Below are 144179 nucleotides of genomic sequence, written 5' to 3'. Positions count from 1 at the left end.
TTTTCCCGGACGGTTCGGACATGCCAACCGAAAATGCCCACCGAGACCACAGTACATGCATCGGCCCTCGCGTCTCCGGAGTGCCCTCTCCCCCTCGGACAGGCGAGCAAACCCCAGCTGCATGGGTTCACCCCCAGACAAGTCATCCCCAGGAGGCGTGGGAGGAGAGGGAGGCACGGGTGGGATAGCAAACGTAGGCGCCAATCTGTTAGAAGACCTCCGCAGGCTCTCCTTAAAGGAAGGTCTCTCCCTGAGTCTGGTGTCAATCAAAATCAAGAAAGAAATAAGAGCCTCGAGCTCCACTGGTAGGTCCTTAGCTGCAACCTCATCCTTCAAGGCATCCGAGAGACCATGAGAGAAAGCAGCGACCAGAGCCTCATTATTCCAGCCCACCTCTGCTGCCAGGGTACGAAACTCAATGGCGTATTCGGCTACGGATCGTGAACCCTGTCTGATGGACATAAGGAGCTTCGCAGCAGAGGCAGCACGAGCCGGCACATCGAATACCTTCCGAAGAGAAGCAATGAAACCGGAAAACTCGGCAACCACCGGATCGTTGTTCTCCCATAAAGGGCTGGCCTTGTCTGCGAGCAGCGAGATCAAGAAGCCCACCTTTGATCTCTCAGTAGGAAAGGCATGTGGCAGCAACTCGAAATAAATGCCCACCTGGTTAAGGAAACCTCGGCACTGAGTTGTCTCTCCCCCAAAGCGCTGTGGAAGAGGGGCAGAACCGGACATACCCCGAAACACCGCAGGCGCAACAACAGGTGTCGGGGTAGACTCTGGCGCAACAACCGGAGCGGCAGTAGGAGCGAAATGAGCCGTGCGTTCAAGCAGGGTTTGCAACGCCACAGCGAACCGACCCAACAGGTGATCCTGCTGATCAAGTCTGGCAACCAGCGTGGGTAGCGAGGATGGCCCTGTACCGTCAGAATTCATGGCTTGGTCCTAATGTCACGGAACCATGAACCAGACGTACAACAAGAGATAAGTGAAAATAAGAAGGCTTTATTGCAAATCAAGTTATAAAGCAAAAGTCCAAACGGATGGTGAAACCGAAGCAGAGTCTTTGCGTAGCCAGAGGTCAGGAAACCGGAAGGGTAGTCAGACGAAGCCAGGATCAGGAACCAGCAGGGTAGTCAGACGAAGCCAGGATCAGGAACCAGCAGGGAAGTCAGACGAAGCCAGGATTAGGAACCAGAAGCAGCAGCAGTCTTAGAAGCATGTGAACACAGGAGGACCAAGCAAGGAACTGACGCCACAGACCTCCTATATATATGAGCTAGACATCCAGCTCCTCCCAGTGGGAAGGAGGAGCCGCGGGGTGGAAGGCTACAAGAACCCCAGAAACCAAGATGGCCGCCAGCACATGTCAAACGAGGGAGAACAGCAAGAAGGTAAGACCATGACACTGTGCAAGCGTGGCCACCGATCCATTCATCTCTATGGGACTGTAGGCTCGTCTATTTTCGGAACTCCCATAGAAATGATTGGATGGTGGCCAGGCATGAGCGGCTGCCTTGTGTTCACTTCGGAGGTCCTGTTGTGGAGATATGAGCTGGTCCCAGAGGTAGGACTCGCAAATATCTGACATTGGTGGCACATCCTAGTAATAAGCCACCAGCAATGTCTGAGGTGAGACAACTCCTTTAAGGCCACACTTAGTTTTTTGTACCCATTCCCCAAAGAGCCATTAAATATATGATATGGACCTGAGAGGATGCATAAAGATCATGTTATTTGAGGGGTCACCATGCTTGAAAATACATAAACTGTAAAAACATTTAAAGCCACCCACAACATGTATGTAAATAGTGTACAAGATAGTGGTTATGTCACGGATGGTGTACAGGAAACAAGACAATAATCTAAACAATGACTCACTGGATCCACAACTAAGGAACAAAAGGGGAGACCCCTGCAAGATACCTGCCGCTCTCCCTTATTGCTCAGCCTATGCGACCACCCCAAAGGTGGATGGGCGCATATCCACGAACCTCGACTATCTTACACCTGAAGACCCTACAATAGTGAGGGGACACGACCACCGGCTCCCTACACAGACACGGAGGGAGTCAGGGTCACCTGGATCCAGAAAACAGAAAATCATAAATACATAAACAGAACTTATCTTGCAGACGACTGGGGACTGTGGACTGGGAACAAGGAACAGCATGCGCACACACACTCCAGGAAGTTGTATAAGCCGCACACTACTGCATTCTGGGGAGGAACTTAAAGGGCAGCAATCAGTCCAACAGCATGACAGCTGAGATAGACTAACGAGATGAGAAACTAAGCCAAAACAAAGAAATTCAAGGAGGAGGATCTGAAAGGCTCCTGTCAGAGCTTCTCAACTGTCTGGCTGTGACAGGTTAATGGACATAAAAGCAAATTCAAGGGCCCTAACTATTTGCTATATGTGTCCAAGATATTTCTTTTGATGGCCTCATGACCACAGATGAGCTTTTATGTCCTCCCACAATGGAGGGTACCCAGCACCAACATAGCCCAGACCACTCCATCAGTAGGTCTAAGTTTTCAAGGTGCCGAAATTGGTGAGGTGACTGTCCCTTATTTTATTGTTTTACGCTGACCTGAGCTGATTTCCAGCTGCTGGACCTCTTAATAAAAAAAAAATCTTTTAAAAATAAATTAATCACTGCTTGGACCTCCAGTGTAATCTGTGAAAGAACCATTAAAGAAGTGTTGGATTTCACTGCCGCGCCACCACAGGAGGAATTAGGAATTACAAAACCAGTAACTTTTTACCTCTTTTGATATTGCTAGGGATGGCTCCTCATGAGTCAGAAGTTTGCCATGATTAATGTTTTTCCATAGCTTTTGCCCCAACTCGTAGTTTAGGGTATTAAAGTACAATATATTTACTGCCTGAAAAAAGGAACACACCAACGCGTAGTTTAACCTCATAATGATCAAGCCATGTTGTTTTTATTTGGTTTCTTTTCTTAATCAAATTTTTATTTATTTATTTTTTATTTGATTATTTTATGGATTGAAAGGGCAAAGTGGCAATGCCCACACAATCGCTGTAATGTAATGCATATACTTCATCAGTCCCAATTTTGGTGGGACAGTCCTGAAAACCTGGCCTAAAACTGGCGGATTTTATGAAAATTTGACACAAAAGTGGGTGCTTTGGAGATGTTCCTGGCAGAACTTAACCCCTTAGGGACTGGGCTCATTTTCACCTTAAAGACCAGGCCATTTTTTGCAAATCTGACCAGTGTCACTTTATGTGGTGATAACTTTAAAAGGCTTTGACTTATCCAGGCCATTCTGAGATAGTTTTTTCGTCATATATTGTACTTCATGACTCTGGTAAAAAAATCATAAAAAAATCATTTTTATTTTTAAAAAAATACCAAATTTGCCAAAAGTTTTGAAAAATTAGCAAATTTCCAAGTTTCAATTTCTCTACTTCTATAATACACTGCTCAAAAAAATAAAGGGAACACTTAAACAACACAATGTAACTCCAAGTCAATCACACTTCTGTGAAATCAAACTGTCCACTTAGGAAGCAACACTGAGTGACAATCAATTTCACATGCTGTTGTGCAAATGGGATAGACAACAGGTGGAAATTATAGGCAATTAGCAAGACACCCCCAATAAAGGAGTGGTTCTGCAGGTGGTGACCTGACCACTTCTCAGTTCCTATGCTTCCTGGCTGATGTTTTGGTCACTTTTGAATGCTGCCGGTGCTTTCACTCTAGTGGTAGCATGAGACGGAGTCTACAACCCACACAAGTGGCTCAGGTAGTGCAGCTTATCCAGGATGGCACATCAATGCGAGCTGTGGCAAGAAGGTTTGCTGTGTCTGTCAGCGTAGTGTCCAGAGCATGGAGCTGCTACCAGGAGACAGGCCAGTACATCAGGAGACGTGGAGGAGGCCGTAGGAGGGCAACAACCCAGCAGCAGGACCGCTACCTCCGCCTTTGTGCAAGGAGGAACAGGAGGAGCACTGCCAGAGCCCTGCAAAATGACCTCCAGCAGGCCACAAATGTGCATGTGTCTGCTAAAACGGTCAGAAACAGACTCCATGAGGGTGATATGAGGGCCCGACGTCCACAGGTGGGGGTTGTGCTTACAGCCCAACACCGTGCAGGACGTTTGGCATTTGCCAGCAAACAACAAGATTGGCAAATTCGGCACTGGCGCCCTGTGCTCTTCACAGATGAAAGCAGGTTTACACTGAGCACGTGACAGACGTGACAGAGTCTGGAGATGCCGTGGAGAACGTTCTGCTGCCTGCAACATCCTCCAGCATGACCGGTTTGGCATTGGGTCAGTAATGGTGTGGGGTGGCATTTCTTTGGAGGGCCGCACAGCCCTCCATGTGCTCGCCAGAGGTAGCCTGACTGCCATTAGGTACCGAGATGAGATCCTCATACCCCTTGTGAGACCATATGCTGGTGCGGTTGGCCCTGGGTTCCTCCTAATGCAAGACAATGCTAGACCTCATGTGGCTGGAGTGTGTCAGCAGTTCCTGCAAGACGAAGGCATTGATGCTATGGACTGGCCCGCCCGTTCCCCAGACCTGAATCCAATTGAGCACATCTGGGACATCACGTCTCGCTCTATCCACCAACGTCACATTGCACCACAGACTGTCCAGGAGTTGGCAGATGCTTTAGTCCAGGTCTGGGAGGAGATCCCTCAGGAGACCGTCCGCCACCTCATCAGGAGCATGCACAGGCGTTGTAGGGAGGTCATACAGGCACGTGGAGGCCACACACACTACTGAGCCTCATTTTGACTTGTTTTAAGGACATTACATCAAAGTTGGATCAGCCTGTAGTGTGTTTTTCCACTTTAATTTTGAGGGTGACTCCAAATCCAGACCTCCATGGGTTAAAAAATTAGATTTCCATTTATTTGTTGTGTGTGATTTTGTTGTCAGCACATTCAACTATGTAAAGAACAAAGTATTTCAGAAGAATATTTAATTAATTCAGATCTAGGATGTGTTATTTTTGTGTTCCCTTTATTTTTTTGAGCAGTGTACATAGTAATACCTACAAAAATAGTTATTACTTTACATTCCCCATATGTCTACTTCATGTTTGGATCATTTTAGGAATGACATTTTATTTTTTTGGGATGTTACAAGGCTTAGAAGTTTAGAAGCAAATCTTGAAATTTTTCAGAAATTTTTAAAAACCCACTTTTTAAGGACCAGTTCAGGTCTGAAGTCACTTTGTGAGGCTTACATAATAGAAACAACAGATTTTCCATTTTAATAATTTTTTCCCAGTTACAAAGCAAAGGTTAACAGCCAAACAAAACTCAATATTTATGGCCCTGATTCTGTAGTTTACAGAAACACCCAATATGTGGTCGTAAACTGCTGTACGGGCACACGACAGGGCGCAGAAGGAAAGGAATGCCATACGGTTTTTGGAAGGCAGATTTTGCTGGACTGGTTTTTAAACACCATGTCCCATTTGAAGCCCCCCTGATGCACCCCTAGAGTAGAAACTCCAAAAAAGTGTCCCCATTTTAGAAACTACACCCCTCAAGGTATTCAAAACTGATTTTACAAACTTTGTTAACCCTTTTGGTGTTCCACAAGAATTAATGGAAAATAGAGATAAAATTTCAAAATTTCACATTTTTGGCAGATTTTCCATTTTAATAATTTTTTTCCAGTTACAAAGCAAGGGTTAACAGCCAAACAAAACTCTATATTTATGGCTCTGATTCAGTAGTTTACAGAAACACCCCATATGTGGTCGTAAACTGCTGTATGGGCACACGGCAGGGCACAGAAGGAAAGGAATGCCATATGGTTTTTGGAAGGCAGATTTTGCTGGACTGGTTTTTTGACACCATGTCCCATTTAAAGCCCCCCTGATGCACCCCTAGAGTAGAAACTGCAAAAAAGTGACCCCATTTTAGAAACTACGGGATAGGGTGGCAGTTTTGTTGGTACTATTTTAGGGTACGTATGATTTTTGGTTGCTCTATATTGCACTTTTTGTTAGGTAAGGTAACAAGGAATAGCTGTTTTGGCACCGTTTTTATTTTTTGTTATTTACAACATTAATCTGACAGGTTAAATCTTGTGGTATTTTTATACAGAAGGTTGTCACGGACACGGCGATACCTAATATGTATACTATTTTTTATTTATATAAGTTTTACACAATAATTTCATTCATGTTTTAGTGTCTCCATAGTCTGAGAGCCATAGTTTTTTTCAGTTTTTGGGTGATTATCTTGGGTAGGGTATGATTTTTGCGGGATGAGATGACGGTTTGATTGGCACTATTTTGGGGTGCGTATGACTTTTTGATCGCTTGCTTGATGTGAGGTGACAAAAAATGGCTTTTTTTACACTGTTTTTATTTTTATTTTTTGACGGTATTCACCTGAGGGGTTAGGTTCTGTGATATTTTTATAGAGCAGGTTATTACGGACGTGGCGATACCTAATATGTATACTTTTTTTTTATTTATGTAATTTTTACACAATAATAGAATTTTTTAAACAAAAAATAAATCATGTTTTAGTGTCTCCATATTCTGAGAGCCATAGTTTTTTCATTTTTTGGGCGATTATCTTAGGTAGGGTCTCATTTTTTGCGGGATTAGATTACGGTTAGATTGGTACTATGTTGGTGGGCATACGCCTTTTTGATCGCTTGCTGTTGTACTTTTAGTGATATAAGGTGACAAAAAAATGGTTTATTTAGCATAGTTAAGTCATGTGATATGTTTATATGGCTGGTCGATATGGATGCGGCGATACCTTATTTGTCTAACTTTATTTGGGGGAAATGACTTTTTTTTTTTTACTTGAAACTTTTAATTTTTTGGGGGGAAAACTTTATTTTTTCAACTTTTTTTTTTACTTTATTTTTTGTTCCACTTTGGGACTTAAACTTTTGGGGGTCTGATCCCCTTTACTTCTGTATTGGAATGCATTGGCTGTATGAGTAATACAGTGTGTATTACTCATACAGCTTCCTGCCTGTGAGATCCAGGGGGCTGGATCTCACAGGCTCTTCACCGGAAGGCAGCGCCGATGCCTAAGGAAGGCATCGCGCTGCCTTCCATGCCATCGGGTCCCCATTACAGCAGCACGGGGACCCGATAGCACCGACGACCGCCCGCCGGAACGACCCGTAAAAGCCGCAAACCGTAGGTCTGAATTGACCTGCGGTTTGCGGCGATCACCGATATGGGGGGCTCACGAACCCCCTGCGCATTGTCCCAGGGTGCCTGCTGATTGATTCCGGGCGGCGGTGATGGGAACTACACATGACGTACCGGTACGTCATGTGTCCTTAAGTACCAGGACATCATGACGTACCGGTACGTCATATGTCCCCAAGAGGTTAAATGTCCGGTTATTGGGATATCTAAGTCTGATAATATTAACTATACTGTATGAAGCCTTGGTAGTGTTGAGCGAATCAAACTTCAGGGAAAATTCAATTCGCCACAAAGCCGAATTTCCTTGTGCTTCATGGTAGCAAATTGGTTTTCCCTGAATGGCGGTACAAAATTAAAAAAAATCATACTTGCCTCATCCATTTGAGCGCAAAGAGCAGGCCACCACCATCTTGATTGAAGATCTGGCACAAAATCCCATGTGCGGTGACGTATGACGTCACCACGCCAGCCTACATGATGACGTCATCACAGGCCTCACAAGATTTTGTGCTAGATCTTCAATTAAGATGGCGACGGCCAGGTCTTCACGATCAAATGGATGGGGGTAAGTATGATTTTATTAATTTTTTTAATTATACACTGTATTATTGCTATCAGATGCAATCAGCTATTAACTCACCATCTAAGGGGTACAATGACGGGGGGGGGGGGGGGGAAGAAATGCGCTTCGTGATGAAGTAATTCATCACAAAGCATTTTTTATTTTTTTATTTGGCAAAACAGCCAAATCAAATTTTTGAATACCAGCTCATCACTAGTATCACGTCTGAGATGGCAGGTAACAGACATGCGGCGCAGAGGGGGAGGGAAGAGGACTACCCTTCCACTAAGGAGAGGGAGGAGTGGTGACCCCTAGCTCACCTGACACCTGGATGCCCTGACGTCCCTAGACGGGCTGCTAACCTGTACGCTGATCATGTGCCTCATCCCTGGCTTACCATGAAATAAGCCCTAGGTAGTGAGTAGGGCGGTGGGAGCACTAGTGTTAAAGCAGCCCTAAATCAGGGCATTTAAGATACACTCTAGTGTTCCGAATCAATGTACCCCCCCAGGGGTTAATATCCACGCGTGGCTGAGAGACTAGACGCTGACACATAGATGGTCAATGCAATCTCTAACTTTTATTACATGGGGTAAGCCGTATATACATCTTCAGAAGAGGGCAGTCCTCTCTGAGGCTAAATCATTGTTTCATTGGTCAAAAAGGAAGAAGAGATAAGAGAGAGGAGATAATACACCTGCATCTGCGCACTGGGCCCTACTTTGGAATGTGAACTAATGTAAACATCTGGTTACCATCGCCATTTTGTAATGGCTTCTATTCTAACAATAATACTGCATACGTCATATGTGACACTTCAAAAAGGTGCTTCTCTATAGGCAGTGAATAATATATGCATATCTTCAAGCCATATGATTGGCTTATGCATTCCACCACACTCTATGGGACACCTGTAGAAAGATGAGAAATCAGACACTTCTCATGCAGCATGCCAGACCTGCAGGGTATAGCGAAGCGAGGTCACGGTTATGGGCAATCGAGGGTTGCTCACTGTTTTGGAGAACCCTGGGCAGGCATGCGGCAGTGAAGGAGAGGTAGACACAGTTCCTCTGGGGCACACTCGGGTTGTAGGGACCAGGCCTGATGGTGGATGAGGTGCCCTGGATGTTACAGGTATTTTGAGCGCCTGGGGCAAGGTCCCTGTTGGATTCGTGACGCCAGTGCCTGTAACGGTGGCACACCGATTTATAGTTGGAATAATTGAGGTACACAGGTGGTATAGTGAACCAAACGTTGCTTTACTTAATAGTCCAACTTTGTACATACAGATGGTAACACAGTCCTTTAGATCACAGCTTTACAAGCAGGCTTACTCCACAAGATGGCAGGTATTAATTATGCAAGATACTCAGAGGGTAAATCCACAATGCACTCAGAATCAGGTTGTACCTTTCCTCAGAAATGGCGTACACTGTCCTTTCTAGAACTCCTGTCTGGTTTCAATCCCAAGGCCCGGATGCCTAAATGGTGGCTTAAATCCTTGGTATATATATTTCTTCCTCTCGCATTAAATCCTTGCTTTGCTTCCTATATAGCATCTGCCCATCAGTGTTACTTATCCTTGCTGGTAAGATCCTGACTGGTCTTGATAATGACTGTGGGTTTCTCCCAGGAGGTTCTGTCCTGCAACTGGGGTGTCTCTACTGAGCTAATCCTAGCCTCAGGAGCTTCAGGTGGAAGAAGTAACTCCTCTAGTCCCCTGGAATGAACTAACTTCCCCTGTCTGGGCCTACCTATATATAACCAGGGCTCTCTAGCTCCCTCTAACGTCTGGGAGGCTAAACTACACCCTGACAGGCCTGACACCCAGCTAACACAGGGAAATGCATACACATAACATTAAAGGTAATAAAGACACATTAACCCCTTTTGTGCAGTGCCCACCTTTACCTAGTGGGACACTACATACCACCACGCTATAACGTTGCCCGTCCTCGGCGCAACATGGAGGGGCCCTGCCCGGCTGGATACTGCAGCCTGAAAGACAAAATGAGAACCGGCATACATGGCAATTACCATAGCAACAATACAAACATTATAACTGCAGGAACGGTGAAAAGGGGCTTCGTTCTCTTCTCTCAGGATAATGGAAGGGAACAGGGGCGCTGACCTGGTGCAGCGTATTAATAAACCAGGATAGTCCATAAGTGCAAATTGTCCATAACATGACAGTAGAAAAATGTAGAACAATTAAAAAGTTCTTGGAGGCTCAAGGAACAAATATGAGTCCGTACCCAGGTTTGCAAAGGTTAAACAGGGGTTTCCCGTGAGGGGCTACCTGGGCCCATGATGTAGTCCTCAAACCTCACAGGTGGGTGTCCCCTGGTAGAACGAGTGGACCTCCTTAGTGGCAGGGATTCCTCCTGCCTGGACTCAGGAAGGTCAGAGGAGCTCACCGCCTCTGGAACTTCTTCAGGAGCTCTCTGAGGTAAGGTCTCCTGAGACGGGAGACCAACAGGAACAGGAGCAGGAACCAGCAAATTCAGCCAAGGCGTGAGGGCCCAGTGGAGTGGCTCTTTATCATAGATCAAGTTCTCCACAGCCTGCATAGGGTCCATAGGTGGAGCCGGCAATTCTTCCTCAGAAGGCTCAGGCTCCATCTCCTCCGCCGCTGGTTCTCCCTCTATACAGGGCTTGAGGCGTTGTTGTAAGTGTACATGAGCTGCGGCAACAGAGTAGGCCAATCACTCCTCGTCTCAGGGGGTACTGCTCTCAACATTTCAATGAGAGTCTTATTCATCTTTTTGCAGAGTCCGTTACCTTGCGGATGATAGGCGGTGGTCCGGACTTTCTGGCAGTTGTGCAGCAGACACATCTCCTGGAACAGCTGTGACTCAAACGCAGACCCTTGGTCCGTGAGGATCCTCTCTGGACAGCCGTAGGGCAACAGGAAATGCTTCCAGAACGCCTCCGCTGTGGTCTTGGCTGTCAGGTCTTTCACAGGCACTGCTACAACAAACTTGGTGAAGTGATCAATTATAGTCATGGCATAAGTATACCCAGAGCGACTCGGCTCCAACTTCACATGATCAATCGCGACAAGTTCTAGAGGAGCTGTACTTACAATAGGATGGAGAGGCGCCCTCTGGTCATGGCGTTCAGTCCGTCCCACAGCACAGGCAGTGCATTCTCGGCACCATTTTTCGATATCCTATCTCATCCCAATCCAATAGAATCTCCTCTGTATGGTAGCCTCAGTCTTTTGCACACCGAAGTGTCCGGACTGGTTGTGGTACATGTCCAGTACCAGGCTGGCATCCCGACGTGGCAGGAGAATTTGGTAAACTCTATCACAGGACACTGGATCCAGACTCCTTCTGAGCAACAGACCTCTTTGAAGGAACAATTGGTGGCAATGTCTCCACAGTCTCACTAGTTCTGGGTCTGCACTCTTCCTGCGGATTCTCTCAGGGATTTTCCCACTGGTAAGGAAGTCGAGCAGTTCACCGAGGACTCTACTTTCGGACTGGAGCTTAATCCATCTTTCTTGATCGCCTCTGGACTCAGGATCATCTGATGAGGGAGGATCAGCAGCAGGGAGATTTTCAGTATGGATATTATCCTGCTGGGCGAATTTATTGTAGAACGCGGGCATTTCCACTTCTTCCCAGGCATCTTTTAGCTCATCTGGGGCCTCTGTAGTGGGAAGCCGTGACAGGGCATCAGCATTATCATTGGAGCGGCCTGCCCGGTACTTCACAGTAAAGTCATAGTTGGCAAGGCGGGAGGCCCATCTTTGCTCCAGTGCCCCTAACTTGGCCGTGTTCAGATGCGCCAGGGGATTATTGTCTGTGAAGGCAACAAACGGTGTGGCAGCGAGATAGTCTTTGAACTTTTCAGTCACAGCCCACACTAAGGCAAGAAACTCCAGCTTGAAAGAACTGTAATTCTGGTCATTCTTTTCAGCTCCTTTCAGGGATCTGCTGGCGTAGGCAATTACCCTTTCTTTGTTGTCTTGCACTTGAGCCAACACGGCCCCCAGGCCTCTTTTACTGGCATCCGTGTAGAGGAGGAATGGCTTCTGATAATCTGGGTAACCCAGAACAGGGGGTTCAGTCAACTTCTTCTTTAGGAGTTGAAAGGCAATTTCTCGTTCTTGGTTCCATTCAACAGGAATAGGAGTTTTCGGGCTCTTCTTTGGATGCCCCCTCAAAAGTTCCTGGATGGGATCCGCAATTTGTGCGAAATGCGGGATGAAATGCCTGTAGTACCCTGCAAAACTGAGAAAGCTTCTCACCTCTTTCACGGTCGTCGGAGTAGGCCAGTTGCGGACAGCAGCAAGTTTATCAGGATCAGGCTGTATTCCTTCGGCACTGACAACGTGCCCAAGGTATTTGACCGCTGGTTTCAGCAGGTGACACTTGAATGGTTTGATCTTGAGGCCATATTTAGCAAGAACTTGAAACACCTCACCCAGGTGCTTTAAATGGTCCTCATACGTCTTGGAGTATACAATGACGTCATCCAGATATAAGAGTACAGTCTCAAAATTCCTATGGCCTAAACATTGTTCCATCAGCCTCTGGAACGTTCCTGGAGCGTTACACAGTCCAAACGGCATATAATTGAATTCAAACAGGCCCATAGGTGTAGTGAAAGCAGTCTTTTCTCGATCTTCTGGGGCCATGGGTACTTGCCAGTACCCACTGGTTAAGTCCAAGGTGGAGAAATAGGCTGATGACCCCAGAGCAGTCAAGGACTCTTCAATGCGTGGCAATGGATATGCGTCTTTGTGGGTGATTTGATTATTTTTTCTGTAATCCACGCAGAACCTTATGCTGCCATCTTTTTTTCGGACAAGAACTAGGGGCGCAGCCCAGGGACTATGGCTGTCCCGGATTATATTAGAGTCTTTCATCTCTTTTATCATCTCTTTCACAGACTGATAGGTGGTAGGTGGTATGGGTCTGTGCCTCTCCTTAATAGGAGGATGAGAGCCGGTGGGTATGGTGTGTTTGATTACACTGACCTCTCCGTAGTCCGTGGAGTGCTTGCTGAAAGGCTGGTGGTGCTCCTTCACCAGCTTCAGGACTCCCTCTATCTGCTCCTTTGGGGTAGATTCGTCCCCCACATGTAGTTCTTCCCACCAGGATGTTGAAAGGGTGCTGCTGCTCTGTGTGGTCTGGAACGCCTCTGTGGCAGGCAGACGGATTACATCCTGGAAAGACACCTGGAAAAGCTGAGCAACGGGGCAATGTTTAAGGAGAGTAACGGGATGATCACCAAAGTTAATTAAGCGGACAGGCACTTTACCTTGAGACACAGTCACCATGCTCTTGGCTGTCCGTACGAAGGGATGATTTTCAAAGGGAATAGGTTCCACTAGGGCTTGATAGTCCTGGCCCTGGATCCCTAACACCGCACGGCACCACAGGATGATCTGGGAATTTGGAGGCAGAATTACCGGCCGGTTATCCCGGATCCGGACAGTGCAAATTTCTCCTTTCTTGTTGGCAAACTTTTGTTGAGCACTCAGCACACTAATAGTCTTTTGGATAACTCTTCTGGAAGCAGGTGAGGCTGAAGATATAGTTTGATTTAATGCGTCAAGCACTTCAGAGTAACAATTTTTCAGAACGTTAGTCCCTAAGATCACAGGGTGTCCTCCTTTATCTCCTGCTTGTACCACAATCACGCCTTGCTGTGGCAGGGTGGCTTCTCCCACCTGAAGGGTAGGTTCCCAATACCCATGCACTTTCACTGGCTTACCGTTGCTGGCAATGATATCTAGCCAGGACTCTGGTGGCTGGGTGAGAAGACTTGGATCCCAGTACTTGTCAAAGGCAGGCCGTTGAATGGTGGTGACCTGTGACCCAGTGTCCAAGAGGGCTTCAAAGGGTATCCCGTTGATACATATATTAATTTTTGGACGGGATCCTACATACTTAGGCATCCAGCTTGGATCCTTTGGACCTACTGTTCCACCTCCCGAGGGGCGGTCCTCTGCCTCAGGGGTTGCCCGTTTAACTGCCAGCACATTGATTCAGTATGTCCATATTTCTTGCAGTGGTGGCAGACAGGCTGTTTCCTACTTCTGGGCCGGTACCTTGGTCGCCCATCAGGCTCTTTTGGGTATACGTCTCCATATGCAGGTGGGAGCCTTGGAGGAAAAGGACCTTCATCTTCTAGTAACAATGGTCTCTCCCATTCCTCTATCTTCTTGCACACCTTCTCCAGACTTAGAGTAAGATGGTTCACTTGCTCCATGAAGGCTGCCACTACATCTGTGACTGGAGCTTGGGTGGCCTGACTGACCCCTGCAGACCCCACATTCACAGTCTTGGGCTGACAAGCCTGGGGTTCATAGGAGGCTGCTGGCCCTGGAGCAGGGTTCTGGCCTAATATACTGATGGCCAATTCCTTAAAGTCCAGAAATGCACAGTGGGGGTGTTGAGCTGACAACATGCGTAGCTGGCCCTTTAAATGCTCATTACTTACGCCCGCAATGAATTGCTCTCTAAGAGTCCGGTCCTGGTCCTCAGCTTCTTTGGGATCCACTTGGACTACAGCTCTCAGTGTCTCTTGTAAGGACAGGGCAAAATCGCGGAGCGACTCTCCAGGCTGCTGCTTTCTGCTGAAGAAACGCATTTTAACTTCTGACACCGTTCTGGCCTCAAATGTGGTGCCCAAGCGATCAAAAATCTGTTCCAGGCTACTTTTCTCAGAGCGGGGCCACGACATGACTTCCCTGCGGGCGGCCCCTTCCAACTGAGCCAGGAGGATCTCCATTTGCTGTTCAGCAGTTATGGGATAAAGCCGGAACAAGGCCAGTATCTGCTCCCTAAAGTCCTTTAACTTATGGGCTTCCCCTGAATAACGTGGGAACCAGAGGGCCCCAAAATAGTACAGCATAGTTAGCGGCATCAGACTTGGCGGTGCCGCGGCGGAAGGGGCCCTAGGGTCGGCTGGGGATACTCCAGAAGGCACGACTGGGGCCACCTGTCCGATTTCCTCCGGTGTAGACATGGTGTTGCTAGGTGGGTATGGCCCTTTAAATGTAGCGGAGAAGACCGGAGCGGCAATGGTAATAATTTTTTTTTTTTCGAAAAGTCTTTGGCTACTAACGGGAGTCCCTCCGGTACCCTGGCAGGGGTCGGGAAGATTCCGGTAAGGTGATCGGGGGAGCCAGCAAAAGTTTTAAGTCGGTACTCACTCCGGTGGTGCTCGCTCCAAGTCTCGCGAGATGCGTGGCTACGGGCGTCGGACGTCCTGCGTACAGCGTCAGCAGGTGGGCGCGGCCTCTCGTAGCTCCGGGACTCAGGTAGGCGGCACCTTTTCCTCTAGACAGGGCGGCGTTCTTCCTCCTCGCCGGCTGGGTGATGGCTCCGCCTGGTTCTTTTCGCGCCAAAGTCCTCTTTTTCGCGCCAAACAGTTCACCGGGCGCACTTGCAATCCACCTCAGGTTTAAGTGGCAAAATGGCTGTCTATTCACTGACAGCAAGCGGTGGCTCAAACAAGCAGCAAACAGTCCAGAAAACGTTATCTTCACACCACTAATTCTTTTCAGTTCTTTGGCCCAGCAATTTTGAATAAAACAATAGGGCTTGGTCACTTTAAGGCAATTTTTAGCACACAGTTTTATATCCGCAATGGCGCAGGAATGTTCCGATAATCCTGTTCGTGACGCCAATTTATGCAGCACGCCAGACCTGCAGGGTATAGCGAAGCGAGGTCACGGTTATGGGCAATCGAGGGTTGCTCACTGTTTTGGAGAACCCTGGGCAGGCATGCGGCAGTGAAGGAGAGGTAGACACAGTTCCTCTGGGGCACACTCGGGTTGTAGGGACCAGGCCTGATGGTGGATGAGGTGCCCTGGATGTTACAGGTATTTTGAGTGCCTGGGGCAAGGTCCCTGTTGGATTCGTGACGCCAGTGCCTGTAACGGTGGCACACCGATTTATAGTTGGAATAATTGAGGTACACAGGTGGTATAGTGAACCAAACGTTGCTTTACTTAATAGTCCAACTTTGTACATACAGATGGTAACACAGTCCTTTAGAACACAGCTTTACAAGCAGGCTTACTCCACAAGATGGCAGGTATTAATTATGCAAGATACTCAGAGGGTAAATCCACAATGCACTCAGAATCAGGTTGTACCTTTCCTCAGAAATGGCGTACACTGTCCTTTCTAGAACTCCTGTCTGGTTTCAATACCAAGGCCCAGATGCCTAAATGGTGGCTTAAATCCTTGGTATATATATTTCTTCCTCTCGTATTAAATCCTTGCTTTGCTTCCTATATAGCATCTGCCCATCAGTGTTACTTATCTTTGCTGGTAAGATCCTGACTGGTCTTGATAATGACTGTGGGTTTCTCCCAGGAGGTGCTGTCCTGCAACTGGGGTGTCTCTACTGAGCTAATCCTAGCCTCAGGAGCTTCAGGTGGACGAAGTAACTCCTCTAGTCCCCTGGAATGAACTAACTTCCCCTGTCTGGGCCTACCTATATATAACCAGGGCTCTCTAGCTCCCTCTAACGTCTGGGAGGCTAAACTACACCCTGACAGGCCTGACACCCAGCTAACACAGGGAAATGCATACACATAACATTAAAGGTAATAAAGACACATTAACCCCTTTTGTGCAGTGCCCACCTTTACCTAGTGGGACACTACACTCACAGCACAGCTCTTTGCCCCCCTCTCTTCTACAGTCTTGAAACAAAGAGAGGGATGGGAGGAAGGCACTTGGAAAAGAAAAAGTTAACTCATTACAGTCCTAGAGATACAAAATATAGAATAAAATTCACACATCTTTAACAGTCCCCCCTTGAATTTCATTCTCTCCCTAAACCTAAACATCTGTCCCAATGCTCCGCCTCCTCTTCACCAGCTTCCATGACAAGCCATACCTAGCTTACAGCCTCCCGTGACACTGGATTTGAGCACGGGGAAGTCAGATGATCTTTCCCTAACTGGCGTTGACATTATATGGGGGGACTGGAGGTCATCAATACTCCTGATTTTCTGGATCGAAGTTTTCATACAATTTTTCCATATTCTTTTGAGTCATGATCAAAAGTCACACAAGGGAAAACCAGTCTCAACACTTCCTTGAAATCAATCCAATTATGCTTTCCTTTCAGCTGCACTGTGCTTGTGGTCAACAACACTCGGAATGGACCATCAAACCAGGGTTTTAGGACTTTTCTAACGTGTCTTTTTCTACCACCCAATCTCCAGACACAAGTGGGTGGGTTCCTGGTACTTTATCAAAACCTAGAAGTGAAGCAAAAACTCGAAAATGTACTTTAGTCAAATGCTTGTACAAACTGATCACATAATCTGCCAGACAACCATGTTGCATCTGAAGCTGCTGTGGGAAATAAATCCTATCCTAGGGGTTGACCCAAAAAGGACCTTATAGGGACAAAGGCCTGTCTTACGGTTAGGCGTATACCTTTCTAAAAGAGGGCTACCAGCAGGCACTCTAAGGCTTTTTTGAATCTTTAACTTAGTGTCCCGTTCAGTTCCTTTTCCCTACTCTACTGCTGCTTTGTGGATGGTACGAAGCATGTAAGGCCTGTCCTACACCCAAAACCTTCATCATCTCCTGCATCACTTCACCTGTGAAGTGAACACCTGTGTCACTTTCAATGATCTAAGGTACCCCATACCTGCACACAACTTTGGCCATAATCTTCTTTACTTCTTTGGGTACGGTTTTGGCCGTCCTGAAAACAAGTCACATATCAATACATACTCATACATGCCCACCTTGTGTATTTGAAGGTAGTCTGTAAATGTTGAAACAGATACAAAAAGCAAGACGTGTTTCTTGGGTACCTTAACCACCTTGCCCACGTTGTTCTGGACACGAACCATTTATCCTTGAGTATGTCTGACTGTTTACAGTGCTGAACCCTGGGGCGTACCATATGCTACGTACTAAATCACACATAGCAGGTTTTTGTCTGGTGCATCACTCCATGGGTTGCCTGTGCCATCGTGGAGTAGAGGGACCTGGAAAGGTAAAGTCTTCCCTTCTTATTTGTAGTCCCCCTTTTCCATCCACCAGTCCCTTTCCTCCTTCCCCATCTGGTTATGTAAGGTCTTAAAGGGTTTCTGTCACCCCACAAAACGAATTTTTTTTTTTTGGGATAGTTAGATTCCTTATAGCGCGATATAGGAGAATATAATAGTCTTACTTACTTTCATGTGGCCGATTCTTTAGAAAACGAAGTTTTATAATATGCAAATCAGGGCTCTACCAGCAAGTAGGGCGTCTACTTGCTGGTAGCCGCAGCAGAAAACCACCCCCTCGCCGTGTTGATTGACAGGGCCAGCCGTGATCTCCTCCTCCGGCCGGCCCTGTCAGTATTTCAAAAATCGCGCGCCTCTGGTCATTCTTCGGCGCAGGCGCTCTGAGATGAGGAGGCTCGTCTCCTCAGCACTCCCTCAGTGCGCCTGCGCCGATGACGTCTTCTCTTTCGGTGATGTCATCGGCGCAGGCGCACTGAGGGAGTGCTGAAGAGACGAGCCTCCTCATCTCAGAGCGCCTGCGCCGAATGACCAGAGGCGCGCGATTTTTGAAATACTGACAGGGCCGGCCGGAGGAGGAGATCACGGCTGGCCCTGTCAATCAACACGGCGAGGGGGCGGATTTCTGCTGCGGCTACCAGCAAGTAGACGCCCTACTTGCTGGTAGAGCCCTGATTTACATATTATAAAACTTCGTTTTCTAAAGAATCGGCCGCATGAAAGTAAGTAAGACAATTATATTCTCCTATATCGCGCTATAAGGAATCGAACTATCCAAAAAAAAAAAAAAGAGTTTTGTGGGGTGACAGAAACCCTTTAAGAACTTTCGGGAGACAGGAGGAGTTATTTCAGGGACCTGAACTGTGGCCACTTAAGACAGGGGTCTGCTTAGGTAATTTGGCAGCCATTTTTGCCGCCTGATCTGCCGTGGCTTTCCCCTTTGCCTCCTCTGCATCTGTTTACAGTGGCCTTTCGTTGCTATCATCACCTCTCATGTTAGTGACAAGAGGGCTTCCATCAGAGACCTCACTGCTTCCCCATTTTCGATGGGTTTACCTGAAGCAATCAAGGAGTCTCTGGCTTTCCATGTGGGCCCATAGTCATGGGCTATCCCAAAAGCACACCTGGAATCAGTGTAAATGTTGGCTGTTTTTCCATCTGCATATCTGCAAGCCATCTTCAGAGTCTTTTAGCTCCACTTCTTGAGCAGACATGTGTGGTAGTTCACGTTTAATCACCACTGCCCAACCTGTGTAGTACCTGCCATCCTAGCCATACCTTGATCCATCCACAAAGAGCACATGATCTAGATTACCTAATGCCTGATTTACCAAATCCCACTACCTCTTGTGACATCATCTGCAAACAGTCAGGAGCCTCTTCCTTTGAATCTGGAAGAAAAGTTTAAAGTGCGGTGCCCTAACTCTTCCCTCCCCCCTTGGTCCAGAAGCAACAGGGTGGCTGGGTCCAAAGTATTACACCTTTGGAGAGCAACATTGTCAGGCAACAAAATGGAACACTGCATTCTCAAATAACGGGCAACAAAACAATAATTTGGATTGTACGTTCATGAGGATAGATGTAATATCACCATCACTTTGTGGTTTAGAACTATCTCAGAGCTTTCATCAAGCATAGCTAGTACAACTACTACAGCTCTGATGCAGAAAGGGGCACCTCTGGCCACGGGATCAAGTCTGGCTGAATAATATGCCATGGGGCGTTATTGCTGGCCATGCAGTTGGGTGAGGACAGCTGAGTCATGGCCACTCACTTCATAACAATACAATCTAAATGTATTAATCTGATAGTACATTGTGGGGGAACACAAAATTGCCAGTTCTAGGCATAAAAAGCATCTACCACCTCATCTGTGAGGCGGTAGGGACTAAAGGACAAATCAATCACAGTGGAGTGAGCAGGGGTAATGGGAACCTGAGCCAACAAGGTGTGTTCATTTCTGAACATTTAACAAAAGCGCCTTTCTGATTGCAGACACTGGGGCACTTTCTTTCTTGCTAATGCCATTAATTATCATCCTGACACTGCTCTGTTTTCTCACTCGTTAAAACTCCCCCTTCAACATCACCGGAGTTCTGATGCCCTCAGTCTGTAAGCTCTAACTTCACAGTTTCTTACAGATTTTCATCCCTGTTGCCAGCCGGGCGACCTTCTGTCCGGGGCCACACTTTCTCTAACATTCTTTGTCACATTTTAACTTTCAATTCTCCATATCACATCCTATAATCTCCCTCTTTCCTCGCTACTAGCTAGGGGCTGTATTTTCTCCTTCATAATACTGGGACTGACCCATCTTAACAACAGTATTTCAAACTCACACACACACAAAACAGAGGAGTGATCAGCACCTTTAGCCCTTTCTTCCGCAGACAAAGGATTCACCCTCCCACTGGTTTGCTCAAATCTGACTATCACGTCTGACTAGTCAGCTGGGACTCCACGTACGTCTTCCCCAAAACCAGGGGTCAGACGGGCTCCGTCGCGTCTTCCTGGGGTCAGGTCAGGTGGAGAATATCACCGCAATCTTCCCTTATCTCAAGGATCTAAAGGTCATACGGCTCCACGCGTCTCCCAGCCAGGTCAGCCGGAGTATACTTTGTCCCACACCTCGGCGCTACAGCGCCCCCTTCCAAACCAGGAGGTTACTGTCCCCTCCCTTTGTCTGTGGTTTTACCGTCTGTGCTCAACTCACTCCTCACATAAATCACAGACACACACAAAACATATACACACCAGAGTGATCTATAATTTCAGACTATGGTTCTATGGACCCCAGGCTTTCAGCATTACAGCTGACTACTATACTTACATGGGTACCACCTCACAGCAGACTAAGCCAACATGAAGGGACGAACTAAATGGCAGAAAGGCAGGCAAGAGTATTCTTACAGTTCTATTAAAGCCAGCCATCTCCTCTCTGCCGTTCGTCAAGTCCTGGGGCCTCTTGTGTGTCGGCTGTTGATGCTCCCTTCGCCTTGGGTCCCCACATTGGGGGCGCCATTTGTTAAAGCAGCCCTAAATCAGGGCATTTAAGATACACTCTGGTGTTCCGAATCAATGTACCCCCCCCCCAGGGGTTAATATCCACGCGTGGCTGAGAGACTAGACGCTGACACATAGATGGTCAATGCAATCTCTAACTTTTATTACATGGGGTAAGCCGTATATACATCTTCAGAAGAGGGCAGTCCTCTCTGAGGCTAAAACATTGTTTCATTGGTCAAAAAGGAAGAAGAGATAAGAGAGAGGAGATAATACACCTGCATCTGCGCACTGGGCCCTACTTTGGAATGTGAACTAATGTAAACATCTGGTTACCATCGCCATTTTGTAATGGCTTCTATTCTAACAATAATACTGCATACGTCATATGTGACACTTCAAAGAGGTGCTTCTCTATAGGCAGTGAATAATATATACATATCATCAAGCCATATGATTGGCTTATGCATTCCACCACACTCTATGGGACACCTGTAGAAAGATGAGAAATCAGACACTTCTCACAGCACAGCTCTTTGCCCCCCTCTCTTCTACAGTCTTGAAACAAAGAGAGGGGTGGGAGGAAGGCACTTGGAAAAGAAAAAGTTAACTCATTACAGTCCTAGAGATACAAAATATAGAATAAAATTCACACATCTTTAACACTAATCCTCACCATTGACACCTAGGGTAACAACAGGGAAAGGACAAACAACACAAACACCACAAACAATCCCCAAAGGGAGACAACAAACAGGAGAGAACCGGAGATCCAACAGCTCCAGTTCCAACGGCTCCACAGCAACAGTTGTCCACCTGAGGTCAGAATAGAAGATCTGGAAGGAAGGTCTATATCTGGCAACAATTGAAGCAGAAAGAGAGAATATATAGTAGCTGGGAGCGGCTGACAGAGAAAAGCTGAAAGGAGAAGCTACAGATTCCTACATGGGACAAAAAAGGATTGCAAACCTAAGCAGGAAAACCTGGACTGGAATCGATTCTCACCATTAGGTCATGGAGGGATCCCTTGAGAAACTGGGCGCGTAGCCACCCGCTGCAACCTTCTGACCCCAGGCACAACAGGGTCGTGACACCCTCGTGACAACTAGCATCAGGCATAACATATCAAGGTGTGCCATGACATATATAATTAGGGGCTTGAATCTTTCAATAGTGTCGTTGGTTTACTGCCCCTTCTGCTATCATCACAGTCTGACAGATGCCGGGAATGTGTATTCTGTATCACACATGTATGTAGCTGAAGCTGTGATTGTGTAACTACACATTACATAAAGTCTATTAAGCCCCATTCACACTTACAGTGGACTCCTGACGTTTTCTGGAGTTTACCTGGAGGGGTAGTATGTGTGAAGGGACACATCCGCAATATCTGTCCCAGACTTTATCAAGACTTTTTCTCCCCAGTACTAGCTCCGGATTTTGTCCGAGTGAGCGGATGTGTAACAGCAGTAAATGTTCCAGAAAATCATAGTGGGCCATAACTAAAGTTCCCACCCCTTGCCTAGGGACCTGGAACATTTCCTCTGTAGTGAGAACACACCTGACATGGAACATCTCCAGGGTGATAGCTACATGTGTGAAAGGCCAATGGTAAATCTCTGGAACTGATAATCCAGAAATATACCTTAGTGCAGTGATGCCCAACCTACGGCCCGCGGGCCAAATGCGGCCCGCGCAGTGACCGGACTTTATCAACGCAGGGAGCGCTGCGAACGGCACAGGCAGCAAATCGATGCTGCCTGCAATCTCCCCGCCCAGCGCCGCCTCCTAGCTAATTTATTCACTGCACTTGCCTCTTTGAAATTGAAGAGAAGTGCCGTAATCTCGCACAGGCGCACTGGCAGAGGCATTGAAGTGCGCATGCACTGTCTTCCTGGCCTCTGCCAGTGCGCCTGTGCGATATTACGGCGCTTCTCTTCAATTTCACAGAGGCAAGGCAAGTGCAATGAATAAATTAGCTAGGAAGCGGCTCTGGGTGGGGGGGGGATATCTGTGGATGACACTGAGGGGGGGGAATCTGTGGATGACACTGAGAGGGGGGATCTGTGGATGACACTGAGAGGGGGGATCTGTGCAGGGCCGGTGCTACCATAAGGTAGACCAAGCGGCTGCCTAAGGGCGCACCATGGGGGAGGGCGGAAAAATGCGACATGGAGGGGGAGAAATGTGACATGTGACATGGAGGGCTGATGTGACATAGGGGGGTGATTTGACATGGAGGGGGAGAAATGTGACATGGGGGAATGATGGCTGACATGGGGGCATAATGGCTTACGTGAGGGCATGATAGATGGGGGCTGATGGCTGACATGGGGGGCTAATGGCTGACATGGCGGCATAATGGCTGACATGGGGGGCTGATGGATGGGGGCTGATTTCTGACATGGGGGTCTCATCTGAGGTCTGATTAACATTGGTGGTCTGATTGGGGCTGTGAGCTGAGGTCTGATTAACATTGGGGGTCTAATTGCTGGTCTGACCTGAGGTGTAATAAAAAAATATTTTTTTCTTATTATCCTCCTCTAAAACCTAGGTGTGTCTTAGAGGGCGAAAAATACGGTCCTCAAACCAGCAATTATCTAAAGCAGAGAGAAGATACCTGGACCACACAGAGGAGAAGCCAGCTGCTGCAGATGGGACCAGGGCCAGGTGAGCTGTGGGGGGGGGGGGGGGGGGGGGCGCCAAAATGTAGCTTCGCTTGTGTTGGCAAAAATCCTTGCACCGGCCCTGGATCTGTGGATGACACCGAGGGGGGGATCTGTGGATGACACTGAGGGGGGGATCTGTGGATGACACTGAGGAGGGGGGGATCTGTGGATGACACTGAGGGGGGGGGGATCTGTGGATGACACTGAGGGGGGGATCTGTGGATGACACTGAGGGGGGGGATCTGTGGATGACACTGAGGGGGGGGGATCTGTGGATGACACTGAGGGGGGGATCTGTGGATGACACTGAGGGGGGGATCTGTGGATGACACTGAGGGGGATCTGTGGATGACACTGAGGGGGGGATCTGTGGATGACACTGAGGGGGGGATCTGTGGATGACACTGAGGGGGGGATCTGTGGATGACACTGAGGGGGGATCTGTGGATGACACTGAGGGGGATCTAGGGAGGGGTGTGGGGATGTTGGGGTGGGAGCTCTGGAAGGGGTAGGAGGTCCAATAGGTATGTGGGGGTGGGAGATCCGGGAAGGGGGGGCCCATAAATTTTTTTGCTATGGGGCCCAGTCATTTCTAGCTACGCCCCTGATTGGTAAGATTGGGCGGGCACTGGAGCGATAGAGCGCCCTGCTGTAGGAGAAGCTGGCGGGAGATGAAAGGAGGAGGGGCCAGCTCCTGGTGGTGTCGGGCACACGGCGCAAGCATGGCGGTGGAGGATCTGACTGAAGCCTAAAGACCAGACATCAAGGTAGACCAAGGTGACAGCGCAGTATGTGATGTATACATGTGTGTAATGTATGTAGTGCAGTGTGTGATCATCACATACTGCACTACATACATTATACACATGTATACATCACATGCCCCCTCACAGTAATAATGCCAAGATATGTGCCCTCTTCACAGTAGTAATGCTCACACATGCCCCCTCACAGTAGATATGCCAAGATATGTGCCCCCCTCACAGTAATAATGCCAAGATATGTGCCCTCTTCACAGACGTAATGCTCGCACATGCCCCCTCACAGTAGATATGCCAAGATATGTGCCCTCTTCACAGACATAATGCTCGCACATGCCCCCTCACAGTAGTTATGCCCAGATATGTGCCCCCTCACAGCAGTTATGCCCAGATATGTGCCCTCTTCACAGTAGTTATGCCCTGATATGTGCCCTCCTCACAGTAGTTATGCCCTGATATGTGCCCCCTAACAGTAGTTATGCCCTGATATGTGCCCCCTTACAGTAGTTATGCCCAGATATGTGCCCCCTCACAGTAGTTATGCCAGATATGTGCCCTCTTCACAGTAGTAATGCTCACACGAGCCCCCTCACAGCGTTTGCATTTCTTTCTGGCAAAGCTACCTGGTTCCGGCCCGCAAAATTTATACCAAGTCTAGTGAGGCCCTCAGACGAAAAATGGTTGGGCACCACCGCCTTAGTGAATGAGCAGACTCTGCTGAGGACACAGCTCTCTCCCCGATTATATACTATGAACAAGGGCTGGAAAAACATGTTTTTCTTACATTCAAAGGTTTGTTGGGTAATACATTTCTCTCAATAACAGCCGCAGGGGAAATAATTATCAAGGAACCCAATATATTTCATTACAGGAGTTACTGAGGTGTGCTCCTTATAATAAGAACCATTAAACCTGATATACAAGTTGGCTAATTATAGCAAGTTGTAATTTCAGGATCTTATCAGAACTTAATTGTCTTAGCCTGTCCAAACATGGCAGTTATAGTTGAGCCATATGTCTGTCAAGGTGCATGGCCAAAGCTTGGTGTTCTAGGGCAGCAAATACGTTAATATCTGACGGTCAATTACTGTAAAGATATAATGTCAGTATCCCTGGTGATCTAGGACAATGAAAGTTATTGTCAGCATCCCTGGTGGTCTAGGGCAGTGTAAAGCCTGTATTACACCTGCCGCCGATTGCCCGATGAATGATCCAAATCTTTTGATAGGTTAAAAAATCATCGTTTGCAGGCGGCACTGGTAGTCTCTAATGACGATCTGCTGCAGGCAAACAATGACTCACTATATGGAAGAGCAATGGTAAAATGATTGCTCCTCCCTATACTGAGGAGATCGCTGCATTTAATGACAGTAGTCTCCTCCTCTAGCAAGCAGGTGATTGCCAGGAAGAAATGCTTCCTTCCCACCAATCGCCTGTTATATCGGGCTGTGTACAATGATTCCTAGTAAGGTGAATGGAATAATGTCTCTGTATACATGGTGTTCTAGGACAATAAGAGGGTTCATTTCAGTATCCATGGTGGTCTAAGGCAGTGAAAGCTTTAATGTGAGGATTGATGTGAATGTCAGTATATCAAGTGAATTAAAGCACTGAATGGAATAATGTCAGAATCCCGGGTGGTCTGGGCTAGTAAAGGGTCAATCTAATATACTTAATTATCTAAGATAGTGAGGGGGTTAATTCCAGTATCCCTGGTAATATTGAGCAGTGAAGGGTTTACCGCCAGTATATTTGGTTGTCTAGGGCAGTGAAGGGATTAATATAAGTGGGTTAATTTTCAGGAGTGAATGTATTTTTGTAACAATCCCTGGTGGAGGGAAGTAGAAGGGTTAATGCTGAATACCTGGGGGCTACTGATCGAGTCTGGGTTACATGATCATGGAAAATTTGTCCCCAAAAGGGACAAAGTTATATGTAGAGGATGCTTAGAGCACTTTGGCGATGTGGCCGGTGAAGGTGTGGGACAAGAGACTGTTATGAGGCTGTTTGCCTGCTTCTGCAATTCCAATAAGAAAATAAGAGTAACCACCATGCACAGTGCCTCTGCCAGGAAGTGAACTGTAATCGCCACGCTTTGTAAACTGATTTTTTGTAACTGATAATCCTGAGAGCGACAGGAGTGCTTTGCCTCATCCTTTTTTTAAATTCCCCCCACCCCAGTGTGAGCTGTGAGGGAGACTGTATTACCTGCTCCCCATTGCTTAGTTCAATCTGATTGTGCACTGGGCTGTCTTCACTGCCACTTGGGGACACGTCACCACTGAGGTTAGTTATGGGCTGCAGTGGCACACATGTCTCCATCCATGCAGGAGGTGAAATGTAGAAAGCCTGGGACCTATGGAGCTGAAACCAATGGGTTGATAACAGATAACTATAGTTCTCTTCACAGGTCCCACTGGGTGGGTGGAGGGGGATTTAAGGGGAGAGTCAGCATGTGGTGAGGAGGGTCAGTGTGCCCAGTCACAACTGTGACCACTATAGCCCCTAAACCTACACAATTATTTCTGTAGTTAGATCACCTATAGTCAACACCATCCTTTTCTAAAAGATCAGTTTAATTCCAAAGAGACTATTAACATGGTTTTAGGAAGTCCTCCTCCTGCCTAAAATCAGATCTGCTATTTTCTTGGTGGACCCCAGGGTCAGGAATGCCAGGAGCAAATAAAAGCCTATATTAAGAAGCTTAACCACTTAAGGACCACAGGTTTATACCCCCCTAGTGACCAGGCCCTTTTATCCAAATCGGCACTCCACAACTTTAGCGGTTTATTGCTCGGTCATGCAACTTACCACCCAAATTAATTTTACCTCCTTTTCTTCTCACTAATAGAGCTTTCATTTGGTGGTATTTCATTGCTGCTGACATTTTTACTTTTTTTGTTATTAATCGAAATTTAACGATTTTTTTGCAAAAAAATTACATTTTTCACTTTCAATTGTAAAATTTAGCAAAAAAAACGACATCCATATATAAATTTACAAACTACTTACCACACATTAGGGCCCCTAGAATGCCAGGGCAGTATAACTACCCCACAAGTGACCCCATTTTGGAAAGAAGACACCCCAAGGTATTCCGTGAGGGGCATGGCGAGTTCCTAGAATTTTTTATTTTTTGTCACAAGTTAGCGGAAAATGATGAAATTTTTTTATTTGTTTTTTTCTTACAAAGTCTCATATTCCACTAACTTGTGACAAAAAATAAAAACTTCCATGAACTCACTATGCTCATCACGAAATACCTGGGGGTGTCTTCTTTCCAAAATGGGGTCACTTGTGGGGTAGTTATAATGCCCTGGCATTTTAGGGGCCCGAATGCGTGAGAATTAGTTTGAAATCAAAATCTGTAAAAAATGGCCGGTGAAATCCGAAAGGTGCTCTTTGGAATGTGGGCCCCTTTGCCCACCTAGGCTGCAAAAAAGTGTCACACATCTGGTATCACCGTACTCAGGAGAAGTTGGGCAATGTGTTTTGGGGTGTCATTTTACATATACCCATGCTGGGTGAGATAAATATCTCGGTCAAATGCCAACTTTGTATAAAAAAAATGGGAAAAGTTGTCTTTTTCCAAGATATTTCTCTCACCCAGCATGGGTATATGTAAAATGACACCCCAAAACACATTGCCCAACTTCTCCTGAGTACGGTGATACCAGATGTGTGACACTTTTTTGCAGCCTAGGTGGGCAAAGGGGCCCACATTCCAAAGAGCACCTTTCGGACTTCACCGGCCATTTTTTACAGATTTTGATTTCAAACTAATTCTCACGCATTCGGGCCCCTAAAATGCCAGGGCAGTATAACTACCCCACAAGTGACCCCATTTTGGAAAGAAGACACCCCAAGGTATTTCGTGATGGGCATAGTGAGTTCATGGAAGTTTTTATTTTTTGTCACAAGTTAGTGGAATATGAGACTTTGTAAGAAAAAAAAACAAAAACATAATTTTCCGCTAACTTGTGACAAAAAAAAAAAAATTCTAGGAACTCGCCATGCCCCTCACGGAATACCTTGGGGTGTCTTCTTTTCAAAATGGGGTCACTTGTGGGGTAGTTATACTGCCCTGGCATTCTAGGGGCCCTAATGTGTGGTAAGTAGGTAAATGACCTGTGAAATCCTAAAGGTGCTTTTTGGAATGTGGGCCCCTTTGCCCACCTAGGCTGCAAAAAAGTGTCACACATGTGGTATCGCCGTATTCAGGAGAAGTTGGGCAATGTGTTTTTGGGTGTCTTTTTACATATACTCATGCTGGGTGAGAGAAATATCTCGGCAAAAGACAACTTTTCCCATTTTTTATACAAAGTTGGCATTTGACCAAGATATTTATCTCACCCAGCATGGGTATATGTAAAATGACACCCCAAAACACATTGCCCAACTTCTCCTGAGTACGGCGATACCAGATGTGTGACACTTTTTTGCAGCCTAGATGCGCAAAGGGGCCCACATTCCTTTTATGAGGGCATTTTTAGACATTTGGATCTTAGACTTCTTCTCACGCTTTAGGGCCCCTAAAATGCCAGGGCAGTATAAATACCCCACATGTGACCCCATTTTGGAAAGAAGACACCCCAAGGTATTCAATGAGTGGCATGGCGAGTTCATAGAATTTTTTTTTTTTTTGGCACAAGTTAGCGGAAATAGATTTTTTTTTTTTTCTCACAAAGTCTCCCTTTCCGCTAACTTGGGACAAAAATTTCAATCTTTCATGGACTCAATATGCCCCTCACGGAATACCTTGGGGTGTCTTCTTTCCGAAATGGGGTCACATGTGGGGTATTTATACTGCCCTGGCATTCTAGGGGCCCTAAAGCGTGAGAAGAAGTCTGGAATATAAATGTCTAAAATTTTTACGCATTTGGATTCCGTGAGGGGTATAGTGAGTTCATGTGAGATTTTATTTTTTGACACAAGTTAGTGGAATATGAGACTTTGTAAGAAAAAAATAATAATAATTTCCGCTAACTTGGGCCAAAAAAATGTGTGAATGGAGCCTTACAAGGGGGTGATCAATGACAGGGGGTGATCAGAGAATCTATATGGGGTGATCACCCCCCTGTCATTGATCACCCCCCTATAAGGCTCCATTCAGATGTCTGTATGTGTTTTGCGGATCCGATCCATGTATCCGTGGATCCGTAAAAAACATACGGACATCTGAATGGAGCCTTTAAGGGGGGTGATCAATGACAGGGGGGTGATCAATGACAGGGGGGTGATCAGGGAGTCTATATGGGGTGATCACCCCCCCTGTCATTGATCACCCCCCTATAAGGCTCCATTCAGATGTCCGTATGTGTTTTGCGGATCCGATCCATGTATCCGTGGATCCGTAAGAAAACATACGGACATCTGAATGGAGCCTTACAGGGGGGTGATCAATGACAGGGGGGTGATCAATGACAGGGGGGTGATCAGGGAGTCTATATGGGGTGATTACCCCCCTGTCATTGATCACCCCCCTATAAGGCTCCATTCAGATGTCCGTATGTGTTTTGCGGATCCGATCCATGTATCCGTGGATCCGTAAAAAACATACGGACATCTGAATGCAGCCTTACAGGGGAGTGATCAATGACAGGGGGGTGATCAATGACAGGGGGGTGATCAGGAGTCTATATGGGGTGATCACCCCCCTGTCATTGATCACCCCCCTATAAGGCTCCATTCAGATGTCTGTATGTGTTTTGCGGATCCGATCCATGTATCCGTGGATCTGTAAAAAACATACGGACATCTGAATGCAGCCTTACAGGGGAGTGATCAATGACAGGGGGGTGATCAGGGAGTCTATATGGGGTGATCACCCCCCTGTAAGGCTCCATTCAGACGTCTGTATGTGTTTTGCGGATCCGATCCATGTATCCGTGGATCCGTAAAAAACATACAGACATCTGAATGCAGCCTTACAGGGGAGTGATCAATGACAGGGGGGTGATCAGGGAGTCTATATGGGGTGATCACCCCCCTGTTATTGATCACCCCCCTATTAGGGTCCATTCAGATGTCCGTATGTGTTTTGCGGATCCGATCCATGTATCCGTGGATCCGTAAAAAACATACGGACATCTGAATGAAGCCTTACAGGGGGGTGATCAATGACAGGGGGGTGATCAGGGAGTCTATATGGGGTGATCACCCACCTGTAAGGCTCCATTCAGACATCTGTATGTGTTTTGCGGATCCGATCCATGTATCTGTGGATCCGTAAAAAACATACGGACATCTGAATGCAGCCTTACAGGGGAGTGATCAATGACAGGGGGGTGATCAGGGAGTCTATATGGGGTGATCACCCCCGTCATTGATCACCCTCCTGTATGGCTCCATTCAGACGTCCGTATGTGTTTTGCGGATCCGATCCATGTATCAGTGGATCCGTAAAAATCATGCGGACGTCTGAATGGAGCCTTACAAGGGGGTGATCAATGACAGGGGGGTGATCAATGACAGGGGGGTGATCAGGGAGTCTATATCGGGGGATCATGGGTGATCAAGGGTTAACAAGTGACAGGGGGGTGTAGTGTAGTGTAGTGGTGTTTGGTGCTACATATTGCTGAGCTACCTGTGTCCTCTGGTGGTCGATCCAAACAAAAGGGACCACCAGAGGACCAGGTAGCAGGTATATTAGACGCTGTTATCAAAACAGCATCTAATATACCTGTTCGGGGTTAAAAAAATCGCATCTCCAGCCTGCCAGCGAACGATCGCTGCTGGCTGGAGATCCACTCGCTTACCTTCCGATCCTGTGAACGCGTGCGCCTGTGTGCGCGCGTTCACAGGAAATCTCGGCTCACGCGAGATGACGCCAATCGGCGTTAGTGTGACCTGGGAGCGCCACAGAGATGACGCCTTTCGGCGTTAGCATGGCGGCAAGTGGTTAAAGAGCCTCTGTCAGCAAGATTAACCCTAGTAAATCATCATCATGAGTAAAACAATGTATTTATTTAATCTCTAGGCTTAATAAGTACAGACATATATTGTTTTTTATATTTATGTAAATTAGGTATTTGGAGCACCAAGCGGCTGGCAATAGCATTAGGAGCACCACTAGCACAAAGCCCCCTGTGCTCTCTTTACTCCCCCTAACCTTTGAGTGACAGGGATGGACATCTCAGAAATTTGCCACTTGCGCAGAAAATCAGCACTGAGTCAGCTTTACGAGCTTAACAAATGCACTGCGCAAGCGCTGAGTTACTGTGTACTATAATACTGTAACTAGTTTGTAAGTATTTTATATTATAATGTTATATATTTTGCATTGTAACATATGGCCATAACTAGCAGAAGGAATGAATGGCAAGGGTTACCAAGGAACAGGGCTAAACACCCTATTCCTCTCCTCTTGGTAGAAGTGGGCTGGTCCTAGTTCCTGCCAGGAGAGGGAGTTCCTGTGTAGTCAAAGAGAGGAGAGGAAGCACAAGCCTGAGCTCCTGCCCCAAAAGAGTATTCTGCAGAGAGAAGCTTTACAGAAGAGTTAACTGCTATAACCAGTATCTCCAAACACTTCTGCAAGGTGAGGTACTACAGCTAAGACACCCGTCACCCAGAATGTTACTAGGCCAGTACGACCTAAGTACTAAATTGCCGCTATCTAATCTGCCTCCATAATCCTTATTGGTGCCAGAGAAGTTTTGCACTTGAAATCTGCTGCTACTGAATGTATTTGAAGTTCTGTGTTGCACTTAGTAAAAATACTTTTTTGCGTTTAATTCTGGCCTCATTCTCCAACACTACATTTCCACTGCACCGATCACCAGGGAGCAACGGCCTGAGGGAGTGCACCGTGACACAACACTTCATTAGGGCCACTACCACACCCATCCTCTGCACCGGCTTCCCCAGGACTCGCTGCAACTGAGACTAAGCACTGCCACGAAAACATAAGGCTAGACAAGATGTTAAGCCCTGTTACTCAAAGAGGAAGGGGAAGTACAGAGAGCACAGAGAATGTTACACTAGCAGTGCTTCTAGTTCTATGGCCAGCCACCTGGTGCTCCAAACGCCTCATTTACATAATTATTAAAATTTATATATGTCCGCCCTGATTAACCCTAGAAATAAAGATATTGTTTTACTTAATCATGGTTAATCATGCTGGCAGAGAGGAGACTTGCTGTGCCTGCGGTGAGAGACTGTAACCACTAGGCCTGTTGCCTGTCACAAGACTTTAGTATATCACTGAGGGCAAAAAAGTCTTGGCATACAAGGCGTGCCTCCTTTGTTTTACCTCACCTATGCCACAAAAGACACCTATCAAATGGGGCCCAAAACAAACAATAAAGTTGCAGGTGCCAATATGTACCTTTATTAACAAGCATGCAAAACCAACATAAAAAACAACATAAAAAGGTGCTGACATCCAAAACCACGAGGAGGTGCACAGCCGCAGTCATATATGGATATCTATAAATAAACTAAACAAGTAGAGAGGGGTACATATAAAAAAAAAAACAATCAGACCACAATGTGGTGTACCCCTATAAATCACTCCATGTATCAAAATGTACAGACCCCAATAAATGGCACCATGTGTTTCACGTCCGCTTCATCAGAGGAGACCTCCTCTGAGGAGCCCATTCTGCAGCTGTTGTGAAACTACAGGTCCCAGCATGTCCTGACGGCCTGCGACTGTTGCAGGCCAGTGCAGAGTTTGTACGTGACAAGGGGTCATTTAAGCGCACCTTTTTCCTGGTTAACAAGCAGGTTAATGCCTAATCCTGTCATTTTATTGAGTCACTTTAAATGCATTAACAATCCTGCATTGGAATCTACGATTGAGCAGGGAATTAAGGATTGTTCTGGGACCTGAAGCGTAATTAAAAAGATGAATTCTCACCTCATGGGGAAGTAAGGGCCTAGATATATAGTAGATATACTATATTCTATTTGAAATTGTTTTAAAAATTGGTGAACTGGTAATGCAACATAAGCAGCTGAACTTGCTGTTCTCCTGATTAGACACTGAGTCTTGGCATGAGAGGGCGTAAAAGAGCTTCCTCCGCTGACCTATTAAAAGGCTGTCAGAGGCTACTTTTGGATAGTGTACCTCTTGGGGAAAGATGGCTGACTGCTAGATATACCTCTACAATGCACTCACAGACAAATGTTGAGAGGGGATGTATCATTGGACTGAGAAATGTAGGATGGTCATTTTGATGAGTAGCTCCCACAGTTTAATTGCCCACCATCCAGACACAGGTGAACCCTTCATTACACACCCCTGTCTCTGCCCGCATCGTTTCCAGACAGTTAGCGGTAGGAAATTTAGTGTCACAGAGCCCATTATATGTCCTGACATTGACTGCCAGCAACTGTCGCATTCATTTGCAGCGGTGTCATGAAAGTGAAACCTGGACCGCTACAGACTGGAACCATATTGTCTTTAGAGACATATCCAAGTTCTGTTTGGGATCCAACAATGCTCGGGTTTAAGTATTAACGCCTCAGGGTGAGCTCTTTAATCCTGCCTTTGGTGTGGAGCGACACACTGCCCCAACTGCTGGTGTGATGATCTGGGGAGCCATCGCATATGACAGTCGTCACCTGTAGTAGTGATACCAGGGACACTAACAGCTCAGCGATGTGCAGGACATCCTTCAGTCAAGTGTGCTCCTCTCATGGTAGGACCTCCAACTGCATTTTTCAGCAGGATAATGCTCGTCCACATAGCAAGAGTTTCCCAGGAATGTCTCCTCCAGATTACAACACTTCCTTGGCTGCCCGGTCACCTGATTTATCTCCAATCCAGCATTTATGGGACCAGCTGGGACGCCAGCTTCACCAACCTACAAGTGTGCAGGATCTACAGGCCCAGCTGTAACATCTGTGAGTAAATGTGCCGCAGGATACCTGTATGCCTCAATGCCCAACTGTATCTCACCTTGTAACCAGGCTAAAGGCCGTGTCTTATCTTGTATCCAGGCTACAGGCGTATCTTATCTTGTATCCAGGCTACAGGCCGTATCTCATCTTGTATCCAGGCTAGAGGCTATATTTCATATTGTATCCAGGCTAGAGGCCGTATCTCATCTTGTATCCAGTCTAGAGGCCGTATCTCATCTTGTATCCAGTCTAGAGGCTGTATCTCATCTTGTATCCATGCTAGAGGTAGCATTTCATCTTGTATCCAGGCTAGTGGCTGTATCTTATCTTGTATCTAGGCTAGAGGCCCTATCTTATCTTGTATCCAGCCTAAAGGCCGTATCTAATCTTGTGTCCAGGCTAGAGGCTGTATGTCATCTTGGATCCAGCCTACAGGCCAAATCTCATGTTTTATCCAGGCTAGAGGCCGTATCTCATCTTGTATCGAGCCTAGAGGCTTTATCTCATCTTGTATCCAGGTTAGAGGCCATATGTAATCTTGTATCCAGGCTAGAGGCCGTATCTCATCTTGTATCGAGCCTAGAGGCTTTATCTCATCTTGTATCCAGGTTAGAGGCCATATGTAATCTTGTATCAAGCCTAGAGGCCATATCTCATCTTTTATCCAGACTAGAGGCCATATCTCATCTTGTATCCAGGCTAGAGGCCGTATCTCATCTTGTATCCAGGCTAGAGGCTATATTTCATATTGTATCCAGGCTAGAGGCTGTATCTCATCTTGTATCCAGTCTAGAGGCCGTATCTCATCTTGTATCCAGTCTAGAGGCTGTATCTCATCTTGTATCCATGCTAGCGGTAGCATTTCATCTTGTATCCAGGCTAGTGGCTGTATCTTATCTTGTATCTAGGCTAGAGGCCCTATCTTATCTTGTATCCAGCCTAAAGGCCGTATCTAATCTTGTGTCCAGGCTAGAGGCTGTATGTCATCTTGGATCCAGCCTACAGGCCAAATCTCATGTTTTATCCAGGCTAGAGGCCGTATCTCATCTTGTATCGAGCCTAGAGGCTTTATCTCATCTTGTATCCAGGTTAGAGGCCATATGTAATCTTGTATCAAGCCTAGAGGCCATATCTCATCTTTTATCCAGGCTAGAGGCCATATCTCATCTTGTATCCAGGCTAGAGGCCATATCTCATCTTGTATCCAGGCTGGAGGCCATATCTCAGCTTGTATCCAGGCTAGAGGCTGTATCTCTTCCTTTATCTAGGTTAGAGGCCGTATCTCATCTTGTATCTAGGCTAGAGGCCATATCTCATTTAGTAACCTCTTACATTTATGACCATTAGGGCTCATGCACACGAACGTATTTTCTTTCCGTGTCTGTTACATTTTTTTTTGCGGATACATTCATTTAAAAGGGTCCACAAAGAAAACGAAAGTTACTCAGTGTGCATTCCGTTTCCGTATGTCTGTATTTCCGTTCCGCAAAAAAATATTGTCCGCATCATGGACAAGGATAGTACTGTTCTATTATGGGCCAGCTGTTCCATTCCGCAAAATATGGAATGCACACGGATGTCATTCGTATTTTTTGCGGATCCGTTTTTTTGCTTAGCGTAAAGTACATACGGTTGAGTGCATGAGCCCTTACAGTCACACGTAAAATGCTTTGGAACTCCTTCTTGGTGCGGGATTCGTTTTTTTTATCAGAGTCTATATATTGTCTTCACTACGTTTCAGAAACTTTTTGGTAAATGAGCTGGAACCTGATAGTTTGCTTTAGGTGAAAAGAAATGTTTGAAGGGAGAAGGATGGAGCTGGGTAAAGCATTCTTAGCAGAGTTGTACAGGGTTAGGCAAACATGGCTGCTTTATTCCAAAAACAGTGCCACGCCTGGGGCATTGAAGCTCATCCCCATTTACTTCAATGTGACTGAACTGGAATGTCATTATGGAAAGGTGGGTCACTGTTTTTGGAATAAAGCCAACCTGTTTTTCTAGTTCTGTACAACCTACTGTTCACCATGTAATATCACCTTGACACCTTGAGCCTTCTGAAGATTCAACTATATTTACGTACAGCTCCCCTATAAGTAGTCACCCGGCTTTTCCCAACTCCTGAATGGCAGATCTGTCTAGTAATGGAACAGTGTCTATCCTCTGACCCCTGATCACCACCTATAACCAGTAAAATGGAAGCTTTTTTTAATGTCATTCTGTAGTCGAGCAAAGCTGCGTCACAACCACTATGGATATGTTAATGGCACTTAACTTGAAAGAAGACAGAGGCAAAGGGGGGAAGATGAATCAAAACTGGTGTAAAGGAAAATAGGCTTAGTTACCCATAGCAGCCAATCAGATTCCTCTTTTCATTTTTCTGAGCTCCATTGAGGAATGAAAGGTGGAATCTGATTGGTTGCTATGGGCAACTAAGCCAGTTGTCCTTCACACCAATCTATTCACATGTCTTTATTGCAATTTCAAAAAAATATTAAATGACAGAAAATGTAAGGGCTGACAACTGAGAACAATAGTTTAAATACAGAAGACATCTTGGGGGTCTTTTATCTAGACTGTCTAAGAGTAAAACTGTCTTAGTTGCCCATAGCAGCCAATCAGAGCCCACCTTTCATTTCCTAAAGGGCTCCGAAAAAATTAAAGATGAGCTCTGGTTGGTTGCTATGGGCAACTAAGGCAGTTTTGCTAAATGTATATTAAATGTGGGGATAGTTCCATGTAGCTGTCAGGATTAAAAAAAAACATGGCTGCTTTCTTCTACAAACAGTGACACCCCTGTTCACAGGATGTATGTGGTATTGCAGCTGAGCCCCATTCACTAAGATGCAATACCAGACAAAACATATAGATAGGAGTCGTGCTGTCTCTGGAGTTAAAAAAAAAAAATATATATATATATATATACGCCCCAACCAGGGAATCTATTGCTACTCAAAGAGTAAATGACCAGCATAAGCCTATGGCAAAACACCATAATACACAACCTATAAATGACTACCAGACCGCTTATAAATTAATGTCATTTTATTACATGATTAAAAAGAATCTTTTATGAAATGGATTCACTTTGTATTTTTATTATTTATTATTCATCATTTATTATTTTTCATATAATCACGTATTGAACTACCATATAATCTAATCATGTCAGACAACAGAGGGTTGTAGTCAATGGAGTATATTCAGAACAAGGTCTTGTTAGGCTGCGTTCACACGGGCGAGATTTCCGCGCGGGTGCAATGCGGTAGGTGAACGCATTGCACCCGCACTGAATCTGGACCCATTCATTTCAATGGGGCTGTTCAGATGAGCGATGATTTTCACGCATCACTTATGCGTTGCGTGAAAATCGCAGCATGCTCTATATTCTGCGTTTTTCATGCAACGCAGGCCCCATAGAAGTGAATGGGGTTGCGTGAAAATCGCATGCATCCGCAAGCAAGTGCGGATGCGGTGCGATTTTCACGCACGGTTGCTAGGTGACTGTCTATACACTGTATTATTTTCCCTTATAACATGGTTATAAGGGAAAATAATAGCATTCTGATTACAGAATGCATAGTAGGTGATCGATTGAGGGTTAAAAAATAAAAAAAATTAACTCACCTTCTCCGTTTGTTCGCGTAGTTCTCCCGGTCTTCAGTTCTTTAAAAAGATGAACTATGGGCTAAAGGACCTTTGATGACGTAAGATCACATGCTCCAATCACATGGTCCATCACCGTGGTGATGGACCCTGTGATTGGAGCATGTGATCTGACGTCACCAAAGGTCCTTTAGCCCATAGTTCATCTTTTTAAAGAACTGAAGACCGGGAGAACTACGCGAACAAACGGAGAAGGTGAGTTAATTTTTTTTTATTTTTTAACCCTCAATCGATCACCTACTATGCATTCTGTAATCAGAATGCTATTATTTTCCCTTATAACCATGTTATAAGGGAAAATAATAACATCTACACAACACCGAACCCAAACCTGAACTTCTGTGAAGAAGTTCGGGTCTGGGTACCACAGTCGGTTTTTTATCACGCGCGTGCAAAACACATTGCACACGCGCGATAAAAACTGAACATCGGAACGCAATCGCAGTCAAAACTGACTGCAATTGCATTCCTACTCGCGCGGGTTTGCCGCAACACACCGGGACGCATCCGGAACTAATCCGGACACCCTCGTGTGAACCCAGCCTTACCAGTGGGGTACCTCAGGGATCTGTTCTGGGACCCATATTGTTTAATATCTATTAGCGAAATGGTAAAGTGATGACACAAAGATTTGTAACAGGGTTGATGTTCCTGGAGGGATACACCAAATGGAAAAGGATTTAGGAAAACTAGAGGAATGGTCAAAAATCTGGCAACTAAAATTTAATGTTGATAAGTGCAAGATAATGCACCTGGGGCGTAAAAACCCAAGAGCAGAATATAAAATCAGTGATACAGTCCTAACCTCAGTATCTGAGGAAAGGGATTTAGGGGTCATTATTTCAGAAGACTTAAAGGTAGGCAGACAGTGTCATAGAGCAGCAGGAAATGCTAGCAGAATGCTTGGGTGTATAGGGAGAGGCATTACCAGTAGAAAGAGGGAGGTGCTCATGCCGCTCTACAGAGCACTAGTGAGACCTCATTTGGAGTATTGTGCTCAGTACTGGAGACCATATCTCCAGAAGGATATTGATACTTTGGAGAGAGTTCAGAGAAGAGCTACTAAACTAGTACATGGATTGCAGGATAAAACTTACCAGGAAAGATTAAAGGACCTTAACATGTATAGCTTGGAAGAAAGAAGAGACAGAGGGGATATGATAGAAACTGCTAAATACATAAAGGGAATCAACAAGGTAAAAGAGGAGAGAATATTTAACAGAAGAAAAAATGCTACAAGAGGACATAGTTTTAAATTAGAGGGGCAAAGGTTTAAAAGTAATATCAGGAAGTATTACTTTACTGAGAGAGTAGTGGATGCATGGAATAGCCTTCCTGCAGAAGTGGTAGCTGCAAATACAGTGAAGGGGTTTAAGCATGCATGGGATAGGCATAAGGCTATCCTTCATATAAGATAGGGCCAGGGGCTATCCATAGTATTCAGTATATTGGGCAGACTAGATGGGCCAAATGGTTCTTATCTGCCGACACATTCTATGTTTCTATGTCCTTTATCTTGGGCGGCCGCCCGTTTCTCTCTTCTCATCTCTCATCAATACTGTTATTCTATTCATAGTCACCTATCTTTCCATCTGTTCCCATGATGTCATCTCCCATTCACAACTAATATGCAGTGAATCTTACCACTATCAGATCTGACGTGCGCAATGTTTCCATTGATGGTAGAGACACGGACTCGTGATACTTTGTGACGTGATTCCGTGCTGACATTATCATCACGTGATTGCGGCCCGCGATCACGTGGTACAATGCAGATCACATGATTTCCAAGCGCTGTTTGGCGCGACCGCGGCTCACTTCCTGAGTAACACAGATGATGCAAAGTAAGATAATCATTTTATGTGTGGTGATTGGTTTGCTGGTGTATTTAAGGCTACTTTCACACCTGCGTTCGGGTGTCCGCTTGTGAGTTCCGTTTGAAGGGGCTCACAAGCGGCCCCGAACGCATCCGTACTGCCCTAATGCATTCTGAGTGGACGCGGATCCGCTCAGAATGCATCAGTCTGCCAGCGCTCAGCCTCCGCTCCGCTCAGCAGGCGGACACCTGAACGCTGCTTGCAGCGTTCGGGTGTCCGCCTGGCCGTGCGGAGGCGAGCGGATCCGTCCAGACTTACAATGTAAGTCAATGGGGACGGATCCGTTTGAAGATGACACAATATGGCTCAATCTTCAAACGGATCCGTCCCCCATTGACTTTCAATGTAAAGTCTGGACGGATCCGCTCAGGCTACTTTCACACTTAGAAATTTTTCTAAGTTATAATGCAGACGGATCCGTTCTGAACGGATGCAAACGTCTGCATTATAGGAGCGGATCCGCTCCGAACGCTAGTGTGAAAGTAGCCTAAGCTGTGTCCCCCAGTGATGACGCCACCCCCAGACGAAGGTTCGCCGAAACGCGCGTCGGGGTTGATGCCATCCTGGAGGAGGCACAGCATGGGTAACCGTTCAAAGTCCTTTTGATTGTGAATGAACATGTTTTTGCACTTTATCCTCTATCATATTATATAGATGGACTGATCTATGGACGTAGTATCCGCTGTGTTTATCCTCCAGATGATGTCGTTTTTTTCCCTGCACCCATGTTCTTTTTAATCATGTTTTTGTAATATGTGTAATCATGTAATAAAATGACATTCATTCATAGGCGGTCTGGTAGTCATTTATAGGCTGTGTCTCTGGAGTTAGCTGTTTTTCTAATCCTGGGTGTGTCCGTGTGTGTTTTGCGGACCGCACATCGCCGGCACTTAATAGAAAATGCCTAATCTTGTCCGCAATTGCGGACAAGAATAGAACATGTTCTATATTTTTCGGGATCGGAATTGCGGACCCGGAAGTGCGGATCCGCAATTCCAGATCCGGGCAGCACATCGTGCTGCCCCATAGAAATGAATGAGTCCGCAATTCCGTTCCGCAAAATGCGGAACGAAATTGCGGACATGTGAATGGACCCTTAAAGGGGTATTCCGTTTATATGATGTTATCCACTATCCACAGGATAGGAGATAACTATTAGATTGTGGTGGTCTTACTCCATCTCCCAGAGAAATGAATGAAGTGGCTGGGCTACCTGCCCGGCTACTCCATTCATTTTCGGGGGCTCCACAGGGTATGGGGTCCCCATTCTTGTCATTGATGGGGGTCCCCACTGATCTAATCAGAATTTTAAACCGGAATACCCCTTTAATATAATGGCAATCGCTCTAGGGAGATGTGTGTGCAAATGGGCCCGCTAGGTCCTGCTCCCTCATAAGAAAACATGGGAACCTGTTAGGTTATGTTCACACAATAGATTTGTGTGCTGTGCTGTCCACATCTTTTGTGGCCCAATTGAGATGAAGGGGTCCGCATCCGATCCACAAAAAACCCGGATAGAATGCGGACCAAAACTATGGTTGTAAGGCCTTGCACCTCTGACTGCAAGCCCCAAATGTCTGCCATTAATTGGATCATGATCAGAAAAAACTGAAACACTGAATGAATTTGCAGACAAAACCGATTGAACTTAGGGCACTTTCACACTTGCGGCAGGACGGATCCGACAGGCTGTTCACCATGTCGGATCCGTCCTTCCGCTATTTCACCGTGCCGCCGGACCGCCGCTCCGTCCCCATTGACTATAATGGGAACGGGGGCGGAGCTCCGGCGCAGCACGGCGGTGCACGGCGAAAGCCGCCGGACTAAAAATTCCTGCATGTCCGACTTTTTCATCGACAGGAGCGATGAATGCAATAAATGCGCCTAATTTATGACGAGGCACGTGCCGTTTTGGCGGAACCTTCTATTGGAAATTTTATGCCCAGCCCAATTTTTTCTATGTAATTACTGTATACTGTATATGCCATACGGAAAAACGGAACGGTAAAAAGGAATGAAAATGGAAACAAAAAAAACGGAACAACGGATCCATGAAAAACGGACTGCAAAACACTGAAAAAGCCATACGGTCATGTGCAATAGGCCTAATAAATCTGCCCCATAATATATCAGAGACTGACCTGCCCTGTTGAATTCTCTATCATAATCAAAACTCTTTGTTAGGCCCCTTTCACACGACCGGATGGCTTTTTCAGTGTTTTGCGGTCCGTTTTTCATGGATCCGTTGTTCCGTTTTTTGTTTCCGTTGTGTTTCTGTTCCGTTTTTCCGTATGGCATATACAGTATACAGTAATTACATAGAAAAAATTGGGCTGGGCATAAAATTTTCAATAGATGGTTCTGCAAAAACGGAACGGACACGGAAGACATACGGATGTCATTTCCGTATGTGTTCCATTTTTTTTGCGAACCCATTCACTTGAATGGAGCCACGGAACGTGATTTGCGGGCAATAATAGGACATGCTTTATCTTTCAACGGAAATACGGAAATGGAATGCATAGGCAGTACATTCCGTTTTTTTTTTTCAGAACCATTGAATTTAATGGTTCCGTATACGGAACGCAAAAAACGGAAAAAAAAAGGTTCGTGTGCAGGAGGCCTTAGAAACGTCCAGGCGGTTTTCATTTTGGCGTATGGTCGGATATATCTGTAATGCCGGTGGTCCATCTGATGGACGGTTTCCACCTTGTGTCTATGGCCAGATGTATTTCCCCTGCTACAATACAGGCATGGGTTGTATTGCTCAGAGGTCTGTACGGTGTTCGGACATAACTATGGCGTGTAGGTGCTATTTATTTTCAGGGACTCGGAATTTGCCTGCCGGAATTCTTATTTGTCCTCCTTTTTATTTGACTGAGTAATTTTGTAACCTGAGCACATTCAAATGGCAGGAGGAGGAGGAGGAGGGGAGAGGAGGCAGGGCTGTGGTCACTGAGGATGAAGGAGGGCTAATTAGCATCAGGACCCCAGGCTTCCCCTTACCTGAGGTCACATGACCTGGGCCAGACCCTCCCAGGACCCTCCATGCTTCTCCTGGAGGTGAGCACCCTCTCTGTGTGAACATTTCCATGTACTGAGCAGCAGGCAGCAGCTAAAAGTTGTCAAACTTGTTTGTCAGGTGTGTGACACCACAAGCAGGAAGCCATTTGTGAGGATGGACTGAGAGCTGAGTCCAGGTGTACAAAGCAGCTCTGGGATTTAGCATTGGAGGAGCCCTCCCAAAACTGCAGGAGACCTCACCAGGGAGGCAGGCCAGGAACCGGTGAGTGGGGTCATGTAGGTCCCAGGTGGAGGTGATCACTGGAGGGTGAGACTTACCTGCCCTCTGTCTACACAACTCTTTGTATCTCAGGAGTCTGGAAGTGGGACCCAGTGTTGATACATTGTAGCCAAGTAGTAGTTGGTGGATACATTGTATGGATGGAGATGGGTAGATACATTAATTGTACAGCTCAGGTGTTTGTTCTTAGATTGGGGGTTAGGAGGTTACATTGTATATATTGATGGGAGGGGGGATGATACATTGTATACATAGGTGATGTGTGGATACATTGTATAGACTGCCACACATTTAGTTTTTTTATACCAAAATCGGATGTGGATCATAAAAAGACAAAAAGTATTAAGGACAGATTTGACTTCTCCTCTTTTTGGAATCCACTCCTTGTTTTGGCTTCAAAAACCTGAAAAGGTAGCGGCATCTAAAATCTGGCCAAGATGTGGATTTATTGATTGTGAGGTTTTGTCGATACCGGGAATAAAGGCTGATACATTGTATAGATCAGGAGCCGTGTGGATACACTGTAGAGATGGCGGTTTAGGTGGAGACCTTGTACAGCTCGGGTGTGAAGGGGGGACGTTACTGTAGGCTGATAATACCTTGTATATAGTAGTGGTTGATACATTGTATAGATCAGGTGGAGCATAGGCTACATAGTATATGTGTATATGGGATAATATTACATGGTATAAATGGAAATTGTAGCGTATACAGTGTAAACCTTTAGGGTGGATTGTCCTATCAAGGGGTTAGGTTGAGACATACAGGGGCAGATACATGAAGAGTAGTGTTGAGCGAACTTCTGTTTTAAGTTCGGCGTCTAAAGTTCGGCTTCCGGTTAGCGGAGGATCCCGATATGGATTCCGAATTCCGTTGTGGTCCGTGGTAGCGGAATCAATAATGGCCGATTATTGATTCCGCTACCACGGACCACAACGGAATAAGGGATCCTCCGCTAACCGGAAGCCGAACTTAAAACAGAAGTTCGCTCAACACTAATGAAGAGGTTTATTTTGCAACAAAATATTGTGCCCACGCCATTTTTTAATTTGCGCCAAATGTATCATTTGGATTGTCTGTCCGAATCTGTGAGATTTGCTTTAGAGAGTGGTGAAGGGAAGATTCATCGCACTGCACTTGATACTATCAGGATATTACGCCGCTTTTTATGCCCCCCTTCCTTGTCCAGAACATGCGCCAAAAACTAAGACTGCACCAAAACAAGGCGCGAAGCAGGTGCAGACAAAAATCTGGGGCAAAAGTTGTCTAAAAAGAAAAAAAAACTTGCGTCTTGCATGTTGTGAATGAAAGAAGACTGTGGAGCATTCACTTGAGATATTTCTGCCACTCATTCCGGTTCAAATCAAGACACAATCCCGGGGCAGCGAGATGGATACATCCGCCCCACAGTGTACAGATTGGGAGAATTATCTGATACATTGTAAGGCCTCATGCACACGACCGTATGTTTCATCCGTGTGCTATCCACATCTTTTTTTGAGGGTAGCACACTGACCCATTCATTTCTTTGAGGCCCATGCACGCGCCCGGCCTACTCTGGTCTGCATTGTGTCCGAGAATAGTCCTTTCTGTTGATGGTCGTGAGAAAAATGTGCATGGAAGGTTCCTGTATGTTGCAGATCTATCGTTTGCAGTCCAAAATAAGGACTATAACTGGATGCTCAGATTAGAGCGATGGCCTATACAAAGTATAGGTGAGGTGGCGAATAGTCATTGTATGTATATATTGATACAATGTATACACGAGGGACAGAGGCTGATACATTGTATATTGCACCAGTTTGGCATATAACTGTCTATTTAGTGATCAAACGACAGCTTGTATCCAGAGCTCAGTAATGTGGATACAGTGTAATACATTTATAGAACCATTTCATATTATGACTTGTATATCATCCAAATGAAGGTGTTCCTGGATATGGTGCTCTATGGAGAGCTGATATGTGATTTCTGTCATTGGGAAGGATTGTGTCAAGTGGTTTTGCCGTATGTATCCATAGAGACGTTTTTATAGACTGTTCACTAGGCTTTAGACACTTTATAATGGTTTTACAGAGGTGAGGTGGCCTCTGATTCATCACTGTACGACATCACAATCCTAGATGATGGACTCTGGTCAGGCCTCTTTCATACGTCAGGGAATCATGGTGTGATGTCCATGGTCTCCACAGAAAGCATACGCACCCATTGACTTTAATGTGTGTGGTTTTCCACGGAGCGTGGTGATGCCACAGAAGCATGCCCAATTTTTGTCCATGATTATGGATGTTATAGTCCATGAAAATCAAGGACACAGCACGGATGCCGTCCGTGGTTTTCCCGTATCGTTGCTGGTTTATGCTTTGGAAATTAATTCTCAAGCTAGCAGTGTCCGTGGAATACAGGTGATACATGGAGAGCAAAAAAACGGACACACCGACTAACCACTGACTATCAGATGTGACTACTTCAACGCCCAGCATATCCTGGCAGCCTCTGGTCGCCAGAGCATGCTGGGGGTTATGGTTTTGTAAAGGCTAGAGAGTCTCAGTTTGGAGACCCAATTTTTTGTAACTAGCCACAAGCAACCGCAAAAAAAGTTACAATTTTTTACAAACCAAAACAGAAAACATCTCAGAAAGTTTGGCATCAGCAGCAAAAGTCTTCTTGATCTATAGGAAAATACTTTTATCCTGAATTTGTATACATTAGCAGACTTCTTGTAATGAAGGTCAGAAAATATCTATCTGGTTGGGGGAAGATTTAGACCAATTTTGGAATTTCTATTCAATGAATGAATTATCTCATATATTGATGGATGTGATGGAAATTATGAATGAGGCCTGGATGGAAATTATTAAAGGGGTTGTGCCTCAAAAAATATTTAACTTTTTTTCAAACCAGCCCCTGGATCTGAATACTTTTGTGATTACATGTAATTAAAAATTTAGCATAGCCACTGAGCTATTCAATAAAAGCTATCTGTATAGCGCCACCTGCTGTTTGTTCTTTTCCTTATTTCTTCTCCACCTCACTGAGGTGGTCGGACGCGCTAAGTTGTGTTAGAAGCTCTGGCAATTATAAGGAAAAAGCTGCAGCAGAAAGGACACGACTCCTGAGCGGTCAGCTTGATATAAATCTAGCAGAGCAATGAATGAGGAGATCTTTGGATCCATGTGAGGTACAGGGCTGGGTCTGGATTTGTTAGAAAGGTATTGTCATGTACTATGTGATGTCTGGTTTTCATTTTTTTACATCAATCATGGGATTACCTCTTTAATTGAGTATTAATGAGGTCACTGGCTCGGCCCTCAGTTACCCGGGGAAGGGGGCTCAGGTATTTGCTCGTATGTACATCTTCTCTTTGAAGATTTTATCTCTTCAGGATTTTTTTTTTTTTCAGCACAAGTCAAAATGATATTATTTACATAAAACAAACCCGAGCCATGTGTCTGTGCCAAATCTAAAGCTGGATCTCGCGTTGGCTCCTGGACCTGATACCACAACCCATCTGTAGGGGCGACCATTTCTAGTACTGCAGCTTTTCCCATTCAAGTGGCATAAAACCAGGTCAGCAAGTTGTGGTGAACCCCTTGAAGGGCAGAGTCTATGACCCAATTTCTGTAATTGTTCAGATCACGTGGTCATTTCTTTGAATGTGTGCTGTGAAGGAAATGAAGCATCCAGTAAGGCCTATTGCACATGACCGTATGGCTTTTTCAGTGTTTTGCGGTCCGTTTTTCATGGATCCGTTGTTCCGTTTTTTGTTTCCGTTGTGTTTCCGTTTCTGTTCCGTTTTTCCGTTCCGTTTTTCCGTATGGCATATACAGTAATTACATAGATAAAATTGGGCTGGGCATAACATTTTCAATAGATGGTTCAGCAAAAAACGGAACAGAAACGGAAGACATACGGATGCATTTCCGTATGTGTTCCGTTTTCTTTGCGGACCCATTGACTTGAATGGAGCCACGGAACGTGATTTGCGGGCAATAATAGGACATGTTCTATGTTAAAACGGAACGGAAAAACGGAAATACGGAAATGGAATGCATACGGAGTACATTCCGTTTTTTTTTGCGGAACCATTGAAATGAATGGTTCCGTATACGGAACACAAAAAACGGCCAGTAAACGGGGGGAAAAAACGGCCGTGTGCAGGAGGCCTAAGGCAGAGGTCACATCTCGATCCTGCAGGCTGTTCCGGCACAGGGCAGACTTGCCAGATCCTCTACTTCACCACCGGATCCCCATTGACTGCAATTGGGCCCGGTCGGGCAAGGTACGGACAGACAACAACCATTGCATGCCACGTTTTTTTTTGTCTGACCGACAGCCGGCATTGGCGCCGGATCTCCTAAACAGAGATGTAACCACGGCCTTGGTTGGATTTTAACCTGCTTAATTCCTTCCTCCCGTATGCACTTGGGGCTTATTGACGGCACGCTCCGCATTACGTGGAGAAGCGCTGACGTCATGCGACACGGGATCATCCCAGGTATGTGCTGAACACACAGTGTGCCAAGCCGGGGCACTGTGACCAGGTAGTGTCCCCACTTTGGGATGTGGTTAGCGTCGTTACATTTACGCTACCATCCCTAATACAGAGCAGGGACTATGACTTGGTCCCTCCTGTAACACTTTTTTTGTGCAGGGTTATGTACATCTTTATTTGCCAACCGCTATTGGGGCATGTGATATGCGTGACTGTACGCAATTTGCTCCTTAGTGTTTATCTTTACATGGGACACTCTAGCCTCGTATTCCCTGATGAATCTGGGGCTACAATTGGATGAAACGCGTCGGGACACTATACCAATACATGTATATTGGTGGCACATTTTTTGGTGTAATTTTTGTTTTGGCACCACTCCTGGACAGTGCCCATATCCTGCCAGTTATATGGACTGATGTGATGACAGATGAAAAAGCAAGGCACGGCCTCAATAGGACAGAGCCACTGCACACCTATCCAGATTTAAAGCCACGTCCATACGCTGTTGAACCATTGGACCTGTAAGAACCATCTATTATTTTACTAGTCCACCCTATATATATATTTTTTTCCGTCTGTAGCTTGTTTTTGGCGTGGCAAGTTGTAGTTTTTTTTTTATGGCACCATTTGGAAGTACACATAGCTTACTGGTTAACTTTTATTAACGCGGCGGTGGTAATGACACTGAGTTTTTACACTGTAAATTTAGCAACATTTGCTTTGCAACATAAATGACATGTTAACTTTATTCTCTGGGTCAGTACGATTACAGCAATACCAAATGTATATATTTTACTACTTTTGCACAATAAAAACAGTTGTGGTTGTTTTTTTTTGTTTTTTTTTGTGGTTGTTTTTGCCTCGCCACATCCCAAGACCCAAAACTTTTATTTTTCTTTCTAGGAAGCGGTGTGAACGCCATAACGCATGGTGCGTTTTAACAAACTCTAAAAAAATAAATAAATAAATGCACATCTCAAAAGTGTCATGAAAAAAAAAAGCACTTTTCTACAGTGAATTTCATGATTCACTATAGATTTTAAATTAGCATTTTGTGCATTAAAAAAAAGTGAAATAAGGCTAAAAAAAACTGCAAAAATGTCAAAGAACACTGTAAAACCTTTATCAAAGGGGTTGTCCTATTTATCAGTAAGATGTGCCATAAATGTCTGATCGAAGGTGTGGGTTCCATATTCGGGACCCGCTATCTCAACAATAGGGCCCTGGGCGTGGTGTGCACACGAGGCACCATCTTTTTTCAATGCTATGGAACATCCAAAAATAGCTGAGCGACTGTAAAGGCCACTTACTGTATGTGTCTGTATATACAGTAGTATTTGCAATATCTGACTACAATTTGGATCAAATAGTTTTTTCCCAAAACTCAACTATGTTGACCTAAGTTTGGTTCAATAAAAACATGGGGGTCTGCGTCTCAAAGCTGCCCTGATTTGACCACTGACTTGGTGTTGAACCCACCTGACCTGGGTATTAACACAAGTCATTGGGAAAATCAATAATTGGAGAACCTGCTTGCTGATGGTTTCCTTTTTAGATTCTTTTTTTTTCACACTGCATGGAGAGAGAAAAACAAAAAGAACAGTTATTTTATTTATTGTTTTTATAAAGTTTTTTTTGTTCAGTTTTAGGCTCCATTCACACCTGTGTTAGGTCCATTGTTCTGTTATAGGAGCAGAACAAAAAGAAAGGAAGCACCATGGCATTCATAGCATGACAGACAAGAATAGCACCCTATCCACTTGAATAGAATTTATTAGGTTTTCCATCATGGTGGAATTTCCTTACAGAAACGCCAATGCCGATGTTGCATGGAGCCTTAGAAAACTAATTTTCACACACCCTTTTTGAGGGAATTATGATTAATGGGGGGTCATCTGTTCAGGAGCCTCATCTTTTGGCCACAGTGGAGAATGTTTATGGAAAGCATCTCTTGCTCTGGAGGACTTGTCCTGTATTACATAGACAGCCCATTGGTATGAATGGACGCCGTGTAATACTTAATTTCTCCTGTAGAGGTGCTGCAGGAAAATTAAACACTGCCAGGGTTATCCACAGATTACAGCTGATCGCTGGAGATCTCAACAGGAGTGGGCAATATGTGAACAGCCGACCTTTCTAAGGAGTAGGGGCTGCCCAAAGAGGAGAACCCCTTTAATGCAATGTTCTTTAAGAGTGGGAATTCCCATTTGTTACATGTAATATAGCATGCAATGTCTGTGATGGGCCCTTGCTGTATCTCTGTGTCAGAGTTAGTTAGTTAGTCCTCTCTTTGAATCCTTGAGATCTCAATGCGACGGACTCGACAGCGGCAAGGGGTCCCTTTTAGTGAAAGTTTGTCGTGATGCCAGTTGCAGAGAAGCAACAAGGGCACAGGGCCCCTTTTAGTGATGTAGTAGATGGTGCCCAGGTGTAGGAATGCCAGGACCACAGGCGCCATCGTCCGAAGCAGAGCAAATAGGGGGAATAATTGAGGGATTTGAAGAAATAAATGGAGTCCAGACCTTGTGATGAAGTTGATAACCGCTTTTACTTTTAATAAACGTTCTTCCAAACAGTTTACAGGCTTCGTCTTGGTTTTCAGAAGGCTTTGGCAGGCAAACTCCTCTCTACTACGTCTGTTGCTCTCTGGCTCTGCTGTGCTATAAGGCTGGCTATAGAACTCTGCTTCTTCCTTAGGCTACATGCACACGAACGTTGTTTGTTTCCATGGCCGTTTCATTTTTTATTTTTTTGCGGATAGGATGCAGACCCATTCATTTCAATGGGGCCGCAAAAAATGCAGACAGCACACCGTGTGCTATCCGCATCCGTATGTCCGTTCTGTAGCCCCACAAAAAAATATAACATGTCCTATACTTGTCCGTTTAGGGCATTGTTACAATGGATCCGGGGAAAAAACGGAGGGCATACGGATTTCAGCAGTTTTTTTTTTTTTTTTTGCGGAGTCGCAATTTGCGGCCCGCAAAATGCATACGGTCGTGTGCATGTAGCCTTGTGCTGTACTTCACTTTCTGTGGTCTGTCTCTATTTTTGTCCAGGGAAATTTTACTCCTGGTTTCAGAGGCTTTTTGCTGTGGCCTCTAGATCCAGCTGAGCTCAAGGTGCTCCAGCTGGTCTAGGCAAGGCCAAGCGGGACTGGCTCCTGCTGCACACCCTCCCTTGGCAAGGGGTCAACCACCACTAATTCTAACTAGTACCCACCCTTTCTACAGCAAGTGGGACACGCCCACCACACCACAGAGGTTAGAATGGAAGGAAAAGCTCCTCTCTCTGTAAGATAGCTCTGCCACCTGCTGGTGAACCAGGCATATTACACTTGAACACAAACAGTTGCAAAATAATTGATGCACATTGTATAAGACCTGGAAATAAGTACACAGAATGACATGAGGTTAGCACATTAGAGATAGTAGCAGGGTGCATAAGTGGTAATGCACCTCTGGGGCGTTACATCTATAAGGCTGCCTACACGCAATGCAGATTACGTGCAGTTTTTCTGTGCGGATTCTTATGCGGAAAAGCCGCTGTGCAATACAGCACTAGCTAAGTATGAGATCAGACAAATTTCATGTACACTTTGTTTTTCTGTTTTTTGCTTTTTAAATCCGCAGCATGTCAATTGTCAAATGCAAAGGTGAAACTGCATCAAATCCGCATCAAAAACAGCAACTAATGTGTGTTTTTTGGTGCAGATTTAGTGCACAAACACAAAGAAATCCGCTCAGAAAATTGTACCTGGAAATTAATGTGGAATACATGCGGTTCTTCTGCGTAGATTCCCGTGCAGAAAAACCACAGGTGCCAGCAAAGTGTATGACATGAGGTGCACAAATCTCCTGTACACGTTGCAAATTGTTCCTGACGTGCATTGCAGACTTCCAAATCCGCAGCATGTGAATTATGTTTGTGGTTTTCGCTGCTGATTTAACTTGTTTCCAATGAAGGGTGAAATCTGCAAAAAACGGCTTCAAATCCGCACCAAAAAACGTTGTTAGAAATTGTGTATTTTTGTGCAGATATGTTGCAGAAAAGCATATAAATCCACGTGGAAATTCGTTCCGATCTTATGTGCGTTCACCCGCACTCGAGTGCCGGCAGCCGAACACAGAAGTGCAGAGACCTTGTGTGCTACTGCCACGGGCTCCATGTACGCGGCTCTGCCGTATACTAATGTCAGTGCCAAGTTTCTTAACTCTTTTAGTTTCTGCATAGCTATACAGAGGTTATTTCTCCAGGACGTGACCCAGCATGTGCCAGCAAGCGCAGAGGATGCCGACATCATTCCTGTGGAGTAGACTGTCCGCAGCTGAGCACACCAAAGCAAACAAAAAGTAATAAGAGCCCAGAATTTTTGTTGGGCAGGTCTGTACAAAATTCAGTCGTGCGTGACTTATCGGGTGCAAGTTTATCTGCAATTTTTGTAAGTGGAATACATAGCTTGAAAAAGGACACTGGTCCATTTGAGTAAAACCTTTTTCAGATCAATTCCAGCATTAATTGTAACTCTCTGAAAATGGCACATGCAGACCACACGACTGCTATGGGGCTGACGATTCTGAGCTGAGCGGGCACCATAACTGCCAAGGGCCTTGCTGATTTACACGGCAGACACCCATTGGCACAGTCTGTAACTGGCGTTGTCAGTTGTGACCACAGAATCTGAGCAGACAGTTACCAGGAGCGCCAAAAGATTGCGGGAATCTGGGGCCTTCTGAAGGCTCTGTAGCCGGCCGTAGAAAATTTCCTATCGAGCACTGCCAGCGGGAGGGCTTGATGGGAATGCTCAGATTTTTCCATAGATTGCAATGGTAAATCATGACCAACATCCTCGCAGACACCCAGCATATAGATTAGGCATGACCTGTTTTGCATGCATCCATGCTGGTTATCAGTTATTAATTTATTCAATTTTTCAGTTATTTCTATACTTATGCAGCTCATCTCCTAGAATACATTACAATATTTTACATGTCATACTTACCGGTAGTTACACGGTTCCATCAATTTACCTTTCTTAAATTGAATCTGTCACCAGGAAACCGTGGCGGATCCAGAGCCTGGTCTCGGGAGGGGCACTTCCAGATTATTTTCTGTCCGCCGCCACAGAACAAGGGTGCTTATAGAACAGACTACACAGTGTAGAGGTATACTGTATATTGTGTGGCACAGTGTATCGGTATACTGTATATTGTGTGGCACAGTGTATCGGTATACTGTATATTGTGTGGCACAGTGTATCGGTATACTGTATATTGTGTGGCACAGTGTAGCGGTATACTGTGTAGCGGTATACTGTATATTGTGTGGCACAGTGTAGCGGTATACTGTATATTGTGTGGCACAGTGTAGCGGTATACTGTATATTGTGTGGCACAGTGTAGCGGTATACTGTATATTGTGTGGCAGTGTAGCGGTATACTGTATATTGTGTGGCACAGTGTAGCGGTATACTGTATATTGTGTGGCACAGTGTAGCGGTATACTGTATATTGTGTGGCACAGTGTATGCTATATGTGTATAACAAACATATTTCACATGAAAAGTTACAATTACTTGGCTTGGCCCTTGGGGATCTCGGTCACCATTTCAACACTTGGCCGGGGGCTCGGCGGAGATGATGCTGTGTTTTATCCTAATGAGAAAGATTTCATAATAAGGATTTGGAGAAAGGGCAGAGGGATAGCAGAGCAGGGAGAGGCTGGTGCTGCTACTAGGGGGTCACACCATGGGGGAGTAATAAAGCCCACCATAATGCCTCCCCAGTAGAAATAATTCTCCTTTATAATGTGACAGTGCAAAAAATACCCCCTTGTAATGCCCCATAGTGCCCCCATAATGTGCCAGTATAAAATACCCCTATATAGTGCTCCCAGTAAATGCCTCCATAGTGCTCCTCTCCCCGCTTCCTCCTAGTGCCCCCCATAATGTACCAATATAAAATGCCCCATATGTAGTGCCCCAGTAGATGCCCTCAGTGTCCCCCATAATTTGCAAGTATAAAATACCCCCTCTTAGTGCCTCCCGTAGATGACCCCATAGTACCCACCATAATGTGTCCCGATATAAAATTCTACTGTACAGAGCCCCCCATATAAAATACCCCTTCTTTGTGGCCTCAGTAGATGCCCCTATAGTTCCCCCAATAATGTGCCAGAAATAAGAGCCCCCCATCATGTGCCAGTAATACCAGGCCCCCCCGTCATGTGCCAGTAATACCAGGCCCCCCGTCATGTGCCAGTAATACCGGCCCCCCCCGTCATGTGCCAGTAATACCAGCCCCCCCCGTCATGTGCCAGTAATACCAGCCCCCCCCGTCATGTGCCAGTAATACCAGCCCCCCCCGTCATGTGCCAGTAATACCAGCCCCCCCCGTCATGTGCCAGTAATACCAGCCCCCCCCCGTCATGTGCCAGTAATACCAGGCCCCCCCCCCGTCATGTGCCAGTAATACCAGGCCCCCCCCGTCATGTGCCAGTAATACCAGGGCCCCCCCCGTCATGTGCCAGTAATACCAGGCCCCCCCCCCGTCATGTGCCAGTAATACCAGGCCCCCCCCCGTCATGTGCCAGTAATACCAGGCCCCCCCCCCCCCCCCCCGTCATGTGCCAGTAATACCAGGCCCCCTGGTAAAAATTAAACACTTAACTCTGTCAGCGATGCGAGGCAGGCCTGTGTCCCGGGCTGTACGGCTCAGGAGGCGCGATGACGTCATCGCGCCACCTGCGCCGGCCTCTGATAGGCTGCCGGACTAGTGCCTGCAGCCTATCAGAGGAAGGGAAAGGGACACGCCTCTCCCTCCGCCGCCTCAGCTCAGTCACCTGAGGACGGCGATACAGATGACTATGGAGATGAGCGCTTGCACAATGGAAGCGCTCATCTCCCTGTGCCCCGCCGCTGCCGCCCCCCCGGATCCGCCAGTGCCATGAAATTAACGGTTAGGCCTCATGCACACAACCGTATGTATTTTGCAGTCCGCAAAAAATGGATCCGCAAAAAATACAGATGACGTCAGTGTACAACGAAACAGCTGATCCCTAATAGAACAGCAGTATCCTTGTCCGTAATGCGGATAATAATAGGACATGTTCTTCTTTTTTTTTTTTTTCGGAAGAGAAATACGGACATACGGAAACGGCATGCACACGGAGTAACTTCTGTTTTTGTTTTTTTTGCGGACCCATTGAAATGAAAGGTTCCGTATACAGTCCACAAAAAACGGCCTTAAACCGAGGCCAGGTCCAAACTACTCTGTACCCTTGCCCCTCCTCCAGGAAGCTGGAGGTGCATAGAGTGGTTTGGGTTTGCCAACGGTGCACTTGACTGCTCATTTCCATATGGATTAAAAGTACTTCTCCAGAATTAATTGTTAAGGGCTCTTTGCACTACTTGATGTTCAGAAAGATTATCACTAACAAGTGTTTGTACGAACGCTCGTTAGCGATAACCTGCCTATGTAAAGGTGACGACAATTACTCAATGAACAAGCATAATGCTCGTTGTCGAATTGTAAGTCAAAAAAGGGACTTGCGACTATTTTAGTCATAAAAATAGTTGCAAGTCTTTTAAAGGGGTTCTCTGGGAATTAAGAAAATAAAATTTGCTGAAAATACTTAAATATTACAGTATTATAAATAAATATATTCCCAAATACCTTTCATTAGTTATAATGGCTCGTTTTGTCTGGGGAGCAATCATTAGGAGAAATAAAATGGCTGCCGTCCTAATCACACTGCAGGACAAGTTACTTCAGAACACTGAGCTAAATAGCTGCCTCATCCTCCTCTCTGCTCTACTTGTCAGGGATTATTATCCTGAATACAGCCGATAAGATCTTCAGCTGAATCTCTGTAGGAATGGAGTTCATGAGGAGACGAGAACTACAGAGAGGTGGTGGAGAGGTGGGTGATGAGCAGCAGCTCTTGTATGCAGTCCGCATTACTACAGTCCGTCCTGTCTGTCCTCTCTGTACTTCATGAGGAGACATGAACTTTTATTTCTACAAAGACTCGGCTGAAGATTTTATCATCTGTATTCAGGGTCATAGGGCAGAGAGGAGGATGAGGCAGATCTTTAGTTCAGTGTCCTGCTGTGTGATTAGGACAGGTTCTATGTGTACTAATAGGACGGCGGCCAATTTATTTCCCCTGATTGCTCCCCAGACAGAACAAACCATTATAACTAATGAAAGGTATTTGGGAATAAATTAATAATAAAGTAGTAATTATGTATTTTCATCTTCTTAATTCGCGGAGAACCCCTTTTTAATAAATGACCCCACCCTCCCTCCTTGTGTCAGATTTATCAGTGAATTACCTGGTGACAGATTCCTTTTAAATATTGGTACAACATCTGTCATCCTTCATGTTGTGGGACGGTTACCAGAGAGTCCAAGAAGATGACCTACAATGGTCTGTGAACTCAGTTCCCTCAGTACCCATGGATGTAAGCCGCCTGGGCCAGGGGCTTTATTAATATTTAATTTGATCAGCTGGACTTTTTCTCGTGTAAAGATTACAAAAAAAAAGGTGAAACTTGGTGCAGACTGTTCCGGAGAACCTTGTTCACTTTTCTACGCTCACTGCAGAAAAGCGATAACGTGGTAAAAATTTATCATGGCTTTTTCTCAAGTTTTCTGTCATTGGTCATGTTTTTGTGCAAGCATCATTTGCTCTTGGGTTTTTTTTTTTTGTTTTGTTTTTTGTTTTTGTTTTTTTTTGGGGGGGGGGGGGGTTACACAACGCACAAGCCACATATTAAAAAGTGGGTGGCGTTTACTGGGGCGTGTTCTCGATGGCCTGACATATTTACTGTAATTTATGACAGAAACTTTTGCCAAAATCCCCACAGCTCATAGCTGGAGCCGATTTTGATTTTCTGTCAGACGATGCATAAATGGGCCTTTCTCGAGCCAGATTGACACTGACAGATGATTTCTACATTCCTGTCCCTTCACAGAACTTGATTTCTACACATCCCAGCAGCTTGTCTGTCCTCCCCGTAGTCATTCTTCTTCAATCCAGCTTCCTCCTGCAGGACAAAAACATACAACCAGATTAAGTCAAGTTATTCCTAGCACTCTTAAAGTTAATACAATGCTTTGTGAGGTAAATATGCAGGGAGACCCGGAGGAGCCAGTGCTGAGGATGGGAGTAGTAGTGGCCCTAATGAGATATGTCCTGAACTAATGGCTAACAGCTAAAAGCTGACACTTGTGGATATAGGTGGCCACTGTGTAATGCAGGCTGTGTTTATTTTATTTTTTTTTGTTTTTTTTTTTAGTTGTCCTGGATGTAAACTAGGTGATGGGTGTCTGAGCCATAGTCCCTCACCTGCAGCAGGGTCTGGATAGCTATGTTTGCTGGTCACTCTACTGACTGACACTGCAGCTTTTGTAGAATATCTGTTTTGGGTTATTTTTTTGTCTTTGTTTGTTTTAAAATTGTTTTTATTGGTTTTACAGCAGTAGGATGTACAATCTTTGTTTGCCTATAAAGGCATAAGATCACGAATGCATCTGAAGTTGTACAGTCGTATGATAAAGTGCATATCACATAATAACAAATAAAAAGGAAGGGGGGGGACAATAACGTAGGAAGGTCTGAGGGGATGAAGTCTCTCTGGAGTAGTGGTCTCACAGATGAGTTGGTTCTCTGGTCCCTAAGGCCCTAGGAGCAAAAGCAATAGGACATGCTTCCTCAATACTCACAGTCCTAGAAAACACTCCCCCTCTTGACAGGAAATGGGACCAGTCCACTCGTACCAAGAGGGGAGGAATAGGATGGTTATTCCCATTCCTGATGCCATCCATGCCTCACTTGCTGGTGTACAGTGCGAACATTAAAATAACATTGCAAACCAAACATTTTTGGGTACTGGGGTACTGCAAATACATTAGCAGAAGCTCAACCTTACAAAATATTTTTGTAATATTTGGAATAAAGCAGTCTTGCTTTTGTAGTCTTGTACAAGCCCTTAGTCTAACAGTTACCATGTTGAAGAAGGAACCACCTGGACGAGTAGTCTTCTGTAGTCTTGTACAAGCCCCTTGTCTAACAGTTACCATGTTGAAGAATGAACCACCTGGGCGAGTAGTCTTTTGTAGTCTTGTACAAGCCCCTTGTCTAACAGTTACCATGTTGAAGAATGAACCACCTGGGCGAGTAGTCTTTTGTAGTCTTGTACAAGCCCCTTGTCTAACAGTTACCATGTTGAAGAATGAACCACCTGGGCGAGTAGTCTTTTGTAGTCTTGTACAAGCCCCTTGTCTAACAGTTACCATGTTGAAGAATGAACCACCTGGGCGAGTAGTCTTTTGTAGTCTTGTACAAGCCCCTTGTCTAACAGTTACCATGTTGAAGAATGAACCACCTGGACGAGTAGTCTTTTGTAGTCTTGTACAAGCCCTTTGTCTAACAGTTACCATGTTGATGAATGAACCACCTGGACGAGGGGTGAGGGCCACACTCTGAAACCTTGATCTTGGGAACCGGTAGCACTGGTCCCACCACTGTCCTGCATTTTTAGATCATGACGAATATTTAGCAGAACAGACACTTCATAAGAGCTGGCAGGTTCTGTGTTGAACATGGCGTCTGATCTGCAGGCTCTGCCCATGTATAACACACTAGGGGCAGCATGATGGCTCAGAGTCGGTGCCTTGCCGAGCTGGAGTCCTAGGTTCGGATCCAACCAAGGACAACATCTGCATGGAGTTCGTATGTTCTCCCCGTGTTTGTGTGGCGGGTTTCCTCCCACACCCCAAAGACACACTGATAGGTGAACTTAGATTGTGAGCTCTGCTGGCGACAGCGAGGGATGATAATATCAGTAAAGCGTTGCAGAATATGTCAGCGCTATATAAGGCTACTTTCACACTCGCGTTTGGTGCGGATCCGTCATGGATCTGCACAGACCGATCCGTTCAGATAATACAGCCGCATGCATCCGTTCATACTGGATCCCTTTGTATCATCTTTAACATGGCCAAAACGGATCCGTCTTGAACACCATTGAAAGTCAATTGGGGACTGATCCATTTTCTATTGTCAGTAAAAACGGATCCGTCCCCATTGACTTACATTGTGTGCCAGGACGGAACCGTTTGGCTCAGTTTCGTCAGACGGACAACAAAACGCTGCAGGCAGCCTCCAAAGTGGAATGGAGATGGAACGGAGGCAAACTGATGCATTCTGAGCGGATCCTTATCCATTCAGAATGCATTACGGGCCAAACGAAACCATTTTGGACCGCCTGTGAGAGCCCTGAACGGATCTCAAAAAACGGAAACCAAAACGCCAGTGTTAAAGTAGCTTAAATGAGCAATAAATAAAATGTTGGGTCATGAGTCAACTATGGGGCGTTGGCTGCTACCGATTTTCCTGGTTTGTCATTGTGTTTTTGTAATCAGATTTTTCTCCTGCAGCTGTAAACTGATGGCAAAAGCCTCATTATGCCTGCGATCCGGTGCGGCCTGCGATCACCTCGGGCACCAAACGCTGGGGAAAAGAAAAGCTAACGAGCCTGATTAATGCGGGGCACGTCATTAGCAGATGAATTATTTGCTAAGCCGTCTATTTAGTTGGAATAGGATGATGATTCGGTTTAGAAAATCCATTTTCAATCACCCTAGTAATTAATACAGGGTGAAATGATCTACAAAGATCTAGTGACTCCAAGGGGGGGGGGGGGGGATTCCGAAACTTAAAGGGGTATTCTTATCTGGGACATTGATAGCATATGGTTAGGATATGCAATCAATATCGGATAGCGGGACTTGCTCCTATCTCCAGAATGGGGCCCCATGAAGTTAAAAGGGTTATCCGATATCTAATATACCCCCCTCCCCACCCCCACACACAATGCCCGGGCCCCTTGTATGGATTATACTTACCTGTTCCCCGGGACCCGCATCGCTCTGAATCCCTGCACGGCCGCTGCTGCATCTGTCGCTCGGATCAAAACATCCGGCAACTGGGGGGAGCAGCCAATAGCAGGCCGTGACTGTGACCAGCGTCAAGGGGCCTCATCCCCATCGCAGCCTGCTATTGGCTGCTCCCCCCTCCTATCGCCGGAGGTTTTGATCTGAGCGGCAGCCAAGCAGGGATCTGGAATGATGAGGGGACCGGGTAAGTATAATCCATTCAAGGGGCCCGGGCATTGAGGGGATATTTTAGATATCAGATAACCCCTTTAAGGAGAGTGCACCACACATACGCTGCATGCTCTCCATTCACGGCTATGGCAGTTTCGAAAACAGCTGAGCATGGAATGGAACTAGCAAGCCCTGGAAGTGCGGCCACCTCTCCATTCACTGCACTGGGACTGATGGAAATAATGCCAAAGCTCTGCTATTTTCGGAATTCCCAAAGCGGAGAATGGAGGCTGGTTGCGCAGGCACAGCTGATCTCGCTTCACTTTGGTTACCGATTCTGGAGATAGGTATGGGTCCCACCTCTGGGGTCTGTACCTATCTAAGGGCTCATGCACACGAACATGTGCAAATAGCAGTCCGCAATGCACATGCACTGGCTGTGTGGCCGCCGTTTGCGGATTCGGACCCATTCACTTGAATGGGTCCGCGATCCGCAAGGTTCAGTCCCACCGCAAAAAAATAGAACATGTTCCATTTTTTTTTTTTACAATGCAGAAGCACAGATCGAAATCTTACGGAAGCACTCTGTAGTGCTTTCCGATCCGTGCCTTGCAGATTGCGGACTCTTTCAAGCGAATGGGTCAGCATCCGTGATAAGGAGCGCACACGGCCGGTGCCTGTATATTGTGCACCTGCAAAAAGGAAAGTGCATGGGCGATGAACAATCGTTACTACGATTGTTCATCTCCCCCCCCCCCCCCCATCCTTTTACATTAATATTTTTTACATATTAGATCAGCTGAATGGGTCTGTCTTTTGGTTTCCTCCCACACTCCATGGATCTCCATTTTGAAAGTGTTACTCCTATTAGAGGAAGTTATCCCCTCTCTGGAGCTCCCATAGAAATGAACGGAGCATTTATATGTGTACCTGACTGGTGGCTCCTTTCATTTTGAGGGGGCTTTATGGGGTACGGGGTCCGTGGAGGTCCCAGCGGTAGGACCCCCACCGATCTAATAGTTATCAGCTATCCTGTGGATAGGGGATGACGTTCTCTAACTGGAATACCCCTTTAACTGTACAGGGTAGCCGTTCTCCTAATTGATGGGGATCCCAGTGGTAGGCCTCCTACCGGTCTAATAGTTATCCCCTATTCACATCTTCTAACAACTGGAATACCCCCTGCCCAGAATACATCAATCAGCAGCACCAATTCCCTCCTATTATGATAGTTTGTTACATTTTGATACATTGTATCAGTCTAGAGTCCAAGCTGTTTAGCTCCCAGTGGTTGTTAAATCTGCAGGAGATAACTGACAACCAATATGGCCACCTGGACAAAAACTCCTACCATGGCCCACCAGACCCCCTGCACCCCATATCCCATAGGGATCATAATCCAGCTTCCCAAGGCTCCTGAATGCCAAATCTGTCCATACCCTAGACGTGTTGGGTGTGAAGACCTGTAGGTTCTGCAGTGGCAGCCATATCCATTCTCACCCAGCTCTCCCAGACATAGATAGAAATGGCATCTCTATATGAACACCGGACCGGAGAACCTGTGGGCATTTCTCTTCTATACATGTTTGGACTGTAGATGTTTTGGCTGAGCGATCCTTCCATGAACACGGCTTTCCCAGGTCCTGATTCAGCAGGAGGCCTACCCTTTTGTTTTAGGTTCTTTCGATAAATCTCCCTTTGGTTATGAAGACAAACAGAAAATCCTGATGAAATAACGTTGTGTGAAGGCGGGCCGTGGGTGCATATGAGGTCGTAAAATATTTATTCTACCTGTCGCTGCCCGTGTGAATGTTTCATTAGATCCTTGTAACAACGTGTTAACCTCTGGGCTCACCTGCACTTCTCAATAATTCATCTGCCCGACTCTATAAATGATTCATGTTTTTGGTTCGCCGCTATGTCAGCGAATTCTACAGAGCATTCCCCCCCCCCCCCCCCCCCAAAAAAATGAAAGAAAAATTCCATTGATGGGATTTTTGGTCAGGGGGGTATAAATGGGGAGCAGGTGCCTTGCTGTACTGCCCAGGGCACTGAGATATAGGGGTTAGACCAGGAAAGTTGATTGTGGCAGTAGCCACCTGCTTACCCCAGGAACTGACACTCCACTTTCCCAGGCTAATCTGTCAAACTGTGACATAGGCGGGGCAGAAACCATTTTAATGGGAGAGATCACAAGGGGCCCACGATGGTTTGTCCACGTCGTGTGTTTTGTTTTATTTATTTATTTATTTATTTTCAATATTTTACGAAATCCACAGAATAAACGACAAATGTCAGAATACTGTGGGTCTGACTGCTGAGAACAGAGGAAAACTAGATAGAAAAATTCTTTGTGAGGTAAAAAACAAAAAAAGCAGTCAGATTTTTTTTTTTTTTTTTTTTGGTTCCCGTGTACACTACACACTAAAAATGACAGGACATATTCTGCGGGGCAGTACAATTACGGAGATGCCAAATTTTATAGTTTCTTTTATGTTTTACTACTTAATAAAAAATTACTGGAAAATGTCATAACTTTATTACTTGCAGGGTGTAGTTTTTACTGGTACAATTTTGGGGTACATACAACTTATTATTTATTTTTTTTCAATTTTTCTTTTTTTTTTTTTTTTTTTGGGGGGGGGGGGGGGTGGCAATTAGGGATGCCACTTGCAACCAAACCCAAGTTCGTTAAAAAAATATATATATTTTTTTTTTTTTTACAGCAGAAATACATTTTTGATGTTATTACCCGAAGGAAGTCTCGCAAGACTTTGCAAAGTAATAACTTCGGCTCATCGGAGCCAATTAATTCTAATACTGTACAGAGCTCCTGCTCTGAACAGTATTCTAACAAAGTTTTATGCGAATTGACTTCGGATGTTTCATCCGAAGTCGATTCGCTTATCCCTAGTGGCAATGACCAGTAAATGATCTATTTTTATTTTTATTTTTTTCCCTTCAGGGGTTCACTGCACACATTCACTGCATAAATAATTTAATTTTTTAATTTTTCTGACACTTTAGAAAGTGGCGATTGCTATTACGTTTTTTTTTTTTATTAGAAAAGGTGGTGAATTTTTAATATTTTTTATATATATATATATATATATATATATATATATATATATATATATATATATAAAATTTTTTTTTTTTTTTATAATACTTCTTAGTTACCTTTGGAAATACGAGCATGCAATCTTCTGATGGGCCTCTCCCATAGACAGTAATAAAATACTATTGCAGTCTGTGAGATTGTCAGGCCATTCCTCGGGTGCGGCTTTGCAGGCAGCTCTCTATGACGGTGCTTTGATTCTTTGCCACAGGTGCAGGCTGTTACAGCAACCAGTTGAAGTCCAGTGATTTGGCGAGGGGGGCATCTATTGGAATGCAGAGGGAGCCCCTTCCCTCTGTCTAACTCTACAGAAGCCGCAATCTCTATTGACTGCGGCATCTGAGATGTTCAATGACTGTGATTATAGGTGACTGGTCGGTGCTGACGGTGTAATACGGCCGGCACCTGCTGCATATAGAGTGAGCTCACTCTATACCTCCCCTTAAGGGCTCATGCACACGAAAGTATTTTCTTCCCGTGTCCATTTGTTTTTTTTTGTGGACCGTATGTGGAACCATTCATTTCAATGGATCCGAAAAAAACTAACGGAAGTTACTCCGTGTGCATTCGGTTTCCGTACGTCTGTATTTCCGTTACACAAAAAATATAACATGTCCTATTATTGTCCGCATTATGGAAAAGGATAGTACTGTTCCATTAGGGGCCAGCTGTTCCGTTCTGCAAAATATGGAATGCACGCGTATGTCATCCGTATTTTATGCAGATCCGTTTTTTGCAGACCGCATAATGCATACGGTCGTGTGCATGAGCCCTAACTGTCATGACATATGGGTTGATGGGAGTCGGTCAGCAGAAAATTCATTGATAAACCGGGCCTTGTAGGGCCGTCTGGGCAGAATGTAATGATATCTTTCACTTAATGATCTGTTGATTCATTCTGGAGAACAAAAAAAGTAGTTTAAAGGCCTCATGTACACAACCGTAGCAGGTCCGGGCTCGTGTTGCGGCCCGCGAACAGCATCGCCTGAATGGGTCCGCAATTTTGGAATATGTGGAACGTAGGCACGTATCGGAAGCACTACGGAGTGTGCACTACTTTTTTGCAGTGCAGACTGTCTGATGTGGATTGTGGACCCCATTTGAATAGGTCCACATCCGCAGCACGGCCTAGGCCGACACACGTTCGTGTCCATGAGGCCTTATCTATATGCAAATGAACAGGAAAGAACACCAAGAGCAGGTTGTTTTTTTTTTTTTTTTTTTTTTTTTTCTAGCCATACTGACCCCTTAAAAAATAATTCCTGGCTAACAACTCCCTTCTAAGAAATGAATTCTGGTGTATTTTAGTGAAAACTGCTTTATATTCATAAAAAAAAAAAAATTGTTAGTGTGATTAATTTTTTATTTTTTTTAAGCATCTTTAACTGAACGTCCTGTAAATCCGGGGTGTGCAAGCTGTGGCCTAGGCATGTGTCTCACCATACCGTCTGTGCAGCCCCCACTCTCTCCATTGTAGTTTTTGGGCATTGTGAAAGGCATGGCTGGTTCTATGACTGCAATAAACCTAAAATGGAGATGGGCATCCTTATGTCTCCGAAGCCAGGGACCGACATTGCCCACAAGTGAAGTCCTTCTGTTATCACATTTATTACTGCATATACCGCCATACGTCTCGGATGACAATACTGCTCCCCATTTTGGGGTGGTAATGTCTGACAAAGTAGCCTCCAATTAGACCCTTATCTAAATCTTATTGGTTTAGTTCTGCAGTGTAGGGTAGAGGATAGGAGTGGTAGTGGCCCTGATGAAGTGTTGGGTCACAGTGTCCTTCCTCAGGCCATGGTTCTCTGGGGATTGGTGCAGTGGAAATGCAGTCCGGAAGAATGAGGCCAGAGTAAAACATAACTAAGTGCAATGTAGAACCTGAAATATACAGTAACAACAGATCTTCTCTGGCACCAGCAAGGATATGGAGGCAGGTTGGTTGGTGATAATTAAGCACTTAGATGATACTGGTCTAGGGGTTATTTGGTGATGGGTGGCTTAGCTGTAATCCCTCACCTTACAGCAGTGTCTGTTAATGTAGAACTAGCAGGTCACCCTGCTGTCTGGACTCCCAAGGCTTTACTTGAGGACAAATTAAAGTGGTTATCTCTGGAGTCTGGAGCAGGAGCATGGCAGTAAGCTTCCTCTCCCCTCCTGACAGGAAGCAGGATCAGCCCACTCCCCCCCAAGAGGGGAGGAACAGAGTGGTTAACCCTGTTCCTGCCAAGTCAGGAAACAAACAGTAAAATACATAAAATAACGATATACACAATTTTGTAACGCCCCCAGGTCTCTGGTACCACAATTCCAGAAGACAAAGTAAGCAATTAGAGGGTGCCAATATGATCTTATTGTTATGGCCTCGTGATTTAGTCATAGCATTTTGAACCTGAATCATTTTGTTTATGCTTTTCTGGTGTCACGTTTGTATCATGTAACGTGTCATCAGCTACTGTATACGGAAACTATGTGTAATAGGACAGGGCACGCTCCCTTCTGAAAGTCATCTACTGATAATGTGTTTTTAAAGCACGCTAATGGATTTTACAGTTTGTGACACAGAAAAGATTCACAAGTTCATGTTGATATATAATAAAATTCTTTTGTAAAAGTTTTTTAGTCCCTTTGTAAAGACAGTACCTTACTTCTCCTGTACTGATCCTGAGTTACATCCTGTATTATACTCCAGAGCTGCACTCACTATTCTGCTGGTGCAGTCACTGTGTACATACATTACTTATCCTGTACTGATCCTGAGTTACATCCTGTATTATACTCCAGAGCGGCACTCACTATTCTGCTGGTGGAGTCACTGTGTACATACATTACTTATCCTGTACTGATCCTGAGTTACATCCTGTATTATACTCCAGAGCTGCACTCACTATTCTGTTGGTGTAAAAAATACTAGATCTAAAATTCTCAAGTTTCCCAGCAAATATGGTGAGAAACTTATTTTTGATTTTTGACCAGTGTTGTGCTTCTGGGAGGTATAATGACCATAGAAGATTTTATTTATTTATTTATTTATTTATTTATTTATTTATTTAATTTATTGTGGTTAAGTAAGTTTAGAGAGTCCTATCACTGGTCAGGTCTGGTCCTGTACATATTACTATGGACTTATAGGTGAGCGCTGTGCTGGATCACTGGATACATTCAGTAGTGCTGGGGTTTCTTCTATTTGATCCCTTTTATTATGTGCATGTATTTGGCTCCATTATGCCGTTGTTTTCCAGGATCGGGTGTGCCTCTTTCTACACAGATGGATAGATAACCATGGATAATCTATGCTTTGTAATGTAGATGTTGTCTGCTGGGGACGTTGCATGATTAGCTCTAGAACCAGTTAGGTTAGTAATGCGATCAGTATCGTGCATCACGTAGAAAGATCCATTCTTCCATCTAGTAACTAGCGTAGTGCCGTTTTTGGAAAGCAGTCATGTTTTTCTAATTCTGGACATCCCCTATAGTATTAGTCCTTAGGACAGCCCATCAATATTTGATCCGTCGGGGGTTGTAAACCCCCAGCATCTCTGTCAATCGGCCAAATAAAATGGTTGTGGTACACATGGTTTGCCCATGCATTGCGCCATCCATGCAGTCGTGGCTGTGCCTGGTACTGCGGCTCAATCCCACTCATCACAGCTGTACATATGGTAAAGAAAGAATGAGTGCTGACACCCCCTGCATTCAGATGATCATCAGACCCTCTGTGGTCAAATACAGAAGCCTATCCTAAAGTCACTCTAAGCATGTTACATGAAAACAAGCAGATCATATATGTTGAAACGGAACATGCTGGATCCTCCTTCCCCCTAATATGTAGGGATACCCTGACATGCATTAGATAGTATTCCAGCACCACCAAATTCTGCTTGTTCAGCTGTTTTTCATCTAATGCATATGGACTCTTTTTTTAAAGGGGTTGTCTGACTATAGAAAAAAAAAATTCCCCTCTGGTCAGCAATTGTCATAATGCAATAAAAAACATATTCACCGATTTCCTCACTCTCCACTTCTTCTGCTACTGCTCCCTTTTGAATATAGTGACATGAAAACAAAAAATCACCAAAAATTAAAAAAAAAAAAAGTTTAACACAAAACATGACTGAAACAATAGGTCATTTGCAGATAACAACATATATTGCACTTTTTATTTTTTATTTTTTGCATTTTTCATCTCCCTATTAAAAAAAATAATTTAAAAAAAAAGTGGAATTTTTGCACTGGCCACGAGGCCTTATGGTATGTTAAAACTGCCTAATCTGTAGAGGTAACTTTTTTCAGCAGTCTTCTTATTATCATCACAGGCAGAATTACAATGACATTCACAATAGGTGATATCACAGCTTATCTACTCCCTCCTGACATCTGCACAGGTCACAGAGCATGCCTAAAAAAAAATTCATAGAAGTCAATGGGGTCCGCTTCTGTCCATTGTGTCTATGGCCCTGCTTTCAAAGAACAGGAAGTCTTTACATATTTTAGGTCTTGTGGCCAGTGTGGAAACTGTACAATTATAGAACTTGATTTAATTTTTTTTTATATAGATGGGGACATGTAAAATGTAAAAGAAAATCACCAAAAATGCAAAAAATAAAAATAAATGTTTAACCTAAAAACCATGATGGATACAATGTCTTTTTCAGATGACTTAGTCCCTTTTTAAGGTGGAAGTATATCTGCATGTCCCTAAGCATTCTGAGACTGTCCAATTACCCTTGACATGGGCCGAAGGTAACACCCTATTGTCAAGTAAATCCAAAATTTCTAGAAGGGTTAACAGAGGAACTGCACAATGCAGACTTCTACGGGAAAGTGCTCCAGAATTATTAGTTCATGGGGAACAGAAGTAGTTACTAAAACAGACCCGTCCAGAGAGGTGAGGTGACAGGTCCTCCCAAATAGTGATGAACAAGCATGCTCGGCTGAACACCTGTTAGGCTCCAGCATCTCGATGCTCGGCACATGGCGGTACTCGGGCAAGTACCGCATGTGCTCAAGCGTCATGCTCGAGTCTCCTCCCCGCACGTTTCTTGGCTGCTATGCAGCCAATAAACGTGCAGGTTAGTACTGCCCTCACTGTAATGCCAGTAGCCATGTTGGCTACTGGCATTACAGTGATTGGCTGGCCGTAACACATCATCGGGTGCTATATAGCACCTGATGATGCATGTTCAGCTCATTTGTAGTCAGGGAGAGCTGTGCATAGGGAGGGACAGAGAGTGTAGGGAGTGTAATAGGAAGATTTTTATACAAAAAACTTTTCAGAGACCCAAAAGTCCTTTTAAGGACTATTGTGTGTGACAGCAGCAATATATATTTTTAGCGCATCCTGCGCTAAATAGCGTGTAATAGGCTGCTGCGGACAGTTAAATTATCTGCGCCACATCTCCTGCGTAAAGTGTGCGCATCCCTAAAATATCAGTGCACTTTTTCCATAGACACTGCAAACAGTGACATTACCTGTGGTACCTGTCCTGTATAACGTTTCCTAATCACAAATACCTTTGTAAAAAAAAAATTGCGCATACACTCCCAAATCCTACGCTACTGTATGTGTGACAGACTTTCAAGCATATATCACCTTTTAAAATGAAGAAGGCGAGCAGTAAAGGGCGGGGAACTGGCCGTGATGCTGATGGTGCACGCAGAGGACGCGGCCCTGGGCGCAGAGAAACTGTACCTGCAGCCAGAGCACATGAAAAACAATCATCCACGATACCTAGCTTCATGTCCATGTTTGCAGGGCTGCGCAGGACACCGCTCTTGAAGTCAGACCAGTGCGACCAGGTGGTCGCTTGGATTGCAGCAGATAATGCTTCCAGTCGGTTAAGCACCACCCTGTCTTTCACCAAGTCCAGTCTCAGTAGCCAGGAGTCTGGTCAACACAATCCTCACCCTGATCCTCCTTCCTCCCACTATGTACAGTCTGGCCGAACAAGTGATCCCACACTCGGATATTCCGAGGACCTCTTTTCATTGCCATTACTTGATTTGGCCCTCTCGCCAAGCACGCTTGAAGAGGGACATGAGATATTGTGCCCTGATTCCCAACCTCTTCAGCATCCACAGTCACATGAACATGAGTAGGGAGCGGCAATTAGTGTTTTATAAGGTGGATGATGATGAGACACAGTTGCCAATGAGTCAACCGCAATTACTGTCTCAAGAGGTTGATGACGAGGATGAGACACAGTTGTCAATCACTGAGGTTGTGGTTAGGTCAACAAATCAGGAGGATGATTAGAGTGAGGAAGTGGAAGAAGAGGTGGTGGACAATGAGGTCACTGACCCAACCTGGGAAGGTGGAAAGCCGAGCAAGGACAGCAATACAGAGGGGCAGGGGGGATCTGCAGCACCGCAACAGGCTGGAAGAGGCAGTGGGGTGGCAAAAGGGAGAAGGCGGGCCACACCAAACAGATCCTCAACTGTTCCACGGAGCACACCCTTGCAGAAATCTCCCTTGCCAAGGGGTAGGTGTTCCGCAGTCTGGCGCTTTTTTTTAAGGAAAGTACGGACGCCAAAAAAATAGTAGTTTGCAACCTGTGCCATACGAAAATGAGCAGGGGCGTGAACACTAGCAACCTCACCACCATCGGCATGATCTGCCACATGGCATCCAAGCATCGTAATAAGTGGGACGAACTCCTGGGTCCACAATCTGTGTCTGCGGGTTACACCACTGCCTCCTCTTTCCCTATGTTACGTGCTGGCCAATCCCCTGTCGAAGGCACAGGCCCGGATTCCTCCTGCCCTGCACCTGGACCTTCACAAGCACCATCAGCTACCACATCCACTTCTGTGTCCCAGCGCAGCGTCCAAATGTCCTTACCCCCGGCCTTTGAACGCAAGCGCAAATACCCACCCACCCACAGGCCATAGCACTAAATGCGCAGCTTTCCAAATTACTGGCCCTGGAAATGTTGCCATTTAGGCTTGTGGACACTGAAGCCTTCCTCAGCCTGATGGCGGTCGTCCCGCGTAACGCAGTCCCCAGCCGCCACTATTTTTCAAGGTGTGCCATCCCCGCCTTACACCAACATGTGTCCCATAACATCAAACGTGCTCTGACTAACGCAGTTATTAGGAAGGTCCACTTAACCACAGACACATGGACAAGTGCATTCGGCTAGGGACGCTACATTTACCTGACGGCCCATTGGGTGAATGTTGTGGAGGCTGGGAGCGAGTCGTCCCCTGGGATGGCACAGGTGCTACCGACGCCAAGTATTGCGGGCCCTACGTCGATCAGAGTTTTCGCCAGAACCTACGTTAGTGGCTCCAGACCCTCCTCGTTCTTGTTCTTGTTGTTCTTGTTCTTGTTGTTCTTGTTCTTGTTGTTCTTGTTCTTGTTGTTCTTCTTGTTGTTCTTCTTGTTGTTCTTCTTGTTGTTCTTCTTGTTGTTCTTCTTGTTGTTCTTCTTGTTGTTCTTCTTGTTGTTCTTCTTTATTCTTCTTCTTTATTCTTCTTCTTTATTCTTCTTCTTTATTCTTCTTCTTTATTCTTCTTCTTTATTCTTCTTCTTTATTCTTCTTCTTTATTCTTCTTCTTTATTCTTCTTCTTTATTCTTCTTCTTTATTCTTCTTCTTTATTCTTCTTCTTTATTCTTCTTTTTTCGCCACAGAGCTGTGGCTCCCGCCACTCAACCTTCAACCAGGCATGGTTGTGTTTGATAATGGCCGTAACTTGGTGGCGGCTTTGGAGCTCGGTAAGCTCACACACATACCATTCCTAGCCCACGTGTTCAACCTTGTCGTTCAGCGGTTTCTCAAAACCTACCCCAATTTGCCTGAGCTACTGGTGAAGGTGCGCCGCGTGTGTGCACATTTCCGCAAGTCATCGACAGCTTCAGCCGGTCTATCAACGCAGCAGCAGTGCTTCTGTTGTGCGACGTCAGCACGCGCTGGAACTCCATATTCCACATGTTGGCCAGGCTTTGTGAGCAGCAGAGGGCAGTAGTGGAATACCAGCTGCAACATGGTCGTCGCCTTTCCGGTCAGCTTCCGCTATTCACAACCGAGGAGTGGGCATGGATGTCTGACCTCCTGTAAAGTTTTAAGAAACTTTGAGGAATCAACACAGATGGTGAGCAGCGATAACGCTATTATCAGCGTAACCATCCCACTTCTGTGTCTACTCAAACGCTCGCTGCTCACAATTAAGGACGACTCTTTGCATGCGGAAGAGGTGGAAATGGGGGAAGACCATTACACAGGGTGATAGCCAGACCACCATCAGTTCGTCTGCTCTGCCGTTTATAATGTACTGAATACACTGTATTCCCATGCACCCCTTCCACCACAAACAAGGGTATATGGTGGAGTTTTCCTTTTTTCATCCTCCTTCTCCTCTTCCATCATATCAACATGCTTATTCGTCGCATATAATGTTTTACAGGGTCAGCTCACCAGCAGGCCCTCACATGTAAAACATTATAAGGTCAGCTCACCAGCAGGCCCGCACCTAAAATCTTTTACAGGGTCAGCTCACCTGCAGGCCTGCACCTAATTATACCTAATGGGTAACTTGGGCGCATGCTGCCTTGCTTGGATGTGATAGCCATAGCTGTTTCTCAGGCTCCCTCTCTGGAATCGAGCCCTGATTACCCGTTACCCGTAGTCACCATGGTTTGCGCTGACAATAACATCGAAAGTTGATAGGCCAGATAACTGAATGGATCGTCGCCATCACGGGAACGTGCGATCGGCCCCAGGTTATCTAGAGTCACCAAAGCGACAGCAGGCCCTCACCCATAATGTTTTAGATGGTCAGACCAGCAGGCCCTTGCTCCAAATGTTTTTGAGGGAAACCAGCAGGCCATCAATCATAATTTTTCAAGGGTGTGGATGATGCCCTCCTTTATATGTAACAAAGGGTGTATTGTAGCGCCGGATCCTTGTAATTTTTGGCAGCCCTTTTACTTAGTGCATAGGCTTTATGAGAGTAGGGGTACCACAATGTGAATGAGGCCCTCCTTTATGTGATATACAGGTTGTATCGGTGCCTCTCCCTTGTAATTTTTGGCAGCACTTGCACTTTATATACAAATAAATATACAGGAAAGAATGTTTCCTAAAAATTTTCCCTCTAAAATTGATTTTATCTTCGGTTTCCTGCGTATTAATGTCAGTCTGTAAAAGTGGCGTACTACTTGGACAACATCATTCCCAGCAGCGACCTGGGAGTCCAAGATGCATCCAGAAATCCTCCCCACGCTGTTTCTGACCTTTTCCTATAAACCAGACACCCTCCCCTCTTCAGAGCAGGGGGTGCCTGGTTTAATGCGCGGGTTCTCCCATTGACTTCCATTATACTCGAGTGCTCGGTAGAGCACCCGAGCATCCCGATGTGTTCTGCCCGAGCACTATGTTGCGTGATCAACACTACTCCCGACCCAAGCCTCTGTAATGATTGTGTGACGGACCCTATTGTGCCTGAAGGCCATGTGATACCTTGCCTGCATTGTGTTCCGTAAATGTTATTTTATTTTTTTTCCTTTTTGTAATTTTTTTTTTTTTTTTTTTTCCATTTTAAAACTGGTACATGGCAGATACTGAGATTTCAGGTTGCAACTTGATCCTTGAAGAATTGTGATCAGACTCGATTGTTGCTGTGAACACTATGTAATCTCCATTGTGAGGAGAAGGACTTAAATTACATTTCTTTAAGGGTAGAAATGTGCTGTGACAGCCCTCAGTCCATGAATAGGTCTTTTTTCCATTTTATTTTATTTTTTGTGCTATAGATAATGGCTCTGATCGTTTCAGGATGGAGGCCTTTGTGTGCGTACCATTGTGCCGTCCGTGAGGTCTTATTATTTTTTCATTTTAGACTGATGGCCTTTACACTGATTGCCGGTTTGGAGTGGCCTGGACAATAGATGATAAGACTCTAAAGTTTTAATATTTAATCTGATAAAATATTTATATAAGGCTCCGCTCTATTCATCTTCTGAATAGTCTTTTTGAACAATAGCTGGAGAACATGCGTTCACTTATTGTTCCGCTTGACCCGAGTTCCCTTACCAGTTTTGAGAAAGCAAAAAAAAAAAAATGTAAAAAAAAATTACTGAAGTTCGTGATGGTGATGTCCACATCCACACTTTCATTGACTTAGGAATCTCTTGGCCATGAGATTGGAATAATCTTGGCTTCTTTACGGACAACTTCTAGACCTAATCAGTCCATTCAACATACCTTTTTTTTAATGCCGTTGTGCATCTGTGCTGAGAGTCCAGGAGATCATAGAAGCAATAGTAGTGAAAATGGTGGTTGTAGTTACTCAGTCTGATGCTGTCCTGGACCATGCACTGATGGAAAGGGTGCACATTTCTTCCCTTCAGGGCATGCCCTGGTTCTGTCTCATGGTGGTTCAGGGTGCTTTTTGTGAGGTGCAACAGTAGAACAATTCTTTACTGGCAAATGAAGTTCAAGCACATCAGTACAGTTCTCAGCATGCATGGCCTGACGGTTCTAGAACAGTGATGTAATTACCACAGGTCTCATAGGCTAATATTCTTATTTCGTATTTTAAATAGTGGACACATAAACAGAGGATTTTGAAGTTTGTAGAGTCTTCGCTAGGTATATGCTGTTGCCCTTAATCTCTTTACCTCTTTCAGGATTACCCATTTCACCATTCAGTGATCTTAACAGGATGCAGTGGTCCTGAATTTATAGACAATTTGTCTAATCCTGGACTGATTTATACCCAGGTTTTTAGCAATGATTTAGTAGCCTTTTCCAGAACTGATCTATTGAGGTCTGTTGGAGTCACCTGAAAGTTGTGTAAATCAAGGCATGGTTCATACAAACCAATCTTCTTTGGAAAAAAACTGATTTGTCAGTAACCAGGCTTTGTGTGCCTTTACTTAGCAAGCCAAGCAGCTGTGAAATCCAAACTTCAAATTTCAACTTCTTAACTGAAAATCTTTTTAACTTCTTAGCTCTTGGAGAATTATCACAGAGGTTCACTTACTTTTTTTAATAGTTAGAATTGTCTATCATTGTGACTTTAATATCAATCAGACCACATTTTATTAGTAACAAATTCAGGGTTCACTCAATTTTCCTGCAACTGTAACAAGCAACAAGGGAAAAAAGACAAAGCTACTCTCTCCACTAGGGAGAGCTCACTGAATACTAAATGAGTTCTTTGGTAACTGTATACATCTGCATGAGCTCCCTCTGGTGGTAGCTGTGAGCAGACCAAATTTTATCATTGGGGTATGTAAAGGATTTTTTATGAGTGATCAGTAGAGAACTACCTTTGGTCCACCACCGATCAGCAGAATGAAGGAGCAGCAATTCAGTCTACATTAAATTATGTGATACATATGGTAGTACATTAAGAAATTGATTAAAGGGGAATTTTGCAATCTGCCAGTGGAGCATTTATAAATCCACCTAATGATAATTATTTTCTTTTTAGATCTCCTCACACATCATGGATACAGATTACGACACAACATTTGAGGAGGACTCACAGATGCCAAATGATGATGAAGTTCCATATAGTGATGATGAAACCGATGATGAACTGGAGAGTCCAAACTCAAACGAACCTGAGCAAAACAGAATCAACAAACAAGCAGAGCTCAGCCAAGTGCAGATCCCAAAAGGTAAGTGCACCTCAGATCCCCAGAACCTTCCTTCCTTTTATAATTGTAATATCAGGGGCATAGAAATATCTCATAGGAAGTATGGTTCCTACCCATTTTCCCAGTAGACAGGCATCATACTCTCCCATGCAATGTGAATCGCAACGCACACCTTCCGATCTTTCTGACAAATTTACCATTCTTTATATTTAAATCAAAGAAATGTTTAATAAATTTTTTTTGTTATAAAAAAACTTTAGAAAAAGTGGAACAGGTGCATCTTAAATATGGCGCTCATTCTGAACATCCTTATTTATCAATGAATTTCCACCAGACAGCTGACATTAATACACGCATACATTCCTGCTTCCCTTCACACAAAATAATACAAAACTTGCTGCCTGCAGCCACCACTAGGGGGAGCTCTGCGCATAGGAATTTATACAGTTACTATTGATATCAGTGCTGGCTGTAAGTAATTTCTTTGCAATGAGCTCCCACTAGTGGCAGCTGCCTGAAAATTTTGTGACTGTATGTTGGGAACAGGAGAACCAGTTCAACACCAGGCTTCCCCCTTCCCCTGGGTCCCATAGTAGTCGTGTGGTCTGCCTCCATGAAAGATACACCAGTGGGTATATTAAAGCCTGTGAGCATGGCAAATCAACATGTAATTTCTTCCTGTTTGCTGTTGTCAGTCATATGACATCACCTTCTGTGTCAATGAATACTGGGATAGTACAGGATCGGTGGGCTCCATCCATGAGCTATTACGGACGATTGCTATCAGGATTACAGATCTGGGTGGATATTGTACCTTCAGGATGTTATGGGCCTTGCAATCTAATTTTCATTTAATAGACCCATGCACTAGGGCCATTCCATAAGAAACTAGATGACAGTATGTTTTGGTGTGTTGGAGGGCATACAAAATCCATGGCCCTGATTAATGGGGTTATCGGAGATTAGAAAGAAAAAAAAAATCTAGAAACGGCACCACTCTTGTCCGTGGGTTGTGTCTAGTATTAAATCTTATGCCCGTGAAAGTGAATGAGACTATGCTGCGATACCAAACAGAGTCCATGAACAAGAGTGGTGCTGTTCCTGGAAGCCCTTTAATTCCCATGTCTCTTACGGCCGGCCGCCTACTATCCCATTCTCCATCACAAATAGAAATGCCCTGCATCTGCTGCCCATGGGTATTGAGTAGCCATCATGGAGTCTTTTTCCACTATACATGGGTCCAGCTTACCGTACTTGCTTCTAATACAGTGAGGGAGAATGTGGAGCGAGCAGCCACAAGGAGGATGTGGAATAAAATAAAACCGGTTATGTGCATTAGGGTTTTTGATAGCTTGACAAGTGTTGTGAGCGACAGGTTTCTGCCTGTTGCTTCAAGTTTACCTACTTACTAACTTTGTTTGGGAAGTTCCTATGAATCGGAGTTTGGTTATTGGCTAACCTTGCCTGGTTGATTAGGGTGGTGTGCTTATTATTGAGTCTACTTATATTCCGACCTCACTACATTCTGTTTACCAAATATAGTGTTTGCCATGTACCTTTTCTATCAGATTCTATTGTTATGATCTTGTTCTAATTTGGTGTGTATTCTGGGATTTTTAGTTCTATGGAGTCTAGTGAATTTTTAAAACTATAATTAATGTGTTTAGTGAGTTTGCTGTATTAGGAATTTTTTTGTTGTATTTTCCTGTTGATTTGCTGGGTTTAATCCCGTTAGGATCAGTTCACTATTGCTCCACTTCTGTTCACGGTCATTCATCCGCCATCATCTCCACGGCTGAAACATCTCCTTCATCCGTGACCCTCAGCATTTGCTTTTAGTCATCCGCAGCTGAGTTTATTTAACTACCTTGTTTTCCACTAGTGCTCATACGCGCTTCATTTATGTGGTTTTTGCACTGCCCAGTTATTGAGCCATCGTTGGAACTTACAGTAGTAAAGGTTGACTTGACTGCTATAGGTGAAGTCCAATAAGGCACTCTTGTACACGACTGGCGTCATTATAGTAAGACAAGAGTTTGTCCAAAATGTGCATCCCCTTTTAGGTGATAATGCACCCTGGTTTCCCCAGAACAGACGACCCTGCTGTTTGTTAGTATTTCTGGAGCCACCTAATGAGGAGATTCTGTTCTTTGCCTTTGTTTGTTAACAATGTCTGTTTGGTTAGTTATGGGATACATGGGCTTAAACGCGCCAACCTTTATCTGTTGTGCTGAATTATTCACGCTACTAGCTATCTACTGTTAGATTACTCCAGTCTGTCCTTTAAATAAGAAGACCGCACCCCGATAAGAGAAAAGGTATTAGTTTGATTTTAGTTTGAATATGCACACACATTATAGTGAATGGGATTCTGCCCCTCTGCCTGCTCAGCCATGTCTCCTGCATGGCTTTGCAGGTACCTTACCATGACTGGTCTGGGAACCTTCAGCAGGCCCCAGGCTGTCATGGTAACCAAACGGAGCCCCGCAATTTCACTTTCCCCGCCTTCTCCCTCTGCCTAACTCCAGAGATGCCATAATTGCTATCGAATGCGTAATCTGAAGAGTTAAATGACCGGGTTTGGCGTCATTGTTCAGTCCGCTCCATGCAACCCCTTACACATTATCACATACATATATGTGATAATGTGTGAAGGGGTTGCATGACAAAATTCTGCCTGCTTGCAGTCACCATTGGGTGGCGCGCTGCTCTATAGTTTCAAAGGAAGCTGAATCACAGTCAGTCAGTCTCCGTGCAAAAACCGGTGCAGTCAATCATCAATCGAGAGGTATCGCCCCTCCTCTGGTTTATACCATCCTATATGTAACCAAAAGGCGAGCACCAATAGTGAAACACCGCAAAGTGAGATCGAATAAATAAGATTTATTATACTCGCAAAGGTAAAAATCTCAACAGCGTATCAAAATACAAATGAAGTTCCTCGTATCACGCCTGACCTAGGTTTAGTTTTCGCTTCATCAGGGTCAGTTGCACTAAAGCCTGCTGCTACCGCTCCGGCCCCATTAACTATAATGTGGGTGCGACGGAGTTCTGGCGGCAGCACGGCAGCGCATGCCGAGAGGCAGCCGGAATAAAAGTACTACATATAGTACTTTTGTTCCACCTGCCTCTCGGCATGCGCTGCTGTGCTGCCACCGGAACTCCGCCCCACCCCCATTATAGTCAATGGGGCCGGAGCGGTAGCCCGGGGGCACCCGTGCACTAGCGGCAGCACGGATCCGACGGGCTGTTCACACCTCGTAGTATGAAACTAGCCTTATCCCTGGAAGAAGTTCCGATGTCAAAACTCCAGACTTGTGAGCCAGAGTATTACATAATGTTTCTGAAAAAGAGTAGTAAATGAGTAATCGAAGGACTACACCATTTTCTTGGCACAGTGTACCTAATTGTCCTCTGACACAGTTTACTAAGTCTTGGGTGGGAAAATACTGAAGCCGAATGTCCCCTGAAGAACCAGTGCAGAGGATGGTAATAGTAGTGGCCCTAATGAGATGTTTAATGGTGTACTCCCTGGGATTCGGTGAAGTCAAAAAGTGATGTGAAGTCAAAAGGAGAACATCAAACATTTCTCTTTACTGAGTGTAAAGGATAAATAGCAGTACATACAGCAATAATGCAGTCGTCACCAAATGAGGAGGTATGGTGGCTGGTTAGGTGGCAATCGATGGCACTCAGAAGTGTGCTAACTAGCAAAGTATCTTTCTTCTGATTCCCCTTCAGTATGGCCATAAAGCTGGCACCTGTCGATGTAGGTTTCCACTACATAATGCAGGCTTTCGTTTTTGCCTGTCCTGAACTGTGGTGTTGGGTGTCTTAACTGGTTCTCCCTCACCTTGCAGCAGTGTCTGTAAAGCTGTGGTAGCTGGTCAGTCTGCTGACTGTAATGCTGTAGCTGTTATGGTTTCTGCAGCCCTTGGACCTTTCAGTCTCTCTGGAGCAGTGTTCCTCACAGACGAGCTGGATTTTCTGGTCCGAGCTTGATCTAAGGCCCTTTGGAGCATGAGCTGATAGACGTGCTGCTTGTCTATCTGGCTAGCTCTCCCTGCTGACAGGGAGTAGGACCAGCCCACTCTTCTAGGTAATGGAGTGGTTAGCGGTATTCCCAGTGCCATCCATATGCCGTCTGCTGATGTAACAGTGTATGACAAAGAAAAACATGACAGTAGCATTATAAACTAAACAGTTTTCAGATATCACATCTGGAGCATTTGAGATGGTGTCAGTGTGGAGGGACACACCCCTAACTGGTAATGCCCATCAGAATCTCATTCATAACTTCTAGAAGGAATAATAGAGATGTGGCTCAACATAGTCATAAAAATAGATGCTCCATGATTGTTACTGCATGGGGAATGCAAGTAATTACTTAAACAGACGTGTCAGGAGAGGTGACTGCTCCATTTTAAGCCCGATTTTCAATAGAGAACGTCCACAAAACCTCCAAGAAATGACCACTTTTGGGTACGTTTGCACAAACTCCACCCCTTTGACTTTGCATTTAAACATTGAGAAAATATATACCCCAATCTATTGTTTTTGGTTGTCAGCAATTTCTGCAGGGAGACTGACTACTATGGCGTCCTTCCATGGGATGTCAGAAAGTCTAGGGAAATTCCTGCTAACTACACCCGCATGATCAGTCCAAGGGATGCCAGCAGCAAAATGTATCCACCTTTCAGGGCAATTCTGAAATATTACCTCTATGACAGGGCTCAGCATCTGCCGGCACTCCAACTGAACTACTTCTCTCAGCATGTTCCATTCACTTTTGAGGGAGTTCTGAGAACAGACAAGCAAGTGTGCATGCTGGGAGTCGAAGTTTCACCATAAACTGCAGTGCCGGAGGTTACTGATCCTTGCTCTATGGCTTGTCTTTGCCGATACACAACAGCTAGTCTGAACAAGCGGCGCTTCAGTGTAAAGCATGAAGAGCGAAAAGCATAGGTTCATTCTGGATTCTAATTTGATTTGCTTTTGATCTAATTTCAGAATGTAATTGGCAAGTGAAAGCGAACGACCGCAATTTCTACAATCAACCTGAATTCATGATCAAGTCCTTCCTTTGTTTTAAGAAGAGCAAGTACTCGGTATGTACCAAACAGTGCAAAACTCAACTGCAGGACTTGACCGGTGCTGAATTATCATGCTTCTGGATTATTGGATCTGGTTCCACAGAGCCACTGTCAAGAATACATTGGCTGAGATCTGACAGCTGGGACTCTGAGGAGGACTCTGATCTTGAGGAGCTCCCCTTCTCCTTTCTCAGGAGTTGCACATGCAACATCTGGAAGTTTCTGTAACTCCCATTGATTTCAGTGGACGTACAGATGGTCGATGTTAGGGAGATATCTGCACATCTCTGGTGTCTCTATATCGAGGCTCCTCAGTGCACTTCATGCATTTTAGCCTTGTGTTCATTGAAATGAATGGCAGTGAGAAGAACCTCCTAATTCTGCAGACAAAACTCCTGTCCTGACCGAAAAAGTAGAATGAAATCTCCTTAATTCATCTAGTTGCCCAATCCCAACTGATATATCCAACTGATATATAATTTACAGTCCTGATTAAAAGTTTAAGACCACTTGAAAAATGGCTAAAAATCATATTTAGCATGGCTGGATCTTAACACAAGGTTCCAAGTATCATTCTATGTTTCTATGGGTGTATAGGGAGAGGCATTACCAGTAGAAAGAGGGAGGTGCTCATGCCGCTCTACAGAGCACTAGTGAGACCTCATTTCGAGTATTGTGCTCAGTACTGGAGACCATATCTCCAGAAGGATATTGATACTTTGGAGAGAGTTCAGAGAAGAGCTACTAAACTGGTACATGGATTGCAGGATAAAACTTACCAGGAAAGATTAAAGGACCTTAACATGTATAGCTTGGAAGAAAGACGAGACAGAGGGGATATGATAGAAACTTTTAAATACATAAAGGGAATCAACAAGGTAAAAGAGGAGAGAATATTTAAAAGAAGAAAAACTGCTACAAGAGGACATAGTTTTAAATTAGAGGGGCAAAGGTTTAAAAGTAATATCAGGAAGTATTACTTTACTGAGAGAGTAGTGGATGCATGGAATAGCCTTCCTGCAGAAGTGGTAGCTGCAAATACAGTGGAGGAGTTTAAGCATGCATGGGATAGGCATAAGGCCATCCTTCATATAAGATAGGGCCAGGGGCTATCCATAGTATTCAGTATATTGGGCAGACTAGATGGGCCAAATGGTTCTTATCTGCCGACACATTCTATGTTTCTATGTTTCTAAGTAGAGCTTCAACATGCAACAAGAAGAAATGGGAGTGAGACAAAACATTTTTTGAGCATTCAATTTAATGAAAACAACGAATAAACTGAAACAGGCTGTTTTTCAGCTGATCAAAAGTTTAGGACCACACCTCCAAAAAAAAAACTAAACCTCCCCAAAACAGAAATCCAACTTCCTAAACATGAACTCAGTAATGAGTAGCTCCGCCGTTATTGTTTATCACTTCAAAAATTTGTTTCGGCATGCTTGATGCAAGCGTTTCAATGAGGTTAGTGGGAACATTTCTCCAAGTGGTAAAGACTGCCACATGAAGGCCCTCTACTGTCTGGAACTGTTGTCCATTTTTGTAAACTTCTCTTGCCATCCATCCCCCAAAGGTTCTCAATTGGATTTAGATCAGGGGAACACGCAGGATGGGCCAAAAGAGTGATGTTATTCTCCTGGAAGAAGTCCCTTGTCCTGCGGGCATTGTGTACTGTAGCGTTTTCCTGTTGAAAAACCCAGTCGTTACCACACAGACGAGGGCCCTCAGTCATGAGGAATGCTCTCTGCAACATCTGGACATAGCCAGCGACCGTTTGACGCCCCTGCACTTCCTGAAGCTCCATTGTTCCACTGAAGGAAAAAGCACCCCAGATCATTATGGCGCCCCCTCCACTGTGGCGCGTAGAAAACATCTCAGGTGGGATCTGCTTGTCATGCCAGTAACGTTGGAAACCATCAGGACCATCAAGGTTACATTTTTTCTCATCAGAGAATAAAACTTTCTTCCACCTTTGAATGTCCCATGTTTGGTGCTCTCTTGCAAAGTCCAAACGAGCAGTTCTGTGGCGTTCAAGGAGACGAGGTCTTTGAAGATGTTTTTTGTTTTTGCGGCCCTTCAGTCTCAGATGCCATCTGATGGTTATGGGGCTGCAGTCAGCACCAGTAAGGGCCTTAATTTGGGTCGAGGATCGTCCAGTGTCTTGACGGACAGCTAATTGGATCCTCCGGCTCAGTGCTGATGAATTTTTTTTGGGTCTTCCACTTTGTTCCATAACCCTCAGGATCATTTAAGAAATTCCAAATGACTGTCTTACTGCGTCCCACCTCAGCAGCGATGGCGCGCTGTGAGACCCTGCTTATGCAGTTCAACAACCCGACCACGTTCAAAAAGGGAGAGTTTTTTTGCCTTTGCCATCACAACGTGTGACTACCTGACAGAAAATGACAATGAATCCACATCTTTGCACAGATTTGGCCTTTTAAAGACATGTGGTCCTAAACTTTGGATCAGCTGAAAAACAGCCTGTTTCAGTTTAATCGTTATTTTCAATTAATTGAATGCTCAAAAAATGTTTTGTCTCACTCCCATTTCTTCTTGTTGCATGTTGAAGCTCTACTTGGAACCTTGTTAAGATCCAACAATGTAAAATATGATTTTTTGCCATTTTTCAAGTGGTCTTAAACTTTTGATCAGGACTGTATGTATGATATACAGCACAAGTGGGTTATTTAGCTGGAAATGAATTCTGTACATTAATAAGGTTGTTCCTGCAAGCCCTATTCAAATAAAAGGGATGGTCGTGGGAATTTCTCCAACCCCTGATGTGCATCATCCATGAGGAGAGTCGAAGCCTGTGCCTCAAGCAGCGTTCATTAATTAAATGGAATTTCAGGACTTAGTATTGATAGCCTGTCCTCAGAATAGGACATCAATATTGGATTGATGGGGGTCAGACACACCGCACCCTAACAATCAAATGTTTCTGGCTCCCAGAAACTGCACAGTAAATGGGCCTGAAAACTGATGGTTCTTCCCACTGTGTAGTGTCAGCTTAACGCAGCATTGAACTTAATGGGAGCTGAGCTGCAGTACGACAGCGCTAGATACTACGCAGTGGATGGAGGCAGAGTTTCCGGCCACTGTATATATTCTGGTGCCTGCAGCTGCCCAAAAAAAACTGATCAGTTGGGTCATCAATATCTAAGTAGCCCTCTTTAAAACGAGGTAGTTACTCATATTCTTTTTTTTCCATTTCATCCACCATGACGGCTAAGGATGAGATTGACCCCTTGATCTCTGAAGGGGCAGGAATACACAGAGATAGAGTTTAAATGCCCCCACCCACTCTCTCCCTTCAGTGTTTCCTGTCCCTAAAGGAGGTATTACATGGAGATGCCTCCCAAAAAGGTGAGTGTTTTTATTTTATTTTTATTTGGGATAACGGGAGGTTGACTTGTCAAATTCTGTTCTTCTCTGCCCTCCTGCAGCTTCTGCTAAAGCTGGGCAGAGGAAAGTGGAGTGATTCTCGTCCCTGAAATCAGGGGCCTGCTCCCACACCTTGTAGTGCAGTCTTCCCTTTGGTGAGGACGCAGACCTGCGAGAGAGGGACGACGAGACATCGAATGGGGCCTGAGCCTAGTCTAGTTCTCGGATTCCCGACTGGGTTCGGAGGGGGCGGAACTCTGAGTCACGCGGGGAAGCGCTGTCTCCTCTGACTCCAGCAGCATGTCGGCTCCTGGGACCCGCATGGACAGCGCAGACCCACCTCCGGCCACTCCTTCAGTGAGTTCCCCTGTGGGGAATCTGCAAATGTTTTACTTTTATGAAGCTTTCTGATACCTGGTTGCTCTTTTTTCTCAGGGAGTGAAAGAAACTAAAATTAAAACCTAAATATATGAAGTGTGCCACTTGTACTAAAAAGCTCCCTGAAGGATACAAAAAGAAACTATGCAAAATCCTGCTTTAGTGATCTGTTAGAGGAAGAGCAACCATCTATCCTTTATGGAAGTAAAGTCTATGATTCAGGATGAAATTAAATCCTCCCTTGCGCCGGTTCAGCCTATGCCTTCCGCTAAAAAAACAAGGTTATCAGCTCCATACTCCTCTGACACAGAGGACATGGACGAAGAGGCGTCCGTCTCTAGACATGATATTGAGGAAGATCAATTGTCAGAGAGTGAAGTAGTTGAAGACGATAAAAAGTACTTTTTTTCCTCAGAGGAAATGGAGGAACCATGGGTATTGAAGACATCCAAAAACGGAGATCGGTACAGGATGAAATGTTTGAGGGATTACGTACAAAAAGATCCAAAGTTTTTCCCATTAATGAGAATATTAAGGAAATGATCCTCGATGAATGGATAGATCCAGAAAAGAGGTTGGGGGTCTCTAAGAAGTTTAGGAATAGACTACTTTTTGATCCATCAGAATCGAAGATCTTTAATGAAACCCCAAAAATTGATATACAGTTGGCAAAAGTTGTAAAGAAAACTTCCCTGCCATTCGAAGATTCTTCTCAATTACGCCACCCAATGGAACGAAAGGCGGACGCTCTTTTGAGAAAATGTTAGGAAGCTTCCATGTTTGGGGTAAAAACAAATATTGCGGCAACTTCTGTGGCTAGGGCCATGTATTTCTGGCTTAATGAGTTAGAAAACTACATAAAGAATAAAACCTCTAGGGAAGAAATTTTGCACTCCATCCCCCTTCTAAGGTCCGCCACTGCATTCCTGGCAGATGCTTCCGCGGAATCAGTCCGATTTGCGGCCAAAGATGCAGCCCTTTTAAATTCGGCAAGGCGAGCACTATGGATGAAATCCTGAGGGGGTGACAGAACCTCCAAGGCAAAATTATGCTCCATTGCTTTTTCAGGAAAATATGTGTTTGGCCCCGTATTAGATAAAATCCTAGAAAAAGCGGCCGATAAAAAGAAGGGCTTTTCAGAGGAGGGAAAAAGAAAACTTTTTTTGTCCATTCAATTCGCAATCCAGACCCCATAGGGGAAAAGGGAAACGAAAAACAATGATGCCAGAGTAGAGGGGAAGGTTGAGGAATTTTCTGACCCAGTGGGAATCTGTAACATCAAACCCTTGGGCATTAGACATCGTAAAGAACGGTTACAAAATATAATTTGCCTCAAACCCCCCAAGAAGATTTCAGACCATTTTCCACAGTTCCACCATTCTATCAAAAATATGGCAGGGAATTCTAGAATTTAAAAAAATCTGGTGTAGTAAAAAATGTACCCGAGACAGAAAAAGGGAAAGGGTTCTATTCAAGGCTAATCCTAGTCCAAAAACCAGACGGATCCTTCCATATCATCATAAACTTAAAGGATTTAAACAAATCAAGAACATACAGAAAGTTCAAGATGGAATCAATTTAGTCCATTCTCCCCCTAATCAAAAAGGGAGCCTACATGACATCTATTGATCTCAAAGTCGCCTACTATCATATTCCTATCCATCTAAACTCACAAAAATATCTCCAATTTGCACTAAAAGGCCCCGGGGGCATATTGCACCATTTCCAATTCTTCGCCCTTCCATTTGGTATTTCCTCGGCACCAAGAATCTTCACAAAGTTGGTAGTAGAAATGATATCTCCCCTCAGACAAGAAGGTCTGTTAATCTTCCCATACTTGGACGATTTTCTCTTAGTAGGAAATTCAGAAGGAGAAGCAGTCAGACTATTTTTTGCTAAAAATATCAGACTTGGGTTGGTTAATAAATGTAAAAAAGTCCTACTTAATCCCGTCACCCAACAGGAAGTTTCTAGGAGTAAGGTTGGACTCTGTATCACAAACATCATCTCTTCCACAAGAGAACATAGAAGCCATCATAGAAAAAATATAAAAATTTCCAATCTCAAAACCTGTGCTCGATCAGGAAGGCTATGAGCATTCTAGGTCTTATGACGTCTTGCATAACGGCAGTAGCCTGGGGTCAGGCCCACACCAGAACTATGCAAACCTGGATCTTAGGGAGTTGGAACAAAAAGCAATCGTCCCTAGACAAAAAAATTGTTATTCCATACCCAGTACAATCGGATCTGAATTGGTGGAAGAAAGAGAGAAATTTATCAAAGGGCATCATCTGGCTAAAAGAACCAGAGATGCAGATCGTGACGGGTGCAAGTAGTGTGGGTTGGGGAGCAAAGGTAGCCTCCTCAACCTGGCTAGGAAGATGGCCAGAAGAAAAATAGCAAATGCTCAAATTACAGAGAGTTGCCTGCGGTCTGGGAGACTGTAAAAGTAACTCAAAGCCTGCTAAGAAAAAAACATCTACCGTAAAAAAATTTGGACAATACAACAGCGGTCACTTATTTAAAGCATCAGAGTGGTACGAGGTCCCCAAGTTTGAAATTTCTAGCGAAATTTATTTTTTCCTAGGCAGAAAAAAATGTTCTATCCATTACAGCGGTTCATCTCAGAGGATCAGGGAATTTAGAGGCAGATTTCCTGAGCAGAAAGACCCTAGACCAGGGATCAGCAACCTTCGGCACTCCAGCTGTTGTGAAACTACAATTCCCAGCATGCTCCATTCATTTCTATGTGAGTTTTTAGAAGAGCAGAGCAAGTATGCATGATGGGAGTTGTAGTTTCACAACAGCTGGAGTGCCGGAGGTTGCCTACCCCTGCCCTAGACCCAGGGGGATGGTCTTTAAATCCAGGAATCTTTCAAGAAATATCCGCCAAATGGGGCTTGCTGCAAATAGACCTGTTCGCCTCAAAAAGAAATGCAAAGGTCAAGTGCTTTTGTTCTTTAGATCCCAGAGAAAAGCTATGGGCAGTAGATGCTTTCTCAGTAAAATGGACATGGGATCTAGCATACGCTTTCCCTCCTTGGGCGCTAATCCCCCGCGTTCTACAGAAAATTCTAACAGACCCAGTAACGGTGATACTAATAACCCCCTACTGGCCCAAAAGAAGCTGGTTCTCCATTCTAAAGTAAATAGCTCTGGAGGATCCTTGGGTGATACCTTTTCAGGAGGACATTCTTTCGCAGGGCCCAATTCTCCATCCGAAACCAGGTCTTTTCAAACTGTCAGCCTGGATCCTGAGAGCGAGGTCTTAAGGAGTAAGGGACTTTCTGACAAAGTTATTCGTATATTAAAAGCCAGTAGAAATAAGGTTACCTCAGCCATCTACATAAAAATCTGGAAGAAGTACTGTACTTGGTTGGGGGAAGACTCTCCAAATATGTCTTCGCTATGTATTCAAAAGATTTTAGATTTTCCTCAGAAAGGGCTAGGCCTTAGACAAAGTACCTTTTAAAAGTACAGATCTTCGTTTTTTTTCCGACAGGATAGTATTAAAATTGGACCAGGGGTTTCTTCCTAAGGTGGTTTCAAACTTCCATAGGGACCAGGAACTTTTCTTTAGAGATGTCGCGAACATAAAATTTTCAGTTCGCGAACTTCCGCGAATGTTCGTGAAAGGGCGAACCGGACGAACCGCCATAGACTTCAATAGACAGGCGAATTTTAAAACCCACAGGGACTCTTTCTGGCCACAATAGTGATGGAAAAGTTGTTTCAAGGGGACTAACACCTGGACTGTGGCATGCCGGAGGGAGATCCATGGCAAAACTCCCATGGGAAAATTACGTAGTTGACACAGAGTGTGGTAAGTTGAATTCGCAATGCGATTAATATAACCTGCATTAATCGCATTGCGAATTCAACTTAGATCTGAGTTCCTAATGGTTGTATTGCTAGAATTGACGAATATAACGAATATAGCACTATATTCTCAATCTTCGTTATATTCTAGCAATACAACCATTAGGAACCCAGCTCTAAGTTGAATTCGCAATGCGATTAATATAACCTGTATTAATCGCATTGTGATTACAACTTAGTCAAATTTGTGACACTGCAGCGTCAGAATGAATCTGAGATGGATGCTGTCCTTGCTTTTTGATAGGAGGTTGGAGGCTCTGGGAGGGAGGGTCTGCTGCTGATTGGCTGGAATGTGTCTGCTGACTGTGAGGTACAGGGTCAAAGTTTGCTCAATGATGATGTATAGGGGGCGGACCGAACATCGCATATGTTCGCCCGCCGCGGCGAACGCGAACAAGCTATGTTCGCCAGGAACTTACCATCATTCTGTAGTGACCCAAAAAAAAACCCACAGAAGAACAATTTCATCTTTTAGACGTGAGGGAGACTATTATCTAGTACCTGAGGACCACAGAAGCTTTTAGGAGAGATGATAATCTATTGATTTAGTTTGCAGGTTGCAATAAGGAAAATAAACTTTCCAAAGCATCCATAGGTCGCTGGATAAAATCCACTATATCATGCTGTTACTCCCTAATGGGTCACGCTTGTCCTACTAAAATAAAAGCCCACTTCAACAGAGCTATGGCTTCTTCATGGCCAGGGAAAGCTCGTGTGTCTCTTGATCAGATATGTAAGTATGTAAGGCAGGTACTTGGTCTGGTATCAATACATTCATAAATCATCGTCTAAATATCTCTGCTTCTACAGATTTGGCCTTTTTGGCCGGAAAGTAATGCAAGCAGTTACCCCCCCCTACAGTATAATCTGTTAGTTGTCATCCGTAGCCATCATGGTGGATGAAATGGAAAACTGTAATTAGACTTACTGGTAATTCGGTTTCCTTGAATCCACCATGACTGCTTGTATATTCCTCCCTTAATGTACTGATAATAAGTATGAATTAAATAAAAAATAAAAAAAAAGTATATATTTTTCGTGTAGAGATATATATATATGTGTGTGTGTCAAAGAAGGCCAGCAGCACACCATGGATGTCAACAGAAAACGTGTAGTTTATTCACCCAGAGTCAGCAGCGCGTTTCAACAGCTTGTTGCTGTCTTTCTCAAGCTATGTGCACATGTGTTACAAGCATGCATTTTAAAGGTGCATCAATTGAAAATACAATTAAAACAATTTATCCATGCAAGGAAAAATACATAAGATCCATGATTCAACATACTATACAAAATACATGAATTATATCCAAAAAGTTGCAAAATACAGTACATATGTGAAATGTCAAATAAAAATACATAGTGATTGTAATATAGGGCAAGTACTGTAAATACCCCTAATGATGCAGGTGTGTTTGTACATAATTACCACATTAAAAACTCACGATCAGCTGATGTTCAGTGCAGAGCCGGCATCATGATCTCGGCGGCGTCCCTGTTCAGTCTTTGCGCATGCGCGAGAAAATCAAATCGCGCAATACTACGTGCGCTGAGAAACTGATCAGCAACCACAACAAAGATGGCCGGGTCTGTCTCCCGGTCAATGTGCGCATGTCCATGTGCAAGTATCGGCCTCCCATCGATGGTCACGTGATTCAAATCACATGATCAGATGTCAACAAGTACATAGACTGTATTAAGGAATCTGCATATTAAAACATAGGTCTGGACACCCGTATACCCTGGGCCCCCACAAAAACAAATGTGGCGATCCAGGACCTAATGTCCTATCAACCTAATAACTGGCAACACTAACACCCTGCCGTGCGCATATTGAGCGGGACTGGTGTCCAGCGGCAGCGATTGATTGTGTCAGCGATCCAACCACTGTCGAACTGAGGAGGTGGCGACGTCACGAGGGGCCTCCCTGCGAGACGCCGCCCACTCCATTGGACCACTCATCCCCCCCCAAAACAAGCGCACAGGGTGTAAATGCAAGAACTGGATAAGTAGGGCAAAAAAGAACAATAACACTTTATAGTGAGAACCGTATAGCTATAATCTATGGGTAGGTTCCGAACTGTCATGGAACATGCTCTACATCTGTACCAGAGCAACAGTCGAGCCATCATATGCGTGGATGAGGTCAAAAAGAACAGTGGGTAGCCACCTGGATCAATGATGTTCCTCCCACCACACGGAGCATCAGTCTTGACCATGATCGATATGTAAATCTAAAAATTCAAAATCAAATTACTTGATTGTTATGTACACATGTACACATGTGCACTCAACCTACAATGGGGGGTGAGGACCCATGCGTGACACGGGAGAGACAACACTACTCGACCCTAAAGTCGACATTCAACCCATTGGGCTTCAAGGTTTTTAAAGTGAAGATCCAGAATAGCTCTTGCTTTTTAAGGAGGGCTTGTCTATCCCCCCCACGCCTTCCCAATTCTATCTGTTCCAATATACGGAACCTTAGATCTTTCTGTGTGTGTCCTGCTTCTTTGAAGTGTTTAGACACCGGTAAGTCCATCTTTTCCTTCCGGATGGAGTACCGGTGTTGATTTAACCGTGTCTTCACGTCCCACGTGGTCTCCCCAACATACCACTTGCCACAAGGGCATGTCAACTGGTAGACCACGTAGGACGAATCACACGTCAAATATTGGGTAATATTAACCATTTTATTAGTGGCCGGATTAAGGAACGTATTCCCTTTCATCATGAGGTTGCAATTGATACAGTGATAACATGGGTAGCAACCAGTCTGCGTGGAGCCACACATTGCTCTCACACTGGTCTTGGCACTACCCACGTCAGATTTCACCAATTTATCCCCCAAATTGCGTCCTCTGCGATAGGAGAATAAAGGAGGTGTATCAAACTCCTCGACCTGAGGGAAACTATTCCCTATCATCCCCCAATGTTTCTGAATGACAGACGCAATTTGCGGACTGTCAGCGGAAAACTGGGAGATGAAGGGAATACGGGATTTTTTGGGGTCTGGAATACGGGATTTTTTGACTGTTGCTCTGGTACAGATGTAGAGCATGTTCCATAACAGTTCGGAACCTACCCATAGATTATATCTATACGGTTCTCACTATAAAGTGTTATTGTTCTTTTTTGCCCTACTTATCCAGTTCTGGCATTTACACCCTGTGCGCTTGTTTTGGGGGGATGGGTGGTCCAATGGAGTGGGTGGCGTCTCGCAGGGAGGCTCCTCGTGACGTCGCCACCTCCTCAGTTCGACAGTGGTTGGATCGCTGACGCGATCAATCGCTCCCGCTGGACACCAGTCCCGCTCAATATGCGCACGGCAGGGTGTTAGTGTTGCCAGTTATTAGGTTGATAGGACATTGGGTCCTGGATCGCCACATTTGTTTTTGTGGGGGCCCAGGGTATACGGGTGTCCAGACCTATGTTTCAATATGCAGATTCCTTAACACAGTCTATGTACTTGGCATCTGATCATGTGATTTGAATCACGTGACCATCGATGGGAGGCCAATACTTGCACATGGACCGGGAGACAGACCCGGCCATCTTTGTTGTGGTTGCTGATCAGTTTCTCAGCGCACGTTGTATCGCGCAATTAGATTTTCTCGCGCATGCGCAAAGACTGAACAGGGACGCAGCCGAGATCATGATGCCGGCTCTGCACTGAACATCAGCTGATCGTGAGTTTTTTTAATGTGGTAATTATGTACAAACACACCTGCACCAATTAGGGGTATTTACAGTACTTGCCCTATATTACAATCACTATGTATTTTTATTTGACATTTCACATATGTACTGTATTTTGTAACTTTTTGGATATAATTCATGTATTTTGTATAGTATGTTGAATCATGGATCTTATGTATTTTTCCTTGCATGGATAAATTGTTTTAATTGCATTTTCAATTGATGCACCTTTTAAAATGCATGCTTGTAACACATGTGCACATAGCTTGAGAAAGACAGCAACAAGCTGTTGAAACGTCGCTGCTGACACTGTGTGTGTGTGTGTGTGTACTGAGAGGGGGAGAAGGGGAGCTGTGGCTATAAACTATTATCAGGTGCCTCCAGCTTTATGATAGATTTTTTTTTTAACCCCTCATTGTAAACCTGCCAGTAATCTCTACAATAAAGAAAGTTTCAGCCCGTTAAGATTCTCAGTGGTCAGCGGAACACTGCAGGATTTCAGGATTTAATTTATATGGAAAATAATAAGAAAAAAAAACACCAAAAATTTGTAAAATGTTTAACATTAACATCATCTAAACAATGTCATTTTTATTTACTTTACTTTTTCCCATTTCCTGATGTCTCAGTATAATGTGACAGCCCTGGAAGGTAGATCAGAACAAAATGTTCTCAAGAATGACGACGTCACGTTGTTACAATTGTGGGTGGGGTGCATTTTACTCTAGGTAAATCCCTATACCTTACCTGGAACTGCCATTTAAAGTGTTTATTGTTACAATGTATCAATGTTTGCAACATAACATGAAATATTGAGTCTCATGAAAAGAAATATCTGTCTGCAGGGAAATGCCATAAAGACCTACAAGTATAACCCAATCACCTTCCTGCCAATGAACCTGTTTGAGCAATTCAAGAGGGCGGCCAACGCTTACTTCCTAGTCCTCCTCATCCTCCAGGTAATGATGGCTTTATGTCACACCTCCTGACACTGGTGTGTATTTCTACACATGACCACTCATCCTGCGCTGTCATGGAAGGTTATGTTCAAGGAACTTCTCACGTGCGGAGTGTGAACACAACATGCAAAAAAACACAGAGGGAGAGTGAATCATTATCATCGTCACCATAATACAATATAACTGGGCGGATGTGACTGTGCATTCCTACAGTGTGATAAAACATTGGGAAATAATGTAATATTTGCTGCTTTTCCTGTTGTGGACTTGTCTCTCCCTTCCACGTTTTTGTTAGATGGGTATATTTTTCACATGGTGCAATCAAATCAAATATTACAAAATCACATTAAAGTTAAAAAAAAAAAAAAAAAAATGCTGTTTTGCTGTAATTTGATGACTCTAATCCTCTGCTTCCTTCCATACAAAAGTATGTGATATAATTATGGCTGCCGAAAACCACCACTAGAGGGAGCTCCCTGCATATGACTTTATACTGCTAGCACTAAACTCAATGAGAGTGGTATGAATCTGTAGTCAGTCATCTCCACCTAGTGGTGGTTGTAGGCAAGCGCTATAACTCCAGTTTCATGCCAGCCCCCTTTTCACCGCCTTAGTAGTTCTTGGGATGCTTCTGTGGTCATTATTTTACCAATTAATATAAGTCAGGGAGTCTAGTAGGGTTACCCCCCCCCCCTTTCCCCCCAAACTTTCAGGTTCTAGGAGAGGTAAGCTTTATGGATTTGAGTCTGCATTGCTTGATTTTGCTACAAATACTTCAGCCCAAATTGGGTAAGACTGCCATATTTTACCCCAGTTGGAGTGAATTGCGCCACATTTTGTAAAAGGTGCACGCCTCAATAAACTTGGGACAAATCTATGCCATTTGCACCAATATTGCACCATTTTCTGACTGTTTTTTCTTAATCTTGACTTAAAGGGTTGTTGAGGATTTTACATGTGATGACCTATCCTCAGGATCTGATCGTGGGGGTCCGACTCCCCGGAACCCTCCTAATTGGCTGCAGTAGCTCCCGCGCCAGGACTACAGGGCTCTACCCATTGCGTAATGGACGGAGCTTGTTACTACAGTATTTACTTCAGTGGGAGTGGTGCTGCAGTTACCAGCTTTGTCCACTACACAAAGGATGGCGCTGTGGATTTCCAGAGCCAGAACTACTGGTGGGTGGATCTATTAGGTGTCGGACCCCCATCCATTACATATTGATGGCCTGGCCATCCATAGTAAAATCCTGAAATTCTCCTGTAAAGTCTGTCTCTTTTGGAGACTATGTTCGTTTTTCTCACTTTTCAAATTTGCCAAATGCAATTATTGCGCCAATCTGCAACATTTTGAGTAATTTTACTCCAAAACCAGCATAACCAGCTCGCTCAATGCTCCATTTATTTTCTTGATGTCTGGTTGCCTATTCTCTACAGACAATTCCCCAAATATCCACCGTCTCATGGTCGACGACTCTGATCCCTCTGCTGCTCGTACTGGGCATCACTGCCATCAAAGATCTGGTGGACGACATTGTAAGTAAATAAAGGGTTCAGTTGTGGTGTGCCGGGATGGGATGTTGGGGGTTATATTGGACAGAGGGTTTTGGAATGTACCTTTATGTTTCGAGACACCAGTAACCAAAATTTGTCTTGGCATACTGTGACGCATCTTAAGATCTTAAGCCACGTGCCCTACTGGAATGCTATGCCCCTGTCCTGCTAATCCACCCCCCCCCCCCCCCCCCTTCGATAGACAAGACAGAAAAAAAGTGTCTAAAATACTTGGCCAAATTATGCTGCAATACCGGGAACAGCTATTGAAAGGCAAGTGGCCCATGTACTGTTGTGGCGCCCCCTGCTGCGTGGAGTACAGTGCTGGGGGAGGATTGTATGATCGTTTTGTCTTATCACTTCCAAAGGCTCGTCATAAAATGGACAATGAGGTTAACAACCGACCCAGTGAAGTCATAGAAGACGGAAGGTAAGGAAGGATTTTATTTATTTTAATGAAAGGGGCCCTCTGCTTTGAAAAGTCACTTTTATATTAGAAGAATCTCCCAGATGATCACAAATTTCTGTGATCCTGATCAGCGATCATCTGAGGGAACCGGACAGTAAGTGTTCAATTTCCCAGCAGCGCCACCACAGGAGAAATGAGTAATTGCTATAGAAATCAATAATGTATGGACATCTCGGGTCCTCCAGAGTGAGAGATGCTCTTTGTAGCTGGTCCACTCTAGTTTATAGATATATAGGGTAGATGAAAATCAGTTTAAAAAAGATATTTTTTTTAAAAACTGTCCGCTTTTTACTATTGATGACCTATCCTCAGGATAAGTCATCAATATCAGATTGGCGGGGGTCCGATTCATGGAATCCCCACCAAATCGGCTGTTTGAAGAGAAAGCAGTGCTCATACGAGCGCTGCCTTCTCTGCTCTGTTTACTTGCCGCAGTAATTGCAGCGATGAGCAGGTGTAATTACAAGTATGGTGGCCCCATTCACTTCTATGGGACGGCTCTGTCTAAGTGCATAGAAAGGAACCTTCCCATAGAAGTGAATGGGGGCGCCATACTGCTGCAATTACTTGGGCGAGCAGGTAGAGCAGAGAAGGCAGCGCTCATACTCTCTTCATACAGCTGATCGGCGGGGGTGCCAGGAGTCTGAACCCCACCAATCTGATATTGATGACCTATCCTGAGGATAGCTCATAAATATTTAAAAAAGTGGACAACCCCTTTAAGAATATTTTATTATACGCTTTAATATTCTATCTTCTTGGTGCAATTATTAATAACGACCAACTTTTTGCCTTTTTTTATTTATTTTTTTATTTAGATTTCAGAAAACGAAATGGAATAACATCCAAGTTGGGGACGTCATCCGAATTAACAAGAATGAGTTCATTCCGGTTGGTGTCAGGACGGCAATAGTGATTATTATCATTTGCGTATTGTAAGAGAATATTGTGTATTAATCGCATATTTCTTTCCGGTTTCCAGGCAGACGTGCTGTTACTATCCAGCTCAGAACCGAACAGTCTGTGTTACGTAGAAACGGCCGAGCTTGACGGGTGAGAGTCCGATAATGATGAGTGATATTATAGTTGGAACCGCCTGCGGTTTAGAGGCAGATACAACTGCCCCCCAACCACCAATTCCATTAGGTCTACAGGTTCTAGGTAACCCCGGGCAGATGCCAGGGTCTTCTTGGCTTTCCATGGTAATCTCAGAAGTCGCGCTCTCTGGGCGGGGTAGACAGGTGGTCACATTCTAAAGGTCCCCAGACCTCCCTACAGCACAGTAATAACAACATCATAAAAAGTAACTAATGATCAACTATAGCTGCAGTGTAAAGCATGGAGGGTGGACAGCACATCCACCTCAGCCTGTGATTACACACGGAACAGATTTTAGGCTACCCCAACCCAAAAAGATAAGGCATACAAGATGTTTATTTTTTTTCCCCCCCAGAGAAACGAACTTGAAGTTTAAAATGTCGCTGGAGGTGACTGACAAGCTGCTGCAGGAGGAGAGGGCGCTGGCTGATTTTGATGGTGAGTTCTCGTTTTTGAGTTCGATATATTATAGGACCAAGATGTTTACTAGACTGTAGTCTGGTTGACACCCTCAAACACGCCTTGCCCCTCGGGTTGTTCCCCCATCACGCCTTGCCCCTCGGGTTGTTCTCCCATAACGCCTTGCCCCTTGAGGTTCAGGCTCCTTCCCTGATCAGACATTTGGACTGCCTAGGGTCAGTTTCATCAGTCGTGAACTGTCAGCTCTGGATAAGGAGGCCAAAAAGCTACAAGATTCTGAAAAGCCCCCCAGAAAAACTGCAAATCTCATCTCGTGTTAAATTTTATTAATAACTAATATACTCTGTAAAAATTATAGCCCCATCACGCCTTGCCCCTCGGGTTGTTCCCCCATCACGCCTTGCCCCTCGGGTTGTTCCCCCATCACGCCTTGCCCCTTGGGGTTCAGGCTCCTTCCCTGATCAGACATTTGGACTTCCTAGGGTCAGTTTCATCAGCCGTGAACTGTCAGCTCTGCATAAGGAGGCCAAAAAGCTCCAAGATTCTGAAAAGCCCCCCAGAAAAACTGCAAATCTCATCTTGTGTTAAATTTTATTAATAACTAATTTTCTCTGTAAAAATGGTAGTCATAACTTTCCTGGTGGTCTAGTGTAGTAAAGGGATTCATGGTAAAATCCCTGGAGGTCTGTGATGGTAAACTGACCAGTGGTAGCATCCCTGGTGGTCTAGGGTACTGAAGGGGATTATAGTTACATCCCTAGTGGGCTAGGACAGTCAAGGTGTTAATAACAAAATCCATGGTGGATGTATTTAATAAAATGGTCATCCTGATATTACGCAGTGTAGACAATTGTAGACTGTGAAAGGGGTGTGGGGTAAGAGACGCAGCACGCTTGTTTGGAAGCTGCCTGCGGAGAGAGTGGGTCCCATGCCCACTTTAGGCCAATGTGTAGCTGAACCGTCCCCCTGGGCTGACTGCCCTTCTCCACCCAGGGACAGATTAAAAGGGGCACATACACCAGTTCTATCTATATATGCACCATAATGCTATAACTTCAGTGGTGAGAGCCACAAGTCTGTCCAGTTACCTTTTTGTATATGTGGCTGCTATAGGGCTCAGGTGGGGTGGGGATCTTCACTGACCCATCCGGCATATGCTGGCGTTGGTGGGCTTTCCTCCATCCTGCCTGTACAGCATTCTGCCATGATCCATTTGTCATTGTCGTCTTTTTCAGGGTTCGTTACATGTGAGGAGCCCAATAATCGCTTGGACAAGTTTGTTGGGACGCTGTGCTGGAGAGGAACGACTTACCCTCTGGACGCAGATAAAGTCCTCCTCAGGGGCTGCGTCATCCGCAACACCACGTACTGCCACGGCCTCGTACTGTTTGCAGGTAAAATGCCCACCTACACGGTCTTTCTGATTACCAGAATGTCCGTCATGGGGTTTATGATAGAAGAATATTTTTTAATCATTTTTGTCTTTTTTAACTTTTTTTTAAATCTATTTATTTTTTAGGCGCTGACACAAAAATTATGAGGAACAGTGGGAAAACCAGATTGAAGAGAACAAAAATTGATTATCTGATGAATTACATGGTCTACACCGTAAGTTTAACCCGTCAATGATCGATACCGTTTGGGCCCACACTTTTGAGCAGTTGTGTTTAGTTTTTTTTAACTTTTTGTAAAGTGGCTGTTTTTTTTCATGGGAGAAATTGTGTTATCAGAGTTGTTTAGGAACACACATACCGGCAACGGAATTGGGTAATTTTATCCACTTACTTGCTTTTTTTTTTTTTTTTTTCTTGCTGCATGGTTTTCAGTATTTTTTTTGTTTTTGTTACCTGCGTTTAAATAAATTGATTGGGTTTTTTATGCTCATGTGAATAGCTAAGTGTAGGTTTTTTGCTTTGCTCAGGTTAAGCACAAGAAATCTCTTTTTGTCCTAAATAATTGCTTTTTGTAAAGTGGCCTTTTTTTAACATTTTTAAAATCCCATTAGGTCTCATGCACACGACCGTTGGGCGTTTTGCAGTCACAATTGCGGATTTGTAAAACACGGATACCACATTTTGCGGAACGGAAGGATTAGCCACTAATAGAACTGACCTATCCTTGTCCGTAATGCGGACAATAATAAGATATGTTCTATTTTTTTAGCGGAATGGTCATGTGGACATGCGTCCCCATTGATGTGACTGTTTCTGCGTATGGGCCGCAGAGAAAACGGAACAGACATGAGCTCTTAAAGGGGTTGTATAGAATTTTGATACTGATGAGTTTCCCTCAAGATTGGTCTTAGTTATCAAACCAGTGGGGGTCCAACACCACATATCCCCTCTGATCAGCTGTCACCTTGTTGCTCCAGCACCAAGACTACACAGCTCCATCCATTGTGTAGTGGACAGTTCTGGTAACTGCAGTATTCATGTCTATGGGAGGAGCCCATTTACTATGGACTCCTCTTAGGCCTCCTGCACACGACTGTAGGTGTCCTGTTGCCGTATTGCGGACCGCATTTGCGGATCCGCAATACACGGGCACCGTTCCGTGTGCATTCCGCATCACGGATGCGGACCCATTCACTTCAATGGGTCTGCGGAACAGAAGCACGGAACAGAACCCTACGGAAGCACTACAGAGTGGTTCCGTGGGGTTTCGTCCCGTACTTCCGTTCCGCAAAAAGATAGAACATGTCTTGTCTTTTTGAGGAACGGCCGGATTGCGGACCCATTAAAGTGAATGGGTCCGCGATCTGCTGCCGCACGAACGGCGTTCGTGCATTAGGGGCCGCAGCACGGCCATGGGGAGCACACGTTTGTGTGCAGGAGGCCTAAGACTGAGTCGTTGAGGAGGTTGCAGTCATACCTTAGTTCTGGTTACCTGAGGTAACAAAGACCTTTCCACCATGTGGCAGGACAGTACCGCAAGTGACGGTTTGGACTATGGCCACAGTCCATTTTGCATTGAGGTCCAGGAATTTTATGCACTTATCTGTGCTGGTTAATGTCTTTATTAGGGTCGGAGCTCTGTCACAGAGCGGAAAACTAAGTTATACATGTTCAGTGAGCTCCCTCTAGTGGTGGTGATCATTATATGCATAATCATGGCATGTTCACACACTCTCACACAACTGTCGAAAGCTGTAAATCCATTACTTAATCTGACAATTTTTTTCCCCTTTAGATATTTGTTCTCCTGATCCTGGCATCGGCCGGCCTTGCTATCGGACAGACGTTCTGGGATGCAAAGCTGGGTCAAGCTAATGTGTCGTGGTATCTTTATGATGGGAATGATTACACCCCGTCTTATCGAGGCTTCCTGGCATTTTGGGGTTACATCATTGTTCTGAATACCATGGTACCCATTTCTCTTTATGTGAGGTAAGATATCAAAAGTCTTATAGAGGTATTCTGGTTAGAAGTTATACCCCAGGATAAGGGCATATCTATTGTATCTGTGGGGCCCAACTGCTGGGACCTCCACCGGTCATTCGAGTGGGGGCCCCATACTGTGAAAAGAATGGAGCGGCTGGTCTAACAGATGCACTGCAGCCCCATTCATTCTCTATGTGACTGTACTCTTCTATGTTCGTCGGTCCAATAGAGATGAATGGAGTGGCAGTGCACGTGCGTGATCAACCGCTACAATCAGTCAGGACACGGGGCGGTCTTTTAGACCTATTGAAATTCACTGATAAGCCAGGCACAGTGCCTTGTAGGACTCTCTCAGCTGAATGTAATAATACCTTTCGCAATTCTTCATTCTGGAGAATAAGTTCTAATAATCTATAATCAAATGAGCAGTTAAGTGCACCCTGGGTGGGCCTTGCACCTCTGTGCACCCTTGCTCCTCCTGCTTCCACTGCCAGCCCCCCCCCCCCCCCCCCCATTATGTAGTGGACAGAACTGGTAACTGCAGTGTTCCCTTCATTGAAGGCAGCCCTGTAGTAACCGCTTCTATCCATTACACAATGGATGGCGCTGTGTAGCTCAAACACGACATCCACCACCAGAGCTACCCCGAAACGGCTGATCACAGGGATATGGGGTGTCGGACCCCAGCTGAACAGATATTGATGGTCTATCCTCAGGCGTAAAAACATTGGCAATCTCTTTATGAAATATTTGGGCTGATTTTTTCAGACGTTGGTGTTCTTCTTTTACTTTTCTAGTGTGGAAGTGATTCGTTTGGGCCAGAGTTACTTTATAAACTGGGATCTGCAGATGTACCATTGTGATAAGGATACACCGGCCAAAGCCAGGACCACGACCCTGAATGAGCAACTGGGACAAATCCAGTATATCTTCTCCGACAAAACTGGGACGTTGACCCAGAATATCATGACCTTCAAGAAATGCACGATCAATGAAGAAACCTACGGTGCGTTCCTACAATCACTGCAGCTCTAGTTTTTGTTTTTTTTTATCAGAAAAAATATATGAAAATCTCCATTTTAGAACCTCCACATATAATTGTCATCTGATATTCTCTTCACATTAGGAATGAACCTACATTTAGGTCCTGCTTCTGTCCTATCATCGCCATTTATGCAATATTTCATGCAAAAAATGAAAATCTGATATCCTATACTACATGACAATCAGTCTAAGGCTACTTTCACACTAGCGGCAGCCTGTTTCTGAATCTGTGCTACTGCAAGTCCACCGTGCTGGCGGAAGTCACTACAACACGCTGCGGTTTTTGTCCAGCCGCCTCTCGGCATGTTTGCCGTGCTGTAGCCAGACCCAGGGCCGGCCTTTGGGGTGTGCGGGCTGTGCGGCCGCACAGGGCGCCAAAGTAACAGGGGCGCTGGGCGGCCGACAGCTCGCAATGTAATCTGCGGCAGGCGAGGCTGTACTTGTGTTCTCCCTCGGGGCGCCCCTCCATCACCCCCTCCCCTGTCTGACCTGCCTGCTGCCCCCGCCGCTGCCAATAAGAAGAGAGACAGGAGGAGGAGGGGAGGGGCTGTGGCCACTGCGCCACCAATGAAGAAAACTGACCTGAATACAAATACAGGAGGCGGGTGCCGGAATCAAATAGCCGGCACCCGACCTCTGTGACAGGGAGCTGCGATCAGCTGCAGTTGAGTTAACCCTTCAGGTGCGGTACCTGAGGGGTTAACTGCCGCTGATCGCAGCTCCCTGTCACAGAGGTCGGGTGCCGGCTATTTGATTCCGGCACCCGCCTCCTGTATTTGTATAAGAAACGTTGGTGGCACAGTGCGCCCCCCCCCCCCCCAAACACCCCAGTATAAGAAACATAATTGGTGGCTCAGTGTGCCCCCCCCCCCCTAGTATAAGAAACGTTGGTGGCACAGTGCGCCCCCCCCCCCCCCCCCCCCCAGTATAAGAAACATTGGTGGCTCAGTGGGAAGTGCCAATGAGGGTTAAAAAATAATTTAAAAAAATTAACTCACCTCCTCCAGTTGATCGCGTAGCTGCCGGTCTTTCTTCAGGACCTGTGGTGACGTCACTGAGCTCATCACATGACCCATTACCATGGTGATGTATCATGTGATGAGAACAGTGATGTCACCACAGGTCCTTTGACAGGTCATGAAGAAAGAACAGAAGACGATCAATTGGAGGAGGTGAGTTAATTATTTTTTTATTTTTTAACCCTCATTGGCACTGCCCACTGCGCCACCAATGTTTATTATATTGAGGGGGGGCGCACTGCGCCACCAATGTTTATTATATTGAGGGGGGCGCACTGCGCCACCAATGTTTATTATATTGAGGGGGGCGCACTGCGCAAATGTTTATTATACTGGGGTGTTGGGGGGGGCGCACTGCGCCACCAATGTTTATTATACTGGGGTGTTGGGGGGGCGCACTGCGCCACCAATGTTTATTATACTGGGGTGTTGGGGGGGGCGCACTGTGCCACCAATGTTTATTATATTGGGGGGGCGCACTGCGCACAACGATGGGTTAGGGAAATTTCACAGCAGAGTGCGCATGCGCTGGGAGCCTCGCCGGCGGTTAGGGTAGGGAAAAATTATGGGCCAGTGCACAGGTGTGGTGATCGGCTGGATGTTCTCAGCAGGACACCGGCCGACACTGCGCATGCGCTGGGAGCCTCACCAGCGGTTAGGGTAGGGAAAAAGCACTGGCCCGTACGTAATTTTTCCCTTCCCTAACCGCTGGTGAGGCTCCCGGTGCATGCGCAGTGTCGGCCGGTGTTCAGCTGAGAACATCCATCCGATCACTGCGCCTGCGCACTGGCCCATAGTTTTTCCCTACCCTAACCGCCGGCGAGGCTCCTGGCGCATGCGCACTCTGCTGTGAAACTTCCCTAACCTGACGTTGTGCGCCTGCGCGGCGCTGCACACCTCCTCACGTCATGTCCGGTGCGACCGGAAGTGTCGAGGGTAGGGAAATCTCACGAAGTAGGGAAGTATGACATTACACCGGCCTTTGGGTTGTGTGGGCTGGTAACTACTTGGTTGGATAGTCAGCCAGCCTATGCCATAATGCCAGCAACAAGCAGTGTTTTGTTTTTTTTGTTTTTTTGGGGGGGGGCGCCACAAGGTTAGCTCGCACAGGGCGCCTGGACACCTAAGGCCGGCCCTGGCCAGACCTCCGGATTTCCGCCAGCACGGTGGACTTGCAGTAGCACGGATCCAGCAGGATGTTCCCCCACCGGAAAAGACAAAACCATGGCAGTTGAAAATTGAAGCTGGGCACGTGCCACCACCTCAGTAGGCAGGGCCGGCGCCACCCATAAGCAGAGTAGGCCACCGCGTAGAGCGCACTCTGCCTGGGGGCGCCGGCCGGCGCCCCGCCCCCTACTTGTCATCCATCTGACATCATCTCCTTCTGTTCCTGTACTTGCCGGCCGGATGCGCTCTGATGAGTGCGAGCATGAGTTTGTTCACTTCGGGCAGAGAGCTACGAGACCCTGGTGTATTTAAATCTCATTTAGGCTTTCTTTCAGAAAAGTTTCTCCTGGGATTTGAACTCACGACCTTTCACATCAGAGGCAAAGCTTTTCCCCTGACAGCTATGAAAGCTGTATTACCAGTTGTCTAAAAAAAATATATATAAGACTTTTACTGTACATCCATACACGTCCCCAACACACCCAGCTCTGCTACATCCATACACAGTGTACTGGGGCAGCTGTCATGTGTATAGATGTACACTAAGTATCAAAGTTATCTACAGTAGAAGTCTTATATTTTTTTTTTTAAGTAACTGTCTATATAGCTCTCATAGCTGTGAGGGTAAATGCCTTGCCTCTGATATGAAAGGTTGTGAGTTAGAATCCCAGGAGAAACTTTTCTGAAAGTGTTTTTTTTTTTTTTTTTTTTAATACCGGACTGTTACTTTACTGCCACGGGGGAGGGGGGGCTATTGGCGCCATGATACTGGCACATGGAGGGGGGAGGAGAGAGGCACTTGATAATGGCACATTAGGGGGCAGGGGGAGAGGATGGCACTATGATATTAGCACATGGGGGGGCAAGAAATGGACATGAATCATGAGGGGCAGAAATGTCAAATGATGGGGGGGGCAAGAAATGGACATGAATAATGAGGGGCAGAAATGTGAAATGATGGGGAGGGGGGGGGCAAAATGTAGATTTGCTTCTGTTGACAAAAATCCTTGCACCGGCCCTGACTTCGGGCGCACAATCCCGCGAGACCAGTGACCTCCAGAGGTGGGTCTCGCGGGATCACGCGCCAAAGACACATGATCTTGGCAAGAGCCAAGGCAATGTGGACCTGGAGCACAGCGAGGAGCAGAACCTGGTGAGCACCCCTGGCAACCGCACTCTGACAACCTGCACTAGGGTGTCAGAGGCTGCAGGACAGTGACTGGCAGCAGGGTGGCACACACTTGTGTACAGGGGTCAGGGCACACCTGCTGCTTGACTAGGGGCCATAGATTCTGACTAGCACAGGGTGCCCAGCAGTGCACATGGAGCCTAATAGGTGGCACAGACTGTCTAAAGGGCTATGAATGGTACAGGGTGCAGGACAGTGCCAGACTGGCAGAGGGCACAAGGCAGCATACTGTTTTATGTTGCCCTGGTGGCACAGGATTTCAGACAGTGGCTGAATGGCGCCTGGCAGTGAATAGGTGGCACTGCTCGTGTTAGGCTTCAGAGTGAGGAGGCGTGTCTCTCAGTAATCCAATCTGATTGGCTGGCAGAAAGCTGTGTATGTGAAGTGAGGGAAGGCAGTTTTGGCTATAGAGAACTGGCAGGGGAGCCATTTTGAAAAGATCCTTATATTGTAGGGATTAAAACAGCTGTAACTAAGGGGAAAACTGAAGAAACTAAAGATTGCTTTATGCATAATGCTGCAGCAGTAACATAGGATAAAATTGATGAAAACATGACAGTTCCACTTTAAGCTCCTGACCTCTTATTAGTAGGAACTAAGATACAGCAGCCATGTTTAGCGGCTGTGTCTTTTAGTCTCACAGTCACCCAGGCTTCATGGACAAGCACAGCCCCTGCTCTCTCCGCCTTTCTCTGTGGCTCCTCCTGTTAGACCGGAGAGACATTATAGAATTTAACCATGTCTGTTTGGTTCTAGGTGAACATAGACAGGGAGCGGCAAACAAGTCTATTTATAGCGAGGTAAGTCATCCCGAATGTCTGCTGAAAAAATGATTTCTCTGGACTTCCTGTAAGTTGTTTTATTAAAAATCATAGCAGCTGATAACAGGATTGTATTAAAGGGTTTGTCTGGGATAAGAAATATGTGGCTGATTTATTTTAAAAAACAGGGCCACATTTTTCTGTGTGTTGAGTTTTTGGTACTGCAGCTCCGTTACATCAAAGTGAATATGTTGGAACTGCAATACCGCAGATAACCTGCGGACAGGTGTGGTGCTGTTTGTAGAAGAAAGCATCGATGTGTATGCAATCGTGAAAATCCCTTGAAGGCATAGATTGGAAAATGCGAAAATCTCCAATGTTGGCTCTTTTTGGGAGTTTGAAAGGGGTTTTTAGCAAGTACTTAAAACTGGAAATAACCAGGATGTAGGTCCTATTAATAAGTTGTTTGCCAAGGACAATGTACTCTGGATACAAAGGATGTATCCACTTGAAAATATTTGTCTTAACTTAAAAAAACAAAAACAAAAAACTGTTCTGTATAAAAAGTAATGCGTCTCCATGGTTACAGACTAAAAAGAAACTCTGCGTAGTCTGATTCTGCAGTCATGTCTTCCCGTCTTCTTTCTGCTTTCTTTAACTGTCTATAGCAGGGATGCCTAACCTGCGGCCCTCCAGCTGTTGCAAAACTACAACTTCCACCATGCTTGACAGCCTACAGCCATTAGGGCATGCTGGGAGTTGTAGTTTTTAAACAGCTGGAGGGCGATAGGTTGGGCATCACTGGTCTATAGATTAGCAAAAAGAGGGCTCAGAGGGAGTGGAGTAACATGACTGCACGATCAGACTACACACAGGGTTTGTTTGTAGTCTGTAGCCATGGAAACGTGTAAGTCTGAATAGATGCTGTATACACAAAACGGTGAGACACTGAAAACTGTTTCATTCTTTTGATTTATATACATTGGATCAATCCTTACAAAAATAATCACACGTTTAGGCTTCATGCACATGACCGTATTTTATGTCTGCATCCGATCCGCATATTTTTTTTGCATGTGCCTCAAAAAAGTGAAGAGCACACGGATGTTATTGGTCTGCTGTCCACATCAGTTTGGCTATGCAGCAAATTTATAGGACATGTCCTATTCTTGTCCGTTTTGCAATGGGACCGGCAAAAAGTGCGGGATGCACATGGAATGAATCCGTACTTTGCGGATCTGCGATTTGGAGACCGCAAAGCGGATACGGTTGCTTGCGGGGGGGGGGCCTTATAGGTCATGATTTACACATTGCTATAGCCTGTGAATGAATTGGTTACCGTCTCTGACCTGCAGCAGGTAGATTTTGGCTGGAATCCTTTGGCAGACCCAAAGTTTACATTTGACGACCATTATCTGATTGACCAAATCCGGTCAGGAAAAGATCCCGACGTTCGCCTGTTTTTCAAGCTTCTCGCCTTGTGCCATACAGTAATGGTGGAGAAGACGGACGGTACGTTCAGCTCTCCGTTTATGGCGGATACGGCTAATGACTTTTTTTCCCAGTTTTACTGAGCTCTTCCATCTTGGTTCCAGGTGGTGAAATAGCCTACCAGGCGGCATCACCGGATGAAGGGGCCCTAGTAACTGCCGCTAGGAATTTCGGCTTTGTGTTTCTGTCCAGAACCCAGAGTACTATCACCATCAGTGAACTGGAGAAGGAAGTCACCTATGAAGTTCTTGGCATTCTGGATTTCAACAGTGACCGAAAGCGTATGTCTGTTATAGGTAAGCTTTTGTTTACACATGTGCCGATTAATTTTAAAGAAAGGCAGATGGATAAGGTAGATGCCTTCAGCAACCACCAGAGGGAGCTTCCTGCATACTGTTGAAATAATAACACAGTATTCGGTTAGCTCTTGAGCTCCACCTAGTGGTGGCTGCGCAGGCAGAATGGAATCATTTAGCTGTAGGGCTATGCAGGGGATTTAGAGCTGTGTATCAGAAAAATGGAGCTTAAAATTCTATAAAGATATATTAAGAAACGGATCTGTGCAGAATTGTGGATCTTTTTAAGATGAAAAGGATAGACATTCATTTTAATCTCAGATTAACCTTATCGTTATATCCAAAAAACAATTTACCAATAATCTCTGCTGCCCCTTTTTTTAGGCATGTTAAAAACTCCTTCCAACAGACTCAAGTCAAATCATATACAGCTACTCTTAAAGGGGTTGTAAGAAATTAGAAGGCATCTGCCCCCCCCAGGAAACGACACCACCCTCATCCATGGTTGCATCTGGTATTGCAGTTGAGCCACATTCAGTGATGTTTAATGTAAATATCCAGATACAAAGGTTTCCAAAATTCATGTTGCATCCCTCGGCTGTAAATGAACAAATTTGAGCTACAATTAGTGATTTTGTGGGTTGCAGCCATTCTTTATATGTGATTATATTCACAATTCTAAATCGCTATAATGTGTATCTTTTTTTTTTTTTTTTTTTTTTTCAGTGCGTGAGCCAAGTGGAAAAATCAGACTGTACTGTAAAGGGGCAGACACGGTTATATATGAGCGTCTAGATCCAAATAACCCCATTAAGGACGCCACCCAGGAGGCTCTGGATGTGAGTTCTGGGTGCCAAGGGTTCACCAACAAGTTACTTTACTTAGCAAGGGCATTTAGGTACAGGGCTAGGGCAATAAACTTGACCTTTGCTCTTGGTGAAGAAAAACCTAGCTACAGCTCTACAAGTTACCCCCTCTTCTCCATCAGCATGCATAGTCCAGCTCCCCTTCTTAAAGGGGTTGTTCTATTAAAACCCCTTATCACCTTTCCACAGGATTGGTGGGGATATGAATGCTGGAGAGCCTGACAATCACAAGAATGGGGGTCCTGTGTTCCACTGTTTGAATTGGACAGTGGTCACACATGCATGCTGCCCCCCAATCGAAGTCTAGGGGATTGCTGGAAATGGCAGAGTGAATGTGGTTTATCTCAGTCAGTCCCAGGGTAGAACTGGGAACTTAAAGTGGCCCTGGAAAAAAACCTAAAAGTGGCCCCATGTTGTAGTTGGGTCCAAACTGACATAAGGTGAAGGTGAACATATGTAGGCAGAGACAACAGAAGTGGGCACAGCCAGCAATACCATAGTGCCGAACACTATACTGCCCCAGTGGAACCAAATACGATGACGATACAGTTGAATTCAGGAGGCCAGGGCAGTGCATATGCGAGTGACCACTGCTCCATTCAAGCGGGCCCTTGTTCCCATGATTTGCCCGAGCACTCCGACTCCTGGCAATCAGACACTTATCCTCTATCCTGTGGATAGGGCATAAATGTCTCCATGGAACTACCCCTTTAAAGTTAATGCCCATTTTATTAAATGCCAGTATCTAGGCAGTATATAATTACTGAAGCTCCCTCCATCATCTACGGCAGGGATGCTCAACCTGCGGCCCTCCAGCTGTTGTAAAACTCCCATCATGCCCTGCTGTAGGCCGATAGCTGTAGGCTGTCCTAGTATTCTGGGAGTTATAGTTTTGCAACAGCTGGAGGGCCGCAGGTTGGGCATCCCTGATCTACGGAGATGTCCACCCTACTAATTTCATTACGGGCTCTGATTTTACATAATACAAACTTAAAACATTATCACAAAATCTTAGCAAAACCCATGACAGGCTGCAGTTCACAACACAACCATTAAGTGGCCACACACAGACACATATAGCATAACCAACTTCAGACACAGCATCATAGATAAAACCATGGTTGTGTTTCACAGCCAGAGCCAGTCATCTCACGCCACTCATGTCGGAATATGTCGAGCCCAGAAGAGAAGTGGAGACCTTCACATTCAGAGGTTGACCCCCCAGCGATCGGTTGTGATCTAGGGGTGGACCTGGCAGGAAGTGTTTAATTCCCCTGCAGCTCCACCGCAGGACAAAGGCGGAATTACAGTTTGCATTCAAATCAGTGTGCTGACCAGGTCGTTTTTATACTGTCATTACCTCCAGGTATTTGCCAATGAGACTCTTAGGACCTTGTGTCTTTGCTACAAGGACATCAGCCACGAAGAGTTTGAGAAATGGAATAAAAAGTTTCATGAGGCCAGCGTGGACATGACCAATCGGGACGAGGCTCTGGATAAAGTATACGAAGAGATAGAGACCAACCTAGTGGTAGGTTCACCCAGGAAATGCATACCTTCTGTTTTGCTGTTTGTTCTGTTATATCTGCTGACCTCCTGTCACATTGTCGCAGCTCTTGGGCGCCACCGCCATTGAAGACAAGTTGCAGGACGGCGTACCATATACAATCTCTAAACTTGCCAAAGCAGACATAAAGATTTGGGTTCTCACTGGGGATAAAAAAGGTAAGCGACATGTAATGATGTGACTATTTTCTCTGCGATGTCTATGATATTCAAGACCTCCTCCTTTATTGACGCCCATTCCCCTCAATATATGGGCAGCAGTTTTCTGATAATCTTGCTGTAATCACATTTGGTTCTCCTTCTACTGGCCTCCTACTGACATTGTGCACACAGTATACATAGCTGTAATTTCAACAAGCAGAGCTGCAGTAAAAAGCATGGGGGAAGGGGTAGAACAACCTTAAAGGGGGTTATGCCATGATCGATCTAAAAGATGAACATCAGATATCATACACACGATCCGTTCAAATGGATACAAAGATCTCCCCATTCATTACTCCAATTCCTCTTCTAAATTTTCTTCATGCACCTCGGGGGCATGTCCTTTCAGATGGCTTGTCCTTTCTGCTGCAGCTTACTCCCTATCACAGCTCAGGGGTGTGTCCTTTTTGCTGCAGTGCTCTCCTTATCACAGCTCAGGGGGTGTCCCATCTGCTGCCGCTCTCTTCCTATCAGAGTTCGGGGGGCATGTCTCTCCCCGTAACTGTCCCAGCTTCTAATGGTCGATATGGCTGGTGGCAGTTCAAGGATAAAACTGAACATGTGTGTCCATGCTTGTGCAGCTCAGGTGGACGTACATATTTTCGCACAGAATATCTCACAACTGGAGCATTTTTGTAACTGAAAGAAAATTACAAAAGTCATTCCTTTCTCATTCCGAATTATATTAATATAACATTTTAGAGTTTAGACTGCAGACATTGCAACTCAGCAGCAGTCTATGATCACAGTAATGGAGCAGAGCTAAAAAGCTGTCAAGTTGACAATACTAAGATTTCTACTACCGTCACTCTGAAACTACTGGTGGGACAAGCAATCTGCATCAAGACAGCTCTGTTTTTAATTGAAGCTGGCCCAGTGATCGGACTGATTGCGGCAGGTCTGGCTTCAGAGACCTCTACTCATCAGCTGAATTGCTCGGCCAGTGATTCATTTCCTCTGCAGCGGCCACTACAGGCGAAATGTGATATTGCATGGACGACCATCTCTCTGATTCAGCTCACAATTGCTCATACTTTTTCTCCCCCCCCCCCCTTTAATTTACATAATGTTTTTTTTTTTTTTTCCTCCTTCTTCCAGAAACAGCAGAAAATATTGGCTTCGCCTGTGAGCTTTTAACAGATGAGACAAAGATCTATTACGGAGAGGACATTAAGTAAGTGACAGTGTTAAAAAATATAATTCTGTGACTGATGGATCTGACATCATTGACCTAGGAAGAGGTCACAATGTTCACCCGAGTCCCCTTCCAACAGCTGGACAGCTGATTTATTTTATTTATATAAATCAGGCCATGCATTATGAAATTAGGGTGGACACCTGGTTGTTTCATTCTGCAAATAAGAAGCCAGTGTAAATTATTTTTTTATTTTTTTTACCCATATCCATGGATTTTATTTGAGGTTGTACTGCCTCCTGTCCACTTTCACGATATTTCACTGCTCATATCTTTGCTTCGAATTTCTTTCCCCAGTGCTCTGCTGCAGACGAGGATGGAAAATCAGAAGAACCGGAGTGGAGGCAACCCAAGGCCGGGTGCCAATGACCCGGAGCCCTTCTTCCAAGGAGATGAAAAATGTTCTCTAATATTAACCGGTTCTTGGCTGGTATGTCACCCAGTAAATATGTCATTATAGAGTCAGAGACCTACATAGAGTTCTACAGCAAATGTTACTATGGGCTCCCATCTGGTTAATGCCACCACACCTCAACCCACCTGGGCCACTTATTCCTCTCTGGTGAGAACCCAGATTATCTGCCACATAAGTATATACCAGCACTATAAACGGACCATTGTAAGTGGGGAATCCTTTGACAGATTTTGCATTGGGGCCCAAGAGCTTAAAGTTATTCCTGTAAATGCTCCTCGATCTTGTTTTGTAGAGTTTTTTTTTTTTTTTTTTGTAAGGGATCCCTACACAGGTCCCAACACTCTTTAAACCAAGGTATACAGACCACTTGTTTGGTTTCAGCCTCCAAGGGCCCTATATCCAGGTGTTATGGCACATATACGTTTGATTGGAGCACAGTTTTATAACCATTTCTCTACACGTACATCTTAGTCCTCAATGGGGTGAGGTCTGAGAGCTTCTGATAAACCAAACTTGGGTCACCATAAAACCCTATGGACAAAACGATATCTATATTTTCCTTCACTTGGAAGATGTTACTTTGAGGCCCTAGCCATATATCTAAATAGCCTTCACAAGGCAAAATGACTTGTTGGTGCCTATCCCTTTCACCCAACACCCAAGGTATATAACCCAGTAGCCCCACACCTGCCTATGAAGGTTGAGCAGAACCGCGGGGGAGGGACATTCTTCAGTCAGTGACTAGTTCTTAACTGTCCAAGACAAGGTGGGTTGGAAATTTGAGCCACTGTATTAAAACAATGCAATATGCTAAATCTCCCACTTCACTCCCTAATTTTTTTGGAACATTCCCCAAAACACGTTAGATTACAAACGTGTAGCATCATCGCCAAGTATGCTATGGACATGTGGAAAGATTCCAAATGGACACAGCATCTATTATCTAATTACCTCACCCTAATGCAGGTTCGGGATATACTCTGCCACTCCTCGACTCAGTTTTGGGAAACCGTATCGGACAGAGCCAAAGCTAATACCACACCGGTCTTGGCGTTGTGCCCAGACAATGATGTTCCAACTTTTGAAGAATTAGGAAAACACCCTATAGTAGCGGGCCTGTCAGACTTCCAAAGAGCACATTTTCTTCACTCTATCAAGTCCCATCTTAAAAACTTGAGTACCCCTTTAGAAAACTCCACTTTTGAAAAAATGGTCCTGCAAGTAAAAGACACAAAAGGTAAAATGTCTAAATTATATAGCCTGCTACAGTCCTTATCCCGCTCAGACAAGTTTTCGTTCATATCTAAATGGGAAGATGAGTTAAGTATTCAGTTTTCAACAAGGGAAATAAAGAGTGTATTGGCAGCTCCTCATGGAGTGTCCAGGTGTGTCCAGAATAGTTATAAGGTACTCACTCAATGGTGCTATACGCCACAAAGAATTAACCGAATGTTCCCCGAATGTAGTCCAAACTGTTGGAGATGTGAACAGGATATAGGTAATCATAGCCATATATGGTGGAATTGTAATAGGATCTCTCCTTACTGGGAAAAAATATGTAGAGTCCTGTCGGAGATATGTAAGATACCTTTTCCGGTCTCTCCGAAGGTATGTCTCTTTGGGGTGTTCGGAGATCTCAGGTACCCTAAAGATACGCAAAAGTTGAGCCAGATTTTACTGGCAGCTTCCAGAATACTCATTGCAGTTTATTGGAAAAAAACGGAGATTCCCCCATTAAAACAATGGATCGCTAGATGTGATCAATTGTACCGCCTGGAGCAGATAGCTCACTGGGAAGCCCGAACACCACACAGATTTGAAGCGATATGGAAACCATGGAAAGATTACAGAGGTTTTTCGACCTGATTTGTATAGCTTTAGAGATATCGTGACCATCGAAGGTAGCATAGCAGCAACGACTTGGTATTAGTCCTACCTTTTGGTAACTCTGAAGAGTTCTTTCTTACCCCCCCCCACCCTTTTCATCCCCTCAGACCTCCCTACGTTATTGTACCCCCCCTTTTATTTGTTATTATGTGATATGCACTTTCTCATACGACTGTACAACTTCAGATGCATTCGTGTTCTCATGCCTATGTAGGCAAACAAAGATTGTACATCCTACTGCTGTAAAACCAATAAAAACAATTTTAAAACAAACAAACAATGCAATACTATGGAATTGGAGACCATAGCTTGATAGGAACTCGGCTAATCTGATCAGGGTGGGTCTGTCAACACCATGCTGATGGATTCCAGTAACAATCAGAAAAATCCTAGATTAATCCTTGTTAGTCCTTGAACTGTAAGATATTATGGTAACTGAAGGTCAACAAAGAAAAAGTCTTCAAAAAGGTCCACATGGTTACAGTGATTTATATCTAGATGTTGACTTAACAATGAAATATATAACTTTTTCCTGATCAGAATGAAATTCTTCTGGAAAAGAAGAAAAAAAGGAAGAAACGCCTGAAGCTGAAATTTCCCAGAACCGCAGAGGAGAAGCAAAAGGATTTGCAAGAGAAACAGAAGATTTACGCCTTAAAGGAGCAGAGACAGAAGAACTTTGTGGACCTGGCCTGCCAGTGCAGTTCTGTCATCTGCTGTAGGGTGACTCCAAAGCAAAAAGCCATGGTGGTTGAACTGGTGAAGAAGTACAAGAAAGCCATCACCTTGGCTATTGGAGACGGTGCAAATGATGTCAACATGATTAAAAGTAAGATGTGTACAATAATCAGAATCGCTAATGATCAGGAGGAAGGGGCATTGTCTAAAACAGGAAGGGGCATGGCTAAAGTATTAGAAATTACAGGGTACGTGCCCTAAGGCATATATTTGGTCCCCCCAAAAGAAAATTTTATTTATATACTGGAGTCCACATACAGTATCTATATGGTGACTTTTGAAGATTGTTTCCAGGGCTCATCTGTGCACACAAGCTACCCATCATGCTGCTACCCTCCCCCAAAGCCCCGCTGTGTGCCCTACACCACTAGTGCCTCCATACAGTAATCATTTTTCAATTGTGCCTCCACAAAGTGATTGTTGCCACCATTGTACCCCTACATAGTAAAAATTCTCCCTTTGTGGCCCACGCTGACGCTACAATCCGTGCCCTTCAGGCAGTAATAATCCTCTTTTGTGCCCCCATAGGGTATTTGGCCCTCTTTTAGCCCCCAGAGAAATAAACCCCCTTTTTTTGCTCTACCAGCTTACTAATACCCACCTACTAGATTTAATAGTGGGCAGGGAGCCGATGGACATAGATACACTTGAATGTGGCAGTCATCCAGGAACTCAAGGAACCAGCAAAGAAAAAACAGGATTTAGGCCTCAAGTGCACAGTGCTAGAAAGGCCCTTGTAAGGAGGGATCTCCTAGCAATGAGAGGTCTGTATCAGAAAAACAGACCTGCCAAATTCCCAGCTGCCGGTTTTATTATTGAGCTCAGTGTACGGTATGTGCTGTATGCAGTAAGCTCCCCCTAGTGGTGGCTGCAGGAAACAATATTTTAGCCCTTTTTTTTGGATTTGCATTGGCCTAATGACTGTAGGCACTAGTAGACTATGCCAACCATTTGTTGTCATTGATGGAGGAGAAGGAGGTCACGCTAGATCTTTTTTAATAATTTTCTATTGTCATAACAGGCAGCCACTGAACATTCAACCAGCTTTGGCTTGAGCTTGCAATGGTTCCTTGAGAAGCTAGTCAGGATACAGTATGTAGGTGACTGTGTACTGACCTGTACGTAGTAAGCCATTACAACCCATATCTGCTGTTTGTTTCTCACAGCTGCCCATATAGGAGTTGGTATCAGCGGACAGGAGGGAATGCAGGCCGTGATGTCCAGTGACTACTCCTTCGCTCAGTTCAGATACCTCCAGAGACTCATTTTGGTCCATGGCCGCTGGTCATACATCCGCATGTGCAAGTTCCTAAGCTTTTTCTTCTACAAGAATTTTGCGTTTACATTGGTTCATTTCTGGTACTCCTTCTTCAATGGATTTTCCGCTCAAGTAAGTTGTTATTTTCTCTAATGTTCTATATTCTAGTTATGTTAAAGGAGTTGTCCAGAGTTAGAAAAATATGGTTGCTGGTTTGTGTCTGGTATTACAGCTTAATTCCATTGAAATGAATTTGGCTGAGCTGCAATACCACACGCAACCTGTGGAAAGGAGTTGCACTGTTTTTGAGAGAGAGCAGCAATTTTTTTTCATAGTCCTTTAAAATTTCCTTTAAGGACTGGTAGAGTCGAAAAGGGACTGCACCAGTACTGTAAAGAGATCTGACAACCAATGTACATGTTTACACTGTACATGTAATGTGTTTAGTCCTCACTCTTGGTAGTATGGATGGGGAAATTGAGAATGTACTTTTGTCTTTTACCGGTAGTACCTGATTTCTCCTGCCTGCCAAGGTGGTGCTAGATTCAAAAACTGTGGAAATGGAAGTATTTATTGACAGTGGGGCAGGGTTTAACTTAGTGGATGGCCACTTTGTCCGTATGCATGGTTTGACAACAAGCGCATTAGACAAAAATATTTCTGTTATTCCTCCTCTCTCTTTCAAAAGTGTCTGTCTCAAATGGTGCAGGACATTCACCTAAAGGTGGGAGATTCTCATATTGAATCCATTTCATGTTTTGTGCTGGAGGGTTTGCCTGCTCTTCTGGTGTTAGGTTTACCATGGTTAACCAAACATAACCCTACTATCGATTGGCAAGCGAGACAGATTCTCAATTGGAGTGATTTCTGCCTTGACAACTGTCTCAGCACGTCGCTTTCTGTTGTAACTAATAAAATGTTACCTCCTTTCATTTCGGATTTTTCTGATGTATTCTCTAAGGGTGGAGACCAGGAGTTGCCTCCTCATCGGGAGTATGATTGCCCCGTCAACCTTATTCCCAGAGCTAGATTGCCAAAGTCTCGGTTGTATAATCTTTCTGAACCCGAAAGAGTAGCCATGGGAGAGTATATCACCAAGAGTTTGGCTAAAGGTCATATTAGACCATCCAAATTGCCAATGTCGACGGGGTTCTTCTTTGTTAAAAAAAAAAAAAGGATGGAACTCTTAGGCCATGTTTGGACTTCTGTGAGCTTAATCGCATCACTATTCGTGATCCCTATCCCCTTCCTTTGATCCTCAGATTGTCGGCGCCAAGGTGTTCTCTAAGTTGGATTTGAGGGGTGCATATAATCTGATAAGAGTCAAGGAAGGGGACGAATGGAAAACTGTCTTTAATACTCCTGAGGGTCATTTTAAGAATCTGGTCATGCCTTTTGGTTTGTCCAATGCTCCTGCGGTTTTTCAACACTTCATCAATGACATCTTTCATCATCTGGTGGGCAGGTTTGTGGTGGTTTATCGGGATGATATTTTAATTTATTCCCCTGATATGGAGACTAGTGTTGAGCGCGAATATTCGAATTTCGTTTTTTTTTTCTCGAATATCGCAATTTCGAGATTTCGCGAATATTTAGAATATAGTTCCAAATATTCGCGAAATCGAATATTCGTATTTTTTTTCTCGAAAAAAAATAATCGTACGATTATTTTAATCTTATGATTTTTTTTTTTTTCCTATGGCTAGGCTAATATGTGTATTTTACGAAATTTCTTAATATTGCTCTAACTTCGTCTTTTAGAATATTCGTAATATTCTAAAAGACGGAGTTAGAGCAATATTACGAATATTCTAAAATACGAAGTTAGAGCAATATTAATACACATATTAGCCTAGCCATAGTCATAGGAACATTGCCTTATACAGAAAAAAAAAAAAATCGCACGATTATTTTAATCGCATATTATTCGCGAAAAATTAAATAATTACGAATATTCAATTTCGCCGAAAATAATAAGAATATTCATTCGAATATTCGCGAAATATCGCGAAATCGAATATGGCACCTCCCGCTCATCACTAATGGAGACGCATGAGGATCACGTGAGACAGGTCTTACAGATCCTAAGAGAGAATAAATTGTATGCTAAAATGGAGAAGTGTGTATTTGCAGTCCCTGAAGTGCAATTGCTGGGGTACCTAATCTCATCTTCAGGTATTCGTATGGATCCGGAAAAAGTCCATGTTGTGTTGGACTGGGATCGACCCGAAGATCTGAAGGCACTCATGCGATTTTTGGGGTTCACCAACTACTACCGTAAATTTATCTTGAATTACTCAACTGTTATGAAACCATTAACTGATATGACTAAGAAAGGCGCGGATTTCTCAGTCTGGTCTGAAGAAGCATTGCATGATTTTTCAGCAATAAAGGAATGTTTTGCTTCTGCTCCTATTCTGGTGCAACCGGATGTGTCCCAACCATTTATTGTGGAAGTGACGCATCAGAGGTAGGGGAGGGAGAAGTCTTGTCGCAGGGTCCTTCTCCTAGCAAATGGCGCCCTTGTGCTAGTTTTCTCTAAAAAAAAACTCTCTTCTGCCGAAAGACATTATGATGTAGGTAATAGAGAGTTGTTGGCCATTAAATTGGCTTTTGAAGAGTAGAGTCACTGGTTGGAAGGAGCGATTCATCCCATTACGGTAATTACTGATCACAAAAATCTGGCCTACCTGCATTTGGCTAAACATCTGAACCCAAAGCAGGCCAGATGGTTGTTGTTTTTTACTAGATTTAATTTCATTGTCACTTATCGTCCTGTGATTTAAAACGTCAAGGTGGATGCCTTGTTGCGTAGCTTTCCTGGGAGGGGGTGATTCGGAGGATCCTGCTCAGATATTGGCTGATGGGGTGGTTGTATCTGCCCCTTATCTTGAACTTAAGGCAGAGGTGTTGGAGGCCCAGGGAGAGATACCCGATTACTGTCCTCCAGGGAAGAAGTTTGTCCTTTCGGAACTACGACACAAGGTGTTTAACCCTTTCCCGACTGCAATCTGTATATATACGTGATAGCTGCACGGGGCATGTGCAGCTATCACGTCTATAAACGTCAAGACAGTTCTTTAATCCAAGCGCTGCAAAGCGCTTGGATTAAAGCTTCTGCCCCCGCACTGCTGCTGTCACGGACAGCATACAGTTCAGTAATGCCGGCAAGGGACCAATCAGAGTGGCCCCTTGCCGACAATCGATCCGATTGGTTAGTCTGTGCAGACTAACCAATCGGATCGCGGCATTGGAAAAAATGCCGGTTTCAGGCTCTGATCTGCGCTCTGCAGATCACAGCCTGAAATCAGGTAGCGTCTCTGTGGCCCCCAATCTGTGCCCCCTTCCTGTGCCCCCCGATCTGTGCTCCTCCAACACCCCCCTGTGCGCGCCTGCCCCTGATGAAGTAGTTTCCCCGCCCGATCCATATTTATGTAGTCCCTCCCTGATGCAGTCCGCCCCATGCTGTCTTCTCCCCGCCCCTCCTGCCCCAGCCTCCCTCACCCTCAAGGTTAGCCGCCGTACCCCAATACAACCCCCCCCCCCATTCCAGCGCTGCCCCCGATCCTGTGCCCCCGCTGTGTGTGATGGCGGCGGCTCCATTCCTGAGCCGCCGCCATCAGCAGCGAGTGTCAGCTCTATGCTGACACTCTGCTGTAACCCCATAGATGCTGCGGTTGCAGCATCCATGGGGTTAATAGAGGGAGGGAGCTCCCTCTCTGAACCATCGGGGCTGCAGCGCTGATAGCAGCGCCCGATGGTTGCCATGGCAACCGGACGCTTTGCAAAGGCGTCCGGTTGCCATGGCAAAGGCATCTGGAGCTGCCACCTACAGGGCATCTAGTAGTATTATACTTTGCAATGCAAGAGCATTGCAAAGTATAGTACAGCCATCAGCCCCATTGGATCTTCATGATCCAAGAGGGACTTGATAAAAAAGGAAAGTGAAAATAATAAAAATGAAAAATAAATAAATAAAAATGTAAATTAAAAAAAGAAATTGCCTTTTCCTATAAAAAAATAAAATACACATATTAGGTGTCACCGCGTCCGTAACGACCGTCTCTATAAATATATCACATGATAGACCCAGTCCGATAAACACTATTAAAAAAAAAAAAAAAACTGTGCCAAAAAAAGCTATTTTTGTCACCTTACATCACAAATAGTGCAACAGCAAGCGATAAAAAAGGCTTATGACCCCCAAAATAGTACCAATTAAACCGTCACCTCATCCCGCAAAACATGATACCCTATTTAAGACAATCGCCCAAAAAATATAAAAGCTATGGCTCTCAGACTATGGAGACACTAAAACATAATTTTTTTGGTTTCAGAAATGCTATTATTGTGTAAAACTTAAATAAATAAGAAAAAGTATACATATTAGGTATTGCCACGTCCGTAACGATCTTCTCTATAAAACTATCACATGACCTAACTCCTCAGATGAACGCTGTAAAAATAAATAAATGAAAGCTGTTCCAAAACAGCCAATTTTTTGGTCACCTTGCCATATAAAGTGTAATAATGAATGATCAAAAAATCCTATGTACCCAAAAATGGTACCAATTAAAACCTCAACACTTTCTGCAAAAAACGAGCCCTTGCACAAGACGATCGGCAGAAAAATAAAAAACATATGGCGTTCAGAAAACCAATCCAGCAAAATCTGCCTTCCAAAAACCGTATGGCATTCCTTTCCTTCTGCGCCCTGCCGTGTGCCCGTACAGCAGTTTACGACCACATGTGGGGTGTTTCTGTAAACCGCGGAATCAGGGTAATAAATATTGAGTTTTGTTTGGCTGTTAACCCTCAATGTGTTAAATAAAAAAATGCAATAAAATGGAAAATCTGCCAAAAATGTGAAATTTAGAAATTTCATCTCCATTTTCCTTTAATTCTTGTGGAACACCTAAAGGGTTAAAAAAGTTTGTAAAATCAGTTTTGAGTAACTTGAGGGGTGTAGTTTTTGCAATGGGGTCATTTATGGGGGTATCCACTATGTAGGCCCCACAAAGTGACTTCAGACCTGAACTGGTCCTTATAAAGTGGGTTTTGGAAATTTTCTTAAAAATTTTAAGAATTGCTTCTAAACTTCTAAGCCTTCTAACGTCCTAAAAAAATAAAATGACATTTCCAAAATGATGCCAACATAAAGTAGACATATGGGAAATGTTAAGTAATAAATATTTTATTAGGTATAACTTTCTGTTTTAGAAGCAGAGAAATTGAAATTTGTAAAATTGTGAATTTTTCAAAATTTTGGGTACATTTTGGATTTTTTCATAAATAAAGGTGAAATATATTGACTCAAATATATGACTATCATGAAGTACAATATGTCACGAGAAAACAATCTCAGAATGGTTTGGATAAGTAAAAGTGTTCCAAAGCTATTACCACATAAAGTGACGCATGTCAGATTTGTAAATTTTGACCTGGACATTAGGGCATCAATGACCCTTGGTCATGAAAGGGTTAAGGAACATCACAATACTGTTCTTACGGGACACCCTGGGAGCAGATCCACTGTGGATCTCATTTCTCGAAGATTTTGGTGGCCAGGGTTACGTAACTGTGTTGAGGGCTATGTGGCGAGGGTAGGACGCCCACAGGCTGCCAGCTTCCTCACTGCGCTTGCGCAGAATACCGAACGGTGCGATATTTCCCCAGGGCACAGGGCAGGCAGAAGGATGCGAACGATGCCTGGCCCCGTCAATCAACACTTGGAAGACGTGACTTGAGGTGGGAGACGGGAGGCTCATTTACATATTATAAAAATAAGAATTCTACAGTAACGGGGGCACAGATAATCATTAGAATAGCAGAGTTAGGTGCAGCTGACATTAGCACATCGCTAATGGCAGCCAGTTTAATACTGCAAATTCTAGTGACAGAAACCCTTTAAGTTGAAGGTACCCTCTTGGAAGTTGGGGCCAAGGTTTATTGGGCCATACAAGATCTCTGCCATTATTAATCCGCTTTTCGTCTTGAGCTTCCACAAGCTTTGAAGATTCATAATGTGTTTCAAAAGTCATTGCTGAAAAGATATGTTGAACCTGCTGAACCGTCCTCCCTTTCACCACCTCCTGTCATGGTGGATTGTAATCTTGAGTTTCAGATTGCCAGGATAGTGAACTCACGTATTCTTCGTGGATCTCTTCAGTACCTCGTGTACTGGAAGGGTTACGGTCCAGAGGAAAGAATGTGGGTTCCTGTGACCGACCAGTCTCCTTGTGAGGGCCTTTCACAGGGCGCATCCTGATAAAGTCGGTCCTGGTTGTCCGGAGGCCACCCGTAGAGGTTGGGGGGGGGGGAGGGGGGTACTGTCACGGTCCCTCCTGTGAGAGAGGTGAGCAGATCGGATAGACTTGTTGCACGTGAGGCTGACAGGTCTCTCTGTTTTCCTGTATGTTGCTGTTTGGCAGGATCTCGCCTCATCGTGCCGCTCATTATCAGTGATGAGGCTCAATTTAGATCCGCCTCACACTGCTGACCATGCGGTTGATAGTTTCTGCTTGGAGTTGCTAGTGCTGGTTTGTCTTGGATCTCCTGCTTCTTCATACATCTCTAAGCGAAGTACTTGTTGCCTTCGCTGTTTATTATCTGGTGTGTGTTGTTTCTAGGCCTCAGGGAGACGCAGGTTCCTTCATTCTGGAAGGAACCAGCTGTCTCGACTACTGCTACCTATCCTAGGGCTCGCCAGTTTTACCAGGGCTTTAGGTATCCTGTGTATGAGTATTTCCACCATCCGGATCTGCTCATACTGGCAGGAGTTAGGGAAAGGCCTAGGGATTACTAGGAGGTCACCATCCCTCTTCCTTAGCTTTTGAGGCCTAGATTGTTGTCTATTCGTTGTGGTGTGTATTTGGTATTTTCGCTTCCCCTTAACCAGTGACACCTTAGTCTCCACATACACAGTTTTACGCCAGGTTTCCTTAACAACCCAGCCATTTTTCTTCACTGCTTTAGGCTAGGGCTACACAACATTGCCTTAACAGTGACATCAATGTCGCGCGACAATTTTTATAATGATAGTCTATGGTGTTGCACTGCGATATGTGACATGCTGCGACTGCGACAATCGCAGAAAAATCCATCTTGGATGGATTTTTTGCAACTGTCGTGTCGCAGTATGTCACATGTCACAGTGCGACACCATAGCCTATCATTGTAAAAATTGTTGAGACAAAATGTTGCGCAGCACATGTCGTCGTGTAGCCCTCGTATTAAGGGGGCGGCCACTGTGGAGGTCACTGTTAAGGGGGAAGGCCGCTGTGGAGTGCTGTGAAACTCGCGGTTAAAGGAGCGGGCTGCTGTGAAGGTCAAAGTTAAGAGGATGGGCTGCTGTGGAGGTCCCATTTTAAAGTGACGAGGCACTGTTAGAGGGTCATTGTTAAGGGGTGGGGGGACTGTGGAGTTCACTGTTAAAGGGGCAGGGTGCTGTAGAGGTCACTGTTATGGGGGATACTGTCTATCTTTTAACAACACACACAAACATTAAATGAAATATACCCGTGCAAAGCCAGGTCCTTCTGCTAGTTATATTATAATTAATTAAAAATAGGTCGGGAATTCCTATAAAGGTTGGGCTGTGCTCCAAATCCCCTTTACTTATCCATAGTGCGACATGACATTCTGTATTCCTGCAGCTGCCACTAGAGGGGGCTGACTACATGGGGATTTTTACAGCTCTAATAGAATGCAATAATAAATTCATATCATATGCAGTGAACTCCCCTTTTTGGTGGAAGAAAGAATTACAGTCTTTAACAGTTTTTTTTTTTTTTTTGTGAACGTTATTAGGAAATCACCTCTGTCAGTATGCCCCTGCTGGGATTTATGGGTCCCCATTATTGCTCTGCAATTCCATCAGCAGAATGAAGACAAGAGTTTATGGCATACTATAGGACATTATCACAAGCTATAACCTGGAACACATCCATAGGGATTGCAGAAGTAGCAATTGCACCCTAGCCCAAGGGAGGTCCAAGGGGTCCTCTACCAGATAAGACAAAAATATTAGATATGTCACATGGTAAGTGGGACCCTGTTAATTATCTTACATCATCAACTGATACTTCTGGTAGCAGCAGTGCAGATACTGGGGCATGGCTGATCAGGACAGCATGGGCCTTACTGAGATAATGCATACCTAGATTTGTCCAACATATGACAGTGCAAGATCACACCAAAATATCAGTAAAAAAAATATATCTATTAAATAGTTTTTAACAAGTAAAAAAAAAAAGTTTAAACCAATTGGAAGTATTATAAAAATAAAAAAATACAATAAACAGCTATTTAAAATTAGCTATGCATTATTTAAAAAAATTTGGTATGCTCAAATCATATAACAACAATAATAATAATAATAATAATAATAAATGTTTTAGGTCAGACAATAAAAAAATCTTTGTGGAAATCTTTTTTTGCACTTTAACCCAAGACCAGTTGCGACAGACACTTTTGAGAGGGCGGGGACGAATCAATCGCAAACACGGAAATATATTTGTCTAATGCGCTTGTTGTCAAACCATGCATACAGACAAAGTGGCCATCCACTAAGTTAACCCTGCCCCACTGTCAATAAATACTTCCATTTCCACAGTTTTGGAATCTAGCACCACCTTGGCAGGCAGGAGAAATTGGGTACTACCGGTAAAAGACAAAAGTACATTCTCAATTTCCCCATCCACACTACAAAGAGTGATAAGAGGACTAGACACATTACATGTACAGTGTAAATGTGTACATTGGTTGTCAGATCTCTTTACAGTACTGGTGCAGTCTCTTTTTGACTCTACCAGTCCTTAAAGGAGAATTTAGAGAACTATGAAAAAAATTGCTGCTCTACCAAGAGGAAGAAGAGGACTAGATACATTAGGACTTTTTTTTTTTTTTTCCTTTTCACCTTGATGTTTAACATAAGCACATACGTTTAATAAAATGTCCTCCTTGACCACAGAAAAAGCAAAGTCTTTTCTTGACCCTAAAGTTTCTATCACCTGGTTCAGGTGTGACCTGCCCCAATTGCATTGGCTCATCACCACCAGACACGAGCTTGAGTGTCTCTTTACCCAAAGTGTCAGAAGAGACTGCTTCCCTGTATGATAATACGTCCCAAGCGAGAGGAACTTTAGATCTCTCTCTCAGGCGTCTATCAATACTCACCACCGAGACATGGCCGCCTCCAATGACTCTGGATTTGCGTGAAATGCCAAGGCATCCTTCAGGTTGTCAGACAGTCCTTGACAAAATTGACTACGGAGAGCTGGGTCATTCCACTCCGTATCAGTTGCCCACTTCCTAAATTCAGAGCAATAGGAGTCAGCTGAACGCTCTCCCTGCTGCAAGCAACGCAACTTGGATTCGGCCAGGGAAACCCGATCTGGGTCATCGTAGATAAATCCCAGAGCTCTAAAAAAATTCATCTACCGACCGGAGGGATTGTGAACCTGTCTGCAAAGAGAAAGCTCAAGACTGAGCGTCACCTTTCAGCAACAAAATAATAATCCCCACTCTCTGACTCTCTTCCCCAGAAGAGTTAGGACGCAGTCTGCAATATAATTTGCACAATTCCCTGAACCGAACAAAGTTGTCACTTCCCCCGGACAACCTATCTGGGAGAGCGACCTTCGGTTCAGGGCAGGCCTGGTTCCCGCTGCCGGAACCCACCGCCTGTGGTCTCTGAAACTGTTCAACGGCCGTGCGGAGGTCAGCCACCTCCAAAGACAGCCCCTGCATACGATCGACCAGTGCAGAAACAGTATCCATAGCTGCACTGATAAAACAAAGGATAACGGTTTGGGGCGGTTGATTATGTCACAGGTTAAGAGGAAGGGAAAACACCAAATACACACAACAAAGAATAGACAACAATCTACCGTAGGCCTCAAAACCTAAGGAAGAGGGATGGTGACCTCCTAGCAATCCCTAGGCCTTTCCCTAACTCCTGCCAGTATGAGCAGATCCTGATGGTGGAAATACTCATACATCGGATACCTGAAGCCCTGCTAAAACTGACGAGCCCTAGCAGGGGATCAGACAGCTGGTATCTTCCAGAATGAAGGAACCTGCGTCTCCCTGAGGCCTAGAAACAACACACACCAGATAATAAGAAACAGCGAAGGCAACAAGTGCTTAGCTTAGAGATGTATGAAGAAGCAGGAGATCCAAGACAAACCAGCACTAGCAACTCCAAGCAGAAACTATCAACCGCGTGGTCAGCAGTGTGAGGCGGGCAGCGAGGAGGTTTGTCAGCAATTTGTGCAATATTTGAATCACACCAACCATATGAATATGAAGTTTTCACTTAACTTCGGCGATGACTCAGACTTTTTGGACGTGCGAGTCACCGCCGAGGATGGCACCCTGTGTACTACTGGTTTTCGCAAGCCAACTGCTACAAACTCGCTGCTCCACCAGACCAGTTTCCATCCTTCTGCGGTGAAGGATGAGGTCCCCTTCGGGCAGTTCATCCGGCTCCGCAGAATTAATAGCATTGACAGGGGCTACTTTCGTCAAGCCCATCAAAAGGAGCGACTCTTAGAGAGGGGTTACCCGCGGAGGGACGTTCTTGCTGCCTTGCATAGTGCCGGCAAACACACTCGTCACAACCTCTTGGTCGAACGAATTAGGGAATGGGCTAGTGATAGGTTTTCCTTTGCATTCAAGTTTAGCCCCGCCGCTGACCTAGTGAAGCAGGCCGTTCTAAACAATTGGGACCTTTTTCAAGTTTGGGGGATCTGACATCAAAGAGGCCCTTAATAACCTTTAAGAGGTGTCATACCCTTAAAGACAAACCAGTTCATAGTGTGGTTAAGCAACCTAAACAAATCGATTGGCTACAAAGCAAAAAGCCAGTGGGGAATTATAAATTCGGTACTTGTTCCTTTTACCCCCGTAATTCACAGAATAAGATTCTGTAGGTAGGTGCTACACATAAGGTGGGGGACTTTATCACATGCCGTACGTCCTTTGTAGTTTATGCCATAATTTGTGTATGCCAAACGTTTTGCATTGGTAAAACCATTAGACCACTTTTTGAGATCGGTACGTGAGCATCTTGGCTCGATTAGAACAGGCCGTGGTTCTCCCCGCCTCGTGGAGAATGTACGTGCTGTACACGCCGGTGATCCGCTGTGCCTCTCGTTTGCAGGCATAGAGGCAGTTGGGCCCATCCCTAGGGGTGGTGACCGCCATCGTCTCTTGCTGCAGCGGGAGGCACGGTGGATCATAAAGACCAATGCTACTGGCCCCCATGGTCTAAATGACAAAAATGACATGGCAGTGTTTCTATAATGACATTTCTCATTCACTGGGACGCTTACCCGCCAATCCTGTCTTCCCACTGCTATTTCTATATCCGTGTCCGTTCTCTCTCTTGTCTCAATTAAGGGCTGTTTTTGTGCCTATATGTATTGATGTGCTGCGTTCACACATATCCTTTTCCATGTTTGTATATGGAGAGTCCTGCCGTCACTATGGTGATGGTCGGAGTGAGGCCTATTTGTAGCACGCTTGTACGTAGAGATGTCATAGCGGTCCGACGAAGCGCTAGTTTAGCGCGAAACTGCCGTCACCGCCGATCTCCAGTGATGGGCATGTTCCGCTCCCCAGCCTGCCTAGATGTCTTCATTTAAGTAGCAATAAAGCTTTGAAGTTTAACCAGCATTGGTGAGTGCCGAACTTATTCTCTCTCTCATACAACTATCAACAGCATGGTCGGCAGTGTGAGGCGGATCTGCAATGAGCAGGACCGTGGTACGGTTACGCGGAGGCCAAATTATGCAGTGGGTCCGGATATGGGTATAGAAGTCTATAGTTTTGTTTGTGACTCCAATTGCAGCGTGCGCAGGGTACAGTCTCAGGGCCCTTTAAGGTGTTGCAACTCACGTACCAGGTTAGGAATGCCAGAGTGGTGTAATGTCTCTGTGTGGTAATGGTGTCAACGGTGTCTCCTACCCTGGTACGGCTGGACTCCTGGATCCTGGCTCACTTGCAATAAAATCAGTGTGCTGCTAGTAGGAGAAATTGAGGGATTTGCAGCAATAATTGAGATCCAGACTTGGAATAAAGTTCAAACTTGTCTTTACTATATGCAGCTTTCATCCAAGTGAGATACAGCAGTAGTCTTGGGTCCCAGCAGGTATTTGCAATGTGTGGCAGGAATCTATGTCTTCTGCTTCTATCATGTGCCTGGAGCTCTCTGCAGGATAAGTCGTCTGCTTGTGGCTCTGTAATGTGGCAGGAATTACTATCTTCTGCTGTGTGGGGGACTGACTAGCTGAGGAGGAATTTAGCTTCTCCTGGTCTCTGGACGGTGCTCACAGTTGTGCTCACAGGGTATGGTTCTTCCTGGAATACTGGAGGTGGCTGCTTGTTTTCACCGGCTGAGGCTGAAGGCTCAGACTGGGAATGATGATCTTTTGTCTCAGCCGAGACAAGATCCCGGCTTGGATCCCTAGAACCGGGAGCTCCTACACACACAGCCTTCCCCATGCAGGGAGAGCTAGAACTAACTGGATCTAACTGGTTTTTCCTCCCTTGCTGCAGGATGTGGGAAACTCCACTTCCCTTAAGCAGGTGGGCAGAACAGAACAGGAACGTTGCATTCTGAATGGCCATAACATTAAAACTATTCCTACCAACGATGCCGCCACCTGCTGGTAGACCTGAAACATTACAAGGAAAATATCACATTTAAAATGGTTTCCTCTGCACAGTTGTGAAGGACATGAGGGAAATCGCATCAAATGACCGTGTTAATGCTCTTAGCAGATTGTAGCGGGGTAAAAGCGTTTAGTAGCCCAACTCTGGGGTGTTACAGATCTAAATGGAGCCTCATCACTGATAACGAGCAAAACCTGAGGAGAGGTGAGATCCTGCCAAACAACAACATACATAGAGGAAAACAGAGACCTGTCAGATAGCCTCACGTGCAGCAAGTCTATCTGATCTTCTCACCTCTCTCACAGGAGGGACCGTGACAACATGTGACCGTGTGTATGGTAGTTGGGATATGACGAGAAAGACTTGCAGGCTTGTATTGGATAATGCCGGTAATTTTTGGGGACTATCTCAGGAACAGTACGTCCTAGAGAGCTGAGACCCCCACAAGATTTCTTTCCAGGTAGCAAGGGATGTGTATACCAAGTTTCGTTGAAAACAATGGTTGCGTTTTTGAGTGATCGCGGAACATACATACATATATACGTCCTTCTTTATGTATATAGATTGCAATAAACGGTTAAAGGGAATCTGTCACCTATTTTGACCATATAAAACCGTTAACATAGCAATGTGCAATAAAGTACCTTCATTCCTGCATGTGTCTTCTTTCTTTCTTTCTTTCTTTCTTTCTTTCTTTCTTTCTTTCTTTCTTTCTTTCTTTCTTTCTTTCTTTCTTTCTTTCTTTCTTTCTTTCTTTCTTTCTTTCTTTCTTTCTTTCTTTCTTTCTTTCTTTCTTTCTTTCTTTCTTTCTTTCTTTCTTTCTTTCTTTCTTTCTTTCTTTCTTTCTTTCTTTCTTATTAAAAAGCGATTTTTCTGATATGCAAATGAAGTCTCAAGGTTCCTCTGCTCTAGTGCCCAGTAACGCCCCCCTGCAGTGCCCAGCCCGCCTTTCCTCCAAGCCCAGCACGCCTCCTAAGAAATAAATGTCCTCCCACATACTGGCCGAACGGCGCCGCCCCCTCCACTACGTCATTTAATTTATTCACTGCACCTTCCTGGCTTCCTCCTCTCTTGTCCTCCGAAATCCTGCGCAGGCGCAGTATCGCTGAGTGTCTGCACCTGTACGATACTTCTGCTCCAGAGGGCAACAGCCTCAATAGTGTCACTGGGCATGCGCGGAGCCAGCAGGAGTATCGTACAGGCGCAGGCACTCAGCGATACTGCGCCTGCGCAGGATTTCGGAGGACAAGAGAAGAGAAAGCCAGGAAGGTGCAGTGAATAAATTAAATGACGTAGCGGAGGGGGCGGCGCCGTTCGGCCATATTTCTTAGGAGGCGTGCTGGGCTTGGAAGAAAGGCGGGCTGGGCACTAGAGCACAGTAATAACGCCCCTCTGGGCACCTTGAGACTTCATTTGCATATCAGAAAAATCGCTTTTTAATAAGAATGAAAGAAAGAAGACACATGCAGGAATGAAGGCACTTTATTGCACATTGCTATGTTGACGGTTTTATATGGTCAAAATAGGTGACCGATTCCCTTTAACCACTTGAATTAATTATATTTATGTTATCCATTTGCTGTAGTCTGAAGAAGGCCATTCGGTCGAAATGTCATGAAATTATAGCCGCTGAATTAATTTAATAAACTACGATTGAATTGCACGGAATCATTTTGTGCTGAAGTCTACTTTATATGGTTAACCACTAGAGCACCACAGACCTCCAGGGATATTAACCCACAACCATCATGTCTAATATCGATCTTTTAACCCCTTCTTCACTTTTGATCACACACATAAAATGTGACTCCATTCGTCTCTGTTCCTACAGACTGTATATGAAGATTGGTTTATCGCACTTTACAACGTCCTGTACACCAGTCTCCCTGTTCTCCTTGTTGGGCTGTTGGATCAGGTAAGTCACACTGGTTTATACTGGTGCCTGCTAGAACCATAGGATGATCCTAATGGAGTATTACCGTACTGGTATTGGAGAAATGACGGAAGTTATACTGGAAATTTGTTTGTCTGATGCTCTACAGCAGTCTTTTAGTTTCTTAATGTCCATCTTTCCTAATGGGGTATGTAGTCAGATAAGACAAGCTTGCAATTACTTGCCCCAGTGACCTACAGTGTTGGCTCTGCTGCATGTGCATGGTATGTTGGTATTGCAGCAAGGAGTGAGTGCTGGATCTGTCGTGGCCAACCTTATTGATCTTAGTTTTCTTACCCAAGCCATATTATCACAGTAGATCTCAGTTGATGGTCTCCATCCCTCCCCCCCCAACATAAGCTAGCTCTATTCCTCTGCGTATTGTCTTCAAGCCCCCCCCCCCTCCCCACATAAGCTAGCCATAGACCTCTGTCTTGACTGTCAGACCGTCCCCTGGAACGTGTCATTGAGGGAAACACAGATTGGACAGGACTGATTCTCAACTCATCTGGTTGTGTAGTTTGTCACCAAGATAAGTGGCGCCATAGGTGTCTGGCAACCCCTTATCATCCAACTCTAGACATGTGGTATTCTGGTTTTAAAGCTTCACGTCTTATTCCAGGATGTCAGTGACAAGCTGAGTCTGCGCTTCCCACGTTTGTATATCCCTGGCCAAAAGGATCTGCTGTTCAACTACAAGAAGTTCTTCCTTAGCCTCTTCCATGGTGTCGTGACCTCCCTGATCATCTTCTTCATCCCCTATGGAGCCTTTTTGTTAACCATGGGGCAGGATGGTGAGGCTCCCTCAGATTACCAGTCGTTTGCTGTCACGACGGCCACTGCTCTCATCATCGCTGTCAATTTTCAGGTATGTCAAGTCAGTGTGAAGGTGTACGATGGCTCTCTTGGTTATAAATGGTTAAATGATATATATTCATTGCACTTCTTATACTGAGCTTTGTGTATAGGATAATGCTGCCACCTAGTGGCTGATTGTGTTATTGTTGGTTAATATGCTGTTAGGTGCACAGGACCTTTTGGTCATAAGTTCCAGTTATGCAGGTCCTCAAGCTGAAAAGTACACTGTTTAGTGGCAAATGTCCTGTTCTCAAAGTTACTGTGGTTCTCAAGTGTTTAATATCTATCCATGTCTTGTCAAATATAGTGCTTGGGAAGATCAGCCCCTGATGCTATGGTTGATGAGGAACCACACAAGTGATTGCTTTACAGCTAACATGAGGACACAAAGGCATGCATGCATCACATTACTCACATGGAACTGTGGGAAGGAGTTATTAATGGGGGCTGCCCATGGGCAGACTGGGAACTTAAAGGGAACCTGTCGCCGGGATTTTGTGTATAGAGCTGAGGACATGGGTTGCTAGATGGCCGCTAGCACATCTGCAATACCCAGTCCCCATAGCTCTGTGTGCTTTTATTGTGTAAAAAAAAAAAAAAAATTTGATACATATGCAAATTAACCTGAGATGAGTCCTGTCCCTGACGTTTTTTTTTTTACACAATAAAAGCACATAGAGCTATGGGGACTGGGTATTGCGGATGTGCTAGCGGCCATCTAGCAACCCATGTCCTCAACTCTATACACAAAATCCCGGTGACAGGTTCCCTTTAAAGTGGCCCTGGGAAAAAAAAACTAGTCCAGAACTGAACCCGGACATACCCATAATTTCATCCAGGCAGCCCCACTGACTTGAACATGGGAGCAGTTCATGCTCCGATGCTCTTCCTTGCCCTGTGCAGGATCGCGCAGCCAAGGGCTCCTTTATTTACTATGACACACTGCCGGGAAAAGGCTTCCGCCCAGCAGTGTGACGTCACTCGGCTCACTGCTGGGCGGAAGCCTCCGCCTAGCAGCCCGAAGGAGAGCCCAGTACGTCACCGGAACTCCACAAAATGCCTTTGCCCTGCGCGATTCAGCACAGGGCAAAGGGGAGCATCGAAGCATTAAATGCTCCAATGCTCTTGTCAGGGGGGCTGCCTGGGTGAAATTCTGGGTATGTCCGGGTTCAGCTCTGAATACGGACAACCCTTTTAATTACTGTTGAGAGCTCATTATGTACCCGGCCAGTGGCAGAGAGGAGAACGTAGGTGGCCCTCTGGAGCATCGGCGCACCAGGAAATTTCCCTGTAGGGTCTATGGCCAATCCACCCCTGGGGCTGCCTTTCCCACCAGATAGGGGGACTAGCATAGGCTAAGTCGCCAGCTGTGCCCTGTGCTGATCCTCCAGACTGTGATTGGAACTAGGGGCACTGTTACAACTTTGAGGCATGGGTGTAGGAACCCCCAAAAATCTGGGGGGGACAGCATTTTTGCTCGCCGGGTATATTCTTATTCAGTAAACTGTGAGTTGTTTATATCGTTAAATTTTAAGTGTGTGTGTGAAAAATCTCACAACAAAAAAATATGCAAAAGGAACAGTTCTTTGTTTATCAGGTCACAGAAAAACGTTTGGCCCCCCCGCCGAAACAATAATCCCCCTTTATATATAATTTACTTACAGTTCTGAAGACTCAGGGGTGCTGGCTGGCTTGGCCTCAGGGGTGCTGGCTTGGCCGGGCAGAAGGAGTGTGGGGAGACTGTAAGGCCTTTTTCTCCAAGCTGCTCCGGATCAGTGCTCTGGGCAGCTGGGCTCCGGGCTGGAAGTGGGCACAATAAGAAAAAAATATTTTTCATTACACCTAAGGTCAGACCACCAATCAGACCCCCAATGTTAATCAGACCTCAGCTAACAGCCCCAATAAGATCCCCAATGTTAATAAGACCTCAGATCACACCTCAGCTCAGACCCCAATATGAATGACCCCAATCAGACCTCAGATAAGAGCCCCATGCCTCTCCAGCAGCCCCCCAGTGCCTCTCCAGCAGCCCCCCAGTGCCTCTCCAGCAGCCCCCCAGTGCCTCTCCAGCAGCCCCCCAGTGCCTCTCCAGCAGCCCCCCAGTGCCTCTCCAGCAGCCCCCCAGTGCCTCTCCAGCAGCCCCCAGTGCCTCTCATCAGCCCCCCAGCGCCTCTCATCAGCCAGTAATAACAGCCCCCCCAATCATGTGCCAGTAATAACAGCCCCCCCAATCATGTGCCAGTAAAAACAGGGCCCCCCCCCATTATGTGCCAGTAATAACAGCCCCCCCCCCCATTATGTGGCAGTAATAACACTGGATGCTGTAACTCAGGCTGGTCTATTGAGAAAGTGCAGGGGATAAGTGGTGGAGAGGTAGCGGTCATGTCAGGGCCTTAGTATCTGAGGCGGTGGCTAAAGGTCATCAGTATTAGAATATTAGAAACGGCACATGGTAGATGGGGGCACCAATAAAGATTTGCAGGAGTTAAAAGGCTATAAACACCTTCTGGGGCAAAATGCAGTCATGATTGCGTTTTGCTCATTTTAGGCTAAAAATCATTTTTTCAACTGGTCTTTTATTAAAAATGATAAGCAGTTTTTGTTCTACAGGTTTAAATTTTAGCCTAGCTACCGAATACCTTAGTACTGCCATGTTGCTCTTCGGACATCTATGTATAGCCCTTACCTCTGAACTCCTGACAGCTCATAAACACTCATTCAAACCATATTCTTATCAGTTAGATAAGAATTTAGCTATAACGAGTGTTTATGACCAGTTACTCTGCAGCTAAGCTGAAATTGAACCCTGTATGACAAAAACTGCAGAAAATTTTTATTCAAGACCAATTGGAAAAAATAATTTTTAGCCCACCATGAGTAAAATGCAATCATAAACTGCCCCAGAAGGTGTTCATAGCCTTTAATATTACGTATTACTGTTTTGAGCACTACAGGAAGAGCTGTGCAAGGAAATGCTAATCTCCTAAATCACTGGGGACGATCTCCGCAAATGGGGGTGTTTGTGTAGCAATGTGTTACGAAGTAATGTTCTGTATTACAGATTGGTCTGGACACCTCCTACTGGACCTTTGTGAACGCCTTCTCCGTGTTTGGAAGCATCGCCATCTACTTTGGAATAATGTTCGATTTGCACAGTGCCGGAATCCATGTTCTCTTCCCAACCAAATTTATATTCACAGGTGAATCCTCATATTGTGCAATATATGTTCCTATGTGCAATATGGAGATCCTAGCATGTCTAGGGTTCTGTGCTCACGTACAATAGGAAAGCAGCTCAGAAATAGGTCACCTGGTGGTCCCACTGCCTGGGTTTTTGTGAAGGGTGTAATTGTCCACATTATTTCCATAGTGCCTCCTGTTTCTGTCTTGACAGATTCCATAATTCTAACTGCCTGCAGCCACCACTAGGGGGAGCTCACTACATATGGATTTATACATCTGTAGCTATGATTGTGTCATGGCAAGCTGGGAAAATAGTTCCATACTCTGCCCCATAGCCCTGCCTCCATGGTTGGTACATCACTGTATCTAAACGATGTCCCGGTTTAACCCAGATGACATTTTATTTAAATTATTGACCTACATTCTGGTTTCTCTTGAAGTTCTGTCAGAGAGTACTGTATTATTTTACGGTCTGTTCATTGACTCTTGTTGTTGCATTACAGGAGCAGCACCGAATGCTCTCAGGCAGCCATATCTGTGGCTAACCATCATCCTCACTGTGGCAGTATGCCTGCTTCCTGTTGTTGCATTAAATTTCTTGAGCAAGATCCTGAGGCCATCAGAAAGTGATAAAGTAAGTAGTGTGCCTTTTTCTAAGAACCCTTGGGATGGGATATATTATATTATGCTAGGATTGTAATGTGAGTGAGGAAACAGCAGGGTTGGAGTGTTTTGATTTTGCTGGAGGCAGTGACTTGTATAGTCATATAATTCTGGTTAGAGATGAGCGAATTTCATATTTTGAAATTCGTTCACGCTTCGCTTACTGGTATAAGCTGAATTGCGTTATGGATTCGGTTACCACAGACCATAACGCAATTCTCTGACGGACTGCATATTTGAATACCTTTAGAGGCATTCTGTTATTTATTCCGTCATAATAGAAGTCTATGGGCTGCATAACGGATCCGTCCTGTTTCCGTTATGCAGGGGAGTCCTCTCCTGCATAACAGAAACGGGACGGATCCGTTATGCAGCCCAGAGACTTCTATTATGACGGAATGAATAACGGAATGCCTCTAAAGGCATTCCGATATGCATTCCGTCAGAGAATTGCGTTATGGTCCGTGGTAACCGAATCCATAACGCAATTCAGCTTATACCAGTAAGCGAAGCTTGAACGAATTTCATAACCTGAAATTTGCTCATCTCTAACTATGGTAGTAAGGATAGGGTTGCCAACTTGCCGGTCACAGGACAGTAGCTCATGGGAATGAGGACCACTGCAGAAGGGCAATGTACTGATCTTACAGGAGGCACTGATCTGTCTCGATTACATTAGTAAGTACAGGGCTGCGGGGATAGAAGACTATGGACATTAAAAAAAAATCAGAGAAGAAACAGACCTTGTTCATTTTGTGGGAAGTAGTGACCTGGCCATGATGAGGACAGGAGTGGGGACAGGGCTGTATGTAGTCAAAGGAGTGAAATCAAGAAAGAACTGTATGAGTTTGAAGGCGTGAAATGATATGGATGAGGATAGAATTCTCTGTATCCATTCAGATCATGACTATGTTGACCTTACTGCATACAGTGACCCAGAGCAGACTGGAAATTTAAAATGTCTGTGAAAAACAACTAAAAGTGGCCCCATGTTGTAAGTAGACCCTAACTGACAGACGGTGGGGACAGCAATACCACAGAGCAGGGATCGGCAATCTTCAGCACTCCATCTGATCGGAAACTACAACTTCCAGAATGCTTGATTCTCCTCTATAGGAGTTACAAGAACAGTCAAGCAAATGTGCATGCTGGGAATTGTAGTATCACAACAGCAGGCATGCTGACCCCTGCCATAGAGGGACAGTATATAGCGCTACACTTTGGTATTTGATTCTGCGAGATGCCACAGGGCAGCACAATAGAACAACCTGTCCACTCATAAATTTAAGCTATTAGGAAGTTTCATGAAGGGGATGGAATAGGAACACATTTGGCCCACCAGTTATTTGGCGTGATGACGGCAGCAGGAGAAGAGTATGTTGAATTTCTTGGAGAAGTGACCTGTTCATTTTTCCCTATTTTTATTTTTATTTTCTAGATTCAGAAGAATCGTAAAAAACTAAAAACCGAGGAAGCTCAGTGGATGCCGCGGATCAGCACAATCAGACGCGGCACAGCTGGCAGACGATCGGCATACGCTTTCTCTCACCAACGAGGTTATGCTGACCTTATTGCCACAGGACGCAGTATCCATAAAAAACGGGCTCCTCTGGAAGGCGTATTTGGCGGCAACGCAGCGGAACGTATCCAGTCGGCTGCAACTTTATGATGAATTCTTGACATTGCTTTTTATTGCAGACTCTTGCACATGGAATTTTGTATAAATTTTTATAAAATGTTTCTCTTGCTCAGGACTTTTTTTTTTTTTTTTTTTTAATACAGACTGAACATGTAACCTGGAGACTTTTCTCTTTGTGAACTCCTTATATAGCAAAACGAATTATTTTTTTCACTATTAATTTTTCTACTTAAAAGTCGGCATCATTTTAGGAGGTGCCAATCATTGACTTACAGAAATATAAGTTTTCTACTGTAGGGGGTCGTGGAAGGACTGGTGGTGGCCATCAGACAATTTTCCAGTGCACATAGATGGAGCAGTCTAGCTTTAGATCTCTCATCCAGGGGACACTTTTATTACGAGCACAGAAATCTGTGAAATTATTGTTTACGTTTTAACCTTTTATTTAATATTGTTAATAAACTGTAGAAAAAGTTTATTTTTGTCTTTGATTAAAGGTTTGCTGCAAGCGGCGTCCATTTTGAATAAAATATATATGACATTAAAGAGGGTGTATGAGATTAAATAAAAGGGTGTGCTTTTTTTTTTCCCTGACACAGCGCCACCCTTGTTCATGGCGATGTCCGGTATTGCAGTTCATAAGAATAGCTTTGTTTCTAGAATAAATTTAGATTTTATTTTCCCCTAAATTTGGACAACCCCTTTAAGATATGGGGGCATGTTTTTGTTAGTTCTTATTACAAATGTTTTTGGATATATCAGTCTTACATATTTTCCCCCATGTCATGTTTGTTTTTATCCCAAAACTAGATGATTATGCTGTCTGTTGCCGTCTCTTCTACAGCACATAGAACTTCCCGTGACCACTTCTGTACGCTAATTACATGTGTTCAAAGAGTGGTCACCCGCACAGGAACCCATGTGGTCATTAGACCCAGAGACTGCAGGATAAACTAAGAGGGAATGTCTACAAGAATTATGAACGTGCCTTCTGCTCATCCATCCAAGGCTGATTAATGTATGTAATTGCAGTTGCAGCAGTGGAGTGGTGCTTTAACCTCTTACAAAGCCATTTTTGGCCTTAAAGGGGTTTTCCAGGATTATGATTTTTAACAGATATGCTTATGTAGTTGAAAAACTCCCTGTCCCACAGCAATTAAATTAAGGGCTCATGCACACGGACCCGCAAAACATTAACACCGGCCGCGTGCATTCCGCGTTTTGCAGAATGGAACGTCCAGCCGCCTAATAGAACAGTCCTATCCTTGTCTGTAATGTGGACAATAATAGGGCATGTTCTGTTTTTTTGAGGAATGGCCATGAGGAAATACGGGCTCTGTCATTTCCATTTTTTTTGTGGCCCTATTGAAGTGAATGGTTGCACATATGGACCACAAAAAAACATAATGAACACAGGAAAAAAAATATGTTTGTGTGCATGAGCCCTAGTAGCAGCAGATGTCCAAATCCACTCACTACTACTGAACCATAGGGCGATTTGGTAAAATTAGATCTTCTATGGGAGCTAGGTTTTCTAGAACAGTGCGTTTTTCTGCTTTTAATATGAATAGGATTGTTTTGGACTAATGCTGCTTTCCCACGTGCTGCATTTTTTATTTTATTTTTTTCATTTGAACTCTCCTGACCTGTATAATTCAATCCCTCTGGTTTGTTTCCATCCTGTATGTAGCACTACCTGTTACTGTATCCAACCAAACCCATGATGCACTTCTCCTTCCTCAGCCACAGCTCCAGCCCCGCCCCTAAAGCTCAGCTAGTTTATAGCTCCTCCCATCTAGCTAGTTACATAGACACTCCCCTATCACTGCCCCGCCCATGGACAAAACCTCAGAGGAAATAAGGAGCTGCATGAACCACAGCCCAGTATGGAAGATAGGAGCAATAAAGGCAAAATAAATCAAAAACTAAAAATATATATATTTTAAAGGGTGCAAACCAGAAAACCCTTTCAGGACCAAGAGATATATTTTTTTTATTATTATTATTTTTTTTTGCTTCCTCGCATTCCATCATCCCATAACTTTCTTAAATTTAAGGTTTCACAGCTATTTGAGAACTTTCTTTTTATGGGGCAGATCATATTTTTAGGTCATATATGTTAGCATTTAATTTATGTTTTTTTTATAGCGTTTTTCAGGAAAAGTTAATCAAGGTCATAGCTTTATTTTACAGGTAAAGACAAGTGTGGGAATCCATGATAAGTATATGTTTTACTTTGTTTACTTTAATTAAATAAAATATATTTTTAAGTGTTTTTGTTTTGTTTTTCTTTGCAGTTTTATTTTTATATTTTTTATTCTTTACATTGTTTTAACTTTTTTGTTACCTTTTATTTATTGCAAGTATAATGTACTGCCATGTCTCTATAGGGCAGTACATTACAACACGTGCATTTACTGGACATCATGACTGGACTATACTGTGGGTATATACTACTCCTTGGTTTGTTTCTATTTTGCAGTCAGCCGGGGTGGTCTTGTTGCCTTGGCTGACATGTTCAGGACAAAGGCAGGGCCTTCCCTTTGTCAGCACTGTGATCTACATTGATTGCATTGCAGAAAGGGTTAATTGGGCGGGATCACAGTGTTTTTCGATCCCAGCTGTTAGGACTGAAGTGTGTTTTGTCGGGCACAAAACTGCCTGCGGGTGATCGTGATGGCGCAGCTTCTGTATCCTGTGCTATCACTGGAATGCATATGAGAATGACCCTTCCCATGAGATGCATGTACATGACAATGCAGAAAGAAGATGATGATGTAAGTTTTGTATTCCACTATACTTTCCAACAATCTCATTTTCTGCAGCGCGAGATATATGTGGAATTTATGTTAATGTACAGTTAAAGGTTGTGGCAGGCGCAGCACTATAAAGTGCCTTTTGCGCTGTGGTATTAGAAGAATTCTGATATCTCAGACTTTTAGTCTAACCAGACTGTCTGTTACTCTGTAATTCCTGTAGCGCCGATCTATGGAAACAGTAGGTTTAAAGAGCACACCAAATGCTTCAAATAACTTCTTTATTAACTTCAACTTTTCTTCATATATAACACTGTCACCTCCGCAGCAGATAGTCCATGTACATAACACGTGTTGAAAAGATATCACAAGATGGCCGTATGCATAAGATGGTGGTTCAACTGTTCAATCTTGTCATTCAACATAAAATGGTGGATATATTTCTCTCGAGTATCTGTACTCTCACTTTAACTTATTTAAACACTTTATGATCTCTCTGAGAGGTATATCTGAGGTCTAACTAATAGTTCACTTGCTGAATTTGGTCACAATTTGCAATATGCAGTTAGCAATAACTATTTGCAGATTGGTTGAGTATGATCTGGTATGGTTGTATGCAATTTGGATTGCAATATGGAATTTGAATGGTTGCAATTGTTTGTATGGTATTTGTAGTTTGCAACTGGTGGAACACATATATAACTACAAACCGGATTCCAAAAAAGTTGGGACACTAAACAAATTATGAATAAAAACTGAATGCAATGATGTGGAGATGGCAAATGTCAATATTTTATTTGTAATAGAACGTAGATGACAGATCAAACGTTTAATCCGAGTAAATGTATCATTTTAAAAGAAAAATACGTTGATTCCAATTTTCACGGTGTCAACAAATCCCCAAAAAAGTTGGGACAAGTAGCAATAAGAGGCTGGAAAAAGTAAATTTGAGCATAACGAAGAGCTGGAAGACCAATTAACACTAATTATGTCAATTGGCAACATGATTGGGTATAAAAAGAGCTTCTCAGAGTGGCAGTGTCTCTCAGAAGCCAAGATGGGTAGAGGATCACCAATTCCCACAATGTTGCGCAGAAAGATAGTGGAGCAATATCAGAAAGGTGTTACCCAGCGAAAAATTGCAAAGACTTTGCATCTATCATCATCAACTGTGCATAACATCATCTGAAGATTCAGAGAATCTGGAACAATCTCTGTGCGTAAGGGTCAAGGCCGTAAAACCATACTGGATGCCCGTGATCTCCGGGCCCTTAAACGACACTGCACCACAAACAGGAATGCTACTGTAAAGGAAATCACAGAATGGGCTCAGGAATACTTCCAGAAACCATTGTCAGTGAACACAATCCACCGTGCCATCCGCCGTTGCCAGCTGAAACTCTACAGTGCAAAGAAGAAGCCATTTCTAAGCAAGATCCACAAGCTCAGGCGTTTTCACTGGGCCAGGGATCATTTAAAATGGAGTGTGGCAAAATGGAAGACTGTTCTGTGGTCAGACGAGCCACGATTCGAAGTTCTTTTTGGAAATCTGGGACGCCATGTCATCCGGACCAAAGAGGACAAGGACAACCCAAGTTGTTATCAACGCTCAGTTCAGAAGCCTGCATCCCTGATGGTATGGGGTTGCATGAGTGCATGTCTGGAAAGGCACCATCAATGCAGAAAAATATATTCAGGTTCTAGAACAACATATGCTCCCATCCAGACGTCCTCTCTTTCAGGGAAGACCCTGCATTTTTCAACAAGATAATGCCAGACCACATTCTGCATCAATCACAACATCATGGCTGCGTAGGAGAAGGATCCGGGTACTGAAATGGCCAGTCTGCAGTCCAGATCTTTCACCTATAGAGAACATTTGGCGCATCATAAAGAGGAAGGTGCAACAAAGAAGGCCCAAGACGATTGAACAGTAAGAGGCCTGTATTAGACAAGAATGGGAGAGCATTCCTATTTCTAAACTTCAGAAACTGGTCTCCTCAGTCCCCAGACATCTGAGTGTTGTAAGAAGAAGGGGAGATGCCACACAGTGGTAAAAATGGCCTTGTCCCAACTTTTTGGGGATTTGTTGACACCATGAAATTCTGATTCAACATATTTTTCCCTTAAAATGGTACATTTTCTCAGTTTAAACTTTTGTTCCGTGATTTATGTTCTATTCTGAATAAAATATTAGAAGTTGGCACCTCCACATCATTGCATTCAGTTTTTATTCACGATTTGTATAGTGTCCCAACTTTTTTGGAATCCGGTTTGTAGTTCAGTATACAGTTCTAATAACTATATTAACAGTAGGAACATTAAATTACTGTTTTAAATACCTATTTTGGCCTCTTGCTTCAATAAAACACAGCTCTTAGTGGAGTGTGTGTCTGTTAAGCTTCTCTCTTTGGTGACTAATGATTCTAGCAGCTCCTGCTAGGGGAATTTCCCACACAGGCTGTCTGTGAGGCTGGCTGTGATTGGTCAAAACTCCTGCTGTCTGTGAGGCTGGCTGTGATTGGTCAAAACTCCTGCTGTCTGTGAGGCTGGCTGTGATTGGTGAAAACTCCTGCCCAGCAACAACAGTTTAACTCTATGCTTTCTGTTGTTTCTGCTGTGTCGTTGAGCTTACCTAACACCCATATAATGAATCTTAAAGGCATATTATCTTTTCTGCTTCTGTGAACACAATATATATAACTATTACAGGACATCCAAACATAAAGTAACTGTAAATAACTCTTCTTTTGTCTTTAACACACAAACATAGGAACTGTATTAAGGTTATTTGCAGGTCTAGCTGTATAAACACAAGCTATATTAGCAACCTAGGACAGGTTTTAGCTGGCCAGCTACAAGGGGATGTTTCATGGTAGTTTTAGGGTGAAGTGAGGTCATGCCATGATTTGTCTGTACATTACACAGCCCGGGGATCTTAAATTGGTGGTGCTGTAGAGAAAATGAACACTTGAGGACCTGTTCCTTAAAGGGGTACTGCAGAATTTTAATACTGATGGCCTATCCCCAAGATAGGCCATCAATATCAGATTGTCGGGGGGGTCTGACACCCTGCAAACTCAACCAATCAGCCTGACAACCTGCAAACAAATCCGCTGTTTCAGAGTAAGGGCTCATTCACCCCGCATGATGGATGCAGACCCATTCCCTTGAATGGCTCCACAATCCGTAAAGAACGGAGGTAGAGAACCCCACGGAAGCACTTCGGAGTGCTTCTGTGGGATTTCTTTCGGTGCCTCTGCATCGCAAGAAAAATAGTGCATGCAGTACTTTTTTGCGGTGCAGACGGACCACGGACCCATTCAAGTTGAAAGGGTCTGGATCAGTCTGCGGAATCTGCACGGATGATGCCCACGCATTGGGCACGGAACGGCTGAACCACAGCCATATGCATGAGCCCTAACTCTGGTGCCAGATCTACAAAGCGCCACCCATTGTGCAGTGCACAGCGCTGATAACTGCAGCACTGATTCCATTGAAGTGAATGGGAACAGGGTGCTGGGTGTCTGACCTGCCCTGAGGATAACCATCAATATTAAAATCCTGGAATAGCCCTTTAAAGGTGTTTTATCAGAGACGGATGATTTAAAAATGTGGACCTAGCACATCTGGCAAAAGGCAGATTTTTTTCCAGGGGGAGCTGTGACCAGTTTTGTTTTTGTACATCAGGATGCATGCGTTTCTGTTAGGATGCGGTTGTGTGAAATCAAAACGGAAAAGAACGGATCCGTTAAATGTCAATGGGTGACAGATATGGTTTTTTAGACTCCTAAAAAACGGATCTGTCATCATTGACATACATTGTTTTTAGTGCCGGATCTGTTTTGTTTTTGTTTTTTATTTTTTTTATGACCGAACACAAAACAGCAGCTTGCAGCGGTTTTGCGTCCGGTCATGAAACTGAATGCTGCCGTAACGGAAGACATCCTGATGCATCCTGAACGGATCTCTTTCCATTCAGAATGCATGAGAACTAAACGGAACAGTTTTTTTCCGGTATTGAGATCCTCTGCCAGATCTCAATACTGGAAAACAAGAAAGCAAGTGTGAAAGTAGCCTTACTCATCCTGTCTAGAATGCAGCGTAAACGTACATCAGGCATTTACTACTACTAGAATTGAGAGACGCAAGTTTCGGATGCTTCATTCATTTGGAACCGAACTTGGCTTCAGTTCCGAGGTACTAGTCGGCACCTAAGGAGAGTTCGGTTTCAAGTTTTAAAGTGGTTTTCCACTCTAATAACTTTGGTAATTGATTTTTAAACGAAGTCACGTGCGAATAACTAACTTCGGCTCTTCGGAGCCCATACATTCTAATACCGTACGGAGACAGATCCCTGTACAGTATTATTCCGAAATTTTGAACGAAGCGACTTTGGATGAAGCGTCCATAGCTCGCTTCGCTCGACTCTAACTACTACATAAAAAGAAGTTTCTCAGTTGGTTAATCATGATTGATTGATCATGTTACTGTACTAATTATCCTTTCATGAATTTACTTATTCAGATTATTAGAATTCCACGCTGCATTTCAATAGAGTGTCATCATAATAATTTATTGTAATGCAGGCTGTGACCTGCCAAAATAATTCTATCCGTTAGGTTTAGCTATATGTGTTTGTTATGAATGCTGCATATCCTAAAACAATCACTTGATCCGAAACGCGTAGATGCTACGCTTTTGGAGGTTTATTTTTGTGCGGGCTTTTACTACGCTCAATAAAGGCCATTTTTTTTTAATGGAGGCTGGATTCCCCTCTGTTCTCCAAGCACTTCCACGCATCTTCAGAATGATTGCCAGCAAGTGAGCTGCACCCTTTGCTTTTTGGTATAACCACTACTCGTACTACCACTATGAACTTTTGGCAGATCCATTATCAGCTTTGTGTGCCTAGTATTTGATTGAATTTTTGTCACGAATATCGGCACTTTGAGAATTTGCAAAGATGTAGAATTTAGTGCTACATATTCGTAATCGCGAATATTCTAGATTTTTTTTCCATCAGTAACCTCCCTTCTTGCTTGTGGGCCAATTAGAAGCCTGCAATGTCTTTGTCTGAGCTCAGCAACATCCCTAGCAACCAATTGGACAGTTGCCTACCCCTTACTATATAAGAAACTCCCGAGCAGCCATTTTCTGCAGTTTTTTTGCAGTTCTGAGAGAGAGAGAGAGAGAGCAGTGTTTAATTGCTGTGCTCTGTGCCTTCATCTGGATCCTATTCCTTATCCAATTTCATTAGTTAGCTAATGTAACATCCCAGAGTTATGTTACTAAACTTTTTCCCCGCTACTATTTGTTGGTAACATGTGCTTTGTCATCTAATGTGATTTTACATAATATTCCTCACAAATGTGCATTTTCAAAGCCGGTTACATGTATTTGCGGTAATTTCCATGTACACCAGCAGATGGCAGCAATGTTTAGCAAGGTCTTAGTTCCGTTTAGTATCTAGACTGGAATAGTTTATTCCAGTTTAGCTCCCCCTTCTTTGAGCAGTGGGAAAGGAAGTTACAGTTAGTGTGCCAGCCACCCCGGCTAGGGAAGCCAAACCAGGATCTAGTCTCGGTTGAGACCAAAGATCACCCTTCCCAGTCTGAGCCCTTCAGCCTCAACTGGTGACCAGCAAGCAGCACCACCAGATCTTCAGGACGAACCATTCCCTGTGCGCATAACTGTGAGTAACATTCAGAGACCAGGAGAAGCCAAATTCCTCCTCAGCTAGTCAGTCCCATACACAGCAGAAGATAGACAGAGCAGAAGATATAGATTCCTGCCATATTCGCCAGGCATATGATAGGAGGAGAAGAGATAGTAATCCCTGCCACATATTTCAAATACCTGCTGGGACCCAAGACTATTGCTGTATCTCATATGGATTAATGCTGCATCAAGTAAAGACTAGTTTGAACTTTATTACAAGTCTGGATCTCATTCATTACTACCAAGTTCCTCAATTACTCCTACTAGCAACACTCATTTATTGCAAGTGAGCCAGGATCCAGGAGTCCAGCCGTACCAAGGTAAGAGACACAGTTGACACTATACCTACTATCACACAGAGACATTACACCACTCTGGCATTCCTAACCTGGTACGTGAGTTGCAACACCTTAAAGGGCCCTAAGACTGTACCCTGCGCACGCTGCAATTGGCGTCACAAACAAAAACTATAGACTTATATACCCATATCCAGACCCACTGCATAATTTTGGCGTCCGTGTAACCATGCCACGGTCCAGCTAATTGCACTCATATATATAATACAGATAGTGTAGGTTAGATAGTGATATAGTGTAGGTTAGATAGTGATATAGTGTAGCTGATAGGTTCCAGTGCAGGGTGTTAGGTAGTGTGATAGGAATTACTGTTTTTCTGCTGTCCATACATACATGCTACAGACATAGTGCTGTGATGTCACAACAATGCTTAGTGCACCAATCAGTAATATGTAGTCAGACCTGATAAAATGTGAAGTTGCACGTACAGGTGAAACTCCAAAAATTTGAATATCGTGCAAAGTTCATTTATTTCCGTAAGGCCTCATGCACACGACAGTTGTTTTTATCAGTTGGCAAAATGGGGTTCCGTTTTTGTTTCCGTGTGTCTTCCTTTATTTTTGGAGGACCACCAGACATAAAGAAAAGTAAAAAAAAAAGTCTAAGACAGGTTTGCCATGCAAACGATAGGAAAAAAAACAGATGCGGATGACAATCTTGTGTGTCGCCGCGTTTTTTTTAGCGGTCCCATTGACTTGAATGGGTCCGCGAACATAATAGGACAGGTTATATTTTTTTGACTGACTGGAAATGGATCACGGACGCGGATGGCAAAC

At 44.6% G+C, this 144179-nt stretch overlaps 1 protein-coding gene across 1 annotated transcript; it reads left to right on the top strand.

The window, feature by feature from the left end:
* The first annotated feature begins 42822 nt into the window (after positions 1-42822).
* LOC120992222 (phospholipid-transporting ATPase IC-like) lies at positions 42823-135144 on the top strand. The gene is made up of 28 exons (XM_040421057.1): positions 42823-42854; positions 74042-74231; positions 79221-79318; positions 91489-91602; positions 93040-93138; positions 93525-93586; positions 94444-94516; positions 94608-94678; positions 95079-95161; positions 96379-96537; positions 96663-96751; positions 98333-98529; positions 99321-99529; positions 103699-103742; positions 105059-105215; positions 105299-105490; positions 106217-106329; positions 107723-107887; positions 107970-108081; positions 109222-109297; positions 109616-109748; positions 112161-112449; positions 113525-113748; positions 128126-128209; positions 128850-129095; positions 132147-132285; positions 132772-132902; positions 134370-135144. Exons 2-28 carry the CDS (start codon positions 74057-74059, stop codon positions 134598-134600), a joined length of 3765 nt encoding a protein of 1254 aa, XP_040276991.1. The 5' UTR covers positions 42823-42854; positions 74042-74056; the 3' UTR covers positions 134601-135144.
* Positions 135145-144179: the final 9035 nt, after the last annotated feature.

Source organism: Bufo bufo, chromosome 2, assembly GCF_905171765.1.
Source record: "Bufo bufo chromosome 2, aBufBuf1.1, whole genome shotgun sequence".
Classification (NCBI taxonomy): domain Eukaryota; kingdom Metazoa; phylum Chordata; class Amphibia; order Anura; family Bufonidae; genus Bufo; species Bufo bufo.
This window is presented reverse-complemented; position numbering and strand designations above follow the sequence as displayed.

What these genes read in the sequence shown, in the direction of transcription:
- LOC120992222 (XM_040421057.1), top strand. Translation starts at nt 74,057, where the DNA reads ATGGATACAGATTACGACACAACATTTGAGGAGGACTCACAGATGCCA. An exon ending in TGAATTACATGGTCTACACC is followed by an intron (nt 96,752 to 98,332) that starts GTAAGTTTAACC and finishes TTTCCCCTTTAG; the next exon opens with ATATTTGTTCTCCTGATCCT. An exon ending in AATGGTGGAGAAGACGGACG is followed by an intron (nt 105,216 to 105,298) that starts GTACGTTCAGCT and finishes TCTTGGTTCCAG; the next exon opens with GTGGTGAAATAGCCTACCAG.